The 144,179-nt window shown below is 39.1% G+C and overlaps 5 protein-coding genes across 8 annotated transcripts; 3 read left to right on the forward strand and 2 right to left on the reverse strand.

Moving 5' to 3' along the window:
* Window positions 1-21,688: 21,688 nt before the first annotated feature.
* Window positions 21,689-25,866, forward strand: LOC112045008 (uncharacterized). The gene has a single exon (XM_052890002.1). The coding sequence runs from the start codon at window positions 22,067-22,069 to the stop codon at window positions 22,811-22,813; it is 747 nt and encodes a 248-aa protein (XP_052745962.1). The 5' UTR covers window positions 21,689-22,066; the 3' UTR covers window positions 22,814-25,866.
* Window positions 25,867-27,753: 1,887 nt separating this feature from the next.
* LOC112045698 (1-phosphatidylinositol 4,5-bisphosphate phosphodiesterase epsilon-1-like) lies at window positions 27,754-106,217 on the forward strand. Its single transcript, XM_052890003.1, has 39 exons — window positions 27,754-27,846; window positions 36,482-36,618; window positions 44,961-45,134; window positions 54,930-55,019; window positions 55,926-56,043; window positions 58,500-58,675; window positions 59,118-59,313; window positions 59,410-59,542; window positions 59,954-60,083; window positions 60,250-60,453; window positions 61,006-61,159; window positions 61,282-61,481; window positions 62,036-62,131; window positions 64,079-64,201; window positions 64,292-64,425; window positions 65,316-65,414; window positions 65,828-65,940; window positions 66,506-66,633; window positions 66,945-67,092; window positions 90,858-90,988; window positions 91,530-91,623; window positions 91,907-92,002; window positions 93,927-94,036; window positions 95,836-95,978; window positions 96,537-96,718; window positions 97,218-97,349; window positions 97,969-98,147; window positions 98,733-98,924; window positions 99,457-99,676; window positions 100,475-100,599; window positions 100,995-101,202; window positions 101,733-101,947; window positions 102,242-102,386; window positions 102,993-103,069; window positions 103,367-103,463; window positions 104,027-104,153; window positions 104,833-104,935; window positions 105,181-105,376; window positions 106,080-106,217. The coding sequence occupies exons 1-38, from the start codon at window positions 27,769-27,771 to the stop codon at window positions 105,365-105,367; spliced, it is 5,394 nt and encodes a 1,797-aa protein (XP_052745963.1). The 5' UTR covers window positions 27,754-27,768; the 3' UTR covers window positions 105,368-105,376; window positions 106,080-106,217.
* LOC112045684 (cleavage stimulation factor subunit 1) lies at window positions 67,927-89,947 on the reverse strand. 4 transcript variants are annotated; one of them, XM_052889998.1, is made up of 11 exons: window positions 89,540-89,868; window positions 88,582-88,668; window positions 87,809-87,912; window positions 82,235-82,389; window positions 81,406-81,497; window positions 79,767-79,905; window positions 78,914-79,074; window positions 71,532-71,682; window positions 70,877-70,970; window positions 69,655-70,525; window positions 67,927-68,891 (listed from the first exon to the last, which is right to left on the reverse strand). In XM_052889998.1, the coding sequence occupies exons 1-10, from the start codon at window positions 89,614-89,616 to the stop codon at window positions 70,371-70,373; spliced, it is 1,215 nt and encodes a 404-aa protein (XP_052745958.1). In that variant the 5' UTR covers window positions 89,617-89,868; the 3' UTR covers window positions 67,927-68,891; window positions 69,655-70,370. The 4 variants fall into 4 exon arrangements, with proteins under 4 accessions (XP_052745958.1, XP_052745960.1, XP_052745961.1 ...); XM_052890000.1 differs by lacking the exons at window positions 67,927-68,891; window positions 69,655-70,525; window positions 70,877-70,970; ... (2 more) ...; window positions 79,767-79,905; window positions 81,406-81,497 and adding exons at window positions 83,221-83,360; window positions 83,922-84,733 and having other exon boundaries at window positions 82,252-82,389; window positions 89,540-89,942; XM_052890001.1 differs by lacking the exons at window positions 67,927-68,891; window positions 69,655-70,525; window positions 70,877-70,970; ... (3 more) ...; window positions 81,406-81,497; window positions 82,235-82,389 and adding exons at window positions 83,367-84,056; window positions 84,543-84,733 and having other exon boundaries at window positions 89,540-89,940.
* LOC128199611 (uncharacterized) lies at window positions 105,750-116,262 on the forward strand. Its single transcript, XM_052889835.1, has 3 exons — window positions 105,750-105,788; window positions 106,080-106,434; window positions 106,798-116,262. Exons 1-3 carry the CDS (start codon window positions 105,750-105,752, stop codon window positions 108,192-108,194), a joined length of 1,791 nt encoding a protein of 596 aa, XP_052745795.1. The 3' UTR covers window positions 108,195-116,262.
* Window positions 116,263-118,194: 1,932 nt separating this feature from the next.
* On the reverse strand, window positions 118,195-127,453 carry LOC112045702 (protein phosphatase 1 regulatory subunit 3C). The gene has a single exon (XM_052890004.1). It carries the CDS (start codon window positions 127,168-127,170, stop codon window positions 126,322-126,324), a length of 849 nt encoding a protein of 282 aa, XP_052745964.1. The 5' UTR covers window positions 127,171-127,453; the 3' UTR covers window positions 118,195-126,321.
* Between the last annotated feature and the right edge of the window lie 16,726 nt (window positions 127,454-144,179).

Consider the following 144,179-nt stretch of genomic DNA (forward strand, 5'->3'; position numbering starts at 1 on the left):
CACGAAAATTTCTCAACCAGTAGTTCCTGATATTAACTTGTTCAACAAACAAACAAACGCTTCAACTTTATAATACTAATACGATTGCCCGTCAGTAGCATCGTAGTGTTTACGTTCTTGTACGTGGCAGTCGGCGGAAGGTTTAGCGCGGACTTCCGCCGGATATTGGACGTATCACTACTTCCGGTGACTTGCGCTCACGTAAGAGGGAGGGGGTATAATTCAGTTATATTGCTTTCCAAGCAGTGATTCGATCACCGGTTACAGTAAACAAAACTCAGCAGTGGCTCGTTTTGACAATACATACGTCTTTTTTTTGACAATTTGTGGATCTAAAGTCTACATTCTTGTAATCTGTTGCCTTTCAAAGCCGCCTCAGTTCATATTCTATTGTAGTTTGTATTGTAGTACTTAACCTCTGGCTTCGGTTCGGAGGGCGTAGGTTCGAATCTGGTCCGGGGCATGCACCACCATGTGTCTCAAACGGTGAAGGAAAAACATCATTAGGAAACCTGCATACCAGAGAATTTTTTAATTGTGTGAAGTCTGCCAATCTGCATTGGGCTAGCATAGTGGACTATTGCCCTAACCCCTCTCACTATAAAAGGAGACTCGTGCTCAACTGTGAGCTGAATAAGGGTTGTTAATGATGATGTTGACCGATGATAGAAGCTTAGGTAGACCTTCATATAATAGTAGGGTGCCGAAGAGGAGTTTTGCAATTACTCGAGCGCGGCAGATGAACATAATAGAATATATCTTGCACGTTGTTGAGTACCTCCACCAAGTATGAGCCATATGAGTATGAGGTATTGGTGGACGTTTAAGGCAACTAAAAAAAACTAACTTCAGAAATACTCAACCAGCACGTCAGATTAAGATAAGGTAGGTGAGTTGATAGGTAAAAGGTGTGCATTTCGGAAATCTGACGATTTGAGCGAAACGTAATGGAATGGGAGGGTTCCAAAGTTACAAAATAAAACCCTTATATTTCTGTTATCGAGCCACGAGCGTGGTTAATTTTTGAATGAAATAATCTCCTGAATAATCGCTCATATTTTCTGATGATTTCAGTAAGCCAAAGTAATAATAATTGTTTTTAAAGTCTGTAGTTTTTTCCCCACCGCTGAAAGCGAAAAAAGTATATAACCATTTATTCTTTCTATCATCTAATCTATTAAATCTAATCGATTTCAATATCGCCTCAGTAACTGCAAAGGGGAAAGGCGATCCTCGGCCCAGACCTCCCCTAACTCTTGATAATTCTACTTTAATACTGAAATCATTACATTATTAAAAAAAGTTTGCTATAACCTTTTACGACATTTTTAATTTATCTTTAATTTGTCCAAAACGGGGTCAAGCTCAGATCATTGACCATACAGCCTAAGTTTTCCGATATTTTTTAAGCCTTATGATTGATTTGCTTGTTCGGTTTTCTTGTTTGTTAAACTTGTTTGTAACAGAAAGTACAATTGTTACTTCGCCACTTTGGTACACCGGCAAACAATTTGCCCTAGAAGAGAAAATTGTATTTTTCATCAAGGAACATACTTTTATTAAGCCAATTATTTAACCAGATCCTTAGTTCGTCGTTATCAACCCATATACGAGTCGAGCTCGAGTCTCCTCTCAGAATGAGAGGGGTTAGGCCAATAGTCCACCACGCTGGCCCAATGCGGAATGGCAGACTTCACACACGCAGAGAATTAAGAAATTCTCTGGTGTATAGATTTCCGCACGATATTTTCCTTTACCGTTTGAGACACGTGAATTTAATTTCTTAAAAATGCACACAACTGAAAAGTTGGAGGTGCATGCCCCGAACAGGATTCGAACCCACACCCTCCGGAATCGGAGGCAGAGATCATATCCGCTGGGCTATCACGGCTCTCACATCTTTAGTTATACATCATATTATCATCTCCATATACTTTTATACAGGTTATACCTGGATTCCCTGGGCCGACGTTGGATGGACATTCCGGGCTCCCCTATTATTATGAGGTCTGTCTAGCTCCCGCAGGCTCTCGGCCCATAATGTTATTAAGCATGTTCTAGGCGCTGAGTGGCACACATCACACACATCACACACGTCACACACATGACACACATCGCAATAAATGATAAAATAATATTCCTCTCGCATAATTCCCTTCGTATCAAATCAAGAAGGCGTCGACTTAACAACAAGCGCCTCCCGCCGGCGCCGGCGCTCCACCGACTGATGAGCTGTTAACATTATAGCTCCACATTGAAAGGTCGGACCCGAAAGTTCCAAGATTCGATCCCAGCCAATTCGATTTAGGGAACGAACGTTTACGCGGTTTGCAGCAGAGCGAACCGACAGAAATCAATACAATAACGACATATTATCTCATTACGACAGACGGACAGAGACATTGTAGACGAATTGCGGCTAAATAAAGTATCGCTTTCCCTTTCATTGCGATGGGATTAGAGAGATAGCGAGAAATTTAGACAATTCTCTCTTAGTGCTCTGTCTTTTTCTTTGTTACTTTCTATTACATAACGGTTGTATTGGTTTTGTTAGTGTGTTCGTCCGAGTGCATCGAGTGCGTGCGTAATTCCACCCATAATATTCAGCTCACTGCTGAGCTCGAGTCCCCTCTCGGAACGGGATGAGACTTATCTTAGGACTCTTATCTTAATCATTATGTAGGCGTACATAATCCTTGATATTTTAACCCAGTTATAGAGAAGAAATGTCTCGGAATTTAAGGTAAATTTATTAACCGACTTCCAAAAAGGAGGAGGTTCTACGTTCGGCTGTATGTATGTTTTTTTTTTTTTTTTTTTTATGTATGTCCAGCGATAATTCGGTCATTTGTAGACCGATTTTAAAAATTCTTTTTTTGTTGTGGAGGGTTTGCTTCCAGGGTGGTCCCATTTTTTTCATGTCAGGATCTGATGATGGCATCCTGGAGAAATCGAGGGGAACTTTCGAAAATTGTAGAGACGGCTAGTGCGTTTGTTAGTGTTTCCATAAGGTATTTTAAACCACTACAATTTTATGAAGGTCTGGAGTTGGTCTGATGATGGAGCCGAAACACAGACGATGGAACTCGTCAACGATTTACAGCAGTTACCTTTTGTTTGGGCTTGATTAATTTGTATTGATGGGAACTTTCCACCTACATGGGTTGTGACTGTATTAAGGGTCTGGTAATGAAGACGAAGGAGAGTGAAGAGAACTCCTCGACGGTTCACAGTAGCTACCTTGTGTTTGGACTTGATAAATTTGTATTAATGAGAACTTTCCGCCTAGATGGGCTGTTACTGTAAGGATAAGGGTCTGGTGATGAAGACGAAGGACAGTTAAGAAGTTAAGTTTTTTTGGATATTCATATAACGTGTATGTAAAGGGGGTGTGAAATTTTGTATATGAGTCAAGGTAGTATTTTCAAAATTGGGATTGTAGGACTTATCATAAAAAAATAATGGTTCAGCTAATTGCTTATTAATTTTTGTCCATACTCCTTAGGTATGCTAACACTAAAAATTAAAAAATAAAAATTTTAATAAAAAAAATTCAACCGACTTCCAATTCAAAAATAACCTAAACTAAAAAGCAAAAAATAACATCTTACCTATGTGCTACCTTCTGATCAGTTTGAAGGCGGTGCCAATCCAGTGTTTTAATTAAAGCCGTTTCTGAAAGAACCACAGAAATTACGTAATTTAAACGGCTTGAATTGAAACATCACTGGCTTGGCACCGCCTTCAAACTGATCAGAAGGTAGCACATAGGTAAGATGTTATTTTTTGCTTTTTAGTTTAGGTTATTTTTGAGTTGGAAGTCGGTTGAATTTTTTTTATTAAAATTTTTTAAAAAATTAATATGCTAAAATACAACATTTTTTTGGTATTTCAAATTCCGGGAAGAACTTACGAAGTTAACTGGATTATTTATCTTTAAAAGAAAATAAAACCATCACATTATTTTCTCCATTTTCCGCCAAATAAACGAAGCTTACTTAAGCGGGGTTCGAACCCTGGCCCTCGTACAGCTCTGGGTGTAGTGTGCGTCGAGCCTAAAGCCACTTAGCGTACAAACGAAGTTAGCGCGCACTCTTAGCGAGCGAATCGAGTTTTCGTTTCGTCAGATGTAATATTTATCGACATTCGGCGACATTCAATATTTGTCTCATTGCGTTACGTGTCACTTGCTTGTGTATAATTGAGTTTTGACGTTGATACATACAAGTGAGCCGTGGTAGCTTACTGGATATGACATGTAATCACTTTAAATAGTTTAAAAAACTAAAAAACACGCTTTGAAAAATTACAAATATTGGATTTTAATCACGTGACTATTTTTGTCGTATTTCTGACAAACCCTTTCATTTGACATCCATATCATAGGAAAGGATTTCAAACAACCAGTCCGACATCTTGGGGAGGCCGCCATATTGGGTTTGTAATGACGTTTCTTAGCTAGTCATGTATTGTCATCAGAACTCAGAGCATGTGCAAAATTTCATCCTAATCGAAGACCGAGAAGTGGGTCAATTTAAGATTCCAAGATTTTCTTACATACATAGTTACAAGTGAAGCTAATATAAAGCGTGTAAAAAAGGCTTTTTTAAAATAGATGAATAACTTATTATGTTAATTTTTATAAAATCTTAACAACTGAAAAATATAAAAGTTTACAATCCACTAACTTTTTGAATAATCAAATAAAGTCTTTTTAGTTGAAGGTAGTTGGTTTCGCTAAGTCTTGAATTTATTAGATACTAGCTGACACTACGGCTTCACTCGCATGGTTTCCGTTCCTGTAGGAATATGGAAATAATATTATAGCCTTCTTCAATAAATAGGCTATATAACACTGAAAGAATTTTTTAAATCGGAGCAGCACTTCCTGAGATTAGCGCGTTCAAACAAACAAAGAAATAAAACTCTTTAGCTTTTTAATATTAATAGATCTTTTTCAGATTTTTAAATTAATATTTAATATTTGAAAAACTAATATTATCTGAGTCGCACCCTTCCTAACAGCGACATGGCCGTGTCTCAGCGGCCGGCGGGACCCATTCTCAGCGCAATTTATTTATTTTAATAAAGATTTAGGCAGACTTCTAAGAGTTTTTGTTGGCAACTTTTCTCTTCTTCTTAAATCTTCAAATTGGAAATATGTAAAATAGTTTTTGAGATATAAGTAAAAAACCAAACCCCTTTTTTATTTTTAGTTAATTATAACCTTTGCAATTTTTGAATCCGAATTGAATAACACCTCAACTATAGTTTTAGGGGAAGGATAAAAAGTTCTGACCTAAAACGCACTTGTTGTTAACTAGTGTTTAGGTATGCTAAGCACTGACGCGATGAGGTAGCATTCATAACAATGCTAGCGGACGACCATTTAGTTTTTCAAAATCCCTCGGGAACCATGGATTTTTCCGGGATGAAAAGTAGCCTATGTGTTAATCCAGATTACAATCTATTTCCATTCCAAATTTCAGCCAAATGGGTTCAATAGTTGCGGTGTTAAAGAGTAACAAACATCCAAACAAACTTTTGCGATTATAAAACTAGCGAACGCCTGCAACTTCGTCCCCGTGGAATTTAATTTTTCACAAATCTGGATTTGTGAAAAACTCGAAACTTGAACTAAAATCGGGAACCATAGATTTTTCCGGGATAAAAAGTAAGTAAGTAAGTAAAGCCTATGTGTTAATCCAAGCTATAATATATTATATCTATGCCAAATTTTAGCTAATTCGGTTCAGTAGTAGAGGCGTGAAACAGTAACAAACATTCGTAACATCGAAATCATCAGTTTCCGCAAATCTCGGGGCACCATGGATTTTTTCGGGATATAAAGTAGCCTATGTGTTAATCCAGAGTAAAATCTATTTCTATTTTAAATTTCATCTTAATCTCTTCAGCAGTAGCGGCGTTAAAGAGTAACAAACATCCAAACATCCATACAAACTTTCGCGTTTATAATATAATAGTAATTAGTAGGCAGTGTAAAAGTTTGATAACGAAAGTTTGTCGGCCTCCGTGGCGCAGTGATAAGCGCGGTGGATTTACATGACAGAGGTCCTGAGTTCGATCCGCCGCCGATTGAGGTTTTGGAGGAGGGATTGGGGAATTGGTCCAGGTCTGGCTGGTGGGAGGCTTCGACCGTGGTTAGTTACCACCCTACCGACAAAGACGTACCGCCAAGCGATGTAGCGTTTCGATACGATGTCGTGTAGAAACCGAAAGGGGTGTGGATTTTCATCCCCCTCCTAACAAGTTAGCCCGCTTCACGAATCACGTAGATATTTTTTAAAATTTTCCAATCGTTGAAAACGCTGTCGTCCATTTGGTGACGTTACTAACACTTGACGTATATTTACTAAAAATGTAACATAAAGACCGTAAAACTTCGGCTAACATATTGACGCGTTATTTTAATAGGTCTCAATGACAGCTGTCATCCTGTCGTAATATTTACGTGACATGTGTACATCTAACTGCAGGAGAGCGTGGTAGGTTTCCTATTTCCTAGTGCCATAGGTACTAAGGAACCCTGTAGAGTGGGTCGTCAACATTGGCTGGTGACGACGTCGTAGGTAGGCGGGTCAATAGGAATCTATTGCAACTGTTGAGTTCTCACAATAGAAGTCGGCAAAAAACGTAGTGTTTAACACACTTTACACAGTATCCCAGCGTGCAGTAATCCCCCACAAGCCGTGTGTACACAGTCCGCGAACAGTGTTCAGGGAGTGCGGGGAGTTCGTACATTCCTAATGCGCCCCTGGAGCCGCCGCGGGCAGTTACAACTGAGTTTACAACACTTTCACTATATTATAACTTAAGTGAGCCCGAACATTGTAGTTCGCTTTAAAAATAGCCTTACTTAATACTTTAGCAAATGCCCTACTTTGATCCTATTTCTGTTGGAATACAGGGATAAAATATAGCCTTTAACGTGGCTTTTAATTATTAAGAGATTTTTTTATCTAAATAGATCCAGTGTTTTTTATTCTTTACAAGTTAGCCCTTGACTACAATCTCACCTGATGGTAAGTGATGATGCAATCTAAGATGGATGCTGGCTAACTTGTTAGGAGGAGAATGAAATCCACACCCCTTTCGGTTTCTTCTCGACATAGTACTCGAGCGCTAAATCTCTTGGCGGTACGTCTTCGTTGGTAGGCAGGTAACTAGCCACGGCTGGAGCCTCCCACCAGCCAGACGTGGACCAATTAAGAAAACTGCAATCAGCCCAGCCGGGGACCGAACCCAGGACCTCCGTCTTGTAAGTCAACTGCGCATACCACTGCGCAACGTCAAAAGTTTAGCCCAAAAATTTATTATCCCAAAAAAAACACACTAAGTAAGCTACATTATGAGCGAGTAACACATTAAGATTCCTTAAGATAATGATGAGTGTAAACGAATCTACACTAAAATTTTAGAGAGGTAGAGTTTGTGGTATTGTAATCTCTTGATCTAGGGAACCGATTTTAAAAAATATTTTGCTATTAGAAAGCTACGTTATTTGCGAATGTCAGAGCGTATTATATATCTAAAGAGGAAAGATTTGTTTGTTTGCATTGAATAGGCTCTGAAAGCATTGATCAGATTTGAAAAATTCTTTACCTGCTTTATTGTATCCCCGTATTCCTACGGGAACGTGAACCACGCGGGCAAAACCACGTGGCGTCTGCTAGTACTTCAATACAAACAGAAAAGCAATAAGTTGCGCAACGCCCGTCGGCGATGACTCCCCGCGACGTGTGCGCGCCGGCAAGTCGCAAGTCAGGGCGCTAGCAACACGCTCGAGCGAGCACTTAACCTACTTACTAATGTGCGAGTAATGTGCGGTGACTTGTGGAAATGCTGACGAGCGAAATACTGACCTTCTGTATGTTTTACTAATCTATGAGTGTCATAGTTTTAATTATAATTTTTTTTTAATGATAAAGAATACAATATGGAACTTATCCTAATAATATACAAATCATGCCCACGTGGAATGGTGGCAAGAATACTGGCTGCATTTCCGCGCTGGACAGTCAGGCTGATCCTTTGCGCAAAATTAAGTCAGCCCTTCTGTTACCAGTCGAGGCAACTAGTCGCGGTGAAATTATTCGGTAAAATTTTTTGGCACTGCGACTCCATGGCCCAAGGGTCTCCACGGCAAAAGGTACAAATATGTAACTCTCTGTCAGAGAGGCATACTTGAGCCACTTACCGGTTTCAGCTTTTTCTGCTGCGGCTCCCGGTCTTGATTCTGTCTCCCTGATATGACACGGTGCTAATGTGTCAACGCATGTAGCGTCCCACATTAGGGCCCGCCCCATTTCCCAGGGAACCAGCGTCAATCTATCAGGTCTCTTGCCATCATCCCCACTGATTCCTGACGGCTCGATTAGCGCAGGCATATTTATGGTGGCAAGAGCCCTTTTTATTATATTATTTATTTATATTTATCCTTCCCCCCCCCCCCACCTCCTGCGGGACATTTGAATGCCCAAGCAACCGGTCAGGGCTCCAGAGTGAGGAACCTCCTCACAATACCCACTGTCTCAAGAATCACTGCCTTTTGTATCCGACTCTTGATCCAACAGTTAAGCGAAAGCTTCTTATGGTGTTGGTCGAAGCTTTTCGCTATAAGACCATTGACTGAAATAATAAATTGACTAAACTAGTTTTATTTATTATTGCTATCTAATAACCCATACAAGAGGGCAGTCCGCATTTCACTAGTAAGCTACTTCATGATATTTATCAATGAATAGACATTTACAATATTAGTGTGATACCTACCACATTTAATGCAGGCGGAAAATTTGTCAGCCGACATCTTGCCATAGATAGCCAGTTATAGAGTTTTACAATGTTGTAACCTTAGAAGGTTTTTTTTTCTTTACAAGTTAACCCTTGACTACAATCTCACCTGATGGTAAGTGAATCTAAGATGAAGCGGGGTAACTTGTTAGGAATAAAATGAATATCCACACCCCTTTCGGTTTCTACACGACATCGTACCGGAACGCTAAATCACTTCGCGGTACATCTTTGTCTGTAGGTTGGTAACTAGCCACCGCTGAAGCCTCCCACAAGTCAGACCTGGACCAATTTAGAAAACCTCAATCGAACCCAGGACTTCCGTACTGTAAATCCAACGCGCATACCACTGTGCCACGAAAACATTCAAAAGCTTTAGCTTCGCTTTTTTCCCAAAAAAGATATTTTCGAATTTGTGAATTACACGAACGAAGTAACGGGCTTCCGCTAGTTTATTACCGGCGGTGGGTCCGCAGCACTCCAGGCGGTAGGTGACAGCCAAAAACGTACTCTCAATGCTCTGAACCGTTGCCAAAGTGTTTCTAAAAGAGCACAGGGGGGCAGTCGAAGAGCTAGTGGAACTATTGCAACTAGTCACATTAATGTTATTATTATTACTTATGACATAATCGTATATCTTTGTACTTAAATAACTGCATCAGTAATTTGCTTGGATAGAGATTCAAACGCTGAAAATCAGCAAAATTAAAAAAAACCACCATTTTGGGACCATTTTCTGGGACACACCGCAGGTATTTTTTGGGGGATCATAACTGGAGATATTGTAATGTGTTGCACAATTTTGAAATGAAAGCATTGTTCGTTCTCCCTTTAATAATATATTACAATTGGGAGTTAATTGATAGAAAAATAATAAATTAACAAATAAATTCAGAGTACGGTCAGCAAATTTTCATTTTGAATAATACAAATTAAAAGCGATATTTTTTTTAAAATACATTTAAATAATACAATTTATTTTAAAAAGGTTTTTTGTTCTGAGACGCCTACTCTTGCGATAGAAATAGTCACCCAGACAGTGAAATGAAATATTTTATTTGTAAAGGCAGAAACTAAGTTCAGCTATTGGGCATTTTATAAAAGTTTTAGGACTTGTATAATTAAAAACTTACTAAACTAAACTATAGCTTTCCCTTTTGATGAAAATTCAGCAGTTCTTGATTGCAGAAATTAGTACTCGTATAGTTAAATGCGAGCCGTGATAGCCCAGTGGATATGACCCCTGCCTCCGATTCCGGAGGGTGTGATTCTGGAGAATTTTCTTAATTCTCTGCGTGTGTGAAGTCTGCCAATCCGCATTGGGCCAGCGTGGTGGACTGTTGGCCTAAGCCCTCTCATTGTGAGAGAAGACTCGAGATCAGCAGTGAGCCGAATATGGGTTGATAACGATAGTTAAATATTTCCCCGTACAAAAGTCGCCCAGCTCCTGTACTACACCGCTTCCCACAAAATTCCATTCGTAACTTTTCGACATCGTAATTGTGGAAAAGTTTATAATAAGGAGGCGCGGATCACTCGCGGCTGATTGTAAAGTTTTTTATTTCAGTAGCAATGGCGGCGAGACTTGCTCGGAGGCTTCCAGCGAACACTTGTTTAGGTTGGTGGGTAGTTCTAGTTCTTTATAATGTACGGACTAGCGGACGCGACTGCAAAATAATGTAACACTTTGTAAAGGGATAAGCCGAACGCCATTTTTGAGTAGAGCCGAACCTGTCTTTACGTTACTCAAATCATCGGCGTCTCTATTACTGCCGAAGCCAGTTATAGGGAGTCCAAAAGAAATTCCAAGAACACAGAATATTCTATTTTTAGCAGACACCGAAGTGGATTACATAAATAAGAAAACCAATGTCAAACGGTTATGATTCATAACAATTGTCATTGCAACTTAATTAACAAATCAAACAGTAACCAAAATACGACTCTAGAATGGCAGAGAATGACCTTGAGTGGAGTCACGCACTTGTGAACGTTGTGTGTAGGGTTAAGAACGTCGCGTGACAGTTAACCAACACTCCCCTTTTCCACTCAAGAAACAAGAAATGTGAACGCCATAAGTATACTGAATCTGACCGCTAAACGAGCGCCTTATATCGCAAGTCGATTCTGCCAACCGATCGGTAACACACTCACTCTTTACGGCAAGAAGTCGAGCCCCATAACGTCATATCCATCTCAGACTACTATATTAATTAATAACAGATACAAACACACAAAAGTACTATATAATAGGTACAACCTTATTAGTCCCCGACGGCCGTAGCATGATTTCGGGTTTCTTACATGGGATGAAGTCCGTATGTAACTCAACAGTATGATTGTGTGCGCGCCGAGGGCATTCTGCCTGGACGCAGGACATCGCTGACGAGGGGACAGTTGCTGGCTACCCCGTCAGTGTCCGCCTGCGTCCAACAGCGACAGCTCGTTGTCCTTCGACGAGCCTCGGCTTTTATAGTATGCGACTCATCCGTCTGACGTACAACATTAGGTAACAGTGTCTCTCGTTCCAGCATTGCCAACGATGGCGCACAGCGGAGCGCGGCGCAGTCCGGCGGCGGCGGTGCGGAGTGCTCCAGCGCAGCGCAGCGAGTGAGGTGCGATGCGCGACGGCGCCCGGCCCGGCCCGAGCGCACGGTCGGGGCCCGGACTAGAGCACGACTTCGAAGGTAAGCACACGTCGGAGCTAGAGTTACAGTTGCAGTAGAGCTTGCGATGCGATGCGATGCGATGCGTAAAAACTTAAAACTAAAACTTTTTTGTTTTTTTTAATTTTGGGTCAGTAGTTTCTGAGAGAAGGGGGAATGTCCAATTCTGGTTATATCCAAGTTATGTGTAAAAATAACTTGGAAACTATTTATTTTTAAAATACCAGGAAATATGTATTTGAGATCCTCTTACCAGCTCTTTCATTTTATACGTTACACGGTGCAGTTCGCAAATTTTAATTTTCCAACTTACCCCCCGATAGTGACGCCATATTCAGATTTCATCTATTAACTGCACAACTCGGAGTGGGTCACAGATGTGCGCTTCAACATATATTGTAACTAGCTACTCGTACGAGTATATGTCGCTGAAGTACTTAGTATAAGTATAAGTAGGTATTAACGGTAAAAAAAGCTTTTTCCTTCAAACAAATTACATAACTATTGGACAAGCGGAAATAAAGGAGAGTTCCACAGAAAGTGCTTAATTTGAAAAGTTTGGGAACGACCCCTTCACACCCCACGACAGTTGAGTACGACTTTTACATGATTACGATACGATTTCAAGATGTTAGTAATTTTTCACAATGGAATTGGGTTCAGATACGTTTATATCAGGCTTAATTTACAAGTATTTAAAAGAAATCTTTTAGGTTATTTTTTAAAAAAATATTCTTGTAATTGCAACGACGCGTGTGTGCGGCGGTCGTATATGTTTTTAACCGACAAAAAAATAGAGGAGGTTCTCAATTCCACGTTCAAAGTTAATTTAGCCTTAAATATTGAATTTTGACAAGTTCATTTTTTTATGTCAAAGCACAAATGTTTTTGGAAAAGAGCTCTATCCTTGCCAGTTCCTACTACAAACCTTCGTCATAGTCCTTTCCGTAATTCCGGTAGAGTCACTACAAAACAGACTTCACTTTCATAACTACTTGTTAAGTTATGCCTACTTACATACACAAAATCCATGTTCATTTAGAAGCCCCAATGAAGCTTATAGATAAGACGATATCGTATCGCAGTCGTGTCGCCGGCAGTGCCGTGTAAACAGGTGATCAATTAAAATGATAAGCCACTGGCTCGGCGCCAACGTTGGGCTTAGAATTATTACAATCCGGCTGGTTGGAGCAACGCGTCGTTATAGCACGAGTATGTATCGGCGTGCAGGTACAGGCTCTGTAGCCATGTGGCACGTCGAATCTCTTTCTACAAACGCTAACGATTCGAAAATTTTTATTTGACATTCACTATCGACAGGTCACGTGATCAAGTTATGGATCGGAGGGCCTAGTGGCAGTTTGATACTGTTACTATCGAGTTAACGTAAACACGAATTTCTAAGCAATTGAAACAGCGCCATCTAGTGGCACTACTGCACAACTGTTTCAATTCCATTTAAATTCGCGTTTACGTCAACGCGATAAAAACAGTATGAAAATAATGAAAACTCCCACTAGGCACACTGATCTGTCATTCGCATACATTTTGTTAGTTTTCGTATCGTTGGCGTTTGTAGAAAGGGAATCCACGCGCCATTTGGCTAAAGTCCTTTGTCTACTTTCGGAAGTATTTTAGAATTTAATTTCGGAAGTATGTTTAGCTTCGGATGTAATGGTATTAAATAAATATTTTTTATAGAGTATTTTTAAAAATTTGTCATTTGATATACTCATATATCTTTATTTAACTCCAAATATTTCCGGTGATACTTTGGGATACTAAATTATAGCATAGTCGGCCACTTTCACACAAGCTGTGACCTGACTATAAATGCCATGGCCATAAATAACCTAATGTTTAATCATTAAGCAATGCTGCAAATCATTGAACTTTTTACTTATAGCCACGAAATATTTTTGCAATTCATATTTTGTTAAGGTTCTGGGTAAAGGGGAATGCCCACCCCCGGCCCAGGCCTCCCCTAACCACCCGGCAATATACTTATATCTAAAAAAATCTTGATAATTCTACTTTAATAAAGAAATCATCACTTTATCAAAAATTTTAATAAAAAAATTCAACCGACATCCAATTTAAAAATTAACCTTAACTAAAAAGCAAAAAATAACATCTTACTTATGTGCTACCTTCTGATCAGTTTGAAGGCGGTGCCAATCCAGTGTCTTGTTTTAATTAAAGCCTGAAAGAGTTCTGAAAGAACCACAGAAATTTTGTAATTTAAACGGCTTGAATTAAAACATCACTGGCTTGGCACCGCCTTCAAACTGATCAGAAGGTAGCGCATAAGTAAGATGTTATTTTTTGCTTTTTAGTTTAGGTATTACAACACACACAATAAGTTATATATCGAGTGGACATTCATCCTCCACCTAACAAGTTAGCCCGCTTCTATCATCACTTATCATCAGGTGATTGTAGTCAAGGGCTCGTATGCCTACCCCAGTCGTGCGCCAGTGCACGCCGCTGACCGTCGCTCTGTGCAGGCGCGGACAGCGCGGAGGAGCTGGCGTCGCTGCGCGCGCTTCTGCACTTCCCGGAGGAGGTGGCGCTGCGCCTCTCCGACACCGAGTACAGGATCTTCTACCAGGTATGGCTTCCCGGTCTTACGGTAGCCCGCTGCGTAACGTAACGCGTTACGGCGCCGCGCTGACTGGCTTCCCTTTCTCTTACGCATGCGGCAGCAGTTATTTCATTATATGACATTCTGATAATAGGTACATTTCATATTTTGACATTTAAAATCATTTTTAAACATACCTTCACAAGATTGATTTAATCTGTTGTTATTGAATATTTTGTAATTGGTTTTATTTCATAAAGATCGTGTCGATATATTTATTAATTTAATTATGTTATTTTATTTTATATGACATTTTGCTAGCTACTTTTATATTTGACATTTAAAATATAATTTCTAAACATACCATCACAATAATTAAGTTTGATTTAATTTTCTCAACAAATAAATGAATATCCCTTCTGTCGAGGTGTTTATTCTATGACAATTAGCTATTACTGCGATCTCACCTGCGGGAGTATTTATGTATCTCAGTGTACCATTCAAATAATGAGTCGCTACATCATTTTTCTTTTATAGTATGGACGATCACGTGATCAAAGTGACATAATATAGTTAAATATAGTTAGTTAAAGACTAAGATTAAGTTATTATTAATACTTAGTATAATAAATTTAGGTTACATAAGTAGGGATGATAACATTTTTTTTAATTGTATAGAAATTAAGAGTACGCTAATAGTAAAGCAATTTTGTAAAAGTAACAGGGTATCTGCGACCATTGGAGCTACAGGGATTTAAAGGGTCAGATTTGCGGATCCCTGAAAAACGCCCCATACAAAATGGTACGAATTAATGACGTCGTACGTCATAATTATTGTTATATTTGTATGGGCGGACAAACAAAATTACTGATATCTTTGTTATTTGTGCGTTTATGTTTATAGTTCATTTAATGAAAAATGTCACATCTATTGTAAGGAAGCTAAAACTGCATGAATTTTCATCTAATTACGATACAAGATTTGTAATAGATATTGAAATTTTATAATCTTATTTATTTTGCAAGTATCCATTCAATCTTTGCTTTTTATGTATAAATTAGTTAACATATGTAGTAATAGTTAACGGAGAAAAAAAAATATTTTGTGATCATCTAATGCCTCCATTATATGTAAATGCATGCCTTCTTTACCTAACGTGACTTTGATCTTACGTAGTAGACGGATTGAATTATATTTTGTAGTAGAAGTTTGTTCAAAATCAGGGCCTACAGCCATGTGGCACGTTGAATATCTTTCTACAATCGCTAACGCTACGAAAAGTTAAAAAAAAATGTATATACTTATATGATAAGATCTTTTTTATTCAACTCGGCTGTAGGAACTAACATAACATAACTGTAACTCTAAACAGTAACATCTCACGGACGCGAGCACTCGGGTATGAAATGAAGAGTGTATATCTAAAACCCATTGAGACCTCAGAGCGGAGGGTGAGACAGTGAGGCAGAGAGACCACAATACATACACCAGGCCCTGCTTCTAGTCAAATTAGTAGGGTGACCTTGAGTTTTACTATAAACAGACACGTCGTTCATCATTAACAGACCATATTAGACTTATAATTATTTAATATTAAAACAATTATAAAAAAAAATAAAAAAATGTACACACAATTTTGTTAAACATATAACTTACTGAATAACAAAAACAGTATAGGATAAATAAACTTAAAATAACTATGTAATTTATTGTTAAGAAGTAATAAAGGCTTTGATATTGATATTGATATATTAGGCTTACTGTTGAGCACGAGTCTCCTCTCAGAATCAGAGGAGTTAGACCAATAGGTAGTAGGTCCACCACGCTGGCCCAATGCGGATTGGCAGACTTCACACACGCAGAGAATTAAGAAAATTCTCTGGTATGCAGGTTTCCTCACGATGTTTTCCTTCACCGTTTGAGACACGTGATATTTATTTTCTTAAAAATGCACACAACTGAAAAATTGAAGATCCCCTGATCCCCAGACCGGATTCAAACCGAATTAAAATCAAATCCAATAGGCTATCGCGGATTTAAAAAAAATTCTAAATACATTTATTTCAAGTAGGCTCAGTTTTCAAGCACTTTTGACACGTCAGTTGACTATTTGTAAAGATTCTACCACCGGTTCGGAAGGCAGGTTCTGCTGAGAAGATACCGGCAAGAAACTCAGTTTTATTTATTGATTACTTACACAGATTATTTACTTTCAAATAACCCGTCTATAGCTGACACATGCATAGCACAAAACAATATAAACGTACCTGTTCCCCATAAACTGGTATTCGTTGAAAAATACTAAAACTGCCATAAAGCATGGCAATTACAACATGGCGCCATAAACTGCGTGTCTCAGATAACGCGACCAGTTTAATGGCGTGTCCCTAACGCGCCGACTGTGGGGTCACCCTGCGGCGCGGCACATTAACCCTGCGCTGAGCTCAGCAAAGGTCTTAAATCCCCTTTTATCCTTTTATATTTTTATTTCCCCGAGGAAGGTTCCCACATGATAGTCCGGTGGATGTAACCTCTGCCTTCGCGTGTAGCGTACTAGCTGACGCTTTGCGGTTTCACCCGCGTGGTTCCCGTTCCCGTAGGAAGACGGGGATAATATATATAGGTCTATAGCCTTCCTCGATAAATGGGCTACCTAACACTGTAAATAAATTTCAAATCGGACCAGTACTTCCAGAGATTAGCGCGTTCAATTAATCAAACAAACAAATAAACTCTTCAGTAAGCTGTATCTCTTCAGTAAGATTCGAAAATCTATACTAATACTCCTCTCAGAATGAGAGGGGTTAGGCTAATAGTTCACCACATTGGTCCAATGCGGATTGGTAGACTTCACATAGGAAGCGAATTAAGAAAATTCTCTGGTGTGCAGGTTTCCTCACGATGTTTTCCTTCACTGTTTAAGACACGTGATATTTAATTTCTTACAATGCACACAACTGAACAGTAAGAGAATGTGAGAATTTTCTTTATTCGCTTCCTGTTGAAGTCTGCCAATCCGCATTGGGCCAGCGTGGTGAACTATTAGCCTTACCCCTCTCATTCTGAGAGAAGACTCGTGTTCAATAGTGAGCCGGATATGGGTTATTAATGATGAAGGAAGTTTCAGTAGTAGTAGAGCTATTTGTGATTGGACTTTTTAGGGATCCATACTCGAAGGGTAAAATGTAACCTTAGTGCCAAGACTCCATTGTATGTTCGTTGAACCGTGATAGACAATTGAAGATGACATATTTCTGTTGCTGCTACTAAAAACTTCTTAGAAGAAACAAAATCTGTGTCCCACCCAGGATCCAGTGATACGACGTCGCACACACTAACCACTGCACCTAAGAGTCAGTACAGTAACCTGTTCCTCTTACTGACTATAGCTCGTGCACTGTAGCAAGGTGCGGGTGACAGTTTATATTACTCTTAAAACTTAGCCGCGAGTCACGATAATAGCACGTATTATGAACGTCATACAGGCAACTGTCACCCGCACCATAATATAGACACTTGTCGATATTTATTGTCAATATTCGTCAATATTTTACGATCAATAAATAAGTGAGTGCTGTGACGTCCTATGACAACTTTCTTATGATTTTTATGACAGTAAGTTGTTCTATGGCGGCCAGAGAGATGTTAACGATTCTAGAGCTCATTGTGTATTCAACAAAACAATACAACAAAACTACCTTCCAAAGCATGCAAATTGCATACACATCTTCATGCGTCTTCACAGAATGCGGTTTGTCTAGCAGTCACAGGCTCCGGTGACCGAGTTACCGACTAGCACCGGCACTGCTCGCAGCGCTCAGTGGGAGTTCTCATTAGATATGCACGTGAGGCTCTTTGGGCCAGTGTACGGTTGGCAGCATTGCTGATAAACAACAGATCATGCGGATTTAGATACAAGCGTTTGTTTTTACATAATGTATTTTTGATATTTAGGGTTCCTTAACTCAAAAGGTAAAAACCGCACCCTTATAAAATCAATTTATCGGTCTATTTGTATGCCTGACTGTCAATCCCCTTTATTTTGAGAATGCGTGAAGGTTACAAACTGACAGTATACTGAGGTCTATATTTCCTTAAAGTTGTGAAAACATCAAACTTCTAAATTAACGCAAAAAGGTACAGCCGTTTATTCAGCATAAAACGCACATTTCGACACTCTCAAGAGGATCAAAGCTTCTAGGTGTAGGTAGGTCAACAGGAAGTACCCTAACTTCCCGTTGACCTAGGACTATGAGATTTGCCAAGTAACATCGTTGTAGATTACATTTTTAAACAGCGCAATTCGATTTCCGATCTATTTATGATCCTACTGAACCCTCGATGGGCGCGTCCAACTCGCACTTGTCCGATTTTTTTCCACACATTGATTATTAGATGGTAGTACCTGATGAATCGCGCTTTGCTCGGTATTTTATTTTGATACATTTTCTAAAAATAAAACCTAAATATCGATAGCCCTGCATACTTAACTTCAATAAAATCGTTGAAACTGTTTTCAAGATTTAGATTTTATTGCTCTAGCCAACGCCCCGCGGTTTCAGCCGCCTAGTTCTCGTCCTCGTGAGAATACGGGGATAAAATAATAGCCTATGTCATTAGCCAATAATGTGGCTTTGAAGTGGTAAAAGAATTTTTAAAATTCAAAAGTAAATAAATTAGTTGGTAGATTTATTCATAATATACAAGAATTACTCGTATAAGTTAAACCTTATGAGTTGCCACAAAGCTTTTAGCTTTTTATGAAGTAGATCTGGGTATTGCAGACCCCTGTGCATTATTATGGTACATCGAAGCATTTCTCTGCTTAAATGAAGAAATGTTAATTCAATAACCAACATCGTACCTTATTAGCACGAAAGCCTTAAAACGTACCGTATGCCCCAGGACATGCCATTGAAAAACACACTTTATTTACTAAAAAATAAAGTTGTTATACGATTGAACGAAAAAAAGGGTTCCCATTTCATGAATTATTTTCTTCGGACCAAACCGCAAAAGTATGGCGGTTTTGTTCCGTCCCTCTCTGTGTTTGTACGTCAGAGTGAGACGGGTTGTGTCGTGAAATTATTCTGTTTGCAGTTGTGGGGAAGTTTGCAGCTTATTACTTTCATTTGGGGATGTTTTGGCGCCAAAATGTAAAGTGAAAAACGCAAATTGTTTTCTACTCTCGTGAAATGGTTTTTGCTCGGCGAGGTGCTTGACCTTTTTACCGACTTGAAAAAGGAGGTTCTATTTTCAGCTGTTGTGTTTTAAAAGTAAAACTTTACATACGCTTGTTGGGGAGTAAGTTGGACGCGTTACAAAAAGTGTAATTGTGCGGCGAACGGGCGTTGAGAAGTAGAACTAAACAAGCTTGATAGCCGCAGCGCAGTGGTGTGCGCGGTGGATTTACAAGACGGAGATCCTGGGTTCAATCCCCGGCTGGGTTTTCTTAATTGGTACATATCTGGCTGGTGGGAGGATTCAGACGTGGCTAGTTACCCTACCGACAAAGACGTACCGCCAAGCGATTTAACGTTCCGGTACGATGCCGTGTAGAAACCGAATTGGGTGTGAATTTCATCCTCCTCCTAACAAGTTAGCCCGCTTCCATCTTAGATTGTATGATCACTTACCATCAGGTGGTATTGTAGTCAAGGACTAACTTGTAAAGAATAAAAAAAGATCTAAACAAGTTTTTATAAATATCGTAAAGTTTTTCAGCCTGTTCTTCCTGTAGCTCTTTAGGAAACAATTTAAATTAACGCTTATAGAGTGGCACCGCCTTCAAACTGATCAATAGGCACATAAAGTGTTAGTTTTTGAGTTTTAGTTCAGTGAGTATATTTCTGTGTACCCACTTGCTATACTTACTAAAAAGCAAATGAAATATAATGTTTTCGCAGAAATACAAGGTCACAATATAGCATGTTAGTCGCTGACAAAGTAGCTTTCAATTACTGAAAGAATTTTTAAATCGATCCAGTAGTTAAGGAGCCCATTTGTAATACAAAAATCAATATTAATATTAGTAGTTTTAAAATATATAAAACTTTTTTGTAATCACTGACTAAATTAATTCAATTAGCCCTTGACTGCAATCTCATCTGAAGTTAAGTCACGACTAAGATGCAAGCGAGCTAACTTGGGAGAAATCAAAGTTTTTTCTACATATCTAATCTCTAACGGTTTCTACGCAGCAACGTACCGGAACGCTAAATCGCTTGTTGGTATATCTTTGCCGGTAGGTTAGTAAATAGCCTAGTTTTGAAATTAAAATCATTTTATAAACCCACCTCTTTCGGAAGCCAGTTGAAATACAATAATAGATGAGTGTAAGCTCGCACGTAGTTATCTGGTACTAACTGTCGGAGCTAATAGCTTGTCGAGAGTCATTAGCGAATCGTTTATACCGCGGTTGTAGAGCCGAGGAGTTTGTTTGGTTGGTGGAACTAATCTCACGAACTACTGGTTCGATTTGTACAATTATTCTTGTGTTAGATAGATCATTACTATCGAGGCATATACAGGGTGATCGGGAGTTTTTCCCATAACTTCAATGTGTTGACGAGTCCACTTCTAGGAGCCGAACTGCATATCTAATATTTTTATAACTAAAAAATAAACCTTTTTATGTTTTCATACAAAGTAATTCAAATAATTTCGACTATTCATGTAACACACGCCTCTATCTATCCTTGCATTTCAGAATTTAAAATTTTGGCTACGTCATAATTATAAGGATGCGTTTAAAGGAAATATTTTACGATTTATTTACAAAAGAAGTGTTATTAACTCCGAAAATATTCATTTTGGAATTTAGTTCTTTGAACATTTTTAATGAATTTTCGGTGAAGAATATAACCAGAGATATGGGAAATACTCGAGCACCCTGTATAATTACAGTTATACGACAAAATAGTAGCAGAGCATCAGTGAACTATTTGTTAAAAGTGGCAATGGGTAATTTAGTTCAGTCAATCTGTAATGAAATAAATGCTACCCTCAGGATAATTTCAAGAAAAAGTTTGACTTCATATAACGTTAGGGAGGCATGTAAAGACTAGTAGTAACTGTAGATTGGCGGGTTTTTGAGAAAATCCAAAAATATTTTAAAACGCGATTTTCTTCAAATCTATGGGTTTTAGGGAAAATTTTATTGAACAAAAAATGTAGAGGATAATGTAAACTATATTTCTTGTCATTGAAGCAACATGGTACGACTAAAAATACAAACAGTAGGTGGCGCTGAAGTATCAAAAAAAGGGTTCTTCGTTATTTTTGTTAATAAAAAATGATTTTTAAGCTGTAAATGAGAAAGTTATTTGTCATAAAAAAGCTACAACTTTTATTAAAACAATTTTTCCATACAGACCCTAAATTACAAATTAACTGAACGAATTATTCCTTTTGAGAGAATCCATCGCGTGATGCGTTTACGAAAACCCATTAACTTGAACCGTTCCGAGGTAGAATTGCACAATTAACTTCGTTCTTATCGTTACTTGTACAATCCGTGCTTTTACAATATTTGTGTCGACTTTTTGAAGGTTTCCCCTGCCTAGCTTGGGTTTAGTCAGTTTAGGATTTTATATTTTCTAAATTAGCTCAGAGAGCTTCCGGTTCCGGTCTTTAACGTGTAAACACCACTGTGATTTAGTCCGAAACAAAACGCCTATTTTAAAATATTTAAACGTGCACTTTGATACCATCACTGCTAAGAACAACAACAACACAGCTCCGGAAGACGTACAACAAATAACTTTCAGATATTAACCAAGATTTACCAAGAAAAGTGAAGCGGAAAGTTTACTTCATAAATTGAGGTTAGAATATAACTTGTCATTTAACTCGAACGTCAATTTGAATTTGAAGTTTAACATATCTGTCATCGGACACGTCAGTTTGTTACGTTGGTATCGACGCCAGTGTTGTCAGAACAAAAAATATTTTTACCTACAATATTTTTACGTTCCTTTTCACGAAACTGTACGCAGCAATATGGAAGAACAATTTCAAATGCTGTTCGATAAAATGAAATTAGAAATGCAGAAACAGACGGCTGACTTAAAAGAATCTCTTACGCAAAACTATAGGGATTATATGGATGAAAAACTTAATCCAGTCATTGAAGAAAACCAACAATTGAAACAAAAAATGACCAATCTAGAGAAAGAGATAGAATACTTGAAAAGAGACAAGAAAAGTAACAACATAATTATTTTTGGGTTGGATGAGACAGAAAAGTCAACAACGGAGTTATTTAAGAGTGTCCAGGAGACCTTTCAAGGGGACTTGAATATAAATAAAGAAGAAAATGAAGTGAACAAACTGTACCGCTTAGGAAAAAATAAAGTCGAGAACAAACCAAGGCCAGTGCTGTGTTCTTTTACAAACGGATGGAAAAAAGGCGAAATTATGAAATGTAAAAGGAGTTTTAAGAAAATCCATGTATCAGAGGATTACTCGAAGGAAGTTCTAGAGAAAAGGAAAGCTTTGCAACCACAACTGCTAGAAGAGAGGAAAAAGGGAAATACAGCTTTTTTAAAATACGATAGGCTAATAGTCAAGGAACCCACTACTGATAAAAGGAAGAGGGAAGCAACTACTTCACCACAGTCACCATCTAAAACACACCCCCGAAAACAACAAATGTTAAGCTCTATTAAAACTAATAGAAAAAATGCCTTCGATGTACTGAGACCTCGATCAAACTCTTTGACCAACAACATACACAAAAATCAATAGCAATCAACAAATGGGAAACGGGAAAACCGAACAATCTGCACAAACCAACAATCAGAAAAAATACAATCTCCCCCAAGCCGACTGGTCCTCGTGGGGGAAAAAGACCACAACCCTCCAACAAAACAGTTCAAGAAGCAGAAAGAAACAAGAATGTATATTGCAGCCCTTAATGTACTCACTTTAAAAAATGAAGAAAATCTTACCGAATTAATGTATGCCTTGGAAAAAATTAAATGGGACATCGTCGGTTTAAGCGAAGTAAGACGAATGGGTGAAAGAATTGTCACATATCCAGAATTTATACTTTACCATTTAGGGACAACTCCAGGGCATCATGGGGTTGGCTTTATTGTTAAGAAACACCTTGCGAATTATATAGAAGGATTTATTGGAACATCAGAGCGCATAGCATTGATGAATTTGAAGATACCAGGGTACAAAGATCCGTGGTCTGTAATACAAATATATTCGCCTACAGAACAGTCTGATTTGGAAACCATAGACAAATTCTACCTCGACCTACATAGAACTATTCAAAATTATGCCCATAAAAACCTAATAGTAATGGGTGACTTTAATGGTCAAATTGGAGCAAGACGCCCCGGAGAAAACACAATAATTGGACCGTACACGTATAGTAGCAAAACCAGAAGTAGGAATGGGGAAAAAATCACAAATTTTGCGCTGGAGAATAATCTAATCATTTTAAATTCTAAATACAAGAAAAACAAGAAAAAAATGTGGACCTGGACTTCGCCAGACGGCAAAATAAAAAATGAAATTGATTTCTTTATGACTAACAGGAACAACTACTTCATCGACTTCAACGTCATCAGCCAAATCAACTTCAATACAAATCATAGACTAATCAGAGCCGAACTAAAAACAATCCAACCAAGAAAACCAAGACCTAGACAAGGACCAAGAAACAGTAAACTTAGCAAACTTCAAATGGACCAACTAGCAAGGACTCTCAGAGACAAATTTACAGATTTCAAGGAAAGCACAATGCACCTAGGAACACAGGATAAATACAACTGGATAGAGAATACCATTAAAGCTGCAACACATCACGCTACAAATACAAGAGTTGAACCGAGAAAATGGCTTACATCTACCTCTTTAAAATTACTAGAACAAAGAAACCATTTAATCAACACAAAAAGTGAAAAGGACAGAAAAAGACGTTTAGCAGAAATCAGTAGAAATATTAAAGAAAGTATAAGAGCGGATAGGAAAAGAAATAGAATGGAAACTATTGAAAAGTACATAATGAAAACAGGTGGTGTCAAAAAAGCCTATAAAGAATTAATCAACTCAAAGGACTGGATCGTTAAAATGAAAAGAGGATGTGGAAAATGGAATCATCACAGAGCAGATATTTTAGGGATTGCTACATCTTACTACAAAAAAATATATGAATGCAACATCTCACAGGACGAAAGTGATCTAACAGAGACCTCAGACATCCCTAACATTCTTTACGATGAAGTAGAAAAAGCCATCATTAGTCAAAGGAGGGACAAAGCACCAGGGCCTGATGGTATTACTAACGAAATTCTAATAGAAAACAAGGACTGCATGACACCTATCCTTACAGAAATGTTTAATGAGATCATGATCACCGAAACTATTCCACAGCAATGGACAGTGTCTAACATCATCCTTTTGTACAAGAAAGGGGACAAACTTGAAATCGCAAATTACCGCCCTATTAGCCTTATGTCCAACATATATAAGATATTCGCTAAGATTTTATTAAAGCGAATTGAAAAAACATTAGACGAACAACAACCCATTGAACAGGCGGGTTTTCGTAAAGACTATTCGGTGATCGACCATATACACGTAGTACGCCAAGTCTTAGAAAAGTATGATGAATATCAGCGTACATACTACATTGCATTCGTCGATTACAGCAAAGCATTCGATTCCTTGTTTCATGCAAACATATGGGAGACCCTAAAGCAACAAGGAATTGAACATAAATATATTCGTTTAATAAAAAATGTATATAATCAAAGTACTGCGAAAATACAACTGGAAAAAAAGGCGAACAGATAAGAGTAGAAAAAGGTGTCAGACAAGGTGACCCTCTTTCTCCAAAACTATTCTCCGCTGTACTAGAATCGATATTTAGACGTCTCCATTGGGAAAATTTAGGAATTAATATCAACGGTACCTCACTAACGCATCTGAGATTTGCAGACGATGTAGTGTTATTTGCTAATACATCAGAAGACATAACAAGAATGATTACCGAACTGGCAAATGAAAGTGAGAAAGTAGGGTTGAATTTGAATCCAGAGAAAACAAGAGTAGTAACTAATGGAGAGAAAACCACTATAATCTCAGGGAAAACGGAAATCGATTACACAGATGAATACATATACCTAGGACAGCTAATGACCCAAAAAGATTCTGTAGGCAAAGAAGTAGAAAGAAGAATAACCAACGGCTGGAAGAGATACTGGAATTTTAAGGAAATCATGAAAGATAGAACGCTTCATATAAACATGAAAAGTAAACTTTTTGATACATGTGTACTACCTGTCCTTATGTATGGCAGCCAAACTTGGGCGTTAACAAAACATACACTAAGCAAACTCGCGACCTGCCAACATGCAATGGAAAGGAGCATGTTAAATATAAAAAAGTCAGACAGAGTGAAAAAATCTGTCATAAGAAACAAAACCAAAACCATAGATATAACAAACAAAATCAAAAGGCTCAAATGGCGGTGGGCAGGGCACACAATAAGAGGAAAAGACAAATGGAGCAAATTTGTGACACAATGGTACCCCAGAGAAGGAAAAAGAAGAAGAGGTAGACCACAAAAAAGATGGGACGACGACATCAGACAAGTAGCAGGCGTGACGTGGAATAGAGTGGCTGAAGATAGACAGGAATGGAAGAGGTTGGAGGAGGCCTTTGCCGATTGGCAAACAGATTTCCAAAAAATAACCAAGAAACAGCTACTACACTCATAAATCTTTCGTTTATGTTTTTAGTTTGTAAAAATTAATAATCTGAATAAAAGGCTATTATTATTATTATTATTATTATAAATTAGCTCAGATCTGGTCTGGTGACATCGGCCGTGGCTAGTTACCGGCAAGCTTAGCAATCCGGTACAATTTAAAGCAATTGCTGAGGACATCCAGACCAAAACACGAGCACAATCATGAACGTTAAAGTCACAAACAAGTTCAAAATTCTCGTTTAAATTATTAACAATTTAAAATTATTGCATACCGGGCTTTAAGCCCGGCGACCGAATCGAGAAATTCCGTAACGAAAATAAACCTAACACCCAAGCCGTGCATTAAGATAACACAGACGTTATCACATCGACTCAACTGGACAAGTGGTGTGAAACTAAGGGACAACACCTATTAAACCAGGCTTCGATTGCATTGATTTTTTTATTAATTTACTACCTGACCAGACCTGGACCAATTCAAAAAACCTCAATCGAACCCAGAACCTCCGTCTTGTAAATCTGCGCATACCACTGCGCCATGGAGACCGTCAAAAAATTATATCATGTGACATCGTTGTCAACTGCTAACCTAAAAAAAGTACTCTTTGGTATTCAATTTTTGCAGCATTACGTGGCATTACTACAAACCTATACGTATTTTCCTTTTTTTTTAATTTTCATTTTCTCCTCGTATTTTCATGAAATCAGACCGCGACGCGCTTTTCCGCCAACACGTTAACAAAAAAAGAAGTCGTCATACGCGATGACAAAGGGCCTTTTGGCGGGAAAAACTGGGAAAATTGGAATACCTATTTTCGCATTTGTCAAAGGCTGCGTGTTCAGAGGCTGCGCCAGATGTATATGTAGATAAGCCTTGCTTTAACCTTTCATGTAAAAGAGGACGGATTGGTTTGACTAGTTAGAGGAAACATCTCGAGCTGATTCAAAGACTTGTGACCTTGGGTTTAAAGGATTTATTTTAAAATGCATTAATACCTCTCCTGCCATGTTCTCCATGCCCACACTCAGTAGCGTGCATAAGGTTGTTAACTAGGGTATGCACTATGCACTATAAGTAAAAATTGGAAAATTCCTTGTTCATGTATGGACATGTCCATGTCCATGTATGGTTTGCATCGAGTCCTTAGGGTAGGTAGTGCATATGTGCATATATGAAGTGCGTACTAAACAATTAGTGATCAGTTACACTACTAAATATCTATACTTAATATATAAAGCTGAAGAGTTTGTTTCTTTGTTTAATTTAACGCTAACAACAACATACCGCCAACTGATTTAGCGTCCGGTACGATACCGCGTATAAACCGTCAGAGGCATGGGTAGAATAAACTTGTGATGATGATCACTTGATCAGGTGAGATCGCAGTCAAGGGCTTCCTTGTCATTAAATAGTAAATCACGGCTCTTTATGCCTTTCGAAATTAAACGTCGAATAAATCAATCGAAAATAAAGATCATATCCATAGGACCTTTACTTTAGATTCGGAGGATGTAGGTCCAAATCTGATCCAGTGCATGTACCTCTTCTCTCCAACTATTTAGTTGCATGGGCATTTTAGGAAACTGTATTGCGTGTCGGTGAAGGAAAAACACATGAGAATCCTGAGAATTTTCTCTATGTGTGAAGTCTGCCAATTTACATTGGGCCTGTGGGATGGTCTATTAACTTAACCGTTTAGACTCGTGTTTAGCAATGAGCTAAATATGGGTTGTTAGTGTTGATTATGACATATATATATATCGTCTCATCACAACAAAAAAGAGAACGATATTGTTCTTCTAAGTTCCCATGTCATGTCACCGTACATATTGTAATCTTTGGTCACCGCGTCACATTCCTGTCTGCCTGCTGACATGTGCTGCCCCGCAGGTGCCGCCCATCGAGTACCTGCGCCAGGTGACGCTGGACCTGGGCGGCGAGAGCGTGCTGGGCGCGCTCAGCGAGCGGCACATGATGCGCCGCGCGCCGCCCACGCACGAGCCGCCGCCCACCAGCAGCGTCGGCGCGCTCATACAGCGCTTCAACGAGGTACACATGTATTTCAAATAAATAAGGATATAGTTGTCTGAGATGGATATGACGTCATTTGATCTCGTGTTGGCTTGTGCTGACGCTAAAGAGTAGGGAGTTAGAAAGGGGTAGCCAAATAAGGCGCTAGCTCATTCTTGCTGTGGCGTTTGATCCATCTACACTTTTTGTTGGATAATCCTTTATGGGGTGTTATGGGATAGGCGGGGAGAGTGACTTGAGTGGAAAAGGGGAGTGTAATTCGTAGTTAACTGTAAAGGACGTCTTTAACCCTACACACATCGTTCACAAGTGCGTGACTCCACTCAAGTTTTCTCTTCCATTCTAAGGTCTTATTTTGGTTACAGTTTGATTTGTTAATTAGGTTGCCCTGACAAATTTTGTGAATCATAACCTTTGTTCGACATTGGTTTTCTTATTTTTGTAATTTACTTCTGTGTCCGTTAAAAATTGGCTGTCTGTTATCGGGCGATAATTTTAGGTGATAACGTCGTAAGAAAACATTAATAGTAAATTTCAGAATTGAATTTATTATTGAGTAAGTATTTTACTATTGAATTGTGATGATTTTGTATAAAACAAAGGAGTTGATTAAAAATTACAATTTTTTGTCAAATGAACTAGATGCATCACAAGCCGAGGCCGATCGTGCCTCTCTATCGCTAGCTCCTCACTCGCGAGCACACCCTTAGCTCAGGTGGAACGTAGTACTTTGTCGTGCGTCCCTCGGCGTTTATAAGACGTTATCGCGTCAAAAAAATAGGCCTGGCTATGTCATGGACACGTATAACGCAGTGGGTAGCAGCGACAAGGGTTGTGCCACTATCTTGTGGTAGAGGAAACATCTCGAGTAGGTTCCAGGACTTGTGACCTTGGGTGTAGGTTTAAAAGTACCTTTTAGGATGCAATAACACTGACCTTTTAGCCCGAAATGTTCGTCATACCTACACTAAGCAATCTATGATAAAAAATAATTGTAATGTTATCTGTGACTTGGCAATCTGTGATGTAATACACTACAATTGCTAAATTGTACTACAAAATATGATCAACTACACATCAATTATGATCAGTTACACTACAAAACATTGTACAATTTCATAGATATAAGATTTTTTCTTGTATTTGTGGTTTGATGATGAAGGGAATCTAAAATTCCCTTAAGAGTGTCGAACTAAGCGTTTTCTGTTGAATAAACGGTGTTTTGTTTTACTTAAATTTTATGTTTGATTTTTTTCACAACTTCGTGGCCCCATAGACCTGAGTTTACTGCTTTTCAACTTAAATTGAGAAACGGAACCCTAAAAATAATAAAAACAAGTTGTAGAACCATTTTCTTATTTCGTCATTTCCTATACAAACAGCCAAACCAATAAACCAGATGATCGTTCGCGCGCGTCGGTACGCACATCGATCAGCCGCGACGTTCAGCAACGACAAGCAGCGATCATGTCATTTATCTGAAGAGTGCGCCACACTCACATTGACTGGGTGTGAGGGTGCTGCTTCATACGATACGACTTTACACCCTTGATGGCGTCATGCGTAAGTTGACATGCGTCTACATTCTAAATCATACAAACTGCTTCGTTGGCTTATGTGACTTCGGATTACAAGGTCCTGGATTCTATTTCTGAGTCAGTTGTGTTCCTGCCCTCCGTGCTGGCTCTTTTCAGCAGATCTTGCCTCCTTGATTATCACTTCCACAAACAGACACTACTATTTAGGCTCGTTGGCACTAATTTGTTATAGCAGTGATGAAGAATAATAAACACGATGGTACTAGAATAACTCTTTAATTACTTTTTAGTTTAAATATTTACAATGGTAATACGACAAGACTATGAGCGCGTCAAACGTAACAATCGAACGCACCGAGAACGAAAAAGTGGGTAGGTTTCGACTGTCGACTGCACCGAGCGCGGGCGCGCGACGTAAGCCGGCCGCCGCGCCACATACAACGGGTTTCACTCGAGTATGCGCGCGAATTAAATTTAATGTGTGAAATGTGTATATAATTATTTGTGAGTGTAGAATTATGATTGTATGTAATGTAAGTGTGTATGTAAGTGTGAATGAATGTATTAAATAAATTAAAATAATTATATATGATGAAATAAAAATATAAAATATTATATTATAAATAAATAAATTAATTATGTATAAAGTAGTAATATTATAAATACATAATGGTATATGTAGCCTACACTACACATTTCAATATGGTTTATAATCTAATCCTACTTGAAATAAATGAATTTTGAATTTGAATTTAATATTAAAATCGAATTACGTGTAAAACAGATGCGTCACTATGTTCCAGCATCCATGCGATGTGAGTCGTCCCGCGCGCAGTCCATTACGAACTCCATTAGTAAGAAAACAAGAAATATTTCAGTCCATTTGCTTTGGAAATTATAACAACAAATAGTGAACCTATAATATCTGCTCCATCCAGTTTTGTTTATTTTTTATATCGTCGTATCTGCAAGATTTCGTGAATGAAAACGAAATTACGAAGGCCACTTTGTTAGTTTTTTGTATGTCTAGAAATTTTAGAGCGCTTTTAGGTATTACATTTATTTATTTTGGTTCGTATAATAAGTCAAAGTCAAAATTAACTTATTTGAAGTGGAGATAATGGTGATAATTATAGTAGAAAACTCTAAGTTAAAGTTTCGGGTATCCCAAATCAACAAACAAATTTATAAAATCAAAATTATATTATTTGTTTAACTGCGAAAGGTGTGCGTAGGTCCAGTCAGTTAACCTGCCCACCAAACCGCATTGAAGCAGAGTGGTGGGTCAAAAAAAAAAATTACAAGAAAATCTCTGTTCTCATAGCCAGTAGGATTCAAATCCAGTACTTTGTGATCCTGTGTAATATATTTAACGTAATATTCAATGTAACAGCAAACATTAAGATTTATTTTAGTTCCCTTAATTTAATTAGAGCTTGTTAGAACACCATTAGAAGGCAATGATCAACAAATAAGTGCCAGATAATTGTACGGCGAGTCAAGACCTCCTTGTGCAGACCCTCGTAGAATAGGGATGTGACATAGTTTCATATCGATTGACTATCGATATGCTTTTTGATGAAACAATTGAATATTATCTTCCGACGATAACGAGGCGTCTAATGTAGCTTAATCACATACATAAATGATGAAGTCTATGGCATGAAAAACTAGTTTGTGCCAATTAAAAAGCCTTAACTTGCTCTCTGAGATTTTTTTTCAAATTGCCTTCTTTAACGATATTTTTGGACGAATTTTCCCGTACGTAAGTGACTATGGAGACATGATACAATAACACCTTGTAGAAAAATAAAAATTAATAAACTACGCTTTATATTTGGTTAATTAAGGATATTTAAATTTACTACCTTCCAAAGCCAAAGATCCAAACTCCACTTTAGCTACCATACTAACATATACGAGTAGCAGGAGTAGGCTGACAATCTTTCAGCCTTTATAAAATGCCGTATGTTTGACTATCACAGGCTGTCAGTCCATGTCGATATCTACAGTGTGTCACATCACTAGCATTCGCTGCCGAGTCACGCGCCCGCCCTCCGCACGTCACTAGTACTTACACTGCAGAGTACGGTTCTGATGTTCAGCCATGTTCTACTTACTTCAGTTGTTGTATCATCATCTTCATCATCATTGTATTGACTTAAATACGCAAAATAGATTTTTTTTTATTCTTTACAAGTTAGCCCTTGACTACAATCTCACCTGATGGTAAATGATGATGCAGTCTAAGATGGAAGCGGGCTAACTTGTTAGGAGGAGGATGAAAATCCACACCCCTTTTCGGTTTCTACACGGCATCGTACCGGAACGCTAAATCGCTTGGCGGTACGTCTTTGTCGGTAGATAGATAAACTTATATATACGTTACATAATTCTATACTAATGTTATAAAGCTGAAGAGTTTGTTTGTTTGATTGAACGCGCTAATCTCAAGAATGGTCCAATTTGAAAAATTCTTTCAGTGTTAGATAGCCCATTTATCGAGGAAGGCTATAGGCTATATATTATCCCCATATTCCTACGGGAACGGGAACCACGCGGGTGAAATCGCGCAGCGTCAGCTAGTACATTATATGCACCGGGCGGAGGATTCACCCCAGCAGGGAGACCAAACGGCCGGGGGTCAGGGCGACAGGAGAAGAAACCGACGGACTATCCTAGCCGGAACCCCAGCCGCCTTAGATGGTGAGCGAGGCTGACCGGGATCAAATCGTTGGCAGATATGACGATTGGGATGATTTCAGTGGACTCCACATGCCACATGGCGGTAACCTCGTGAGAATACTTGTGTTTATTCTGTCTCGGCTCTCACAAGGTTCTCGTTTATTCATTCATTCATTACCATCCCATCTCCTCTCAGAATGAGATGATGTTTGGAAGAACCTACAAATGTACTATATTCTGCAGCGGACGTCCATCGGCTGATATGATTATGATAATAATATAATAATAATAAACGAGAAGAGCCATGATAGCCCAATGGACATGACCTCTACCTCCGATTCCGGTGAGGGTGTGGGTTAGAATCCGGTCCGGGGCATGCACCTCCAACTTTTAAATTGAGTGAATTTTAAGAAATTAAATATCACGTGTCTCAAACGGTGAAGGAAAAACATCTAAACCGTGAGGAAACCTGCATACCTGAGAATTTTCTTAATTCTCTGCGTGCGTGAAGTATGCCAATCCGCATTGGGCCAGCGTGGTGGACTATTGGCCTAACCCCTCTCATTCTGAGAGGAGACTCGAGCTCAGCATTGACAATGATGACTGACCTATGGTAGCAGCATGTGCTCAGCTCACAACAGTGGTATGTCTGACCGCGGCAGGCTCGTTGTTCAAGAATAGATAATGTATGACAATGTAAGGTCAGCTATAAAAAGCCGTTTGGTCGTGTCCCGGAGCCGTTACAGCTAGATTACGTCCAGAGCCTCCCTCAGGATAAGCGCTCCTCAATCCGCTGGGCGTAATGTAAAACATTCTCTAGTGGGGTGACCATGACTTGTGGAATTTAGTTAATAGAGAAGAAGAAATACAGAAGAGTTATTTATGCTACTGTCATCTAATGGGGGTCATTGTAGCACGAGGAGAAGCCTGTAGCAATGTAACAACAACGCTGTATATACCTTTAAAAGATGGCTTCGTTCAGCACTAAAACTTTTCAAGTTTACCTATGTATAGATAATGATAGAGATTAATGTTTCTTGTTGTCATTGTTGGTAGGTATATCAATAAAATAAATAAATGAAAATGAGCCGAATTGCACAATATACAGCACAAGTACTAAATTCGCTAATTACGTGCAGTGGTATACAATACTTTTTCTACAACCATGATAAAAGAAATAACAAAACTTGTTAAATAATACATAATTGGCTTTAGGTATGACTCTTTCGATTTTTATATCGACGTGGGCTCCTAGTATGGTATCTTATAAGGAAGCCTGAATGTTTATATCCAATGAAATAGAAATTTTAAAAAATAAAAAAAAAACATTCTTTTCCACACGACCTGTAGTAGTAATTATAGTTTTGTGACATGGTTAGATTACGAAATGGGAGTAGAAAAAGTAAAACATATTTTTTTTTAGTTATAGATATTGTTGAACTAAGAGCTAGATACCCTATTTTATAAAAGCTGAGACACACTCTCAGCTTTTTTTCTGTCCTTGCATATACCATACTTAAGTACGGTGGCCAGTTATTGTGGAGTGTGTACTATTGTAGCTTTAGAAGGTAACAGGTTTCAATTGTCGTAAGGAATCATGTCTCCAGTGCCAGACAGTTGACGCTTAAACTTTGATGTTTAACGATGTTTTTTCGAACGATAAAATTTGAATAAAAATTTATATTTTTTTTAAGAAATCCATCCAAGATGCATCCCACTTTTTCCACCATCAGATGCCTCAGGCTGAAGCTACACTTTTTATCAAAACACAACAAACTTTTTTTTATTACTTTATAATTAATGTCGGCACACAAAATATATCCTTTAAATATTTATAGTTTGTGGATAACAAGTTTTTGGAATTAAAAAAAATAAATCCCAACTTTGTTTCCAAAACGATATCCCCCCTAATATCCTCTAGTAGAATAGAGCTCTTTTGTAATCGGATCAAGTCTCCCATATGCAAATAAGGTCATGCCGCGTTTACATGATCTCCTTCCGACGGGCGGGTTTGAAGTGCTGATAATAATGTACTCGGAAGCCCTCGTCTATGACTCGCTCGCCGGACACTCGCAAATAATGGTGACACGTTCACATTTTGACGGATCGACTTTATCATACTTTTGATTGTATCACATATGACGCGTATCGCTTGTAGAAATCGAATCGCTACCCCGTTTGTTAATTTCCACAGAAATGTTTGAGGAGTTATAATGTTTTGTACTGAAATTGAAATAATTTGCACTCGTAGTTCAATTATTTTTATTAAGCGTTAGCTTTAGTGTTTTCTATATTCTGTGTATATTTTAGGCATTTACCTAAATGTAAATAAAACTTATTGTTACGAGTTTCCGCTAGAAAGTTTCGTAATTTGTTCAATGTTCAAGTCTCCACCCACCACTCCACATTGGAGCTGTGTGGTGGGTCAAAGTTCAAAATTCCCTTAAGATGAGGTGCCTTGAAGCTTATAGTATGAAGAAACGGTTATTCATTAACTAAAGTATGACATACAAGTTGCAAGGGCCGCATATACTATATGCCTTTTAATTGACTAGTATGGCTCAACAACTCAGTTGATAACGCTCTTACATTAAACGTTTGAAACTCAAAGCTTTTATAAATCATCATAAAACATTGTACAGTATTATGTTACCCCTTCGGGTCCTTTCGACCCCTCACCCGCTGCGGCTGACGGGTTGACATGCGAGCAGATAACTGAGCCTTTATTATTTTTGTAAGCACTCAACTCCGGTCACAAAGACCCAGCGACGAGTGAGAGATAGCGGAGTTAGGTATTAGTATTCAGCTTACATCTAACATACTAATCCTTCCATACTTGGCAGTATAAATGCAGAAATACAACTGTCTGTCCGTCTGTATGTAACCTATTTTCCCGGTAAAACGGACTCAGATGAAATTTAGTGTAAAGACAAATTGTCCAAGGTCCAATTTGCAGAACATGTGCTTTTATCCCGGAAAAATCTATGGTTCGTGTGAAATTTTCCAAAAACAGACCTTACAATAATATGAAATATTCGCCACAATTTTTCGTAAAAGCTTAAAGAGGTTAGTAAATTTAATAAAAAAAAAAAATAAAAATAAATAAAAAAAGTAGGTTAGGTAAATAATTAAACTAGACAAACTCCGTGGAATTAAATCTATAACACTCACAAATAACGTGACTTTCCTTTCGACACTCGTAAATCACTCAATTCACCACAAAATAAAAGTTAAAATCATTCAACACACATTATCAACATACCAACACAGTTCAAAGTGAAACCCACAACACGTTCGTGAAGCAATACTGTGCATGTTATGCAAATCTCTCCGCCGACTGCGAACATCCTGTATATTGCTGTTGGCACACAGGCAGACACAGGGTGCTCCGAACACAAATACGCTTCTTTATATTACGAGGAACAAGTACATCTCGTAGTTTATTTGTGTTGTATATTCTATTACTTCGTGAGACAGACGTTTGTCTCCCACGATTACCTGTGAGTACGATAAACTAATGTAGGAAATACTAGTCAGGGACGGATATGACGTCGCTGGATCTCGTGTTGGCTCGAACCGACGCTAGGTGGCGCGATTTGTTTCGTAAAGCGAAGGGATTTGGAGAGGGGTAGATCGGTTGGGGGGAACGACTCGTCGTTCGGTCGGCTTCAGTGTGCTCGTGACGTTCGAGCCACATTACTCGTTGTGTGTTTCTTTATGGGTTACTTGGGATAGGCGGGGAGAGTGACTTGAGTGGGAAAGGGGAGTGTATGTTAACAGTCAAAGGACCCCTATTTTACCCTACACACAACGTTCATAAGTGCGTGACTTCATTCAAGGCCATTCTAGGGTCTTATTTTGGTTACAGTTTAAATTGTTAATTAAGTTGTCCTGACAAATGTTGTGAATCATATATAAAAACAATAACCTTTGTTCGACATTAGCTTTCTTATTTTTATAATCCACATTTGACTATGCTAAAACAAGTATTTATTTTTTTATTATTTTTTCAAATCTATTAGGGCCTCCTGTTTACATTTAGGGCCATGCCCCGCGCCAGATTAATCCGGCACTGATTATAGGCACTTAATAAAACATAGTTATTTGAAATTCTCATTGCAATTAATTATCAACCCGACGTTGTAAAGTTGCTGGTGTTACAACAAAAAACAAAGAAACCCTGACTAAGTTTGATGTGAGCTCATCGGACCAAAGACCACTTTCGTAACTTTCATTTTAAGTTTTCGACTTTACCTTTAACCATAATAATATAACCAGACGTTTCAACAATACTATAAAACAAGCCTACTTAAAATATATAACTTCTGAAATTAGAATTTATGATTTAAGAATTTATGTATTTAAGAATTTAAGAATTTACGTATTTAAGAATTAATGAATTTATGAATGAAGAATGTGGTGTGGCGCAGGTGTCGGCGTGGGTGACGCAGCTGCTGCTGGCGGCGGAGGAGCGGCGCGCGGCGCTGGCCTGCGTCCTGCGGGTGGCGCTCACGTGCTGGAACATCGGCAACTTCAACGGCGCCATGGAGATCGTGGCCGGCCTCAAGTGAGTGCCAGCTCGGCCTGGCTCGCCCGCCGTGTGTGGGCTCGGGTATCACACACCCAGCCAGCTTGTTAAACATAAAATACTGCGTAACTGTGCTATTCGTAGAACTCGGCTGCCTCAGTAGCTGATTTTAAGTGCTTATAACGTCGCTATTGTGATAGTTTCATCGGCAGAGGTGTAAACTACACATCAAAACCCAATGTATACAATAATGCTTAAAAAACTTACCTAAGTAAATTAATAGAATGTTTTATGTTCCGTGCTAGCGAAATTATGTAATACAAAATGTCTATTTTTGGGTATGCCATATCCACCTCATAATTGGTGTACCAATTGTTCACCTCATTCACGCCGGGTTAATATCGTCATGGTAAACAGTCCACACTCAACACCGCGAAGTCACGAAGTCTTGGTTCGTTTCACAAATTTGAAATTACGAACAAAGATATCTCTAAGCCCACATTAGTCCGTAGATAAGTATAATTAATAGCAATGACATAATGTAAAGAGTGGGGAGTTAGAGAGGGGTACCGATAGGTGGCGGGAACGACATGCGATATAAAGCGTTCATCGTGCGGTTGGCTTCAGTGTGCTCGTGGCGTTCGAGCCGTCCACATTATTTGTTGTGTAATTCTTTATGGGTTACTTGGGATAGGCGGGGAGAGTGACTTTACCTTTGTTCGACATTGGTTTCTAATTTTTTTGTAATCTACTTCTGAATCGGCTAAAACAAGTATATCTTCTGACTAAAACCTCTTCCAATAAAAGTTCCACATTAAAGGGACTCCACGCCAAGAGATTGTTGTTTGAACTGAGATATCATATGATATGACCAACATTCCTGGTTTTCGGCAACCTACATGACATTTTATAAATAAAGAAATAAGAAGAATGAAGAATGAGAAAAGAAGAGAAGAACCCGAGTGTCGTAGGCAGGGGTTTCTTTCGGCCTTCAGCTGTTTGGTAGCCTGTAGGCCGGCGGAAACTACTTGCTGACGGCACTCACTCGCTACCGACAGAAGAAAGAAGAATGAAGAAGAAGACGAAAAGATCAAGAGGAGATTAATTATCTTAATAGTAATTTTATGCCTATAATGAAACTTCTAGAGGTTCAGGTTCTGTATATTTTACGAGCATATGTATATTATGTAAAGAGGAAATATTTATATTTTTTCTATGTAACAAATAAACTACATTGCCAATTTGAAAAGCTGCATTATCAAGGAGTAACACAGGTTATATTTTATTCCCGTATTCTCACGAAAACAGGAATTACGTGGGTGAAACTGCGTCGGCTAGTTGAATATAAAAACAAAGAAGATGGTACAAAATTGTATGGAGCCCAGGACCAGTCACGTACCCTGGCGGAAATAAAAGAAGATATTTTTTTTAACTATTTTGACTATACAAATCTACGAATTTACTTTAATTCTTACGAAATAATTATTCATTCTCTCCCAAGAAATGCATTATTAATATGGGTAATAATGGCGGATTCATGACGTTTTCAATGCAGTAGTCGATTTGACGTTCGCTGTCAATTGTCATGTCATAGTTGCTATATGGGCGCCATTTTGATATAACTCAAAAATTTTAATTTAATTTTTTTCTTTTTATTTAGTTAGAGATTTATTCACTTTAATAAATTTTAACAAATACCCTGTATTTTGTAAATTTTGATGATACGGGGCACAAAAGTGGACCTGAAATGGATCATATCCTTTGTACATAGTGCCTACTCTAGTCAAGAACGTAGTGCACACCATTGTCCAGTACAGGCCGCCTCCCCCGCAGCTAAGCCCAATCATCTGTCACAGTTAGAGGCCCAAAGCCATGTCCGCTCACGTGACCATAAATATACATTAACTGGGTGTAGGGGCTCTTTTTAGACGGTTTTTTTTTTATTTTGACTTCATACGGTTTGTGCATATAACCTCATCCGTAGAACATTTTGTACAACTGATTACTAATGTAAGAGGCGTCCATAACTTAGAGATATTGAATTAAAGTCTAACTTCTCATGTATACATTTTAATTCCATCTTCACCACAGGTACAGTAAATCTCGACATTGACAATATCATAAAATCTCGTAAACATCTTGACGGCCTCCGTGGCGCAGTGGTATGCGCGGTGGATTTACAAGACGGAGGTCCTGGGTTCGATCCCCGGCTGGACAGATTGAGATTTTCTTAATTTGTCCAGGTCTGGCTGGTGGGAGGCTTCGGCCGTGGCTAGTTACCACCCTACCGGCAAAGACGTACCGCCAAGCGATTTAGCGTTCCGGTACGATGCTGTGTAGAAACCGAAAGGGGTGTGGATTTTCATCCTTCTCCTAACAAGTTAGCCCGCTTCCATCTTAGACTGCATCATCACTTACCATCAGGTGAGATTGTAGTCAAGGGCTAACTTGTAAAGAATAAAAATAAAAAAAAACATTAACTGTCGTACATTTTCATTGACGTTTCATTTACACTCAATGATTAGTAATTTCGTAATTAAATCGATAATCTAATTTCGTCGTCCATTTTATAACTCCCGCCCGCGTCACCATTTTTCCTTCTTTTTTTTGTATGCCAAACGGCAAAGGCATTACACCGTACAGCCATCGTCGTCATCAACCCATATTCGGCTCACTGCTGAGCTCGAGTCTCCTCTCAGAATGAGAGGGGTTAGGCCAATAGTCCACCACGCTGGCCCAATGCGGATTGGCAGACTTCACACACGCAGAGAATTAAGATAATTCTCCGGTATGCAGGTTTCCTCACGATGTTTTCCTTCACCGATTGAGACACGTGATATTTAATTTCTTAAAATGCACACAACTGAAAAGTTGGAGGTGCATGCCCCGGACCGGATTCGAACCCACACCCTCCGGATTCGGAGGCAGAGGTCATATCCACTGGGCTATCACGGCTCCTTTATTAAGAATACTTTATTTATTTAAATTAAATACTCGGCCATACTGCCGGACGTGTTAATATTGTTCTTATGAATTCCATTTTGTATAACAATGTAATATGCCGTATACATTTAACTAGAAAATCCACATTTTAGATAATAATATTTACGAAACCTTACACTAACAAGTTAATTTTTCGGGAGTAGCTTCATCTCGATGAGACGATCAACTTTTTATTTACGAAAATTCTTGTTTCTGGTATCTTATAATATAGACAAATATAAGTATCTACATAAGCCGTGATAGCTCATAGGATATGACCTCTGCCTCCGATTCCGGAGGGTGTGGGTTTGAATCCGGTCCGGGGCATGCACCTCCAACTTTTCAGTTGTGTGCATTTAAGATCACGTCTTCATCATCATTTTAATTTAAATATCACGTGTCTCAAACGGTGTAGGCAAACATCGTGAGGAAACCTGCATACCTGAGAATTTTCTTAATTCTCAGGTATGCAGGTTTATAGGTTTACGATAAATAGGCTATCTAATAAATAGGGCTAACTTGTAAAGAATAAAAAAAAAAAAAATCCGTACAAACTTTCGCGTTTTTTTTTTTTTGTTTACAAGTTATCCCTTGACTGCAATCTCACCTAATGGTAAGTGATGATGCAATCTAAGATGGAAGCGGGCTAACTTGTTGGAACCCTAAATCGCTTGGCGGTACGTCTTTGTTGGCAGGGTGGTAACTAGCCACGGCCAAAGCCTCCCACCAGCCAGACCTGGACCTATTAAGAAAATCTCAATCGGCCCAGCCGGGGATGGAACCCAGGACCTCCGTCTTGTAAGTCCACCGCGCATACCACTGCGCCACGGAGGTCGTCATTATAATATTAGTAGGATATCGAGCCTCTCCAGGTATCGAATCCAGGACCTTTTATTCCAACTCTCTTACTAAACAATACAGTTCCAAGTAACAAAAGATACACACGGCAAACTTAACCTCTTTTGTTAGGGAATCAAAAAGCCCCAACCCTCCCCATTAACGTGACCTGTAATTGACAGGTGTCATTTGAACCCCGTTTAGGATAACTAGAAAAGACGTAAGAGGTCATTTGACCCCTCGGCCGATGTAATCTCGTCGTAAGTTCGTTAGAGCCATTTCTGGTTCTTACACTTACAGTTGACACGGCGTTTTGACCTTTATCTCCAAGGCTCCCTTTTCCCCCGTTTTATTGAATACCTTTTTACGTGCCACGGAATAGCATTAACTAGATACCGCAAGATAATATAGATAAACATTGTAGACTTTGACAGTTAGATCGTTAAAATATGGAATGTGTTGGCTTTGATGGTAGTTAATAGATAAACATAACCAATAATAATTATGCAATTATTTTTATCTAAAATATTTATGATTATTGAGATTTATTTACGCAATTGTTATCGCCGTTTAGTGTTGTAAATAGTAGTCTGTGACGGATATGACGTCGCTCGATCTCGTGTTGGCTTCAGTGTGCTCGTGGCGTTCGAGCCGTCCACATTTCTTGTTGTGTAATTCTTAATGGGTCACTTGGGATAGGCGGGGAGAGTGACTTGAGTGGGAAAGGGGAGTGTTTGTTAACAGTCAAAGGTACCTTTAACCCTACACACATCGTTCATAAGTACGTGACTTTACTCAAGGTCATTCTCTGCCATTCTAGGGACTTATTTTGGTTACAGTTTGATTTGTTAATTAAGTTGTCCTGACAAGTGTTGTGAATCATAACCTTTGTTCTACATTAGTTTTCTTATATTTGCAATCACCCTTTGAGTTCTATTATACAATTAATAAATACATGGAACTCGTCTGTCCTTTTAGTTTTGAAAATTTCGTACCTGAGGGCGTGTCCTAAACGAACACATTTATAGTCAACGATATTTTATACTCTAGATATGTTACGTGCCTGCAAAATCACCGGAAAAATAAATCGAACTTAGCTACTCCACTAAGCGCACACATGCACAATTTTGTGTGTATTTACATTATAGTATATAGTTTTTACATTATCTGAATACACAATTCTACATTGTATTGTATATGTGAATGCGACTCAATGAAATTAGGATAATTAGCCGCTTTTGTTCGTCTCAGTTTTGACGCGTTAGTGACATCTCTATTATAAAATCATTGCCTATAGTGTAAAACTATAGCAAACTCCTTACATAATTGGTAAATAAGATGTTGACTGAAAATAACAAATAATTAAGTTATTCTGCAGTGTTAAAAAGAAAATATTTATTAACACAGATATAATATAAAGCAAAATTCTATATAAAAAAAAAGTAAAAGAAAATATACTTTAATAGACATAAAGAGTAAAGTTTCGTCAGTACTTTACTTGTTTAGTTTAAAACAACAGTCAGTACTAACTAAAGTTAACTTATTTATGTAATTAAAGAATGCTTTCCTGAAATACTAACAATCCATGTCTATTGCTAAAGCGGTCGCTTAGCGTTTTTAAGTTTTGTGAGTTTAAAACATTTTTTATTAAACGTCGGAGGATATTCTAGTAGCATTGTATCTCTGTGCGCCAGTACTGGGCGCCTGCCGCGGGCGCCCCGGCGCCGCGTTTAGCTTCGTATTAACGAAATTTAATAAAACGTTACATATTATTATATTAATAAAAACGTAATCTCTCTTAACAACGCCACAAACGGACCGACCAACAAATTGTTGGGAATATTTTACAAGCAATTATTTTTGTTTGTACAGACTTAGGGCTCTACTAGACTGGACCTTATTAAAAAACGTTATATTTTTAAAGGAGATTTATATTTTTTCCACTGCAAAACACCGAATGGATTTTGTTATTAAGTTTAATGTCAAGCTAGGCCTTGACTGCGACTTCACCTGATGTCAGCTGACCTCATGTGAGGTCTAAACAGTCACAAGTATCATAATTATCTCTTGAACCAATACAAAGCGATTTGCATATTCATTTCTTACTAATGGATCCTTCACGTCTCACATCCGCGTAGTTTCCACAGTAAAATATAGCCTATGTTACTCGCTGATAATGTAGCTTTCCGATGGCAAAATAATTTTTACAATCGACAGTGAAGCCGTCGCAGTAACAAACAAACTTACATTCGCAATAATAATATTAGTTGGGAGAAGCAGATGCCACGCGGTTTTACTAGCGTAGTGCCCGTTCCCATGGAAATACGGGGATAAAATATAGCCTATAGCATTGAAATCGGTTCAGTAGTTTCAGAGCTTACTCAATGCAAACAAACAAATTGCCTCATTATATTATTATAGTATAGATTAAAAGCGATACTAAATAAATATTTTGTGTCGCTTTCAGAATGTTCTCATGAATGAAAAGTTGAGAAAATTGTGCAGAAAATGGAAAAAATTCAGAAAACTTAACGATATTTTGATTTGGATGTTTGTTACTCAAATTAACGAGTTTTGATAAAAATGTTTATAAAGATAGATTATTTATTATAGTTGTACGATTCATTTTAATTTATGTTATTTTTCCCTCAATAATGTATAAACTTTTTTTTTTATTGTGTTCAATAATGTATAAACTAAAACTTTTATAAGTAACGTCCATCTATAGATCACTAAGTTAACCCGCCGTTAATTTTCACGTTACAAAATCTTGAACACCAACGTTGGTCATCTCTAGGCTACGAATTAAACCTTGTTTAATTTCACGTTTATTTTCAGTTATAAGTAAGTTAACAGTAGTATAAAAATAGATAAGATCATATTAAAAAAACATATGGCATATATATTAGTTAAAAAAGGGTAAATATATTCTTAATTTAAACACACTACAAAACAGAGGGTCTAAATTCGAATCAATTCGGGTGTAAGTTCGAATCTCCTCCAACTTTTCATTAGTGTGCATTTTAAGAAATTAAATATCACATGTCTCAAACGGTGAAGGAAAACATCGTGAGGAAACCTGCACACCAGAGAATTCTCTTCATTCTCTGCGTGTGTGAAGTCTGTCAATCCGCATTAGACCAACGTGGTGGACTATTGGCCTCTCATTCTAAGAAGAGACTTGTGCTCAGCAGTGAGCAGAATGTGGGTTAATGACTACAACTACTACAATTGGCTGCCGACATCAAGCTAGTCGCAGACATTCGCTGGCTGCAGGCGGCTCAGTATCGTGATGTTTGGAAGTGCCTACAAAAGGCCTATGTCCTGCAGTGGACTCCATCGGCTGATATGATGATGGCTCAGACTAAATACATAAGGACTAGTATCGCACCCAAATTCAGGAACTAAATTTTCTGCCATTTTCTAAGGAAAACGAGCTTAGATTTCATACATATCTTATACTAAACTAGCAGTTTTTGTTCGTTTTTTACACCATTTAACTACACAAGAAGGTATTTTTATGAAGGTTTTTAACCGACGGACACGATTGTAAACTATGAAACATCGATTCTATAAAGACAGTGTTTATAATCGCATAAGATCGTTAATCATATGAATAATAAAATAAAAATAAAAATAAAATTCATTTATTTCAGGCATAGACCCATATTAAGAAAAACATAAAAAACAAAAATCGAAAATAAAATTAAATAAAATAAAGTCAAAATAGTATAGGTAAAATGTCAGAATAATATGAAATGTCAGTAAAAAGCAGTATGGTCATTATTATTAAAGTCCGTCAGGTTACCTTACAATTTCCGTATCGGCATGGGCACTGTAATATGTCTGTCACAGCAGTGACGGACATAAATACAGTCGAGCCTTGCCGCGATAGCTCTAAGAATGCTGTTGGAACTGCCCCTCACCCTGCGGACCATCGACAGGCTTCTTTTCCTTATAACAGTGTTAAAACAGTCTGTTCGCGCGTCCGCGAACATGCCCGATGCACTACAGAATCGGGGCAGCCCCAACAACATCCTAAAAGCATTATTATATAAGACACGGAGGTCGCTATACTTTTTCTTTTTATAGTTAGCCCACAGGCTGCACGTGTAGAGGGATGTACAGTAAGCTTTAAAAAGTGTAATTTTAACCTCTGCTGAGCAACGCGCAAACCTGCGAGCTATCATGTTAGCTCTTATAGATAGAGACCTCCGCTCCCTCTCGATATCGGCATCATCCCTGAGGTCGCTGGTAATCACATGCCCTAGGTATTTAAACTGGCTCACTATATTCAAAGGAACATCAGATAGTAGCACTGGTGGCACATTCCGATGACATGTTGCACCAACCGCCTCAAATACCATACCACTTGCTTTTCGCGACATTATATTTTAAGCCATGACGACAAGCATACTCTTCACACGTCAGCATGAGCGTCCTTAGTCCACAAATCTATACTTTGAAAAATAATGTCTTGCGAGGCAGGTCTTTATCTAATTAGTCTGAGGATGATGGTGATGACAACTACAAAAGCTTGACCACCAGCGTCGGTCCCGCAGGTCGCACCGGCTGAAGGCGTTCTGGGCGGGCGTGGCGGAGGAGCCGCTGCCGGCGCTGGACTTCCTGTCGGCGGCGCTGCTGTCGGCCGAATACGAGCGCGCGCTGGCGCGGGCGCTGGCCATGCCCGAGTGCCGGCTCGTGCCCTTCTTCGGCGCCTTCCTCAGGGAGCTGCGGTACTGGCACCAATCATTACATACCATACCAAAAAAATGGAACTGACTGCATTTTTTCATTTTAATACAAAATTTGTTATCGCCGCGTCGGCCGCTTTTGAATTTACATGTTTTTAATAAATAGTGTAGGAAATAGTAGTCTGTGACGGATATGACGTCAAAGGATCCTTTAACCCTATATCTGCTATTCTAGGGACTTATTTTGGTTACAGTTTGATTTGTTAATTAAGTTATCCTGACAAGTGTTGTGAATCATAACCTTGTTCGACATTAATTTTCTTATATTTGCAATCACTTTTAATTATTATAAATTACTAAACCGTTTTACATGAAAATGAAATAGAGCCAATCTAGTAAACCTACTCTTTGAAACAAAAGAAAGAACTTACAAAATTGATCAATTAATGACGAAAATATGAGGAAGCAAACATTTAAAAAAAGAGAAAAAATCATACGGGTTGAATTAAGAACCTCCTTCTTTTTTTGAAGTCGGGCATACTCCGACCTTATACCACGTGAGCTTTAGCCGTGTTTCATAATCAATTAGTATCATAAAATTCAATATCAAAATCAAAATCTGATTTAATCTAAAACTTTGAAACTTGTAATCGGGTTATGAAACAAAATCTGTTCGGTGAAACGCGTAGGGTTGTGGAATGTGGTCACTTGCCAGCAACACAGCCCACACACAACACACACACAACACACACACAACACACACACATCCCACACACAACACACACTTTACATATAGACTACAAGCCCTTGAACAAAAGTTACCTGTGAAACGACCCAACAATAGAATTGTCGACAATTATTTTAAATCATCTTTAACACGATTTACAATTACGACTAATTAGTCGTAATTCATCATTTGTACCTGAGAAATTCCATTCACTCGCGTACTCACCTGTACCGCTCAGAAATGACGGCATAGTGCTCAGAGTTATTTTCTGACAAAGTAACAGCCTTCTAAGCGTTTTTCACGTTGGGTAATTTTTGTTGAAGGGCTTGTAGTCTAATACACATAGGTACACGGCGGAATGTTTGACATTCGACACAGGTGGGGGGTGTCGGTAGGGGGGCGGGATGTGAACTTAGGACTGCCTGGACATTAGGCTCTTGCGGTCTCCGACGTTTACATTAAGTAGGTATTACAAACATTGTTATAACTTGATATTTAAACAAGAACAGAAGTATATATTTTTTTATTATTTTATTATAATACTAGCGGACGGCCGAGCCTTCGCCCGCATGGAATTCAGTTTTTCACAAATCCCGCGGGAATCGTAGATTTTTCCGGAATGAAAAGTAGCCTATGTGTTAATTCAGAGTAAAATCTATTTCCCATGCAAATTTTAGCAACATCGCTTCAGTAGGCGCTGCGTAAAGGAGGAACAAACATACACACATATAAACTTTCGCCGTTGTAATATTAAGGGATCCCGCGGAAACCGTGCATTTTTCCCGAATAAAAAGTTGCTTTATATGTTTTCAATCGACTTCTCTATCTACCAGTGAAAATCTCGTCAAAGAATGTTCTGTCGTTAAAGAGATTAGCCCGGGCAAACAGACAGACAAACATTTTTAAAAGATATAGCGTAAATCACATGAAAAATATTTTAACAATTTGAGGAACTAGAAACCTCCTACCTTCTGGTACAGACCAAACTCCACATTTGGCTACCGTACTTCCGTATAACGTAACGTAACGCGTTACGGCCACTCTGTCTGGCTTCCCTTTCCCTCACGCATACGGCAGCAGGTTCAAGTTATCACTTCCATCGAGCGTCCCAAGACAAGCACGTTTCTTTTTTTTCTTTTTATTTATTTATTTTTTCGTACACAGCATTGACAGGTTAAGAGCCGTGATAGCCCAGTGGATATGAACTCTGCCTTCGATTCGAAGGGCGTAGGTTCGAATCCGGTCCGGGGCAAACACCTCCAACTTTTCAGTTATGTGCATTTTAAGAAATTAAACATCACGTTTCTCAAACGGTGAAGGAAAACATCGCGAGGAAACCGGCACACATGAGAATTATCTCTGCGTGTGTGAAGTCTGCCAATCCGCATTGGGCCAACTTGGTGGACTAAAACCTAACCCCTCTCATTCTGAGAGGAGACTCGTGCTCAATAGTGAGTTAAATATGAGTGATAAAACAGTAATTTATCATGTTGTTTATATAATAAACAGGTCAGCAGTAGTTTCCAGTAACGAGTACACGAACGCGAGGAGCACCGTTAGCTCCCACATTAATCATATCACACTCATTCGCGGTCCGCGCCATTAGTTAATTAACACGTAACACCCCCCTCCCCCTCCCCCTACCCTTACCACTCATTAGCTGCAAACTTTAATCGCCCACAATAGGGCTGGGCTTCCTTATATAAATAAATAAAAAATTAAAACAAAACTAAAAATAAAGGTGGAGGATGTAAATCCACACCCTTTTCGGTTTCTACACGACATAGTACGTCGGCGTTACGTCTTTGCTGGTAAGGTGGTAACTAGCCACGGCCGAAGCCTTCCAACAGCCGGACCTGGTGGATCAAACCCGAGACCTCCGTCAGCGCAGCGAAACGCAGACCGCCAAAACTTACTTACTACTAATACGTAATGATAAACAAAGCTGATAAAGTTTACAGAATTCAATAACCTATTGTTCACAATATACTATATTTTATTAATTTCAAGAAAATTCAAATTTTAGAAATTTTCGATTTTAAACAATTTGTGGCAAAATTCACCCTAACGGAAAAACGTACCGCCAAGCGATTTAGCGTTCTTAACCTTCTATCCATTAAATCTACCTTTTTTTAGCTAATCCGATCTACGTCGTTCATGCTAAAAATCCCAGTTTACCTAAGTCAGAAATCGAACCAAAGACCTCAGTCATAAACCAACGCAAACCCGTCAGAGAGTCCCACATCGCAAATGTTACTCGTATTTGATTGTTATAAGTTCTCAACTTTGTATTACAAGATGAATACAACCTCCAACTCAAACTGAACACAAAACAAATCAAAACTATAAATAATATATTACTAGCGGACCCAGTCAAGCTTCGCTGTAACGTATGTGCACTTCCTCCTTATCCCTACCCTACCCTACCCTACTACTACACTACCCCTACCCTACCTTGAAAGACCTTGAAAGAAAGGTGAAATTGTGTATAAATCCCATATAAAATTTCACTTCCTCTCATAGTAGGATCATGGTTGACAAAAGGTAATTTTCCTATTCACTATTTTGGTCTTTATTATCATTATCAACTTATTGAAGTGGACAACAAAGTGTACATACTGATGTTATCCACCGTAAGCACCGGATGATATTTGTAATTTGTATCGTAGTTTATTTTGACGGGACAGTTTTCAAAAACATGATAGAATAACAACCCTCGTCACGGGAGTTCAACTCGCACTTGTCCGGTTTTATTTTTTCTCTTTACACAACGAAAAGTTTATAAATGCGTTAGATCGTGATCATATAAGCAGTTTGACAGAGCAGTAACGTATAGGAAGCCAGCTCCTGAGGTGATTGGTCTGGGTTATTGGGTTTATAAGTCAAAGTCCTAGGTCATTTGTTTCAGTTAGGTTCACAGTTTATAAGTCAAAGTTCATTTTGTTTCAATTAGGCTTACGTCAGGTTATGTTAAAAGTTAATGTTCCATAATTTATAAAAAAAAGTCTCTAACCGTGGCAGACTTTTTTCTTTAATTTAATGATATTTTCTACAAAAAGACTCTCGTCAGACCCTTAGTTTCGTGGCAACACCCTAGAAACCCTTAATGTTTGATCTGCAATGGTGTTTTAGTGTAGTTTTTAACCTGTTATTTTCACCAAAGCCACACCACTCCTAACTCTTTATTTGACTTCTATACTTACCTATTACTATGGTGGGAGCTTGCATTTATTTTTAGCCTTCATAGAATGTGGCTATCGCAGTCTCTCAGTACATTAATTAGCACAAAAATGTAACATCCATCAATATCGAACGTTTCCACATACACTGGATAGTACAGTGGCAAGGGGTGAGGGGCAAGGGGCCAGGGGTGAACCGTGCGGGGTTAATCCGGCGAGCACAATGTATGCGGGGTTGTAATTAAAAAATAACATACAGATGCGACCACTCGAGCGGCCAGCGGTTTACATATACAGGGAGATGATAAAACCACCACTGATTATTTATTTTATTCTTGTTCATTATGAAGATTTGAATTTGGCTTCTAGCTGAGGAATAGTCAGCCTTCAAAAAAAGAGTGAACAGGCATCTTCTAGGCAAAAGCGCTTCATCTTAAACCTCGTCATTGCTTTCCATCAAACGAGCGATTGACATAAAAAAAAAACCAAATAAGAAATACAAAAGAGTAGGCCCTCCCAATAATATTGACAATAAATATTATGTTCTTTTACCAACTTTTCATGGCTAATCCACTGAATAAATTGTACAATGAAGCAGAACATAAGCTACTTTTTATCCCGTTAAAGTCTATGGTTACCGCGGGATTTGTAAACATAACGGAATTTCACGCGAACGGAGTCGTGGGCGTCCGGTAGAAAAACTTAAAAATAATGCCTTCCGGACCGGTGACAGTCATTGCGAACATGACGTTTCAAAAGTGCTTGTGAAACTTCTTGCAATAAGCGATAAAAAAAATTATTATACTTACCAGAAAAAAAATGTCCAAAACCAATTTAGTAGAAAAACAAACAACAGGTAATTTGTAAAGTCCACTTGATGTGTCGACCAACACTGCGCTTTCTAGTGCGGGGTCACCATTCCAGCAACTTGGGATCCCAACGTCCATCGGCTCTTCGGACTATATGCCCCGCCCATAGTCCATCGGCTCTTCGGATTATGTGCCCCGCCCATTGCCACTTAAATACTTACTTAAAAGTACATAAAAAAACGACTTTGAAATTCAAATATATTATTGTAAAGTAGGTGGTGTCAGCAACTCTGTACAGTGCGGACTCGGACATAACGCCGCGCTCATAATTTGTGTACGAAGCCTAAGTGCGATCATTTTTAGCTCCGCCGAAGCCTGTCCATTCACAGCCGAAAACCAACTTGATTTTCAGTTCTACAGGGTGTTTTAACTGCTTCCACAAAAAGTTGTATATTCGGTTTCTTAACTTTAATTTTATATGTTCGACTTTAAATACTTGTGAATTATTGAAATTCATACAATGAGATCCTGACTACAGGATCTTTTTTTAATATTTGCAGGATCACAAAAAGTGAGAAAGAAAACGAATGATTTGAATTTTTGCAGCGGAGTGTTCAATTTTAGTTTATATATACAAGGTTTTCATAGACAAGGTAAATGACGTTACATAAAATAATAACACAGATGACACATTCATAAGTTATAAGTTAAAATTCATACTATCATAATGTAGAGTTCGATCACGCGATCAACAAAGCCATTCTTTGGCGTTAACAGTACTTATCACACAGATATAAGAAGTAACTAGATTTATAAAGTGCCAATTCTTTGTATTGAAACCAGCGTATCCGGGGGCGTGGCCTTACAAACACATTTATAGTGTAATAATACTAATCACACTGATAAACTCTTCACTTAATTGGCTGTTTAATATTTAGTGAAAAAAGACATATGTTACCCTTATATTAGAGTTGAAATTTATTTATTACTGTTGTCTCAAAACAAATGAAAATTCTTGAATGAAAAATCATGAATGAAATCTATAGTACCGCTACTCGTCACTAGTTGTCTCTATTTAGAAGCTTTATTACCTTATAAATAAGATTCAAAATGATCCTAACTTTGTTTTATTAATATTGTCTAGGGATGTGAAATAACGATAGTCTTAAACATCGATAGTCATCGTTACTCGCAGTAAATAAAACAAACGTCTGTTGTTTAAAAAAAACTGAATTTCATGAAACTAAGAAGAACAACATAGGTCAATCAAAAATTTAAAATATATGAAGAAACACACACAAGAAAGTAAAAAACAAGCATTTTTTTTAATGTACCACTCTGAAAAAACATTAATACAACTAAAACTTTGCACGATTCGAGTTTACACAACAAAGAAGGTCAAACACAAATCCATACTTGTGAACTTGAAAAATTAAGTACTTTCCACGAAACCTTAACAAATAGGGCTAACCCTATTTCACACTTTCTATTTTTATATACGCAACATGAAGAATCTATAGCCTTCTTCGTACTATTTGCTTAAATTATACTAAGTTTCATTTGATTTTATTAAGTAGTTTCGGAGTGATACATTTGGAAAAACCAATGTTAAACAATGTTTCACAATTGTCTCAGGACAATTTGATTTACAAATGAAATGAAAAACAAATAATAAAAAATAAAACCCGAGATAGTACAGTGTCGTCATATCTTTCTCAGACTATTCTTTTCGAACTATATTTATACAGAAGAAGATTTTTTATATTTTTTTCAGTATGTACTGTACAATATATGCCAATACAAAATAGATCAAATAGGAAATAGGCCAATACAAACTGCAAGTATTGTTATGCCTATCTGTCAACTTTAGATATCACCAGAAAAACACCACAATGTCACATTATTGCAATGTCTAAATTCGTTCGTTTAAGTTTTGAGAAACACGTGACCAGCTGCTCTAAGTATTTCGTAAACTTAATTCCTAAATATTTCAACGAAAAGATTCACTCTTTTCCACTAAGTAAAAATAGTTCCTAAATATATAAAAAACACGATAGTATATTTTTTTTAATTCGTCGGTTTTTGCAGAAAATAACTCAATTATTTCCTATTTAACTATAATGAGTTTCATGATGAATGTATGTATTACCAGTAGATTATTTTCCAACCCGTTAGTAGTCAATAGGTCAATTACAAATACTCAGACTTGACGTTCCTAACACTTTAAGTATATCCATTTATTTGTATCCTAAAAGACACGAATACGACTTTTAGAAAAAAAAATCTTTTTGTTTGGCACTGCCGTGACTACTAAATATCTTCTGTTTCCACTTTACATTAACGTGTCTGACTGCGTAAAATGTTTGGAACAAATTACAATACGGTTTTGCATAAAACAAATTTTGCTTCCTAGTCGCCTCGATTAATTGTTTTCCTCTACGGATTCCTAAAAAAAATTTTCGAAAATTTCATCATTATCGTGTCATCATAATAGTAGTAGATATAAAATATCGATATAGTATTATCGACATCCCTAAATGAATAGCCAAATGACATATGGCAGCTGCTTAAATTCAAAACTAACATAAATCAAAATTACACCTTTTTCAGGAGAACTAAAACAAGAAAAATAAAAATGATTTTTTGGTCTATTTTTCGTCTTATTTTATATAAAGCATAATATAATATATACATTGGAATCATATTTTTAAAATGTTTTGAAGTTTTCTGATAAACTGAATGCTAGAGGAGATATTAAAAGCATAAAATATGCTGCTTTTCAATTGAAACCTTTGGCTTTGAAATCAATAAGATAATCGTATATTTATTTATTATTATATAAATATAAAATAACAAGGATTATTAATATTAATAATTAATACATTTAATTAGGAATAGAAGAATTATTGCAATAAAATCATTTTTGTATATTTTTGATTTATGATAGTTTTGTTGTTGTTGTTGACGCAGCAAATGTATGCCCACTGGTGTCAACAGAATCATCAAGAAAATCGAACTTGTATTAAAATAAAGTAAACTTTAGTACTATTCCCGTAAAGTTTATTTTAGTTTGTGACTTTGAGTAAAATTATTTTTTCATATTTTAATGAAAATATAATAAAATACGTCTTAACGATGGTACGAAACACCATAATTTGATACATGTTTGTGGCGGCTATCATTTTTGTATTCTAAAACGGCACAATACAGCATTTTTCTAGTCGTTTTTAATTATTTTCAATTACCGAATTTGACAACCGCAGGACGTAACGTGTCAGTCAACGAAACAAGACTGCTAGTACATGCGCGGATAGGCTTGCGAAGCTCCGCAGACCCGGGTGTAAGCGGGCCACGCCCCTATGCTACTTCTATTGCTAAAAGCGTTAGCTTTTAGCGATCTCTGTTCTGTGACTTATCAGCATAACAAGCCAATCTGACGTTTCATTTGTGCTTGTAAACAAAGTCTATTTGAAATAAATGAAATGAAAATTGGTTGAGGCGTTCCGGTGATTAGCCTGGACAAACAGACAAACAAAAAGACTTAACAATAAACAATCTGCACACTGAAAGAGAAATATAGAGGTCATGTTCAACACACATTCCGAAAACGAATAAATGGTTCATATTTACAACCAAAACATTTTTCTCGACAATATAAAATATAGAGTTTGTACTCACCACACACTTTCTTATAGAGAGAAAAGGAGGTCGGTATTTACTTTAAATATAGAGTTTAGGTTAGTTTAGTACTTTAAATATAGAGCTCACACCCACCACGCATCGTGAGAGCGGGTTGAAGGCTTCATATTTAAAAGTAAAACATTGCTCTCCACTAATAAGTAGTGCATAAAATATAGAGCTGACACCCACAACACACCGAAAACGAGTTCACATTTACAACCAAAACATTATCTTTTACAACATAGTACGAAGTCTCACGTGAGTAGGAACTTCACCTCTCAAATGTAGGTCAAGATCAGAGCGGGGGGAGGGGGCGGCAGGGGGTCTAGAGGTAAGGGGTCGTCCGTGACCCACATGCGACGAGCTGGTCATCTCGCGTACTGCGTTTACCCCTTCATAACTATCTCTTTTCTGGAAAAATATGAAGATTGAGCATATTTTTATTTGCGACGAAATTCGTATACTCTCCGAAAGCGTCCTCCTTATCAGACTATTGTAACGGTTTTCTACATAGCCTCCCTCCTTATAGGGGAGGAAATATGGAGCTTCGACCCACCACGCTGTTTCAACGCGTGTTGGCGGGCTTACGGTGATAATGTATCATTGACGACGCAACGTTTTACGTATAATTATTTAACTTTTGTTTCGGAGTATTTTCCATAACTTCAAGGTGTTGATAAGTCCACATTTAGGAGCCGAAGTGCATAACTATATTTTTTTAACCAAAGAAAAAACTTTTTAATGTTTTTATACAAAATAATTCAAATAATTCCGACTATCCATGTAACACAATTTATCTATCGTTGCATTTTAAAATACGCAATCGTAGTGGTAAAGACTGTCGATATCGTTGAGATATTGCAACTGGCGCTCCGCACTTCACTAGTACGCTACTTCATAGTATTTATCTATGAATAAGTTTGGCTAGGTCATAATATAAGGGACACAATTTAAGAGCTATTTACAAAAGAAATATTTCCGAAAATATTCATTTTAGAACACATGCTTCTCAGACATTTTTAATTAATTTTCCTTAAAGAATATAACCCTAGAGTTAAGGGAAAAGCTCCCGAGCACTCAGTATATCTATACTTATATTAAAAAACTGAAGAGTTTGTTTGTTTGTTTGATTGAACGCGCTAATCTCAGGAACTACTGGTCCGATTTGAAAAATTCTTTCAATGTTAGATAGCCCATTTATCGAGGAAGGCTATAGACTATAAATTATTCCCATATTCCCACGGTAACGGGAACCACGCGAGTAAAACCGCGCGGCGTCAGCTATTAACGAATATATTCCAAAACTACTGGACCGATTTGAAAAATTGTTTCACCAACAGAAACCTACATTATCAGAGAGTAACACAGGCTATATTTTACCTCCGTATTTCCACAGAACCGCAGGGTTAACTAGTTAATGTACAGTTGGTACTGCCGACAGGGAGATCCTGGCCGCCACGCCGCCACTGACGAGTCATTCGCTGGCCGCCACGCCCACGCACCGGAGGGACTTCAAGAGGGACTCCGACAGGTAACTCTTCTTCCTTTTTTTTAACCTGAAGAAATCCTCATGGATACCTTCTCGCCACGGGGAGACAAGGCTATGTCAGACTTCAACCGACTAAACCCTACGGTGTTTCGACTAGTCGCCTGATGACTGAGCCACGGGAACATTTCATAAACTACCGCAACAGGTAACCCTTCTTCCTGAGTTAACTCTGTACCTCATAAGAAGTTTAAGAGTCCCTCATCGGGCGATGGAGCGAGCTATGCTCGGAGTATCTTTGCGTGATCCAATCATAAATGAGATCAGGATAAAATATTTTACCAAAAAATTCAACCGACTTCAACCGACTTCACTTTGAAGGCGGTGCCAAGCCAGTGGCGTATTAATTAAAGCCGTTTCTGAAAAAAACACGGGTAAAAACTGTCTGAAAATCCTAAAGCTTCACGATTTAAAGGACTTGAGTCAATGCAACACTGTGTTGGCACCGCCTTCAAAGTGATCAGAAGGAAGCACGTAAGATGTTATTTTTCGCTTTTTAGTTATAGTTATATTTATTATTCTTGTGATTTTAAAGTCAGTTGAATTTTTTTTTTTTAAATAATTCATTTTTCTGTTTAGGAATGTCCTATCATAAGTAACGAAAGCGCTACAGTACGCGCAATTTCGTTATTTTCATTGTAATACAAAATTACTGAATCGATTTTTATGAAAATTGGACCAATCTAAAAGTATACTTACTCTTTCAAACCAAAAAAATAATTTTCAAAATTGGCCATGAAATGACGATGTTATGAGGTAACAAACAACAAAACAGACAGAAATGATTATTTATAGTGCTTTTAATTTTTTTTTTTAATATCACGCATAATAGTAGGCAGACGCTACTAGTCGTTAATGTTGAGATTTTTGTGGAATATTTTCTGCTTTGAGATCCTCAATAAAAAGAGACACGCGGAGAGAGAGCGGCAAGAGAACAGAGCAGAGCACGAGTCCCTTCCGAGAGAGCAGCAAGAGAGACCCGCGCTACAGCGAGCCCAGCAGACAAGTCGTAAGTCATTGTGAGCACGAGTCCCTTCCGAGATACAGCAAGAGAGACCCGCCTACAGCGAGCCCAGCAGACAAGTCGTAAGTCATTGTGAGCACGAGTCCCTTCCGAGATACAGCAAGAGAGACCCGCCTACAGCGAGCCCAGCAGACAAGTCGTAAGTCATTGTGAGCACGAGTCCCTTCCGAGATACAGCAAGAGAGACCCGCCTACAGCGAGCCCAGCAGACAAGTCGTAAGTCATTGTGAGCACGAGTCCCTTCCGAGATACAGCAAGAGAGACCCGCCTACAGCGAGCCCAGCAGACAAGTCGTAAGTCATTGTGAGCACGAGTCCCTTCCGAGATACAGCAAGAGAGACCCGCCTACAGCGAGCCCAGCAGACAAGTCGTAAGTCATTGTGAGCACGAGTCCCTTCCGAGATACAGCAAGAGAGACCCGCCTACAGCGAGCCCAGCAGACAAGTCGTAAGTCATTGTGAGCACGAGTCCCTTCCGAGATACAGCAAGAGAGACCCGCCTACAGCGAGCCCAGCAGACAAGTCGTAAGTCATTGTGAGCACGAGTCCCTTCCGAGATACAGCAAGAGAGACCCGCCTACAGCGAGCCCAGCAGACAAGTCGTAAGTCATTGTGAGCACGAGTCCCTTCCGAGATACAGCAAGAGAGACCCGCCTACAGCGAGCCCAGCAGACAAGTCGTAAGTCATTGTGAGCACGAGTCCCTTCCGAGATACAGCAAGAGAGACCCGCCTACAGCGAGCCCAGCAGACAAGTCGTAAGTCATTGTGAGCACGAGTCCCTTCCGAGATACAGCAAGAGAGACCCGCCTACAGCGAGCCCAGCAGACAAGTCGTAAGTCATTGTGAGCACGAGTCCCTTCCGAGATACAGCAAGAGAGACCCGCCTACAGCGAGCCCAGCAGACAAGTCGTAAGTCATTGTGAGCACGAGTCCCTTCCGAGATACAGCAAGAGAGACCCGCCTACAGCGAGCCCAGCAGACAAGTCGTAAGTCATTGTGAGCACGAGTCCCTTCCGAGATACAGCAAGAGAGACCCACCTACAGCGAGCCCAGCAGACAAGTCGTAAGTCATTGTGAGCACGAGTCCCTTCCGAGATACAGCAAGAGAGACCCGCCTACAGCGAGCCCAGCAGACAAGTCGTAAGTCATTGTGAGCACGAGTCCCTTCCGAGATACAGCAAGAGAGACCCGCCTACAGCGAGCCCAGCAGACAAGTCGTAAGTCATTGTGAGCACGAGTCCCTTCCGAGATACAGCAAGAGAGACCCGCCTACAGCGAGCCCAGCAGACAAGTCGTAAGTCATTGTGAGCACGAGTCCCTTCCGAGATACAGCAAGAGAGACCCGCCTACAGCGAGCCCAGCAGACAAGTCGTAAGTCATTGTGAGCACGAGTCCCTTCCGAGATACAGCAAGAGAGACCCGCCTACAGCGAGCCCAGCAGACAAGTCGTAAGTCATTGTGAGCACGAGTCCCTTCCGAGATACAGCAAGAGAGACCCGCCTACAGCGAGCCCAGCAGACAAGTCGTAAGTCATTGTGAGCACGAGTCCCTTCCGAGATACAGCAAGAGAGACCCGCCTACAGCGAGCCCAGCAGACAAGTCGTAAGTCATTGTGAGCACGAGTCCCTTCCGAGATACAGCAAGAGAGACCCGCCTACAGCGAGCCCAGCAGACAAGTCGTAAGTCATTGTGAGCACGAGTCCCTTCCGAGATACAGCAAGAGAGACCCGCCTACAGCGAGCCCAGCAGACAAGTCGTAAGTCATTGTGAGCACGAGTCCCTTCCGAGATACAGCAAGAGAGACCCGCCTACAGCGAGCCCAGCAGACAAGTCGTAAGTCATTGTGAGCACGAGTCCCTTCCGAGATACAGCAAGAGAGACCCGCCTACAGCGAGCCCAGCAGACAAGTCGTAAGTCATTCTGAAGCAACACACGTTTGGGAGGGGACCTAATAGATAGAAGAAGCTTACGAATGATGAAATTTTGTATAGTAGTAGGTAGTAGCTTGCTACTATTATTTTACGTAATTTCGTTGAAACAAACACACGCAAAAACAATTTAAAAAAGAAAATTTAGTGACAACATTTGAATAGCTCATCCGCAAGTGAGAGCGTAGTCTCGCCCTGACGTGTCATCTCGAGATCTGCTGGACCAATTTTCATGGTTTTTGATTCTTTGGATTTGTCTCCATCATCTGCTACTCCATCTTAAAAACAATGAAACTCACCAAATGTTTAGGCTTTGTTCGGACTATTTAGTAAATGGTTTATGTGAAGTTTGCACAAAATCGGTCGAACGGTTCTTTATTTATCACATTTAAGTGGTGGTGGAGGTCGGGTAGGGTAGGGTAGGGACTAGGGATAGGAAAGAAGTGCACATAAGTCCGCTAGTTGAATATAAAAGTAATATAGAAGGTTACAAACGTTTTCATTACTCCCCAGTACATAGCGTCGTTCGACGAGGAGGGCGAGCAGTTCCGGCGCGTGGGGCCCGAGGGGCTGCTGAACCTGGAGAAGGTGTATCGCACGCAGGCCGTCATGGACCACGTGGCCAGCTTCCACCAGCACCGGCACAGCCTGGCGCGCACCGCGGCGCCGCTGTTCGGGGACTACTTAAGGTGGTCATCTTACCAACAGGCGGAGGGATGCAGGGGGACTTGACTTATTCATTTATTTAAATCCTTTTTTTCTGTTGAGCACAAGTCTCGTTTCTGAATGAGAAGGGCTTATAGTCCACCACACTGACTTCACACACGTAGATAATTAAGAAAATTCTCGAGTAAGCAGGTTTCTACACGATGTTTTTCCTTCTCCGATTGAGACACGTTGAAGGTGCGTGCCCCGGATCAGATTCTAACCTACAGCCTCCGAATGGAAAGCAGAGGTCACGTTACATTATAACGGCTCTCAAACAACGGCCTAACAATGTGTATAAAATATTATATAAATCCCTATTATTCCGGACAATGTCCTGCCGAAGAAGCGCCAGAAGCCTGATGGGATTCCTTTCCTCAACGATAGAAAAAGAATACGTCGTACTATTTATCGTAATCTTTCCAGAACAGCCATAGCATCGTGCGAGCAGCCGGTGTTCGTGCCCCCGCAGCGCAGCGGGGCGGACTTCGAGAACGAGGCGCTGTACGAGCTGGAGGGCGGCAGTTACTGCCCCGTGCAGCCGCTGCCCCACGACCACGGCGTCACCATGTTCCCCCTCGCGCCGCAGACAGGGGAGAGGATGGACAGGCACATCCTGCAGGTGGGCTACACTGTACGAGCCGGAGGGGTGTGCCGCCTCGCGATCACGGAGTCACCATGTCCCTATGGTTTATGTTATCCTTACCCTTGTCCGCAGGTGATGCACCACGGCACGGCGGCGGTGGTGGGCGAGGCGGAGTGGGGCGGCGCGCTGGCGCACCTGCGCCTGGAGCGCTCGTGCGCGCTGCTCACCTGGTGCCGCACGGCGCACCGCCCGCACCACAGCCACGGTCAGTGCCACCACAAGCTTCATCATCATCACTAGACATCGACGTCGTCTTTTCATTCTGCATGGTCGTTGCGACCACTTTGCGTTTCGTCGTCTTTGTCATACTGCATCAATGGTTGTGAACTGGATCGACTGCTTTAATGAAGCTGAGACGGTTAATTCACTGACTTTGAGATACAAGAACGTCAAAAACTCTGCGCATGCCGATGCCGCCCAGGAGTACTGGTAAAGTCGCCTGTAGGCACACTGGGTCATTCAAGGCCACATTTATTTACACAGAGAATTTTGCCAATTTAAATAAACCCCCACGGGGGAATATGCCAGGAGAAACAAGTTACATTTATATACAAAGGCCTATAATTATACTTTAACTGTCTTCTTTTGGGTGCCGTAATATAAAACACTCTTCCAGGCGACACCCCCTCGGAGAGCGTTCAACAACCGGAGATAAGTCTGTCGTACAACCCTGAAGAAGTCATCCCTCTCAAGTACTCCGGCAACTTGGTGCACGAGACGGAAGCGGGCGTGGTGGGGGAAGAAGGGTAATATATTCAAGTTCCTTTTTAGGGTCCCAAAAAAGTTATGATGATAGATAAAGCCGCAGACTTTAAATTACGAGGATTCCGAACGCGCCTTGGTCCAAGAAGAGCCCACAAAAACATAGCCAGGGTTTGTTTACAGTACCTGTTTACCTGTTTGGTGGTTCAGGTTCATCGACCTGCAGTGCGTGAAGGACCTGCGGCTGCACGGCAAGCTGGTGGAGCCGCGCGACCTGGCGGAGCTGTGCGCGTCGGCGCGGCGGCTCGGCCTGGCCACCTGCAGCCAGCGCCCGCACGTGTTGTCGCTGGTGTACGGGAAGACTCTCAGCGACAACAGGATCGTGCACTTCGTGTTGCCGCCCTACTCCTTCAGGTACTGTACCTGTGGGTACTCATCTTCTTCTTCCCAGTAAAAGAAGAAGAAGAGTACTTACAAATAGCTCTCTTGGCCGGCTCTGCCCAGCCTTCAAGAGTTACTTTGACCGCTTCCGATCTATAGTGATCTCCACTCTTTTTTCCTGCTATACCTACTGGTTGCTACCAGATACATCGGTTTCTTGGCGATGAAGTGATGATGGTTTATATATTAGAGCGGGGAATTTGGATGTGCAGAGATGTTTCCCCTGCCTCTTGGCAGAATCAGCACGTTCTGTTTCCCGGACTGTTGTAAGATTCAAAATTAGGACACCTGATGGCACTGCTACACATTACAGGGGCTTAGCTAGTGGAGTCTTAGCTTAGCTTTGCGCACGCTACTGAGCGCTGAAACTGTGGGACAGCACATAAAACTATAATATATCTAATAAATTCTAACATTTTTCTTGTTCTGTGACGTCCTTACCCAAGCCATGCACTCCTCAAGTGTTAGTCTACTTGTAAACTCTCTTTTACTGTGGAGTGACAGACAGTTCCCCCCTGTGTGCAGGGTGTGGGCGGTGGGGCTTCACTCCGTCGTCAAGGCGCTGATCAGTCAGACAAAGCTGGCGGACCGCAGCCTGGCGTGGCTCAAGAACAAGTACACGGCTCTGTACTATGAAGACGCTTGCTGCTGCGAGCCGCTGGTGTCGGATGCGATACGGGTACGTATACAGTGCCTTGTCTGACAAATATTGTGAATCAACCTTTGTTGAACATTGCGGGTATTCTGTTATTTTGAATCCACTTCTGAGTTTCCTTAATATGCACTTTCCCTGTGCCGCAGGTGTTCGGAGGGCGGGAGTCGGTGTACGGCAGCTCGGCGCACTCCACGCCCGTGAGGAGCGCCGACGGCGACTCGGCGCGCGGCAGCGGCAAGTTCCGCAAGAACAAGTCCACGTCCGAGCTGAAGAGCTCGCCGCGCAGCCACAGCTCGCACGCGTCCGGCGCCCGCAGCGACGACGAGCCGCACTCGCCGCGACACAGGTACGGAGCGACTCGGCGCGCGGCAGCGGCAAGTTCCGCAAGAACAAGTCCACGTCCGAGCTGAAGAGCTCGCCGCGCAGCCACAGCTCGCACGCGTCCGGCGTCCGCAGCGACGACGAGCCGCACTCGCCGCGACACAGGTACGGAGCGACTCTTCGCGCAGCAGTTCCGCAAGAACAAGTCCACGTCAGATATAATGGTGTTAGTAACTTTAACCAGAACCTCTATCGAACGTAATTGGTTTAGAGAGAAATTGAAGGAGATGGAATTTAAAGTGATCTGTCCCTAAAATAGAAAATATAGAAAGAAAAAACGTTGAAAATTGTGCCACACATCACAATGTCTAAACAGTAAGCAGTAGCAGTGATTGTAGTGTCTTCTGCATCATCTACCGGTGCAATAAATTCAAATAGTAGAAGCACCAAACGCCACTTCGCCATGTTTAGTTGAACCTTGAAAAAGGCAGTTCAGCATTGTGCCGGATAGCTAAAGTCATAGTAAAGTTAGTTATAATTATACGGATTTATAAACAAATGATTTGTTTCGTTCCCCAGTTCCTACTCCGCGGCGTCCAGCCAGCACACGTCTCGCTCCCAGCGCCACAGCAGCCTCACCACCAGCGCGCACAGCGGCTCGCCCAACCGCAGTAGGTAAGCTTCCTACGCTTCTCTCTACTCCGCGGCGTCCAGCCAGCACACGTCTCGCTCCCAGCGCCACAGCAGCCTCACCACCAGCGCGCACAGCGGCTCGCCCAACCGCAGTAGGTAAGCTTCCTACGCATCTCTACTCCGCGGCGTCCAGCCAGCACACGTCTCGCTCCCAGCGCCACGGCAGCCTCACCACCAGCGCGCACAGCGGCTCGCCCAACCGCAGTAGGTAAGCTTCCTACGCTTCTCTCTACTCCGCGGCGTCCAGCCAGCACACGTCTCGCTCCCAGCGCCACAGCAGCCTCACCACCAGCGCGCACAGCGGCTCGCCCAACCGCAGTAGGTAAGCTTCCTACGCTTCTCTCTACTCCGCGGCGTCCAGCCAGCACACGTCTCGCTCCCAGCGCCACGGCAGCCTCACCACCAGCGCGCACAGCGGCTCGCCCAACCGCAGTAGGTAAGCTTCCTACGCTTCTCTCTACTCCGCGGCGTCCAGCCAGCACACGTCTCGCTCCCAGCGCCACGGCAGCCTCACCACCAGCGCGCACAGCGGCTCGCCCAACCGCAGTAGGTAAGCTTCCTACGCTTCTCTCTACTCCGCGGCGTCCAGCCAGCACACGTCTCGCTCCCAGCGCCACGGCAGCCTCACCACCAGCGCGCACAGCGGCTCGCCCAACCGCAGTAGGTAAGCTTCCTACGCTTCTCTCTACTCCGCGGCGTCCAGCCAGCACACGTCTCGCTCCCAGCGCCACGGCAGCCTCACCACCAGCGCGCACAGCGGCTCGCCCAACCGCAGTAGGTAAGCTTCCTACGCTTCTCTCTACTCCGCGGCGTCCAGCCAGCACACGTCTCGCTCCCAGCGCCACGGCAGCCTCACCACCAGTGCGCACAGCGGCTCGCCCAACCGCAGTAGGTAAGCTTCCTACGCTTCTCTCTACTCCGCGGCGTCCAGCCAGCACACGTCTCGCTCCCAGCGCCACGGCAGCCTCACCACCAGCGCGCACAGCGGCTCGCCCAACCGCAGTAGGTAAGCTTCCTACGCTTCTCTCTACTCCGCGGCGTCCAGCCAGCACACGTCTCGCTCCCAGCGCCACGGCAGCCTCACCACCAGCGCGCACAGCGGCTCGCCCAACCGCAGTAGGTAAGCTTCCTACGCTTCTCTCTACTCCGCGGCGTCCAGCCAGCACACGTCTCGCTCCCAGCGCCACGGCAGCCTCACCACCAGCGCGCACAGCGGCTCGCCCAACCGCCGTAGGTAAGCTTCCTACGCTTCTCTCTACTCCGCGGCGTCCAGCCAGCACACGTCTCGCTCCCAGCGCCACGGCAGCCTCACCACCAGCGCGCACAGCGGCTCGCCCAACCGCAGTAGGTAAGCTTCCTACGCTTCTCTCTACTCCGCGGCGTCCAGCCAGCACACGTCTCGCTCCCAGCGCCACGGCAGCCTCACCACCAGCGCGCACAGCGGCTCGCCCAACCGCAGTAGGTAAGCTTCCTACGCTTCTCTCTAAAATTTTGGCTTGCAGAAAATAATACGCCTTTTTATTAGAGTTTTATTCCGCGTCAAATGAGCTATCGCTTGCTTTTTTTCCTACATTCTAACGAGTTTAAGGTTAGTTTTTCTTCGACTAGTTCAAGTTGTTGAATAATAATTAATTAAATATCTTTGTTCAATAATTAAGTAACATAACTAATCAATAAAATATGTATAAATAGCCAATATCTAAAACTTTCTGAAAATATTCCATTGAAAAACTTGATGCTTGAGACCGGCGTCACCTTTGGTGGGTTAAAATTCCATTTAAGAAAGTTTCTAAATTAAAAGGGAATGACAATGCAGTCAGGAATTCATATTCCGATCCGATGGATTCCAACTGCTCAATATTAAGCTTAAGCTAAACTTATTCTTTTGTGAAAGGCTCTAACACAACCATTGGTTCCTTTCGCCCACAGTTTAAAGCGTCTGGAGACCAGCGAGCGGTTCTGGGAGAACCTTAAGCACTTGCGGACGGGCTCCGTCGGCTACGACACGCAACTGGACTTTATGGACTTTGTCGCCTTGTTCCGCAGCTTTAGGTAAGCAACGACTCACTTAGACATAAGATTGAATGCATTTGCATGTATTCATGCACATGTTACATGTCTTATTACATGTCACTGTCATAGCCTGGTGATGCGCTCGGAGCTGCGCGACGTGTTCGAGCAGCTGGCGGTGCCGCGCGTGCGCAGCCCGCTGCTGGGCGCGGAGATGAGCAGGAGCTCCCCGGAGCTGTTCACGAGCAAGACTGCCTTCAGAACCGGTCAGTACAGAACGAGAGCTTCTTTCCCTCCTTCAACCTCTGCCAGCCTGGTGCTGCAGTACAAGGAGGTGGTCTATCACGCTCCAAAATTTGATTTCTAGTCTCGTCCCTTTCGTTTCGCGCGTATCTGGAGCAGTTGGTAGTTGATGGTTTTTAACAGAGGTCCTGAGTTTGATTCTCAGCTCAAGTCCGTTTGAGATTTTGTAAATTCTTTTAATTAACTTATGGGAGCGCGCGTGTGGTATATGAATTAAACTCCCATAATGAATATAAAAAGGTATATTTAATATTTGTACTCGGAATAGAACTAAAAATAGAATGTACAAACTAAATAACAAAGATAAATCGAATGCGTATGCGACACATTTATGACGTTGAAATGAGAGACGCGATCTAGCCGTAAGCGTGGTAGCCGGTTAAGCCGTTTAACGTACTCTGGCCTAGTGGGGCCAAGATTAAGTATTTATAATACTTTACAAACAAAGGATTATTGTATCCCGAAATATAACGGCTGTCATTGGAGAATCGAACTGGCGCCTATATGTCGAACTGTTATTGGCTAAGTGTGAAGCACTTAACAAGGGTTGACATCATTCCATCGGCGTTACGTAATTCTAACACAAAGTTTTGTACAATGCAGCTTAAAGAGTTATAAATAACTTACAATTATTATATAATCTAAATATTAATGCATCGCCACAAACTTAAATTGAACTTCGCCAATTTAACTTAAAGACCGTAATATTTCGACTCATAATTATTTCGTCATTTTAGTAGACCTTAATGTCAGCTTCCTACCTGGGACAGGTACCTGTAGAGTACTACTACTATTATGTTTTGGTATTGACAGGAATAATTAAAAATAAGTCCTTGTCTATTTCTGCCCCCAGGGTTGTTGACGAGAAACGGCTCGCTAGACATGGAGCCCCCCACAGACAAGGCGGGGAGGAAAAAGGCTTTCGACATCCTCGCCGCTGCTGCATTGCCAGGTATCTGCTTCACTGCTGCATGAACTGTACCCAACTCAAAGCTCACTTCTCGACGCATATAGCACGTGTCGGACTTTAGGTGTCCGGGTTGACATCAGAAACGGATTTAAAAAGCTAAACACAATTATTGAATGAAAGCCAACCAAATCTAACAATTCCCACTAAGACCGTTACTAATAAACCCTCGAGAGGCAGAGAATAGCTTTTGAGAAAACTTTTGGAACATCAAAATGAAGCTGTATAAGTAGATATAAAAAAAGCTTAAAGTCACTCCAAAGTTGACTTATTTATTTAGCTCATTTGACTAGGTCAGCGTTTCAACCTGAAGGTAACGGTGCATTTGAATTTATATGTAGAAAAACGGCCCAAGGGTTCCATGTTAACTACGAAACCCTAAAAAAGTGAATTTTCAGGAGCGAGTCCCGACGTGAGCGGGCGGGTGCTGTCGCTGGCCACTCTCGGCAAGTTCTGCGAGAGCCGGCAGTGCGAGCCCAAGACTGAGCAGCAACTGAAAGACATTATACAGGTATACCAGTTCTCAGTACTTCAGAACACAATAATTCCGATAAGTCAAATATAATAAAATACATCCGGTAGATACATGGGGTGTTTTTTTAGTTTTTAAATGAAATTAAAAAACACAAAAATAAGTTAAATTTCAATGAGTTTTGCCATTTGTGTTTTCCAATTTCACGCTCAAATTATTCTCCAACTTGAAGTCTAATTTTCTATAAATATTTTCGGACAATAGCTGCTGTAAGTATAACAGAAATGAAGTGACAAATATTGACTTCCGAGTGATTTAACAACTTCTCTATCTACTTATTATTTCTTTGATATAAATAAATTGCTTTAATAAACAATTACGAAGTCGAGGACTGAAAATTGTTATCTATTTTTCATACCCCTAAGTCATAAGAATGGTTCACCCCAAAATGCAAAGGCAAAACAAATTTTGCCAGATCAGCTAGTTTTACTGTTCGTAAGAACACGTAAAACTAGCTGATCTGGCAAGTGGCTACACCACAAAGAAAGAAGAAGAGTTTATTTGTTTCCTTACCCACAAGGAGTAATGTTGTCGGTGCCCCCAGAGGCATGAACCCGAGCCCGCGCTGCGCGGCGAGCACTGCCTGTCGTTCGAAGGCTTCGTGCGCTTCCTCAGCGACAAGGACAACTACGCGTTCGTGCCCGAGCAGCGGAGAGCTAACAACTTCCTTACGTAAGTCTATACACAACTCTGTTCACGATGAACCCGACACTGCCTGTCATTCGACCATCGTCTATCGGCACTTCGAACTGTGTACCCGCCACTGCCACTTCAACTCGACTCGTTGAGCTATGTCGGTTTGGTTTTACGGATATCTTCATTTCTAATTCGATCACGCAGAATGCTCCGAGCTTACCTCATTTCACGGCCCGCTGAGTGACTCTGGGTCTAGATTTATTTTATCAAATTACACAAACTTCACCCTTTTTTAAAACATTAGTATAGATTAATTTCCAGTATAACAGTCACCCCCTGTCCTCCAGCAAGCCGTCGGAAGAGGACGCGTCGCCCGCGGAGCCGTCGCGCGAGATGTGCGGCCCGCTGGCGCAGTACTACGTCGCCAGCAGCCACAACACCTACCTCACGGGCCACCAGCTCAAGGGCGAGTCGTCGGTCGAGCTCTACAGTCAGGTATGTGGCCGTAGCTCTGGGGATGTCGCGTCTGTTGCCTGGAGGAGGGTCCAGTAAGTCTAAACTGGACTTGGTGGTTCTTATACCAACCAAAAAAATTTAGCCCAAAACGACCCTGACCGCATTAACGGTAGGTGTCTGCTACCACAGCAAAGTCAAGAAAACTATATAGAAATAGGAGGAGGGTCCAGTAAGTCTAACCTGGCCTTGGTGATTCTTATACCATGCCCTCTTCGGCAAATTTTGCCAAAAACCCTGACCGTATTAACGGTAGGCCTCTGCTACCAGAGGAAAGGGAAGGAAGGAAAGGTCCAATCCCGCTCATGTAGCCAAGCCAAAAGAACTACAAAAATGTATAGGAACGACATTAGCTATTGACTTCACGTGATCCAGATCTGTCATTTCCATAATTTTTTCTAGTTTTCGAAACGTTTCGATCGTAGAAAGAGAATCGATTTGCCGCTTGGCTATAGGGGCTGGACTGTTTCCACGCCTTTGTCGGTGTGTAAGACAAGTCAGTGTGAATATGAACAGTAAGCGTCGCAGCTTGTCTGACTTATCGTAACGTTCACACAGATCGTTGCTCAATCGCCAATCTAGCTATATCAGAATTTAAGACACCACCGTCCGTGGGAATTCATTTCTTTGTAGGCAGATTTAAGTTACAATTTGCTAAGAGTTACAGTTTTCGCCTTCGCTTGTAAAGTAGTTTTAGATTTCAATTTGTGTGACTTGAGCGGTGAAGGTAAGTTTTTTATGTACATTATCAAGGAATACCTTTTACCATTTATAGTAAAGTAGGTAAGCCGCTATTACCAAAAATTAAAAACCAAATATTCATAAACTCGTTTATTCATTGACACAAATACAATGTAGAAAAATTTATTCCCAAATTGCCCCAAATAGAAAGTGGGGCACATTCGTAATATCTCGTATTACCCAAACTGCCTTAATTATAAATGTATTGACATTATAAATGTGTCCAAACCAATTTAATTCAGATCATTACACACACACATACACACATTCAAGTACACACTTTCAAAGTCCACGTTGTTTAATAAAATAAACCTTAACCAAATATTGGGTTATAAGCTTCTGCTTATTTAAAAGATACAATTCTAACCTTTTTAACCGACTTCAAGGTCAATAAGGTTTTATAAATCTACTAGTGTGTTTTTTCTCGTCCTTGACAAGTTCGCATTTTAAAATTCGATATCACATGATATTAAGTGACCAAGCAGTCTAAGATGGTCGCGTGCTCACTTGAAAGATGTACAACTTTATTCTACCAATAGCTACACGGCATAATACCGGATAGCTAATATCGTTTGGCGGTACGTCTATAGAGGTAGGTTGATACCTAGCCAGAACGATGCCTCTGACTACACCAGACTAGACCAGAGCTAATTTAGAAATTGTAAAATTTGTTAGGACCTCTGTTGAAAACCACAGCATTACCAACGGCGCCAGAGAATTCGTCGTATATCCATTGGGGGCGAAAATTTTAACAATTTTCAAATAGCTAAAATGTTTAAACATTTTTTATTAATCATAAAATACACTTCTCATAAAAAAAAAATCGAAACAGTCCGTTTGAACAGTACTTGCAATTGTTTCGATTTTTTTTATGAGAAGTATGAAATTGAAATATATTTTACTTTTACAAAAAAATATTTTTATTTTACAAGGATGAAATTATTATAATTTAATGCGTGTTCCTCCGGTACCAGAACCTCGCGCGGTAGTCGTCGCTGCACGTGAGGAAGGCGGGCGCCGTGCCCGAGTGCACGATGTGCCTGCAACACACCGCTTATTTACATACACATGTAGCATTGTCATTGTCATGACAAACTCACAACATACACCGACCATAGAATTATAGCACAGCATGTTATAGAAAAAAAATGTGGAGAAAAATCCTTTATTCTACAAACAATCAAAATCACCAAAAATAATTAAAATTCACTAATTAATATGATTTTGAAATGTGTGTGTTTTAACATTTTTTAATGTAGGTAATTGTCTATATCTTGATTTTGCAATTGTCAATCAAACTGACATTAACTGGTATTATTATTTAGTAAATGACACCATTTGGACGTTGTAACAGTGCATTCATCAAATCTGGGCCCAGATATGTATGAAAAATGCTCGAACTCATAAAGCATTACCAAACTTCCCTGTTATGGGTTTATAACAATTATGTTCTAACTAGATATTTAAATGATAATATGATGTTTGTGATGATGAAATGTTTATTGGTATAAAACAATGAACTGATGTTCGATGAATGATGGAAAAAAGTAGAATGTCTATTCGATGTATGTGCTTTCCGTATTTGAATTATTTTATCGAAGACATACGAACATGATGTAGTCCCCAAGTACCGTTGTGCCCCACGAGTGCTGTGATTACCTGACTGCCCCGTTGTGCCCCAGCGACATGAGCTGGCAGCGGCTGGCGCTGCGCGAGTGCCACGTGCACAGCGACGTGGTCACCTCGTCGGGGAACATGATGTAGTCCCCAAGTACCGTTGTGCCCCACGAGTGCTGTGATTACCTGACTGCCCCGTTGTGCCCCAGCGACATGAGCTGGCAGCGGCTGGCGCTGCGCGAGTGCCACGTGCACAGCGACGTGGTCGCCTCGTCGGGGAACATGATGTAGTCCCCAAGTACCGTTGTGCCCCACGAGTGCTGTGATTACCTGACTGCCCCGTTGTGCCCCAGCGACATGAGCTGGCAGCGGCTGGCGCTGCGCGAGTGCCACGTGCACAGCGACGTGGTCGCCTCGTCGGGGAACATGATGTAGTCCCCAAGTACCGTTGTGCCCCACGAGTGCTGTGATTACCTGACTGCCCCGTTGTGCCCCAGCGACATGAGCTGGCAGCGGCTGGCGCTACGCGAGTGCCACGTGCACAGCGACGTGGTCGCCTCGTCGGGGAACATGATGTAGTCCCCAAGTACCGTTGTGCCCCACGAGTGCTGTGATTACCTGGCTGCCCCGTTGTGCCCCAGCGACATGAGCTGGCTGCGGCTGGCGCTGCGCGAGTGCCACGTGCACAGCGACGTGGTCACCTCGTCGGGGAACATGATGTAGTCCCCAAGTACCGTTGTGCCCCACGAGTGCTGTGATTACCTGACTGCCCCGTTGTGCCCCAGCGACATGAGCTGGCAGCGGCTGGCGCTACGCGAGTGCCACGTGCACAGCGACGTGGTCGCCTCGTCGGGGAACATGATGTAGTCCCCAAGTACCGTTGTGCCCCACGAGTGCTGTGATTACCTGACTGCCCCGTTGTGCCCCAGCGACATGAGCTGGCAGCGGCTGGCGCTGCGCGAGTGCCACGTGCACAGCGACGTGGTCGCCTCGTCGGGGAACATGATGTAGTCTTCCGTGTGGTTGAATATCGCTTGCGCGTGGTTGTCTTGTTTACCTGCGACCAATATCATATATTTGCTATATATTATATTATGTATTGTATATGTCGGACCAAAGATAATATATTGATTACGTTTAAGAAGAGAAGTAAATTGTAGGTTAAGTGTAGTAAAACGTACTCACTTCATCCATCGAAAAGTCCATTGGATACGTGTTCTGATGAACAAGGCTTATTTACTTAGGACGAACTTTTTTAGATATTAACTAAATAAATTACAGGAGTCAAGTCGGTTTATTTTTAGATAACTTATTTCTTTAATAAAAAAAACTTTTTGAAACTATGATAACCACAAAATTTTACATTCACAATCTATTATATATTTAAGCGTCATAATGTTTTCCTTACCCGTAGTCCCAGCTCCCGTATAATGTATCAGACATCTACTGCTCGCTAGTTCCCACAGTTTGATCGACGAGTCCATCCCAGAAGATAATAAATACTGTAAAACAAATGTTGGGCACAGTGAGACTTTGTATGGAAAAATATGGGGCAAAGTGAGACACGAATTAAGTATATACCCGTAAATAATAAATCATAATTAAAGTAAAATCAACATATAACACATAATACAGTATACAAGGTACTGGGGAGTATTTTCCATAACTCGGAGGTTATATTCTTTACCGAAAATTCATTAAAATATTCAAAATAATATTTCTTTTATAATTAGATCTTATAATGTGTCCTTTACATTGATCCTTATAATTTTGACGTAGTCAAGTTTTACCAATCTTTTACTTCAGTTAAATGTCGTAATCTAAATGTGGGGCACAGTGAGACTTCACATAAAAATTGTGGGGCAAGTGAGATACAAGTTAAGTATAATCATAACCGTATTTAACTGTACAGAAAAATTATGCCGAATCCATCATGAAAAAAATTGCATATAGCGACGAAAAATGAACTTTTTGAACCAAATGAAAATTTGATCGATCAAGTCGACGCTACGCCATGTGACACAAGCTTATGACTACAATCTGTGACGTCAGGGTTAAGTGACCTTGCTGTTCCTGGTGAAGGTGACGGAGCAGACGTCGGCGCCGTCGTGCGCGTGCGCGAGCGTGTTGAAGCAGCGGTTGGACACCGTGTCCCACAGCTTGATGCTGCCGTCCGCGCTGCCGCTGGCGAAGTACTTGCCGTTGGGGGAGAACCTGACGCAGAAGACCAAAACTACATTATGCATAGAAAAAACTCTGCAAACAGCACACGAATCCAAATGTAACTCCGCTCTATTAGCAGCTAGCTGCTGGATACCAGCTACCAAATGCTACCAAATAGGCACTTGGAACTGGGTCCTAGCTGAAAATCAGCGCTATATGTTCTTTGTTTATGGGGAGCATATAGCAATATGCTGAGCTGGGTCCTTTTTCTAGGTTATGCCACATATCGCAGGGTATTATTCTTAAATAATTGTTATGTCTGGCATAATGTAGTAATAAATATATATTCTTTCTTTCTTTCTATCCATCTGTTGATGGTGATGATGCTGATGATTTACAGAGATATGTAATTCATAATTCATTTATTTTGCTGAGAACACATACAATCTAATGTATTCAGCTATTACTGGCATACAACAATTTATATTACAAATACTATTGACTAAATATAAAAAAATAAATTCAATAGCAAATGATTAATCAAAAAATAAAAATTAGAAAAAATTAAAAATTACAATCTGTGCAGGTACGAGTACTTATGTCAAATAATAATAATTAATAATATAATAATAATCTTTACAATGTCATAGGATAAACATAATTAATAAATATATACAAAAAAAATAATTGAATATTAAAAATGTCACTATACATAGCTTTTTATTTGCTTTTATAATTAAAAATATTTTTTGACATTTAAGCAGACACATCGAAATCATACAGTACCGCATAATAAAATACAAAATCAACATATTCAACAGAAAAATTCAATTAGACATGTCATTAATCAACAAGAAAGCGCAGAGTGTAAAACATATTATACTGACAAGATAAACACAAATAATAATATATCGCATACAATAGTTGGGTTACAAACAATTACCAAACAAACTACTATACCCATGTATTTCAACAAAATTAAAAAATCATCTAAAGCTAAAATATCTATTCAAACAGCTAACAACAAATTAAGCCAAGAAAAGTTTTTTCGTTAATAATAATAATTTAACAATATTTCATCAAAATATTGCTGGTGCTATTAGTAAATCAGATTTGGTATATATATCTCTTCTAGATTTAATCAAACACAAAAGTTACGAGTTAGATATTGTATGTCTCACTGAAACTTTTATTGGAAAAGGTATGGAGAATTTATTAAACATTCCAGGGTATAAATTGTCAGCGTCTTTCTGTAGAAACAAAAATCGTGGCGGTTCTTGTATTCTAACGAAAAAACACATTAATTGTAAAGAGATCAAATTTATAGGTGATATGGGCCTAGTTAACCTCTTCGAATGTTGTAGCATTGAAATTCAAGATTATAACTTATTAATCGTTTGTATACAACGTGTCCCAAAATTCAACGATAAGCGGGCGCCAAAAGATTGACCTGCTCATGAGCACTTAAGGAAAAATAATAAAAAAAATATACCTAAATTTTTTTTTTAGTTACAAAATAAATTTTAAAATTCTTTGAAAATTTACACCTTGTATGATATTTTGAACTACCGCAGCTACAATTTCTTAAATATGCTTAAGATTTTTTTTGTATCGGAACCTAAGTAGTACTACTATTCACCACAACTCTTAAAAACACCACAATGCCCGCAGTTTTTACACAAAAAAATATCAAAATATTTTTTTTCCCTCAAATTTTTAAAGATTTTTACTTTCAGTCTACTTTGACTCATGGTCTTGCAAAAAAAAGTATGAACACCGCTATGGCAAGTTATTTTCAAAGTTGACGCAACTAATCAAGATTTCAAAATAGTATAATACCCTAGGATAACTAGTCGCAAAAAAAAAATATGCGTACCATTTGTAAACAAGAACTAAATTTCTAAAATATTTTTGCTCCTAGAAATCACTTTTACTTTATGCACAAAATGATGTGAGTCATACGTTGCAATTTCCTAGAATTTTAATGGAACGAACGATAACATTTAAAAATAAGAGAGAGAGAGAGAGAGAAAGATAGCGATAAGTATACGTTAGAGAGGGATAGACAGATGTTCTTTGTTGAATGACAATGATGCAGGTAAAGAAAATCCTGTTCCCAGCAAGTCAGTACGCTCTGCTCCTTTGTTTACTGCGCAACTTTCCGTATTCAATTGACGTGGCTCTCGTACTAACGACTTTTGGCTTTGCATTTTGGACTGGACTTAAGTGATCTGCAAACTGAACTGACCTGGCATTATTTTGGACTGTGCCTGTGTTTTGTGAATTGGACTTTTGGTGTATTTTGGACTGTTTAGCGTTATCATGCCGCAACCATACACGCCGATGGAATACGCTAACATGCATCTCATTTATGGAGAATGTCGGTGCAATGCTAACGCTGCTAGCAGATTGTATCGAGAAAGGTACCCAAACGCTCAAAGATATCCAGATTATCGGGTATTTATGAATGTGCATCAAGCGTTTTCGGAGGGTCGTTTGCCGTCAGCTAGAAGAAACGCTGGAAGACCTAGATCGGAATGCGATGAAGAAGTTCTCAATGAAATAAACATTGATTCAACTACCTCAGTGCGTGCCATAGAAGCAGCTACGGGAATCCCAAAAAGTTCAGCACATCGAATACTAAAACGTCATCGGCTACACCCATATCATTACAGACGTGTACAAACGTTACTATCACGGGACTATCCACTGCGGATCGCATTTTGCCGAGTGATGCTTCAAAAGCATCGGGAAGATCCTCAGTTCTTGGATAAAGTACTATGGTCGGATGAAACAACCTGCAAGAAAGATGGCTATTTAAATCTTCACAACCTACACAGCTGGAGCAATGAGAATCCGCACCTGATGAGAGAAGACAAATCCCAATATCAATTTAAGGTCAACTTATGGACGGGCATTTTAAATGGAAAAGTGATTGGGCCTTTTGAATTACAAGGAAACTTAGATGGGGACAGTTATTTGAACTTTTTACAAAATGATTTGCAAGAATTACTAGAAGACGTCCCCCTAAGCGACCTTCAAAATATGTGGTATCAAAATGATGGTTGCCCAGCTCACTACGCTCGTCCTGTGAGACAATACCTAGACCACGAGTATCCGGGGCGTTGGATCGGGCGACTTGGTCCTATCCTATGGCCACCCCGATCACCCGACCTAAACCCCCTGGATTTCTTTTATTGGGGTTGTCTCAAAGACAGGATCTACGCAAAACCGATTACGACATTGGACGAGCTTCGGCAAAAAATCACTCAGGCTGCGGCACATATCAATGCTAGAAGATATGCGCGAAAAATAAAACGGTCGTTTTTAAGGCGATGTCGTGCCTGTATTAATGCCGGTGGAAAACAATTCGAACATTTACTTTAATGTTGTGTAATTAAAATAACAAACACATTTTTGGAACATAGTAAAATTTATTACTAACAACAAGAACAATTAAGAAATTTGGTTCTTGTTTACAAATGGTACGCATATTTTTTTTTGTGACTAGTTATCCTAGGGTATTATACTATTTTGAAATCTTGATTAGTTGCGTCAACTTTGAAAATAACTTGCCATAGCGGTGTTCATACTTTTTTTTGCAAGACCATAAGTCAAAGTAGACTGAAAGTAAAAATCTTTAAAAATTTGAGGGAAAAAAAATATTTTGATTTTTTTTTGTGTAAAAACTGCGGGCATTGTGGTGTTTTTAAGAGTTGTGGTGAATAGTAGTACTACTTAGGTTCCGATACAAAAAAAATCTTAAGCATATTTAAGAAATTGTAGCTGCGGTAGTTCAAAATATCATACAAGGTGTAAATTTTCAAAGAATTTTAAAATTTATTTTGTAACTAAAAAAAAAATTTAGGTATATTTTTTTTATTATTTTTCCTTAAGTGCTCATGAGCAGGTCAATCTTTTGGCGCCCGCTTATCGTTGAATTTTGGGACACGTTGTATATCGAACACCAAAAAGTGATCCATGTCTGTTTCTTAAAAAACTTGATTTACTTTTATATGCAATTAGTAAGAAGAAAAAAGAAAAAAAACTAATATTATGTGGAGATTGGAATTTAGATACATTAAAGAACAATAAACACAGCCAGGAATTAATTAGTTTAATTAATACTTACAATCTTATTTCCCATATAAAACACCCAACAAGGTTATCATCTTGCTTAGATTTGATAGTTAGCAATATAAAATCGTCTATTGCGGAAATTCACCACTTAGCATTATCAGACCATGAAACAGCTCAAACATTAACGATAAAAGTAAACAAACGGCCACGTATTACCACATGGTTTGAATATCGCAGGGACTACAATAAGGAAAATAAGGAAAAGTTTTACGAATGTATTTCAGCTCTCACTTTTTCAGATGTTCGAAATATTGAAAATGTTAATGAAGCATTTGATACATTTCATGAAATCGTTAAACTATTTTATGATTTATGTTTTCCCCTTAGAAAAATAAAAATGTTTAGTACGTTAAAAAATTCATCATGGCTCACTAAAGGTATAAAAAAGTCTAGTGTAAACAAAAGGAAGCTACATTTGACATACAGGCTCTGTAGGTCAAATAAAAGGTTAAATAAAAAACAATATATGAAATACAACAGCATTTTAAAAAAATGTATTTATCAATCTAAACAACTACAAAGTACTAAGTACATAGTTAATCGAAAAAATAAATGTAAAGCTAGTTGGGAACTAATAAATGATAATTTAGGGAAGACGATAGAGCCTGATGATATTTCTTTTATAAAAACTAATACAGGGACATATAATGATCCTACTGAACTTTGTGAATTATTTAATGACTATTTTATAAATTTAAACGAAATGACTACTTTGAATAAAAATATTAGTAAATCATATTGTTATCCACCTAATACTCATTCAATTTTTATAAGCCCGACGGATGCTTATGAAGTTCTAGGTATTATCAAATCTCTCAACAACACCAAAGCTGTCGGCTATGACGAGATAAGAACAGACATAATTAAACATTGTGCCAATTACTTATGTGGACCACTAGCTGACATAATAAATAAATCATTTGAGCAAGGGACATTTCCAAATAAGCTAAAGATTTCTATTATCAAACCTTTATTTAAAAAAAATGATCGTTATGACATAAATAACTACAGGCCTATAACTTTGGTACCTATTTTAGCAAAAATATTTGAAAAAGTAATGTTTAAGCGACTAAAAAACTTTTTTGACGCCAATAATTTATTAATTCAAGAACAATTCGGATTTCGTAATAATAGTTCCACTACTGAGGCTTGTTTTTATCTAAATAAAATTATTAATGATAGCCTCAATGACAAAGTACCTATTACTGCTATTTTTCTAGACATGACCAAGGCGTTTGACTTCGTTAATCACAATATCTTATTAAATAAATTAGAAAGATATGGTATAAGGGGAACAGCTCATGAATGGGTAAAATCATATCTAAATGGTAGGACTGTATGTACACAAATTAGCAAACTAGAAAATAATATTAAGATGATTTATAATTCAACATACAAATATAATAAAAAGGGAGTACCGCAGGGCAGCATTCTAGGACCATTTCTTTTCTTGGCCTACATAAACGATATCACGGCGGCAACAAGTCACCCGTGCGTATTGTTTGCAGATGATACAACCATATTAGTGAGATGTCATAATGTTAATAGGTATGAACAAGAAATAAACGACGTATTACAAAATATAATAACTTGGCTAAATGAAAATAACTTGCAGGTTAATATAAATAAAACGAAAATTATGCAATTTAATTATTATAATTCAAAAACAGTGCCAGTTGATGTTAAATATAATGATATTAAAATAGGAGAAGATGACACAATGAAATTTTTAGGATTAGTTTATGACAAAACAATGAATTGGAAATCTCATATTGACTACATTTGCACAAAATTGGCCAAATTTGTTTATGCGCTCAGACGTCTTACGCAGACTATTTCCATCGATGCAGCTTTAAGTGCATATCACGGACATGTATCGTCTGTGCTGTCATACGGTTTAATACTCTGGGGTAACTCTGTAGACTTTATTAGAGCATTCCGACTTCAAAAAAAATGCATTCGAGCTATGTGTAAAGCAGGGCCATTAGATAGCTGTAAACCTCTTTTTAAGCAATTGAACATTCTTCCACTGCCTTGTATGTACATACGAGATGTTTGTATTTTTGTTAAGCGCCATCCAAAATATTTTCAGCGAAGAGGTGAAGGCACTGTCAATAAGTCGGTCAGACACGGTAACAAGTTGGTGCTATCAAAAGTATGTACTGGTAGTTATATGAAAAGTGCATACTGTATGGCTGTAAAAATATTTAATAAATTACCAGATGACATTCAAAAATTAAGCTTGCCCCATTTTAAAATAAAATTAAATAAATGGCTTATTGATAAGGGCTACTACGACATTAAGGAATATTTGACTTAATTTTTTAAGACATACTCGTACTTACTTTTAATTCCAATTATTGTATTATATTGTAATTGTAACTTTTTCTTTTCTTTTTTTTTCATTTAATTTGGGGACTATTTGTGTTATTTTTATTTTATAATTTTATTTAATTTAATTTAGTTATTGTGACTGATTGTATTTATATTTTTCTTAATTTTATTTCACTGTTTGTATTTTTTTCTTTCTCACCATGTATTTGCACACTATTAATTTGGTTGAATACTGTAAGGAACGGTAATTCTTGCAAATAAACGATATTATTATTATTATTATTATTATTAAAAAAATCTCTAGTTGAATAAAGTCCATAATTATTGAGCCACTTTCCAAGTGCAGGTTTAAATTTTTTATAGGGCAATAATTTCATGTTTTCGGACAACGAATAATATATTTACAATCATTAAGGACATAATGTGTCTGTATACAGTCGGAGATTGACGGCCTCCGTGGCGCAGTGGTATGCGCGGTGGATTTACAAGACGGAGGTCCTGGGTTCGATCCCTGGCTGGGCAGATTGAGATTTTCTTAATTTGTCCAGGTCTGGCTGGTGGGAGGCTTCGGCCGTGGCTAGTTACCACCCTACCGGCAAAGACGTACCGCCAAGCGATTTAGCATTCCGGTACGATGTTGTGTAGAAACCGAAAGGGGTGTGGATTTTCATCCTCCTCCAGTTAGCCTGCTTCCATCTTAGACTGCATCATCACTTACGATCAGGTGAGATTGTAGTCAAGTAGTCAAGGGCTAACTTGTAAATAATAATAAAAAAAAAAAAATAGATGATGTCTGTGGTGCACTCACCGGATGGAGTTGACCTGCTTGGTGTGGTGGTGCGCGGGCACGGGGCACACGAAGCACTGGCTGGTGGTGACGTCGTACAGCCGGATGACGGGGTGCGTGGTGGACGCGATGATGTGGTCTCCCAGCGGGTGGAACGCCACGCACAGCACTTGCTCGGCGTCCTGACACGCAGATAACAAAATAAACGATATAGCGTTCCGGTACGATGCCGCGTACAAACCCTCAGAGGTATGAGGAATAAACTTGTACATATTTTAAGTAAGTACTTCTCCATCTTAGACTGCATCGACACTTAACAGGTGAGATCGCAGTCAAGGGCCAAGTTGTCATTGAATAATAAAAAAATGACTGACTCTATCCGGTGGAGCAAAATATGACACCATAATCGAGTGATTAAGGATACACTGGTTCTGGTTGGATAACAAATTCATTCCGCGAATTAAAATAGATTTTTAGAATTTATTTTAACGCAAAAAAACAACGCATTCTTTATTTGATAATTACAACTGTCATATAGACAATTACACTTTATTAAACAACTTACCCGTTTAGAAGCCGTAATAGCCCAGTGGATATGACCTCTGCCTCCGATTCCGGATCCGTTCGAATCCGGCCCACCTCCAACTTTTCAGTTGTGTGCATTTTAAGAAATTCAAAATATCACGTGTCTCAAACGGTGAAGGAAAACATCGTGAGGAAACCTGAGAATTTTCTCAAATCTCTGCGTGTGTGAAGTCTGCCAATCCGCATTGGGCCAGCGTGGTGGACTATTGGCCTAACCCCTCTCATTCTGAGAGGAGATTCGAGCTCAGCACTGAGCCGAATATGGGTTGATAATGATGAAACAACTTACCGTGATGGATTTATAAGCCTTCTTAGCGGACGCCTTGGTGATGTCGAACAGCTTGATGCAGCAGTCCCGGGACGCCGACACCAGGATCTGCTCGCGCGGGTGGAAGTCCAGCGCTGTGATCTCGTCCGTGTGGTCGTACCTGAGAGATAGACCAGGTTCACCAAGAACTTTCCGTTACCATTGGGAATATGGGGATAAATTAACTATGCAACTCGAAATTATTGTAGCTTTGTTTTGGCAAATTAATTTTTAAAATCAGTTTAGTAGATCCAGAGATTACCCCCTAAAACCTCACAAACTAATTTTATCTCTTTATAATATTAGTAGAAATGTGGTACTCACAGGGCAGGCATTTTATGGCTGTAACGGCCTTTAATAAGCTACCCAGTAAGTTGCAAGCAATGCCTCTCCAAACTTTTAGGAACGAAATAAATAAATGGCTGCTCGAACAGAGTTTTTATAAAATAAATGAATTTATTAATTTCATGAAATAATGACATTATGACATAAGCAATTTAATCTATTCATTCTTATTATCAATTTATTTTTCATTTTCATATATCATTTTAAAGTTTTGTTCTGTAAATAGTAAAATTTTATTTATAGTTTGCTAGTTAGATAATAAAAATTGTAATAAATATTTATGTTAAATTTAGGTTGAAATTTTTATTGTTTTTTCACATCAAATATATGTTATTAGGATAAATTATTGAAATTAATATTTTAATTGTAAAAATCTTGCATACTGTAATCAGTTGAATGTATAGGTAACTCAATAATTTTAAGATCAAAACATGTACCACATTCTAGCAAATAAATGATTTGATTTGATTGATTGATTTGATAAAATCCCTGTATCTAAACTAATATTACAAGATGTAAAGTTTGTGAAGTTGTAGGGGTAATCTCTGGATCTACTAAGCCGATTTTTTTAATTTTTTTACCAATAAAATGCCACGTTATTTGTGAGTGTTATATGCTATATTTTATCCCCATATTCTCACAGGAACTGGTACTGCTAAAACCGCAGGGCGTTGGAGTTTTGAATATGATCCCTGTATTTTTTTATATTTTAATCGTATAACGGTACCTGAAATGGGCAATTTCCTTTAATTTATTGTGTCGTAAATCTCCTAGCATAATGGGAATTTTAGAGCACAATATAGTATACTAATCAACGTAACGTGGGTTTATTTAAATTTGTCATTGTGCCCCAAGGTTACAATGAGTCTTAAGACTTGGGGCGAAATGTGAATCTTGGGGCACAATGGTAATTTTGGAACACATTAGAGAGCATGATATTATTTAATCGACTGTTAAACAATGTCTATGTTCGGCTGAATAAAAACAATAGAAATTAAACAATGAAAAATTCAAGATAATTCATTAAATTGGATAAATTATGACTTTTTTAAATAAATAAATATATTTAAACAATACACACAACTATCTAGCTCCAATGTAAGTGTACTTGTGTAATGCGTACTAAGATTTTATCATACACATTTTATACTACAAACATATAATTAAACACAACCAGACACACAAATATTTTCTAGTTATAGACCACGAATCCACGGCTGTGGATGCACAAAGCAAGGTCACTATTCACTGCGTCACTTAGTAGCGAAGTACTCACAGGGTCCTAATGACGGGATGTCCCTGCTGCTCTCTGCCGGGGTCCACCTCCTCGGGCGCTGACTTGGCCAACATTCGCTCCACGTCCAATATCTGTCACACATTGACACAGATGTACACTAGTAATGTCTACCTAATAGACCTGCCTGATAAGACATTTTAAGAAGGTTAAAAGTTTCACAGCCTATGATCCTACTATATGTGAGTATGGTGGCCAATGATGGAGTTTGAACCGTGGTGACGTAGGGAGGTTGCAGATTTCGGGGGTTCACTCCTTTAAGCTTCAATCAATCTAATCGTTTATTTGCAAAAAACATGTAAAAAGATGACAAAAAAAATAGTACAAATGTTTTCGCCTTGAAGGGCGTGCAAATTATTCAAAAATAATATTTAGCTATATTATTGCGAAACTGTTATCATATTACAATAATTAGAACATTTAACATTTTGTAGAAACCACGTCCATGAATAAAGCTCATTTTTTTATTAATAACATGAGAAATCATGTCTCGGGTCACAAAATAAGCTTCGCGGCAACCATACGGGAACACCACTAAAGAGTTTTTAAAGAAAAATTTAAGGGTCTCATCATCATCTTATAGAATAGATTCAAAGTTGACCACGCTGTTGCGGTTGGTGAGTTTAGGATGATGTTTGATTCTTAGATTCCAGCAGAGGATGTCTATTGGCTTGTTCAAAATAATTAAAATCAATTTATTTCAAGCCGGCTTAGTTAACTTTTGAAACATCATATTTGACTATTTGTAAAGACCCTACCGCCGGTACTGCTCTACTCTCCCGGTGCTCATGCTGACGACGCACAGACTCACTTTGATGCTGGCGTCGACGCTGCCGGTGGCGACGAGCTGGCCGCACGCGCTGAAGGCGCCGGCGCGGCACGACATCTTGTGTGACGTCACGTACGCCGTCTCGTACGTCGCCGGCTCCGGCGCCAGCGACGACGCGTCCATCTCGTACTCGAGATCTAAAACCACAACAATTAGTCAATAACACAGCCAGCTAATCAGGATTACTAATTTCATATAGGACCACCTGACCCTGTTACCTTGACTGGTAACTACACAATTGTTGAATTTCTTAAAAATAAAGGTGCTTGGAGGCTATAGACTCAGCTTCCATCTTCACAAGGGAGGCAAAAGAAATTGTAATGATTTAAATTATTGTAAATTAATAATGTTTTTTTTTTTAAAAAAAAAAAAAGAGCAACTGTTGAGTTTGTTGCCAGCTTTTCTGAGCAGAGCCTGCCTGACAAATAATCAAATTAACTATTCATAAATATTTGTCTAAGCCTACTTCAAATAAATTAATTTAAAAATTTTCGGTCAATAATCTTTTAACTAATAAAAAAAAAGAAAATAAATATATGCTCTCTACATGTGCTCCAAGACTCTCATTGTGCCCCAAATCTCATTGTACCCTTACATTACCATTGTGCCCCATAGTTCCATTATCCCAGAGATTCCCACAAAATGTAGATTTCATACAGATAGAACTTATTTCATTTATATTTAAAACCATTCTTTCAGTTATTTATTTTATAATTATTATTGATAATTTAAGGGTTTTCAATACAGCATCGTACCAGAACAATAAATTGCTCGGCAGTACGTCTTTGGCGCTAGTCTCAATGCTTGCTTTAATACTTTTACTTGGGAATAAGACGCCTGTAGGTTATAGCATAATATATATTCCACAAATTAATAGTACATAAGTAATGGAGGCGGTGAAATAATAATATATAGTTATAAGTATAATTCAGGCTGTTGTTTTGATATCAGCCGCTTGTGTGTAGCACCCAAAAAAGTCATGACGGCCCGATTCTCCTCCGCGCACCTCCGGTGCGCAGCCAGGCAGAATCGTGTTCTAAATTCGAAACATGCGATGAGACAGCCAGTCTTATGTAAAGTGAACTCCTTGGCTCGCCACACCACCCCCCTGCGGAGAGAGAAAAAGAGCAACAAGAGAAAAATTTAAAACAAAACAAATAATCTAAATCTATTTACATTGGAAAGGAACTGTGAAACGAACTCTACGACCTGATCGAGTGGTAACCGCTGGTGACAATAGTTCGGGTTGATCAGGCTGTAACACGAAGGCTGGTTTTAGGCGATCAATGGTAACGGAGATGGGTTTTCCTTTTGATTCGATCTTAAAATATTTCTCGCTTCGTTCCAATACCTTAAAGGGACCCATGTAAGGCTGCTGTAATGCCTTTTTAATCGTTCCCCTACGTAGGAAAACAAAATCTGCTGTAGACAGATCTTTTGGGACATAAAAAATTTTGTTACCATGTCTGCTTGCAGGACATGGAGATAATTTTGCCATATGTGTGCGAAGCCTATCAGCGAAATACGTTGGGTCGAAGCATTGGTCTTTGGTGGGATTAAAAAATTCCCCTGGTAACCGTAGCGGTTCCCCATATACCAGGTCAGCACACGATGCCCCAAGGTCCTCCTTCCAGGAGCTTCTGATTCCTAATAAAACAAAGGGTAATACCTCGGTCCATTGTGGATTGGCGTGACACATTATCGCCGCCTTTAACTGGCGGTGCAGCCGCTCCACCATACCATTGCATTGAGGGTGATACGAAGTTGTCATGCGATGCTCAGCACCGGTCAGTTCAACGATCTTCTGAAACAGATGCGAGCTAAACTGAGATCCTCTGTCAGTAATTATTACACGAGGACACCCAAATCTGGCTAACCAGCCAGAGATAAATGTAGCAGTGCAAGTCTCAGCGGTAATGTTTGGCATAGGAAATACCTCAGGCCACCGTGAAAAACGGTCGATGACGGTGAGGCAGTAACTTTGACCGTTAGAGTATGGCAACTGGCCAATTATGTCTAAATGTATTGTTGAAAAACGCTCTGATGGTTGTGAAAAAGTTGCTAATGGAGAAGCTGTGTGGCGGGTAACCTTAGACCGTTGACACTCTGTGCATGCGCGAGTCCAATTACGACAGTCTTTGCGCATAGATGGCCAAACAAAACGCTCAGCAATTAATCGAGAAGTAGCACTGACCCCCGGATGACTGAGGTTATGAAGACTCTCAAAAATGGATTTACGAAACTGAGCAGTTACAAAGGGACGAGGTTTTCCTGTGGATTCGTCACATACCAGCTCAAAATTTGTACCAGGTACTGGGACTCTTGTTAGACGTAACGATGTTGAATCCTGCAGAGAGATAAGCTCCTCGTCGGATGCCTGTGACTGCGCTAGGGACTTGAGTAAGTCCTGCGCTGAAACGCTTTCCACCCGAGAGAAAGCATCCGCGACCAGATTGTCAGCTCCCTTGACGTGCTGAACATCTGTGGTAAATTGAGAAATGAATATTAATTGATTAAGTTGAACGGGGGGAAGTTTGTCACGGCGTTGGCTAAACATATACAACAATGGTTTATGATCGGTATATATTGTAGCGCTTTGTGCTTCCAAGATGTGTCTAAAATGTTGTACGCTCTCATAAACAGCCAATAGTTCTCTATAGTAAGCTGGCCATGATGATTGCTTTTCAGTCAGTTTTTTACTGAAAAATGCGATTGGTTTCCATGAATCTTTATATTTTTGTTGCAAACAAGCACCAACATGAGAGGATGAAGCGTCCGTAAATAATCCTAACCGCGCGTTAGGTATTGGATGAGATAGGAGTGTAGCGTTAGCCAAACTTTGTTTGCATTCAATAAAAGCGCGTTCCAAGTCAGGCGTCCAAATAAATGGTTTTGCACCTTTACCTTGAATGGCTGATAAAGCGTCGATAAGTGGGGCTTGATACCGGGCAATGCTGGGCAGGAATTTGCGGTAAAAATTGACCATGCCAAGGAAACGTCGAACACCTTGTACCGTTTTTGGCAAGGGAAAGCCCTGTAAATCCTTGATCCTATCCTCGGGCGGGCTAATGCCTGCTGCGCTAATTTTATAGCCCAGGAACTTTACTTCTGGAACATTAAATTTACATTTTTTTTCATTTATGACTACCCCATACTCTGTTAAACGTTTAAATAATAATCGTAAGTGATCCTTGTGTTGCTGTTGGTTTTTGGAAAAAACTAATATGTCGTCAATATATGCGTAACAAAAATCAAAACCACGAAGCACCTCATCGATGAACCTCTGGAACGTCTGGCCAGCGTTACGAAGGCCAAAAGTCATAAAAGGGAACTCGAACAAACCGAAAGGAGTCACGATCGCCGTTTTGCAAATGTCAGCCTTTGCAACAGGAATTTGTTGGTACGCTTTTACTAAATCCAAGGTACTGAAAACCGTCGAACCCTCCAAATCTTGATTAAAATCACCTATATGTCTAACTGGATATCGGTCTGGAATAGTACGGGCGTTTAAAGCGCGATAGTCGCCACACGGACGCCAGTCAGACTCCCCTTTTGGAGCCAGGTGTAAGGCAGAAGACCACGCACTATCTGACGGCCTGGCAGAACCGCACGCTAACATGCTTGCAAATTCCTTTTTAGCAATAGCTAGTTTGGGAGGTCCCAAGCGGCGCGGGCGACAAGACACCGGTGGTCCATCCGTTGTTCGGATGAAATGAACCGTGTTGTGCTTGATGTCCCGTGTAGGACCAGGAGGTCTCACGAGCTCCGGAAATTCTGATAAAATTTCACAGGTGATGTCCACGGTCTTAATACTTTCCTGCTCGAACACTGTTATTGACGCCGTGCATGACAATCCCGTAGTTTTATCTACAAGGCGACCGGATCCGCAATCAGGTACCAAATTGAAATAAGATAAAAAATCGGCGCCTATTATTGCAGTACTAACATCGCATATTATAAAATTCCATTTAAAATCACGACGTAAATTTAAATTTAATGATAATAAAATAGTTCCGAAAGTTCGAATATCGCTACCATTTGCAGCGCGCATGGTGTAGTCCGACGTTTTTGGACGTTTTTCTAACCAATTTACTGGATAACAAGATACATCAGAGCCGGTATCTATAAGAAAACGTTTTTTCGAGTTCCAGTCCGAAACAAATAACCGACGACTTCGAAAAGGACAACTAGGCATCGTCTCTACTGATTGTCTAACCAAATTCTTCTTATCAACAAATGAACACGGTTTGATGCATTTATGTGCACGAGTTGCGTACGTGCGATGATACCAGCACATATCAATTCTGTTTTTGTGGGAAGAGGAAGTGAAATTGTTATTTGATTGGTAAAATTTTGACAAAGCAGCAATTTTTTTCGATAATGCTTCAATGCGCGACAAGAGGCTGTCTTCGGATGTTTGGTCCGAAATAGAAGAAACCTTACCGACCTTATATTCAAAAGGAGGAGTAGGGCGATGGGCCAAACTTTCACGAAGAGTGTGATTGTCCCTGATTAAAAGGCCAACTGTTTCAGCCATTTGCTTTAGTTTTTCACTTAACATTGCATTTTCCTCTATTAGTACTGATAAATCCATACTTAAAAATTATTTGTCTGAAAAAATTGTAAATACATTAAAAATATATTACATAAACTATAAACGCGAGAAAAAAAAATCTATAAACATGAAAATAATAAATTGTTTTTGAAGTAAACAACGTTGCTAGGTAATCGTTTAAAACTATCACTTATTGTCTTTAAATGTCCGTGATGAAAACTCCTACGGATTGCCATTGAAATGTCAATAAATAATCACGTAAATAATATGTCGTTGATTTCATCGATGTAAACCACATATAAATGCCTTGAATAAGTATGACGATAGTTCTTCTACATTTATTCTCTTTGAACAGACTTCACTAGATACTGTAATTCTTCTTAAAATCGTAGGCAGTATTGATATCACGATTCATAAACATATTTCTCCAAGTGTCTTCAATTCAGTTGCGTAGTGTTCTCCAGTCGGTGGTCACCAATTTGGCGCTAGTCTCAATGCTTGCTTTAATACTTTTACTTGGGAATAAGACGCCTGTAGGTTATAGCATAATATATATTCCACAAATTAATAGTACATAAGTAATGGAGGCGGTGAAATAATAATATATAGTTATAAGTATAATTCAGGCTGTTGTTTTGATATCAGCCGCTTGTGTGTAGCACCCAAAAAAGTCATGACGGCCCGATTCTCCTCCGCGCACCTCCGGTGCGCAGCCAGGCAGAATCGTGTTCTAAATTCGAAACATGCGATGAGACAGCCAGTCTTATGTAAAGTGAACTCCTTGGCTCGCCACACGTCTTAACTGGTAGCTAGCCACAGCCAATGCCTACCACCTACCTAAATTGAGCCAAACTGGGAATCAACCCCAGGACCTCTCTGTGGAGAAGTACAACACTACCAACTTCACCAGAGGGATCAGAAAACTACTGTTCACTATTAATAATGAACTTCCCCAGAAAATGCCTGCTTGTTATTCACACCCAAGGAACAAGTATACCCACCAAAGCCAGTGGTGCCGAGGAGATGCTCCGCCCCGCTGGAGGCAGCCAGTCGGTCCTTCCGGTCCGGCTCGTGCTGCAGCCCCACCATCATTAGGTTCAGCAGCCTGCAACACAGAGCTTTCTCTCAGAAGACATAACATACTCACATCACATTGCTCAGACATTAGTTTTACACTGTAGAGCACGAGTCTCCTCTCAGAATGAGAGGCCAATATCCACCATGCTGGCTGGATTACCAGACTTCACACACGCAGAGAATTAAGAAAATTTTCCGGTATGTAGGTTTCCTCACAATGTTTTTCCTTCACCATTTGAGACACATGATATTTAATTTATTAAAATGCACAAAAGTGAAAAGTTGAAGATCAGACATTGACTTGCTCAATTATTCAAAAAATACTTTTAATTAATCTTTTGGAATTTCAAAAGCTTCGATATCTTGTAACTTTGATAGAAAAAACTCAATTGGACACGGGAAGCATTCTTGTCTTTGGTCAGTTGCGTGTCAAAGCCAAGTTTGACTGCGTTAATTAATAACCTAGTACCTATATGTCTCAATGGTAGTTTCCTCTGTATTGAAATTTCAAATTTTTATTTATCATATGTTGGAAACATGTATGAAGTCTACCACTCTGCATTGGGACAACATCGTGGACTATTAGCTTCCCATTCTAAAGAGACTTGTGCTCAACAGTGAAACAAATAGCGAGGGTTGTTGATGAGTGATGATGATGACCACTTAGCATCAGGTGACAATAAGGAACAATCCATACCTATCACTGGGAGGGCACGGCGGGTCAGCGTGCACGGCCGCAGACAGAGTGGCTGCGATGGGCTGGAACCCATCGTAGTACAGCTGGCTGTGGAGTTGACACAAATTTGTTAGCATACTATAGATTCACTGTACACACACATGCACACACACTCACAGGCACAAATACACCTCCATAGTCACTGAATGTTTTTTCAAAATCAACTTAATTTTAACAGATTAATTTATTGCAATTAGGCTTAGTTTACAAACACTTTTACATCATGAAACATCAAGTAAAGTAAGTTTCATGTGTTTTTGTTTTTTTTATTTTCTATATTTATTATTTTTATATTATTTATCAAAATATAATGCTATAAAGGAAGTGCAAGACCTGCCAACACAAGCATTTATGTATATGGAGGACTCAGACCAATTATTAATTGTAATGTTTCAAACAAATATACATTTAATATTTTTTATTTAATTTCTTTATCATTTCACAGTACTGCTGGGCAGTGACATTACACTCTAATATATTGAGATACAGTGTAGTACTATATGTTTGGCACAAAGGATAGTCCTTTGTACAATTCTGATCACCGCTGGTGTAACTTCTAAGTAGCATAACTGCCAATTAGCCACGGGACCAAAACCTGCCTTCTGAACCAGTAGCAGTCTTTACAAACACTTATACTTGAAGTTTGAAAAAGTAAATGGTACTCGAGGGTCGCCTAATCCACCTGTAAAGTGAGATATAGCTTCCACATTCATGTACAAACCCATTAAAAATGTCAATAGGTACATTATAAAACATAACCTAAAGCAATATTATTTTGACCGATTAAAATGCTAAAAATTAATACAAATACATTAATATTAAGCAAAACACGATATTTATGCTTATTAGGCAATTATTATGTGACTTAATTAATATTTGCAATACTCTAAACGTCGTATAAATAGTTCAAAAGTTTTACCTTATAATCATGCGATATAGCAGCTCCCTGTTTTTAACCACATTCTTTGAGTCTATTTCTCCAGTATTTTCTTTCATTTTTTCTTCTATTTGCGAAGAAATCTTGAAAAATATCACTCAAAAACCGGCGAATAAAGTTTGCAATGTTTCAAAACAAACTTTGATTTCTTTAATTGACTTTACTTGACGGCTCTGAGTTCCAGTTTTAGAAACTGAACCACAGGTTAATCCTGACCTTTCAAAAAAAATAACCACAGACGAACAACCTCGAACTAGTTAAGAATTTGACAATTATTAAATTGACGTTGTTTTTTTGTGTACGTACGGGCTCTCCTTACGATTTTATGCGAATGATTGAATCGAGACAGCGAAATTGTCCAGACGAGTCGACTAGGAACATCAATCAATATTTTCAGTCTTGCGCAACAGCTACTACCCACAGAGTTATTTTTACAATATTATGCTGCTGTCGTATTGGTTATGGTCAATGTTCTAGATGCTACAACATAATAACATTTCTAAAAAATAATTATAGTTAAAAATTGTTATAGTTTCTAAATGAATTTAGCAAAGTCGAAATGGCTTTCAAATGAAATTTTTATTTTGGAATTAACTTCATATATTATATTATTTCCATTTCACAAAATCCGTCGTTATATTCAAATCTGACTTCTTTTAAAACATAGCGAACGTCCGCAACTCTGTTCGCATGAGATTCTGTTTTTACAAATCTCAAACCCAAATTTTAAGTATGGATATGTATGAAAATGTTAACTTTTACTATTACTAGTAATGCAGCAGATTACTACCTGAGAACTGGAATATAAAATCACTTGGTCGTTACTAATAGACGGTAACTAGTCTACCATCGTACTAAACCTGATTGAATTTAGTTTATAAAAAATCCATAATCAAGTACACACCCCAGCCATAGGCTGCATTATCGCTCGCAAATAGGTGACTCGCAAAGTAATGAAAAAAAATTTAAGCTCAAGATGAATTCAAGACCATTCCGCTAAAGCAAGACAACAAAGACCAAAAGGCCTGCTTGAAACATATGAATTGTAGGTACAGACAAGAGCATGTAGCTTAAAATAGGAGCGCAAGTTTACTTCTACGGTAATTTTAATGCAAAGTAAGTCAACTAAGTTTAGGAATTAGGGTTCTTTGCATTTGTATGCAATATTTTTAGGAGGGCAGTTGACCCTTCCTTCCCACCATGACGACACCTTTCAAGCTAACCAACCCAGCGTCAGAGAGTTAGTGGAAGTAAAAGACGCTTCGAAACGGATTTGAATGTAATTCTGAATTATTTCCAGGTTTTGTTAACAGGCTGCCGCTGCGTGGAGCTGGACTGCTGGGACGGCGACGACGGCAGCCCCGTCATCTACCACGGACACACCTTCACCACCAAGATACCCTTCCGGAGAGTCGTCGAGACCATTGCCAGGTTGGTTGACCATTGCCAGGTTGGTTGACCATTGCGAACTATAACTATTTTTAATGTATTATTTTTATTCTTTGATAAGTTTAAACACTATAATCAATTAAGAAAGATTTAAGATTCTATATTGATATTTTCTGTGAAAGATGGGCCAATCCTAGTGGCAATCCTGTCAAGTACAATTGGACATATACAAGGCAAGATTGAATATGCAGAAAATATAAAGTCAAATTCAAAGTCAAAATTCATTTATTTCAAATAGGCTTAGTTTACAAGCTCTTTTGAAACGTCCGGTAATAATATTAAACTTAAGATAATGGTGATAATAATCATTCGAAAACTTAAAATTAAAGTTACGAGGGTTCCAAACGCGCCTCATAGGCAAGCGCATCCCATCTTAGACCTCTTCAATGTTTTCCAGCTATGATGATTGTAGTCAAGAGCAAGCGTATACCATTGAAATTTGTGAAAATTACGTTGAAAAGTAATTATTTTTTATTCTAAAAACAAAGAAGTAAAATTTAGATATACCTTCCTTTACTAACAGAAGTGCCTTCGTGACGTCACCGTACCCTCTGATACTGAGCATCGAGAACCACTGCAGCCTGCCGCAGCAACAAGTCATGGCGAGCACTTTTGAGGTCAGTGGCTCTACTGTCAGCAAAACTGTATTAAAAAAACTTAGCGCGATGTCGCCTGGCAGATGTAAAACATCGAAATTATCATGTAATAGCTTTTATACCCGCAGTTTCACCTGCATGGTTTCCATTTTTGTGAGAATACGAGGATAAAATATAATTTACTCACTGATAATGTAGCATTCCATTGGCGATTTTTCAATCGCAACAAACAGAAACCAAGCCGTGTTGCTTGTAATTTATTTTATATTATTTTACTTGCTTTACTAGTTCTGTTTTCATCCAGGCAGTGTTCGGAGATCAACTGGTGACGTCATTCCTGTTCGAAGTTGACTACACGGACGAGCCGCGCTTGCCCAGCCCCGAGCAGTTGAAATACAAGGTCAATTATTCTTTTACTAATTTAAGTAATTGCTCTATGGAAAGAGATTTTCAAATAAAACAGTTATTGACACTGAGTTATAAAAACAACCCTTGGCCGATTTAAAAATAGGAGGACGTTCTAAATTTGTCGCAAATTTGGAATGAAGACTGGAAAAAGTCATAACTCTTGCGCAATATGTGAAAAAAATATTTACTCGTAGACGAAGTCACGGGCTCTCAGATAGTATTAAAAAGACAATAGTTTATGTGAAGCTTGTCATCTTAGTCGCAAACATGATTATTGTTTGTAAAAGAACTAATAATAATCGTTTCTAAAATCGAGTAGATAGGCTGTACTTCTAAACTGAAACAAAGAGGATACAACTTCTATATAATTTAGTTTGACAACGTAGTTTTTATGTTATGATTTTGACCTCAGACCATTAGTTATTAATGGTCAAAGACCTTATACTTATAACAAGACTGTGCACCTAAAATTTTTGCTAAGCTAAAATGAGATCTAGTCTTATTGACTTAAGGTAGCTATTTTTTTATAGGTGATAGCTAGCAAAAAGCGGTCCTGGCGAGAGGGCTCCCAATGGTTGTGTGTCCTTGTCTGACGTCTTGCCAGCTTAACTAATTATTGGGTTTGATAGAAATGGTAGAAAATTTTATATTTTGCATTTTATGATTTACCAAAACAAACAATCCATAATCTTTGAAACTTATTTTAATATTTATACGGTTTATATAAATAATAATTATTTCGTTGTATTTAAATCATAATCTTTTAAAACTGAGTAAAAGTAATACTTTAAAATTTTAGACTGGTAATATTAAATGCAAGATGGCGGTTTGTTTCTGTTTACTTGTTTGGTTAATTTTCGTGCTTTGATTTGCGATTTCATAAATTTTCCTATTTAACCTGTATGTTTTTCATGAAAAATGGTGAATTCATATTGTGACCGGGTGCACAAAAGAGTCATATCCTGGTAGCAGCTTTTCTTTCCACGGGAAAGTGAAAACAACAATAATATTCTTTAGGGTCACCATGAAATAAGTAGATCAAAGATTTTTCAAGTTTCGTACTGTGGTCTCGTAGTAATAGTTAGGTTGATACTATATAAGTACCGACTTACTTTAAATTACCTTGAAAATTTAAATCTTGTAACGCCTTTTTCACATAATTTTAATAATAATTTTTACTCGAAAATTAATACCTTTGTGTTTGTACAAATATAACTTTAGACAAAATTCAGTTTAGATTTTTTTTTTAATATTAAATTACGATCTTTGCCTGTCCCCGAATTTAGTTGGGGAAAAATTAAAAAAAATATTTAACTCTTCACAGCTGATGACAGCAGTTCTAATTTTAAAGTTCATTCCGGCCCTTAATTGCTTTAATTCCGGTGGGAAGTAATTTGTATGAGTTATTCCCTCCCTATGGTGGGAAGCAGCATTTTCCACCCAATACTCAGATCAAAACAACACTGCTTTCCAAGTATGAAAAATTAAAAAAAATATTCCAATTTAAGTCTTTCTTTTAATCCAAGTGTAAGTGAGCACATTCTAAAATAATATATTTTTACTCACAATAAATTAGGAAGATGTAGGTAGCATAGTTATGTAGCATCAATATTTATTAGTATACTTATACAATCGTTTTTAAAAGCTATTTGTACTGTGTCCTGATTTGTCATGGTCACCTAATTAGAAAAGGACACACAACCATGGAGAGCCCTCTCCACTATGGCCCTCTCGCTCGGACCGTTTTCTTCGCCATAGTCAAAGATTACAGTGTATTATTGGAAATTGGCCATAGTGCACAGTCTAGTTATAAGTATAAGGTCTTTGTTAATGGTCTAAGGATTTTGACATAAATACTTTTAGGATTTTTTATGTATCTTTATTACTATATTTAATCTTATTGTTTTGATTTCCAGGTATTAATAAAAAACAAAAAGATGTTACCAGTGGAGTCGAGTCCCACGATAGGACTGACGGGCGCCAGCTCCGCGCAGGCGTACGGCGGCACCATGGCCACGGCCTTCAGGTATAGACAATGTAGAATACACCTCAGATGAATTGACACTACCAGCTAGACAGTTTGTTTTAAAACTAGCGGAAGCCCGCGATTTTGTTCGCGTGAATGAGTATATATGATGTGTATCAGCATCACTCTCTTGGCACGTTAAGTAAAGTTCGGCCGCTCAGAGATTGCGTTTCTGACAGGTCAGGGCTCAGTGTAGACGCCTGTTTGCGCCGCCGTCTGTCGGCACGGCCGAGTCAGTGACTCACTGCCATAGATGATACATTATATATGCCATCTAGCACAATAGTACTCTCCGCACTCTTCAGTGTTAGTAAACTACCCACATTGTGGACAATTACACACAATATGTAGAGTATTGTTTCGACGGTTCTCAACCAAAGATTTACGATTCGGTACAAGTTAATTCTATGTTTCTCAACAGAGACATCCCGGGTTTGCTTCCCAGCACGGGTCAGTTTAGGATTTGATATTTTCTATTACCTATTACCGTGCCGCCAAACGATTTAGCGTTCCGGTAGGATGATGCGTAGAAATAGAATAAATTTGTAGTTTCCAAATAATCTATCCATCTTAGACTGCATCATTACTTAACATCAAGCGAGCTCACAGGTTAGGTTTAACTTCGCACAGAATATAATAAAAATTTTAATAAAAAAATACAACCGACTTCAAAACCTAAAAACGTACCCATTAAACTAAAAAGTGAAAAATAACATCATAATATGTTCTACCTGCTGATCAGTATGAAGGCGGTGCTAAGCCGGTGATGTATTAATTCAAGCCATGTGAGAATATCTTACAGATTTAGATTTTGCAGACAGTGTTGTTTCATGTGGTCCTGTCAGAAATGGCTTTAATTAAGACAACACCAGCTAAGCACCGCCTTCATACTGATCAGCAGGTAGAACATATTATGATGTTATTTTTCACTTTTTAGTTTAATGGGTACGTTTTTAGGTTTTGAAGTCGGTTGTATTTTTTTATTAAAATTTTTATTATTTTTCCATTTTTAGTGTAAAATTTCATCTCAAACGAATACATCAGACCCCTAATGACAGTCACAACCCATCTTGGTACAAAATTCTCAGCAATACAAATTAATCAAGCCCAAGCACAAGGTAGCTACCGTAAACCGTTAAGGAGTTCCCTTAATTGACCTTGGTCTTCATCATCAGACCCCTAATAACAGACACAACTCATATATTTAGAAAGTTCTCAGCAATACGAATTAATCAAGGCCAAACACAAGGTAGTTACTGTAAACTGTTAAGGAGTTCCCTTAATTGTCCTTGGTCTTCATCACCAAACCCCTAAATGACAGTCACAACCTATCTATGTGGAAAGTTCTCATTAATACAAATTAATCAAGCCCAAACACAAGGTAACTGCTGTAAATCGCCGAGGAGTTCCCTCGTCTGTTTTATGGCTCCATCATCAGATCGACTTTAAACCTTCATGAAATTATAGTGCTTAAAAGTACTAAATGGAAAAGTATACGAACACACTAGACACTCATATAATTTTCGAAAGTTCCCCTCAATTTCTCCAGGATTCCACCATCAGATCTTGACATGATGGCAATGGGACCAAATGGGGGCTATACCGTTTCAAACAAAAAAATAATTTTTGAAATCGGTCCAGGCGTCTTTGAGTAATCGGTGTACATACATAAAAAAAAAAAAAAAAAAAAAAAAAAAAAAAAAATACCGACCGAATTGAGAACCTCCTCCTTTTTGAAGTCGGTTAAAAAAGAGCACAATTGTCCACAACGTGGGTAGTCATGTCCAACGCCGTGGCAGGTCCAACGGCGCGCGGCACACCAGCGCGTCGCTGCCCGACGCCAGCCAGCGCACCAGCTCCATCATGTCCAACCAGTCGGCCGGCTCCTCGCTCACCGACTACTTCTCCGACGAGGACTACGACGAGGACGACGACTTCGACGGTAACTACGAGTCTTTTATAACTTTTTTTAGTCATTCAACATTGTATGTCCGACGAAATACATATATGTGATAATTGTTCCGCAGCTTATAAGTGAATTAGTAGCAGACAGACTAACTTGTATTATAGGACTCAAAAGGTGATTACAAATATAAGAAAACTAATGTCGAACAAAGGTTATGATTCACAACATTTGTCAGGACAACTTAATTAACAAATCAAACTGTAACCAAAATAAGACCCTAGAATGGCAGAGAATGACCTTGAGTGGAGTGACGTACTTGTGAACGATGTGTGTAGGGTTAAAGGTATCTTTGACTGATATCAAACACTCCCCTTTTCCACTCAAGTCACTCTCCCCGCCTATCCCAAGTAACCCATAAAGGATAACACAACAAGAGATGTGGACGGCTCGAACGCCACGAGCATACTGAAGCCAACACGAGATCGAGCGACGTCATATCCGTCACAGACTACTATTTCCAACACTAAACGGCGATAACACTTGTATTTCTAGAACTTCGCGCAGTCTGAACATTCTCGTATCAATTATTTCTAGAAAAAGAACTGCACAAAATCCTGAACTCGTTGGAGGAGAAGGTCGGTCGGACGTCCCTGTCGCTCTACCAGAGCTTCCGCAGGAGCGAGCGAGAGGACGCGAGCGGGGTGAAGCACGCGCCGCCCAGGAAGAGGAGCAACCAGATCGCCAGGGAACTGAGTGACATGGTCACATATGTTCAGGTGAAACATAGAACGAAATACCTTACATCTTATGTACCGATGAATGAAAAACTCACAACTGATGCATCTCACCTTCCCGGACGCACGATTATACATTTGCGCAGTCTTTTCCCCCGTCGCCCGCATATCATGGGAGTGTCTTCAACGAACTTGTTAGACCACGACGCCGGCCTATTCACTAACTATGGCGGAAATAATATATCCACTAATGTAATTAACACCAAATCATTAACAATTGCATGTTTTTGCTTATTCCGTAAAGCCCATCGTTGACGAAAATCGCAAAAAAAAAGAAACAAATTAAAAAAAGTTGTTTGTGTTTGTTTATCGTCTAAAAATACCTATAAGCACTTGACAAACCGTTATTTTAAAATCATAGAAAGACATTTCGATTTTATTTATAGGTATGTATTGATGATGCGTTGATGTGTTAACGATGTGTTGACGAGGTATTGGTGATGTGTTAACGATGTATTCGTGATGTGTTGGTTGTTCGCAGGCGATAAAGTTCCGCGGGCTCAACCCGCTGTCCCCCCGGAGCTCCATCAGGCGGCCCGGCGGCGCCAAGGAGCCCCCCGCCGGCGCCTGCAGCAGCTTCGAGTCCTCGGAGAGCAGCGACAGCACCGGCACGGTACCTTGCACACCATATCACCATATCCGAGGAGTTCTCGCATTTGCGCTGGGGATCGAACCCATGACCTGCTTAACTTAAATTACAGCGTTTGCATTTGTGACATAGATCATCGGACATCATCATAATCATTATCAACCTATATTCGATTTATTGCTGAGCTCGAGCCTCGTCTCAGAATGAGAGGGGTTAGGCCAATAGTCCACTACGCTGGCCCAATGCGGATTGGCAGACTTCACACACGCAGGGAATTAAGAAAGTTGTCAGGTATGCAGGTTTCCTCACGATGTTTCCCTTCACCGTTTAAGACACGTGATATTTAATATCATCTTCACACCCTCCAGAAGTCATAGCCACTGGTCTATCGCGGCGTCCAATCGACGGACACTAAAAATATATTAATATGGTGTCTCACAAATTAATCGATGCGTCAGGTGACACAAGAGCTGGAGTTTATTTGGCCCAAAGCATAACCTGTTAACACCGACGTAGCGACCGGTCGTCAAACACAGGAGTCTCGCCTGGGCTATTACGCCCTATGTGACAAACCGTTGTCGCGCTCTTCCAATTGATTTGAAACCGTGTTTAGCATGACTTAGAGATGAACTGGTGCCCGCAGCAGCAGCTGGCGGCGGGCGGCGCGGGGCGCGCGCGCTGCCTCAGCACGCCGGCCGCGCACCACCCCTGCTACCGCTGCTCGTCCGTCAACGAGGCCATCGCCAAGAAGATCTGCCGCAAGCACCCGCTCGCGCTCATCGCGCACACCGAGACGCAGCTCGTGCGGACCTATCCCGCCGGGTCGGTGCTGCTTCTCTTGGCTATCAGCATCATCATGTCAGCCGATGGACGTCCACTGCAGGACATAAGTCTTTTGTAGGCACTTCCAAACATCACGATACTGGGCCGCCTGCATCCAGCGAATGTCTGCGACTCGCTTGATGTCGACAGTCCACCTGGTCGAGGTCGACCAACACTGCGCTTACTAGTGTGGGGTCGCACTTTGGGACCCCAACGTCCATCGGCTCTTCGAACTATGTGCCCCACCCATTGCCATTTCAGCTTCGAAACTCGTGGAGCTATGTCGGTGACTTTGGTTCTTCTGCGGATCTCCTCATTCCTGATTCGATTACGCAAGGATACTCCTAACATAGCTCGTTCCATCGCTCGCTGTGTGACTCTGAGCCTTCTTATGATTCCCATAGTTAGCGACCAAGTCTCAGATCCATAGGCCATGACTTTTATGTATACCAAGACAAATTATCACGGAAAAATCCATAGTTCCTTCGAGATTTGTGAAAAACTGAACAACAGGCTGACAAAGTTACGAGCGTCCGCTAGTTGCGTATTCAACTTGATGATAAACTGGTACATCGTTCGTTGCAGCCTAAGAATAGACTCCTCGAACTTCGACCCGGTGACCTTCTGGTCGTGCGGCGTGCAGCTCGTGGCGCTCAACTACCAGACGGAGGACGCGGCCATGGCGGTCAACGCTGCCATGAGCGAGAGCAACGGCTGCCTCGGCTACGTGCGCAAGCCGCGCGTCATGTGGGACCCGGCGCACATCGCTTACAGGAGGTAGCACCGCACTACCCCACACACGCTGGCCCACACACACTGCTCCACACACACTACCCCACACACGCTGGCCCACACACACTGCTCCACACACACTACCCCACACACGCTGGCCCACACACGCTGGCCCACACACACTACCCAAGTGAGAGGCGACAAGCTTATATTTGCGACGGAACTTCTCCTAGAGCTTCGCCGCATAGAGAAAAGTGAAGAAGAAGGTAAGACTTGAAACATCTGAAGGAGCAGTAGTGCAAGACCCTCTCTCTGCGAAGTAACGCCTAAAGGCGGGTCCACGGGAGACAGAAGCCAAAGACCAGACGATGAGGTTTTTTAATCGCTAGTGTTTACCCGAGTCCGACTTACCGAGGCATAACATCAAGTCCTGACGATATGTAAATTGTATTTTTTCGAAACCTCTGAGGACTACCCCACACCACAGTCCACTAAACTGTACAACACAATGTCCTGCGATTGTAAACCTTAAGCACTTACCACTAAGGTCTCTTGTAACGGGATCCTTCACGTCCAGGTTCAATCCAATGGACAAGGAGTTCGACGGCATCCACGCCGCGCAGCTGACGCTGGCCGTCATATCGGGCCAGTACGTGGCGGAGAACGTCTACTCGTTCTACAACGCGTACGTGGAGCTGGAGGTGCTGGGCGTGCCCGCAGACTGCCGGAAGATCAAGACGCGAGTGGCGCGGCGGAACGCACTCAACCCTATATGGAACGAAACTTTCACTTTTAAGGTACCTACATTTTTTTTGCAAATACAGTGGCCTGTAACCAAGTGGCAAGTCGGTTCTCTTTCTACGATCGCAAACGTTTCGAAAATTCAAAAGATGGGTATGACGTTTGCTATCGACAGGTCACGTGGTCGAGTCGTCGATCGGATCTGTCATACTCACACATTCTTCTAGTTTTCGAAAGTTTGTAGAAAGAGAATCGACGTGCCACATGGCTACATGCCAGTGATTTCCAACTTATGTTTATAGTCTTAAAGTTCTGGCAAAAATCACTGACGGGAATTCACATCTTAAAGAAGTTCCCAGTATAAGCGTTTAGAGAGTATCTTTCGCCCATGCGCTAAGAGAGTTTCTCCAGGATAAGAGTTTAAGGAGAATCACCAGCACTCAGGGAATTGCTTTAGTATCGGCGTTGACTATACACTTAAGTTATTTTCAGTATATTTTTTAAATCTAGATAAACCCGTGTTTGACCATGATCTAATGGTAGAAGGGTAGATATGGTCTAAGAGGGGACACGCTTGCGTAGAGATGCATAATGTTTTAAGGATACCTATTTATACTAATATGTTTGAAAAAGAGTTGAACAGTTTGTTTGTTTGTTTGATTGACTAGGAACTACTGGTCCGATTTGAAAAATTCTTTCAGTGTTAGATAGCCCATTTATCGAGGAAGGCTACTAACGTTAGTAATCGTAGAGTTATATGAGTCAGGACTCAGGAAACATCAGATTTGGAAAGAGTGAGATCATGGTCAATCGCGAGCCTATCTTGCATAAAATACCAGTCTCTGCGATTGCAGGTGAACTTCCCCGAGCTGGCGTTCGTGCGCTTCGAAGTGTACGACGCGGACACCAACTACATGCTGTCGCAGCGCGTCATCCCGCTGCAGTGTCTGCGCCCGGGCTACCGGCACGTGCGCCTCAGGTGCGGGGTTGTTGATGTGTTGTAACGGGGTGTTCGGAACATCCCAACAGTGAACAATTGTGAAGTAAACCAAGTCCAACACGAAAAATGGCGCTATTCATTTTCAAGATTTGGTTCATGTGTTATTTAATTTTAGAAAGAAGTTTATTTCAGTCTTCTTCTACTTCGTTTTTTTGAATGCATGTGTGCGGGGCACATGGATCAAAGAACCAATAGACGTTGGGGTTCAAAGGTGTTGCAATATCGACCCCGCACAGAAAAACGCAGTATTGGTCGACTGACGATATCAAACGAGTCGCAGGCTTTCACTGGATGCAGGCGGCTCAGGATCGTGATAGAGGCCTTTGTCCATCGGCTGATTTGTGGTGTGATGATGGGCTCCGGCAACGTTTCAGATCTCCGACCAACCAGCCGCTGAACATGGCGTCGCTGCTGGTGTTCTCGCGCTGCGGCGAGGAGCTGGCGGGCGAGCGCTGCCGCGCCGACGCCGAGCCGGGCGAGCCGGCGCAGCGCCGCAAGATCCACTTCCTCATGGTGCACGCGGTGCTGCCCGCCGAGCCCTACTCCATCCTGCGCGTCACCCACGACACCACCGCCAACGAGGTCGGCGACACGCGCTTCTTGTTCAAACTGCACTATCTCCACTACATCATCATTAACGACCCATATTCGGTTCACTATTAAACACAGATCTCCTCACAGAATTATATACCTCGCTGGCACAATTACAGTTTGCCAGACTTCAACCACGTAGAGAATTAAGAAATTCTCTGGTATGCAAGTTTCCTCATGATGTTTTTCCTTCACCTTCATTCGAGGCAAGCCGCGGTTCGTATAATTCGGAAATTTTTTGTCGCAATGTGACCTTACTTCGACCAAATTTACCTATTTTCCACATAAGCATCAGCTGTGCTCTTAGGACAGAAGTGTTCCCAGTATGGTTATGATTCTGGATATTGTCAGGAGGTTTGATGATCATTTATAGCCCCACCTTCTCCAATATCGATTAGGACTATTTTGCTACTTTGAAGAACTGATATTCAAACGATAGCATCCAAAATTGTAAAATAAATCTCAGATGATGTTGCCTCAGTTAAGCGGATTGGTACAAACGTTGGCGACCATTGCTGCAGGCTATCGCGCAATGCCTCACGAAGGCGGGCGTGTGCAAGTCGTCGCGCGGCAGCTACGTGCTGGTGGAGGAGGTGCCGTCGCGCGCGCCCACGCAGCGCGTGCTGGCGCCGCACGAGCGCGTGCTGAAGGCGTCCACCGCGCGCCCCGGCGCCAGGCTGCTGCTGAAGAGGGTGGGCGACGACCCCAGCAGCCGGGCCTGGCTGACGAGCATAAGGTATCATTTTTATATAAGGAATCTGGTCAAGCTTCACACTTCACTTGTACACATCTTCCTTACCATACCCCTAATCTATCCCTACCATACCCCTACCCTACACGGTGATACACCCTCGTGCCTAAGAGAGTACACTAAGCCACCAGTCGCGATCACTAACCTTAACATTTGGTGATCATTATAGAAACATCACCCTGAACTCTCTAACTTCTCTTCAATACTTCTCTTAAGGGGCGAGGTCTGATAATGCTATCATGATTACAAAGAGTCCTAGTGACACGTGTGGTGGCGCAGGTCGGCGTCGACGGACCGGTCGCGCGACGCGTCGGTGCCGTCGGACGACGAGTCGAGCGCGCAGGAGGAGCCGCGCAAGCCGCCCGACAGCTTCCTGGTGTGTGTGCACAACGTGTGCCACGAGATACCCTACGCCATACTGAAGGTACGGCTGTGACTGCTGCTGTCACCGGTGAGGCTCAACACTCCACTCGAGGGGAGATGACTAGACGATAGCAAGAGATCGGGGTTGAGGTGATCGTGGCATAAGATTCTCGGAGGTATAGGAACAACGAATTGCAGTACTTTAGCTCCCTAGTTCGTGCTTTACATCAGATCCTCATGGCACCCGGTTGTGCTCAATCACTCCTTGTCGTCAGACAGGGATCACGTGCTGCGGTCCTCTGTGCAAGATCCTATGGCGACAAATTTTGGATGGGATAGTACATGGAGAGACGTGATCAGTCTTTCCCCAATTCAGCCTAACCACAAAGTTGGTTAAGCTTTCTTTATTCAATGACAAGTTAGCCCTTGACTGTGACTCACCTGATGTTGTGAGTACATGACAAAGCAGTCTAAGATGGAAGATGGACGGTTCCTACGCGGTATCGTACCAGAACGCTAAATCGTTTGACCAAATCGTTGGTACGTTTTCCCGATAAATTATCGTTTATGCCACATCTCGGTCATCTCAGCCTGTATATCTATATATGCCTACCTCCAATTACTGCACTAGTGCATTTACTTTTTGACGAGTAGTGTCCGCCCGCAGGTGCCGCTCGGAGCGACAGCGTCCTACGTGATCTACCAGGCGCTGACCAAAGCCAGATGTCAGGACGATCCCAAACGGTGACAATTATGATATCTTGCATCAACACGTTAAATTATAGGTCCCACAAATCCAAGCTGTTCTCCTGTATCTTGACAAATGACATTCTACCGTTCAGCACATCTTCATCAGTTTTCTAGTAATGCTGATATGGCACTTTGTTTAATAGATGGTCAAATATTTAGATAAATACGTGGATTTTGTTACGCGAAGTTTAAAATACTATATGCATATAGTATTTTAAACTTCGCTCTTAAAATTTAGTTTTAATTTACAGACACAGACAGTTCACACTTGTATTATTGTAATGTTCATAGGTTCGTTCTGGTGGAGGAGTTGGAGTGGGGCGGGCGCGCGGGCGGGGGGCCGCAGCACCGCGCGCTTGCTGATGATGAAGTGGTGTACGCGGCGCAGGTGGGTACTGGGTACTCTGCCTGCTCAACGGTGCCTTATGGATACGTGAAACATTCACAGAAGTAGGATCATCATCATCATCATTAACAGCCGATGGACGTCCCTGGACATAGACCTTTTCCATGGAGTTTCATACACCACGGCCTCCAACGTCCAGCGGTTCTCTGCAACCCGCTTAATGTCCTCAATCCACCTTGTGGGAGATCAGCAACCCGCTTAATGTCGTCAATCCATTTTGTGGGAGATCGGCCAACACTGCGCTTTCCGGTGTGCAGTCATCATTCCAGCATCTTGGGGCACCCACGTCCATCGGCTTTTTAAACTATATGCTGCGCCCATTGCCACTTCAGCTTCGTGACTCGCTTAGTTACATCACTTAAGTTCCTCTGCAAATCTCCTCATTTCTGATTCGATCACACAGAAAAACTCCAAGCATAACTCTCTCCATTACCCGCTGAGTTACTTTAAGCGTTTTTATGAGGCCCATAGTAGACAACACGAATTGACCCATGTTAGCTTCAGCGTTATCTATGTTCTGTGAATTGGCCCATGTTTGTTCGCAGGCGGGCTGGAAGACGCTGGGCCGCTTCGTGCTGCAGGAGCGCGGCAGCTGCGCGCCCCTGCCGCGGCACCGAGCCTGCATCGCGCGCATCACGCGCGGCCTCAGCATGACGCGCGGCGCCATCATCGGTGAGATGGCGTCTCCTGTCTGCCAGTCTACGGAACATTTTGGGTAGAGCGTCTAAGAATCGGACCTCGGCTCAGAAGGCCGTGCGGGTGCTTTAACCTGAGTGTATCAGTCCTGATGCTCACAGGGATAAAACATATGTCCGGATGCCGTTGATAATAATCGGGGACTTTTTCGTCACACCCTTTTAAAGGCTGACTGAAAACCAGCGCTGCAGCTAGCTGCAGCTTTAAGCTGAGTGGGAGACCTTTATTTGGTCAGTGCGCTTTTACTTTCACTTTTCTTCTTCGTTGTTAAATATAAAAGCTTAGTTTTAAGTTTACTGACCAAATAAAAATATTTTTCTTTCTTTTTTCACAGGCGAAAAGTTGTGTAGTTTTATTTTGCCTGAGAAGCGTGAATTGTAGTTGTGTGTGCATTAGGATGGTAAAAGACGTTATAAATCTATTGACGTCTATAAATTGCTGTTGTGTTGGGAGTATAGTTACAATCCTCGTTCTATACTATTGCTATTCATTTATATATCCACAAACTTTTGTGGTGCTGTAATTTCTGTATGTGCTAAACCGAATTTGAGAATTATATGTAAATGTCATAGGCTATATTTAATTCCCATATTCTCAAGGGAATGAAACAGCAGGACACCGGCTAGTAGAAATTAAAACTTGAAAACATTTGCAGGCGGTGGCAGCTTCCCCCTCAGCAACATCATCTCGGGCGACAGTGTGGTGGCGGAGGGCAAGACGCCCGTGCAGACCGCCTACAGCGACCCCACGCACTGCAGGTAACGGCTGGACACTTGCCCCTGGGCGACATCATCTCGGGCGACAGTGTGGTGGCGGAGGGCAAGACGCCCGTGCAGACCGCCTACAGCGACCCCACGCACTGCAGGTAACGGCTGGACACTTGCCCCTGGGCGACATCATCTCGTTGATAAGAGGGCTAAACAATTGTAATAAATCTGCTTACGTGATACTTGAACAGTCCCTAAGTCCTCTCGGTCTGAGGTAACGGTTACGGTGGTTGCAGGCGCGTGTCGTCAGCGCTGGCGGCGGGCGTGGCGCGCGCCAAGGGGCAGTCGTGCCGGGACGTGCGCGCGCGGGAGGTGCACTCGGAGGGAGAGGGCGGAGGTTCGCTGGGCGCGGACGCTCTCGCGGCACATATGGCGCGCTTCAAGAGGGTATCGCTGAGGAAGCTGAGGGCCTGGCGCTCCTGAGTGTGGCAGGTGAGCAGTAACATGTGAGACGGCATCAACCCATATTCGGCTCACTGCTGAGCTCGAGTCTCCTCTCAGAATGAGAGGGGTTAGGCCAGTAGTCCACCACGCTGGCCTAATGCGGATTGGCAGACTTCACACACGCAGAGAGTTAAGATAATTCTCTGGTATGCAGGTTTCCTCACGATGTTTTCCTTCACCGTTTGAGACACGTGATATTTAATTTCTTAAAATGCACACAACTGAAAAGTTGGAGGTGCATGCCCCCGGACCGGATTCGAACCCACACCCTCCGGATTCGGAGGCAGAGGTCATATCCACTGAGCTATCACGGCTATATCTAAGTAATCTATATATGTAACATGTGAGAGAACTCCCCTAAATGTCAACATCATTAACAACTGATAAACATCGACTGCTGGTCATAAGCCTCTTGCATGGACTTCCAAATACCACGGTCTCGAGCCACCAGCATCCAGCGGACAATAGCTTAAAGCCATCAGTCCACCTGGTTGACCAACACAGCGCACATATCTGAAAAGTTTGAGTTAGATGTCCCGGTCTGGATTCAAATCTACACCCTGCAAATCAAAATTTCGGCTCTTATGTGAGGCAACTCACGGCAGTGACAATTCTTAATAAAAGACAATTCCAATACCTGCTATTGATTAAAGAACGCTAGCTGATTGTAGTGACATCAACATGTTCCCAGGTCTTCCGGCGGCTCGGCACCAGTCTGGCGAACCACCGCGCATCCTTATCCTCAGAACTGGGCTCCCTGTGGGACTTCTTCCGCATCGACCGCGAGAGGAGGCGTTCGGCTCCCGCCGCCACGTTCGACCACATCCCACCGATCGACACCAAGTCCCCGGCGAAGCTCGCCAGGGACTTGCTCCAAGTTGTCCAGGACACCGTCTTCTCCCGGAGGTTCGAGGAGAAGCGCTGCCCCCTGGTCAAGGAGGAGTCCGATTTGAGTTCTGACGATGAAGACGGCACGGAGAGGCGGATCGCCAACCTGATCGATTTCTTCTTTACTATTGTAAAAAGTCAAAAGGAGGAAAGAAAAGGTAATTTATGATTTAAATATCTAAAAGCGAAAGGTCACGAAATATTGAAAACCGTCAAACTGTGTAGAATTTCAGTAAAATTCCCTCCAACATGATGTTAACAGTTTAAACTCAATAAATATCAACATTATTTATATGTGTCTACTCATATTTGGCTTGTGGTTAAGGAATTAGAGGAAACAAATAAGAATACTATGAATCGCAATATTTTTTAAATCAAATATACGTAAACCTTAAATGGTTACTGATTACCTAACCACTCGTTTGACTACTGACTGCCTGACGTAGCATAAACCCGTCTACCGATGGACGATGGACGACGTGACCACAAATGTTTCATAACAGCCATTTTCGTCTTTACAGGTAGCGGTGGAAATTGTTTCAAACGAGAAGCCAGCCCGGAAGACTCGAACAACGTGTATGTGCCAACGAAAGCGAACACGGAGTTGGAACAGAAGATGGAGACTCTCATAGAGTTCCTGGCGACGACCGGTTGCGTCGAAGAGAACAACGAAGAGAAGAAGATCACTCTAATGGAGTTTCTCTTCGGAACGGAGGAGAGGAAGTTAGAGAATCCCACTATAGAAATAAACGCTAAAGGAATAAGTCTATCTGAATCTAATGTCAACGTAAAAAACTTAACATTCATAGATGAAACTCCAGGGGACGAAGGAAGTGAAACTTTAGTTGAAATGTTACTCAAATACATGGAAGATTACGGCGGAAAAGAGAAGGAGGCACCCAAATCTCTATCAGTGACTCCGTCGTTATCGGAGAAATCGAAATCTGATATGACAATAAGCAAATTTGAAACGATAAGTGATATTAGCAAAACGAAATCCGATTCAACGTTGACACACACGCAAGACACTGTGATAGACAGAGGGGAGAACTCGAGGCGAGTGTCTGAGACGGTCATCGATTTGAGTTGTATCAAATCTGATCTCGAAGGAATATTTGAGGAAGCCGTTCTCAGAGTGTACGAGTTGAACATGATGTTTGAAGACGATACGATGAGCGAGCAGGAGGACATGGACAACTTCAATGCGTACACGCAGCCTCCACACATGAGCTACAGCCAGGGGCAGCCGTACAGCGTGGAGCTGTCAGACATAATAGAAGAAGACGAACCGGAGCCTTCCTCCCGATGTGTGGACAATATGGGTCAGATCAGACAATGCGCTGAAGAATTAATACTCTACATAGAGAACAAGATACGAGATTACCCCTTCGACGACAGTTCAGGACCGTCCACTGAAGAATACAGTCGAGAGTTCGATTTGAGTCCGAGTCAGAAATCAATCAGCTTAGTGGACTTGAGGAACATACCTGATTTGCCGCAGAGCACGATGGTGAAGCCTAAAGTGCTGAGAGTCGACAAGTCTACATCGACCACAGAAATATCGGAATCGATATCAGAGATGTGCCGGCGAATCGATTCAGCGTGTATGACTGACGACACGTCGCTGTCGGCCAGCTCGGAGAGAAACGAAAGGGCGTTAGATAAATTGGAATCGTTGCACCGATTCTTCTCCCGATCTCGATTGGAGATAATCGATGAGAGTTTAGAAGAGAACGGTGATAAAATCAAGAGCCCCAATGGTAACAGAGCCCCAAAAATGGATGTGATCAAAAGTGACATCGCAGAGTATAAAAAAGGGCAAGAAAGTTTGGATGATGTGGAAGATCTGTTGGATGACAATGATAAAATGGACAGAGATTCTGACAAAATGTCGGATGTAAACAAAACTGAGCAATAAACCTATTGAGAATATCATGAAAATTAATTAAAATGCGTAATAATATAGGTATAGTAAGCGGCCTTTAAGTTGAACCATGCGCAGGAGCATTTTATCTGGTGTTAGCGGCGTACGGTCGAGGTGCCACGAGCTGCTACAGCACCTCGTTGACATTACAATCACGTATGAAAGTTTCAATTACTTGACATCTTTAATGTACCGGGCTACCACGAAGCACAAATCTAACACTTTTGTTTATAATTGTACCAGTAATTTTGGTTCAACTTACTTGCCGGAGTCTATACATCTGTTGTGCTGCAAATGTTGATGTTATAAATACACCTGTCAATAATGACATTCGCAATAACTTCATTATGAATATAAACGCGCCTAATTTGACAGTTTCCTATAAAAACATTGTGACAGATGTCAATGAAACAGTCAGTGACTGCATTTGCGTTTGTTTTAATACAAGGGGTTAAAATTAAAAACTTAATACATATTTTTCGGGAGCATACCTAATATGTACAAAAAAGTCTGTTATTTATATCAGTAGTCAAAACAAAACACAATACTTGTGTTCCGTACATACAAAAAGGGACATATCAAAAAATGTACAGGGTGACTCGGAAATAACCAATGCAATGTATTTTTATAATCAAAACCAACAACTTTTTCTATCGTAACATTCTGTCGGAGTATATCCAATGGATTTTGAATCGATCCAAAGTCGGGACAACTGTGTCACGCCGTAATCCTGAAACGTGAATTAAATATCAGAAATTTGCAGGACATACTGACAAAATTACACGAGAAAGCAGATATCACTATATATGACAAAAATATACATGTTCTGAAAAAGAGAATATCCAATAAAAATGCAAACCGGCATATCGTAGTAAGTATGTATTAGTTTATTTAGTACAATATAACTATTATATTATATATCTTGATATAGTACATTGTAAATATAGCAAACATGACAACGGCGTACAATATTTGCAATTATATATTTGAAATTAAAAAATATATAAATTTACAGTACTCTAAAATACTATTTCATATTAACTAACGATGCTTGCGCTAAATACTTTCCGTTAAAGATATTACTATCGGTTACACTAAATTTTTAACTAACGAGAAACGAGGTTACTTATATATCGACCTGTCCTCCTCAAAATCGTTATCGTAAAACTAAACTATTATAAAACCCTTTGAAAATATCTCATATACTTCACTTGATAAATACGTGTCACTTACTATAATTTGACGGTTATGTGTCGATTTGAACCTCTCCCTGGTGATGCCCCTGGCGGATTTTTTTAAAACCTTTAGAGGAAAGAGGTTGCACAGACTCAGAATACAGAAAACCACTGGTTTTCTGTATTCTGAGTGCACAGATATGATATGATTATAATCTCACTCGCGGTATTGTAATCTGTCGATATATTGTGAACTAAACATACTAATTACAATTTAACGTGTTATTTTTCGGTATAATCGAAGTGAAACCGTTAAATTGCAATCTTAAAACGTCAATTACTGTCCGAACTTGCCCCTGATTGGTCGGCTTTACAACAGACCGGTCTGTGTCCATAGTGTTAGGAATGAAACACATATGTCAGTCAAATAAAATACTTCAAGAATTGTGACATCACATATTTATTTATTATTTATTGACCTAAGTTTGTGTTCTAACCTTACCTAACTTTAGATTTGACAAAATTATACTTATAAATAACATTATCATCATTTTACTTATGGAAGAACAATGTTTAAAATTACGTGTTTAAAAAAATTAAAATACGCACTGGCACCCCTCCGATTTTCTTTCTTTTTCTTTTTTCTTTCATTTGTCCATTGTAATTTTTTACATAGATTATAATATACCAAAAAATAACACGTTTAATTGTAACATTATGTTCAGTTCACAAATCACAATATATCGACAGATTACAATATCGCGAGTGAGATTATAAACTAACGTATTTTACAATTTAACGGTAACATATAACTACTTCTTTAAAATCTGCGTGCGTTTCTAAATCGGTCCGTCGGTTTGCGAGCTACGATGCCAAGGATAGACAAACATACACTTCATTTATTGGAAGACTGCTTCTTTTGCTTCGGAGGTTTGGAAAAACAACCTTGCTATATGTACTAATTTTGTAAGTAAAAAACAATCCAGTAAGCGCATTTTCAATTGAGTCATCGGGTCACCAAACATTTCACTGTGTCTATTGACATTTATTACGGCTCAGTTGATAACGCGTTTAATATGCTATTTAAAAAATAAAAAATACATTTTGATAATTGAAAACATTAGGAACATCCCTATTCCTTGAAATGTGACCATAAAAAAATAATCATGAACAAAACATTTTTTAATCAAGGTAACGTTGACAAAAAAATATATTTTTTTAACTATAAAAACAGGACGAAATATTTTATGAAACAAAATTATGATAAACAAAAACTTGTAATGCACAATAAATTAAAATTATTAATTTTAAGATTTAATTAAATCAGTAAATTAACTAAATATATCTATAATTGTGTATTGTCTGAAATAAGTTTAATTTTCTTTCTATTCAAAGAAAATATCTAAAAAAACTTTATTAATAAATTAACATCTATGATAACAATTTTAGTAATAAAAAAAATATATTGCTTAATAAAAACAAACGTCTCGAATAAGTCGAGAAGGAATAGTGAGATTTTTATTATTAATAAAAATATATAGCGACTAAAATATATTATTATTCTTAGATATAGAAACCTAGGCATATATTAGTGTTCTAACAACAAATACATATTAATACACAGTTATGTAGTACATCTAACTCACGAAGAGCGTTTGACTGTATTGTAGCCTGCGATTGCCACACCTACTTCATTTTGTTTTACGACTTAATGTTAGGCCATACTCGTACTATATCTATGTACGTATTGTTAGCCAATTATGTTAGGACTTTGGTGGCTTTGGAAGGCATCAGATTCCAAGGGTCCAGACCAAAGAGTATATACTCCAAAGAGAAAAAGTGATACTACATACACGGAAATATTGGACATAGCAGCGACATTATTTACGCATACGAAATATTTTAAATGGAGATTTTTGATTTTAATTTTTGTATTAAGCCTGTCCTTGTATTTTTATCCGATTTTAAACCATGGATTTTTTCGAGTTTGACCTTATAACTTCGTCATTGTTTAACCAATTTTGAAATTATTTTTTTCTCAGCACATAATGGAGATATGATCGCTAAAAGAAATACGTTTGGAGTTCAAATACAAAATTTTGAACTTGGACAATTTGAAAATTACTACATTACAAAGCGTAAAGCCACCACAGTTCAAACTCCATAATTGGCTTCCACACTTACATGGTAAAAGCATGGACTGTCAAATTTTCAACCTTCTTATAATGATTTGTGTTTGGCTGTACACCAAATGCGTGAACCATGAAAAAGTACTATTTTCACGTCGTGGAAATGGTTGACAAAATTAGTTTTCGGCTCACCGACCAGCTGAAATTGCTAGTAAAAATTATTGTATTATTATAAATATCTCTGAAGCTAAATACATAAGCTCATCAGTTGTCGTAACTGCTACAACGTCAGCCAAACTTACGACACCCGTTCGTGAGGTAGTTGTTCTACATGTATGAATTTTGCAAACATTTACTGGCATTTTTGAAAAATTTTCGAGAAATGGGGTAAAATCAATACATTCCCTACTTAGTACCTATTATAAACTGTGGGGAACTAAGAACACATAACTAGTAATTTCTATTATGTAAACTTTTTTAGCATATAGCGTTAGAAATTAAATGAATATATCCTTAAAAACCATTTTTTATGCCATATTTCATTCGATAATTAATATTTATTTATTTTATCGTCAATTTATATGAAAGTAAGCGTTTGCAAAAAGAATAATATCTACCCATCTATACATACACATTAAAAAGGCAAATTGAATTTATATTAGTGAAATTAACATTAAATTTATTATCTACAAGACGTTTTATACTATCCTTTTGAACTTTAGCTAATAAGAACAAAATAATGTTTAATGTTATGTAGCCTCTCTTTCTATGTGAAATACATTATAATATTATTATTATCTATATATGTATATTAATTATTATTTATATAAAATATGTATTTAAATTTTATATAAATAATTATTTTGGTTTGCTTAAACTTTTAAATGAATAATTGTTATCGAGACATTGATTTTATTGTATAAAATAATAGAATATAAATAGATTGATGTAAAAGCGAGCTGAGATTATATTAGGTTAATAGTTTAAACCAAAGATTTAAATTAATTTAAAAGATTGACATTCAAATTAATTTGTGTAGTTGCATTAATTACTATGCAATCATCATCATCATCATAATTATCCTGAATAATTTTATCGGAAAATAAATTTACCTGATGTGTATACAAAGTGGTGCCAGGAATACGACCTTAAATTAATACACGATCGCTAACAGTCAATCAAAATACGATTAGGTGATTAAATTAATTATTGTATAATAAATAAAAAAACTAAATTTTCAAACAAAATAAATTCGGAAATAATCTAAAAAATTCACAACATCCTTTAAAATAATATAAAACTAACCTCAAGTGACCTGTAGGTAAAAGCGGCAACATCGCGTCTCCTAGTTTTTGGTTATTTGGCGGTCCGTTTGTAGTGCGTAAAGTTCTTTCATGCACTCGTAGGTACTTATCTACATAAGAATAATCACGCCGCGCCGGCGGGCGGGAGCGCCAAAATTGAATTAATTTGTATTTTGTACGCCGCACGAGACGAGTAGATATTGTTCTTGTCACTAGATGTTTTTGTTACAAATGTTACTAATCAAAGCTCACACATTTTAAACATGATAGGTATAGGTAGGTACTCGTACGTATTTACAGTACTTAGTTTAAATTTTTAAAATCCTGGAAATGTCCACCATTCATTAAAATACACAAGGTACAACGTCGCGAGATATCGGTATAATACTCAGTAGCAGTATCACCGAAACGTGGCATTATGTTTCAATACCAAAACACACTTCACAATAAAAAAAACTACACAAATCACAAGAAATGTTTGATTTGTATAAAACAATGCGCAAGGGTAGCAACTGGCTATCACACACTGAGTCACTATTCAAAAGACGCCGCCCGCGCCGGGAACCTAATCTAGCAAAAACACTAAATGTATTTCTATCCTATTCCCACTTAGTAAATCTTCCAAACACCTACAGTTAGCTAAAAACAAATGATATTGAATGAAAGCCCTTATAGGCCAGGATCCGGTGAATATTTTAACAGTTGATGACTGTCAAATTAATTTTCCGTGAGTAGCTTCGTCTTGATGAGGCGCCCAATTTTTAAATTTTCGAAAATTATTTATTTTGGTAGCTAACAGAGTTACTAGATAACAAAAATGTCTGAGCATAGGAACGAAATAACTGACCACGCTATTTGTAAGACAATATGGCTGATAAGTTGTATAACTATTAATTTATACAACTTTTCAGCCATATTGTCCTACAAATTCAATGTTATTTATGCCTCATCAAGACAAAGCTACTCACATAAAATTAACTTGGTAGTGATCAACTGTAAAAATGTTCCCCGGATCCTGGACTATTAGTGCCCAATTGACAACGTCGCAATTTTCGTTTGTTTACATTAAAAATAGGTACAAAATTTGTGGTGCCGAATAATTATTGTAGGTAAGTATGGTAAAGACAATAAGAATTTTTATTCTTATGTGCATTAGGTCTAAATTTCAATAGGATTTTTGTTTTTTGTAAGTTACCAATATTTTTTAAAACGCACATTTTAAATTGTTATTTTGGTTTATCAAGGTGAATGACCTAGTGAATTTTCGTGAGGTATTTGTAATACATTTACAGCGTGTTCAAAAATTGTTTAAGTGAAAAAATTATTCTGTGGCTAAACCACTGCATAGAAATTAATAAAAATTGGCGTGCAGACTACTTACACGATACCCCATATGTGGTTGAAATTAAGGTCGTAATCGTTTCACCACTTTGTATACCTACAATCGTATTATAAAATAAAGTTTATCGTCGCGTTTGGCTGTAAAATCTAAGAACGTATTTTCATACGGTGTTCCTCAATGGATATAGTGATTCATGAGGAATGTTAAGTATTTATGTCGTCGACATACATTTGTTGAAATATGGCGATGATTGGAAGTTTCTTTCTTCTTTTAACGAAAACGCTGCCTAATCCAAAGGGATTACGTTTATAAAGACAACAAAACATGCATAGTAGGGTATTCCTTTTTTGTATATTCTTTCTAACAAACATCTACTTCCACAATGTGCACGCGGACAACATTTTGGGCTTTTATAGTGTTTTTAGTAATCAGACTCCAAGAGCACCTCACAGCATCGTAATGATATCTACGCACAATTGCGCCGTTGCTATTTGGAAATTGCAGGCGTTGCGTAAACATTATAGCGGAATTACATAAACATATATCATAATACATACATCTTACTAACTCATCTAGATTATTATTTATATGGTTCTTGAACTGAAATAAAAATTCATTTATTTTATTATTTTTATTTATTTATAAACAATTAACTTAAATCTTTGCTTCAAACTACTTTTACATGTAAATTATTTTAATAACCATTGATAGAATGTATTTTAAGTAATATTTATTTACTATTATACAAGTAGCTGTCATAACAAATAAATTATATTGCCAGTGTTTTTGGGACATGGAACAAAACTATTTATAAAGTACCGCCCAGTGATTAGCCTATGTGCTCCGAATGACGAGTGTAGGTCGTAGGTGATTACGTTAAATTCTTTGACGACCTCTGCGCTATTACAGTGATAATCATCGGGGTCGATGGCTTAACGTGCTCACCGAGGCACGGGGCACCAGCGACTTCCCAACTCCTGACCGAGAACAGACATTTTCTTAGAAGCTCGGTCCAGAATTTGAACCCAGAAACTCGCAATACGAAGCCACCATTACCATAAAGATGGTTTCTAATTAGGGTATGCATTATACGTACTAATTGTACAAAATGGAAAATCCCTTCTCCAAGATAGCTTCGAAATGGGTCTTTTTGGTATATAGGCTACCCACTGAGCCGGCACACAGCGGTGCAATGAGACATTATATTATGAATATTATACATTATTTATGACAAAAAACCCCTGTTACATTATTAAAATATAAAATAATTTTATTAATATTGTTATATAATTCTTATGGTTTTATAGTTCCATAGAACTGCCCCAATGAAAGAAATGATGAAAATGTTCTTTTTATGTAATAGTAATAATTATTATGTTGTTATAATTGTGAATTTACATTCTATTAATAATATGTATTAGAGTGAAAGCCTGCGAGAGCCAGACACGCCTCATCTTATGCACGCTGAAGATGTTCAGCACATTATCGCGTATTTGACATTTTTTATTTCGTAGAAGTAACGGTGAATCTACGACATAGGTATATAGTGGGGAGGGGGGGGGGTTCCGGGTAAGCCGTGCCCACCCTAGAATGGTCCTGTGCCCACCCTAGCATACTGGGCTATCACAAAAATATTGTAAACGAAATTTTTATATTGAATTTCGACTCTTGTTTTGTCAGGGGCCAGGCCCCCAGAAAATGATCCTTTATACGCTAATGATCAGCGATGTCTACTCTCGGAGAAACAGGCAAATCTTTGCAACACTGTTGTGATCGCTCAAAAACGCCTCATACTAAATAATGCTCTTGTGTGACGTCACGATCACGACGAAAACTCGTTAACTATAGATATCTTCATTACCTATTTCTGCGTTTATGTTTTTAGTCTTCGTGTGTGTAGTTTATATACTAATTCGTCAATATATTATCACCAATTTCGCCTAAATATGTATAATCAAAGGTAGTCAAATAACCAATTGGTTACCGTGCTTACTACGAAACATTCAGCTTTCATAAAATGCGGTATGTCTGACTCTTGCAGGCTGTCGCTCTGTATGTTTGTAAGTCGGTGGGTTATATTTTATGAAATGAAATACATTTTATTTTACTGTGCACTGATGTTTCATTTATATTATTATTTCGTTTATTACTAATTTATTTATTAGTTCTCTTTTTTTTAATTTTTAACAATGTTAATATAAAAATAAAATACAACTGTTAAAAATTTATAAAAAAAAATCAACCCTCTCGCTGCGGGACATTTGAGTATCCAAGCAACCGGTGGTCAGGGCTCCAGAGTGAGGAACCTCCTCACAATACGCGCCGTCTCAAGAATCACTGCCTTCTGTATCCGACTCTTGATCCAACAGTTAAGCGAAAGCTTCTTAAGGTGTTGGTCGAAGCTTTTCGCTATAAGACCATTGACTGAGACAACTATCGGAACAATAATAGTTGACTCAACATTCCACATGGCGGTGATCTCGTGAGCAAGGTCCAATAAGTATTTATTATTAATATTTACAGCCTCGCGATTTCACTCGCATAGTTACGAATCCCGTGGAAATACGGGGATAAAGTGTAGCCCAAGTTACTCGTTAATAATGTAGCTTTCTATTGGTGAAAGAATTGTTAAAATCGACGTTGTAGTTTCGGATACTATTCATAACAAACAAGCATGTAATGAAATCTTACCTCTTTTATTAGTTTAGAATTACAAAGATGAAAAACATGGCCGACACTTACAAATAATGTGGCTTTCTATTGGTTAAACAATTTTCAAAATCGATTCAATCGATCCGGAGATTACCTACCCCTAACAAGCTCACAAAATGTATCTCTTTATATCCAACCAGCAATGCCCCGCGATTTCTTCACCCACGTAGTTCTTGTTTCCGTAAGAAAATAGGGATAAAATGTAGCCTATGATACTCACAAATAATGTCGCTTTTTGTGGTAAAAGAATTTTTAAAATCGGTTGAGTAGATCCAGAGGTTTCCCCTACAATACCACGAACTTTACTTCTTATTAACAAGAAATATACCGTCCGTAGTACTTGCTACATTGAATTACTATATATAATTATTTTTAACTTAATATGGTGACGTTACCACGTGATTTTGTTTATCAAGTAATAAATAACACTGCTGGTCATATACTAAATGAAATAAGCTACTAAAACTGGTTTAAAATAGTAAAGAAAAATAGTCAGAACTCAAAAATCAGTTATATTGATTAGATAGCTACTAGATTCTTACAGGAACAAATCGTCGTCGTCTTCGTTTGTTTTTGTTCGACGTGACTATTCTAGTACGTAGTACATAGTAATCCAATGACCGTCTAAATAACAACAAAGGCTAAGCACAAACCACACTCGTCCGTTCTTATTTAAATCATCTTAACTGATACAAATCGTCTATTTATTAGAAGATCCAATGTGTTCTATTATGAAACGATTTGAGCAATTTATTTCAAGACATGCGGGCCCCTGACAAATCTATTGCAACAGATTAACAACCCATATTCGGCTGAGACAATTTAGTAAAGAAAACACCACGCGTTTGCCGTTTCTGTAGGAATACGGGGATAATATATACCTTATAGCACTCGGGGATAATGTAGCTTCCCAACAGTGAAAGACTTTTTCAGATCGATTCATTAATTTCGAAAGTATTCAATGCAAACAAACAAACAAATCTTTCCTATTCAATGTTATTGTTTGCTTTGCTCAGGTTTGCTGTTTGTCCTCCTTCACCATTCTAACAACTAGACATCGTAATTGCACTGCTATGTAGTTCCTTTGGATACGTAAACGGTTTGGTCCGTCATAGGCACTGTAAAGATGTGGAATTCCCTGCCAGCATTCCAATTGAATTTGAATTCTACCACCTAAAATATGGGTATCAAATCACCTACAATATGGGTACCACTATACCTAGACTTCATTACTACCTACCATCTTGATTTCAGTCAAGCGATTGACTGCGAAGTCGGTTGAAAAGAGGCTTGTGATGACTGTATTATCATTAAAAAAATGAAACCAAGAAATATTATTACAAAAACATTTTTAATAGATACCACAAAATGTAGACAGGAACGTCATCCTTATAAGTAGAGATACATTTATTAAAATATATAATAATTAATTAACTTTATTTATAACAATGTATAAAAATATAAACATCATATTACTTAATTACTTAAACGAAGTTCATTAAAATAATCAGTTCTTTTCATTATTTAAAACAACTTATAGAATACAATGCCCTGTTATAATAAATAGTTGAGAACAATTGGGTTTACACTTCGGAGCCCAGGTAGGTATTTTCTAATACTAAATACTAAGTTTTTTCATTAAAAATTACCTTATTATTACATTTTTTGTTTATAAGATTACTCAAAACATTCTGGTCCGTTTCGGCTCAATTTTATTAAGTCTTAAGTTTGGTGAAGCCTTTCAAATGCTGCCTATTTCATTCAAATCGATTAAGCCGATCAATAGTTATTTAGATAGACAGACGGTAATCTGTAATGGATAAACTTTTTAGTTTTTTTTTTGCAAAAAAATGTAAACAAAAGAAAAAATCATTATCGATTCACTGGGTTCCCTCATTTTCTTTTATGGTAATACCCAATTGCTCTCGACTTAAAAGAATTAATTTATTGATTGAATTTATATTAAAATACCCACATCTCTAGTTAAATTTAACAAATAAATTATTATTATTTACATTCAATATAAAAATAGTTATAATTCATTCACTCGAATATTTTTTAAAACAATTTTAAAGCATTCATTTATTATATTTACAAGAAATCATTTTCCGTTTGTGAAATATAAAAAAAAATCTCAAAATATCGTAATATATCATATTATAATTAATAATAAAAAAATCACAACAAATCATCAAAAATATAATCATAAAATCATTAACTGGTCCATTTTGATTAACAAAATCACAGCATGATTATAATAGCTAAAAATTTTCTACTGTAGGAAGTCTGTATCTTTCCATGTAATGAAGTCGTAAAGAGAGACAAATTTCAACCGAGATGGCGATGCAACCGGAAATATCGCTTCATTGCGTTGAGAAGAAAGAGATGGGATAGCTCTGCCGCCATTGGATATTTCGTCTATTTGTCGTCACTTGGTCGCAAGCTTGGCGCGTTGTGAGCACATGAATCTTCAGTATAATGATGTGATCAATCAATTAGATTTGTCACCTTACCACGACAGACAAAGGTATACAGACTTCCTGGAATAGATTCGTACTCATTACTTAATTCGTATTAAATATTCGTAGTAGAAAATCCGTGTTAGAAACGAACCAGCTGTTTATTGAATAAAAAGTGTTTTAAAAAAATTTCCTGGCGAAACTATATTGACTATCATTAACTATAGTTTGGCCAGGAGATTTGAGTTTTTTTTTTTTTATATTCTATGAAACACTTTTCGTCTAATAAACTGATGGGTGAAGAACGTTTTTAATACGGATATTTAGAGTATATTATGTAATTGTAAATATCATATAGTAACAAAATATGCATTGACGTATAAAAAAGACAGACTGTAAACCATGTTTATAAAAATGGATTAAGATTTATACCTCAATTTTCATCAAAGTAAGTAAAGTAGATCTAATCACTAAGACTTAAAAGTCGCTCTACTTTGAAATGTGAAGAAATGTGAGGTTTAAATTACAATCCATGTATACATATATCACCGCAAGGGCAAAAAACAGATTTACTGAAATCCGTAACTAAGTCACCTTACTAATGTCTCGCTGGACCTATTATTAAAAGCTAAACATCATCATAATCAGCCAATTCTAACGGCCCACCACAAGTATTATTCCTTATATTTTATAACTGTATTAGCAATGGCGTGCATAAGGATTCTAACAAGGGTAGGGTAGGTTCTACAGTATTGAAATGTTTCCTCAGGGTAGGTAAAGCATTTTTGCATCTATGAAGCTATGAAGTGCTCGCTACTGCGTATTAGAGAGGGGATTCTTACATTCCTTGCTTGATCATGGAACGCTACATCGATTACGGCAGTACTTAGTGTTGCCAACATTTTTTCAGAAAGAAATACTTAGTATTTTTCAGATTAAGCCATGAAAAAATATGGAATAAGCAAAAAATCGACATTTATTTTTAAAAAAAAAACAATATTTATGCATTTTTCAAGATTTATTTGTCTGTTTTAGAATTTAAATTATCGTGAGTGTTATTCATATTAATTGATTATGATACACGGCTAAAACTCACGTGATATTAGGTCGGAGTATGCCCGACTAGTTTCGAACCCATACGGGGCCCTTAGTCATGAGCTGGTTCTTGCATCGCGGCATGATCCAAACTCATTTATTTGTCTGCAATAAAAGAGTGTAATATATTTTTTCACATCTGATTTTTATATTTAACAAAACCAAAATAATGCTATTTTTTCATTTATATGTTTAATGATTAGAACTCAGTAAGATAGACAAACTCGGACAGGCTAGACGCTATTTGCATCTGTAGAAAACGAATGTTCATAAAAATTTCAGATGAAAATGTTGTTTGTTAGATATCTGAGTTGAAAATGTAGTATTTTTGCGTACAGTATAGTTCTTCAACAGTACACAATACTATATAGTATAGTACTGTTGGCAACCCTAGCAGTACTTCCCCAAGCGAACTTTGTAACCAAATGCTATATCAAAATAAAGAACCTTCTTTTTTGAGATTGTCAAAGCTCGAGTCACTATAATAAGAATCCGGTCGCGGTGACCATGAATCTGCGCAACGAGGACATGTCTCACAACTGAAGGTCCATGTACTTATTTACTTCCTGTTTTACTTATTTCAATTTATTGTGTACTACAAGATTTCTTTTATCGTGCCTTAATGTAAAATTGGAAATAAAGTCAGACATTACTACTACTAAAAAGTAAAGAATTTGATTGTTTGTTTTGTTCGGTCTAACGCCTCGGAAACTACTCAACTGACAAAATATTTTTATGGAAAGGAAGGTAAAAAGGTTATATTAGAAGAACTATTAGCCAACAACCACTTATCAAGCAAGCAATAGGTTATATTAAAAGAACCATTAGAAGAGGAGCCAACGAATTATTCTTTGGCTCCTCTTCTAATGGGTAATGTAGCGAAAATGAGACGTTTTTTTTTAATCTTTCGTTATGTGTGTTTGTGTAATCGATTACAGTTACGCAAAAATTATGTACGACGTAATGGTTCCACTTTAAAAGTTGTACAAAAAGTCGCGAATGAAGTCGCAGGCGGTCGCTAGCCTAATCAATACATTACATTTTATAAATAAAATTGCAGTGTTTGTCTATGAACACGATACTTAAGCAAACACAAACTTAAAAAAAAAATTGTCTCTCTGTCCAGGCTAATCTGGAACAACTGAAGCAATAAAAAAGGCTACTTTCAACCCGGAAAAATCCATATATTCCGCAGATTTGAGAAATGCTGAATTCCACGCAGACGAAGTCGCGGACTGCGCTAGTATAACAATAAAATAGAGATAAGTGTTATCGTCCTCACGTAAATACACTATCACTTGCTATAAGTTCCTGTTTGCTTATACATATTTATTTACATACTCGTATCTGCATGCGCTATCTCGAGTCAAGGAGAGTGTCGTGTTGATCTCCGTGACAACGTACTCCGAGCCTAAATACTACTTTGTATAAATCACTAGCGGATACGGTCAAGCTTCGTTTTGACTTATGTACACTTCCCTACCACACCCCTAATGTAACACTATCCTTTTTTAACCCACTTAAAAAAGGAGGAGGTTCTCAAGTTACGTAAAAAAATTTCATTTTCAGAGCCTATTCAAACAAACAAAATCTTTCCTTTTTTTATATTAGTATAGATGGACATCATAAAATTCCAATAGCGTCGTGGTTGTATTGACGGACTAAAAGAGGTCTTTATTACACTTCGTTTCATGTAGGATGGTGCGGGTGACAGTTCGTTTCATTCTTGAAAGTTTGCCGCGATTCACGATAATAGTACGTATTATGAACGTCATACACGCGACTGCACCCATGCTATCTGAAAATCACTACAACCCATTTACCAACAAACAAATTAGAAATGAAGGTAAAACACGCATGTCATTTCATAACTTATTAATTTTACATTGTGTATTAACCGTTACAATGTCCAACTTTGTGTTTTATTAAATAATATTAATAATATTTTTAGAATGGTTTAATTTCAATTTGTTTGACAGTTGCGTAATCAAGGTACGAGCAAATTACCATACTTCATAAAATGCACGATTTCAACATAAAACGCACATTTAAAAAAATATTAGCAATTGTGAATTTTTATTGTTTTTGGTGATTTTGATTTAATATAAAATAACGAAAAGATTTCCTATATTATTTTTTAAATATTTTTTTAATATTAACAAACGTAACAAACAAAAATATTCGCCAAAATGAGAACCTACTTTTTTGAAAATAAAAAAAGACGAGTCCCAACATTTTCATCTTTTATACTCAACCTACAAACAATAAAATCGTTTAATATTATAATTAGATAAATAATAACATAATTATCGTTTTATAAAATAATTAATTAATTATAATTATCGCAAGTAATTAATCTAACACTCAATAGAACATAATAACTTTAATACACGAGGACGCTAATGTCGATGGATTGTTATATAAAGTGACTAGTAGCTCTCCGCGACTTTTCCTGCGTGAAAACAATACGTAAAACCCGCCAACCTATATTAAAGTAACGTGCTGGGTCTAACCATATCCCCTCTTATAGGAGGGAGACTTTGCCCTATAGGGAACCGTTAAATTAGGCATATGTAATGATGATTATGTAATATATAGTATTTCTTGAAATATTCTGACTCTGAGCACTTTCTGTACGGACCCTACGTGCCAAAAACGGTTTGAATTCTTTTTTAATTATAATTATTAATTAATTATAAGCTGAGTACACAATTCATTGTACACTATATAAAAGAAACAGTAATTTCTATGTATATGGGAAAAACAATAAATTATTATTTAGCGAATCAGCAAATCACGTAAAAATCAGTCCATCATTTAAACAGAGACGTGTTACCGATGTTATATTTTCGGAGACAGATTTGCTTTTTGATGTAGAAACGTGTTGCTAATTATTTAGAGCGATAGAGAAGATGTGTGACACAGAAACCCGTTTATGCTCAAAAAGTTGCTTATCAATCACTTACAGATAAATGATAATTTACAAAAATGTTTGTGTTGTTGACTCTCCAGCAGCACAAACAATCGCGTCTGACATTAGGTACTACTACAAAGCTATACAGTCTTCCCAAAATAGAAAATCTTATTTATGAATAAACTAAAGTACCTAGGTATATACCTATAATGATAAAAGGTAGGTATGGCGCTAGGAACCTCACAATTATCCGAATTAGAAATGACCTTCACCTATGTTTATTAGCAGGAACTTGTTTTAAATATCAAAAGTACCTACTTATGTTAAAAATATATTGCAAATAGGTTGCAAAAAGTTGCTGACCAAATTAATAAACTAGACAACGTCCCGCAGTTTCACGCGTAGTTCTCGTACCCGTGAAAATACAGGATAAAATATAACCTATAACACTCGCAAATAACGTGACCTTCTATAAGTAAAATTCCCTAAAAATCTCTGTATCACCATCATCATTATCAACCCATATTCGGTCCACCACGCTGGCCCAATGCGGATTGGCATAATTCACACACGCAGAAAATTTAAGAAGATTCTCTGGTATGTTTCCTCACGATGTTTTCCTTCACCGTTTGAGACACGGGACATTTAATTTCTTAAAATGCGCACAACCGAAAAGTTGGAGGTGCATGCCCGGACCGAATTCGAACTCACACCCTCCGGAATCGTAGAGGTCATATCTCTGTATCTAATGAACGATTTTGAAAATTTTACCATTAGAAAGCCACGTTATTTGTCATATGAGTATATCCGCGTATTCTCACGGAAACGGGAACTAAACTCTACAAAGGTGAAACCGCGGGGCGTCTCGTAATTAGTTTACAACTTTTCATCCATTATAATGATTGGTGAAGTTCGTTTCTAATGTGGATTTTCTACTATAATATATTAGGTATTTTATGAATTAAAAATCGTAAATTACGTAGCTTAGAGTTTAAAATAAGCAAGCATATGTTTATTATAATGTCATATTAGGTTTTATAATGAAGTAATGACTCGATAAGAATTTATAAAATCCTCTTCTTAATTAACAATATTTTAATCAGATTGACAAAAGTAAAATATTAAGTAGATAGGTTTTACCAAATTTTACCAACTGTCATATGTTTTCTGTGCAACTGTTAGATTACTTTTATCACCTATTTATTTAGTTTTAGTTGTTCAGCCGGTTTATTTCTGTTCTGAGTAGGTAGGTAACTTGAGATAATAATATGATAAGTACCTATTTGGTAAGGTTATAAGTGGTAATGAAAAACCGCAATTTTACTCCTCATTTATAGTAGGCATCAAAGATTTTATAATAATCGCTGAGTAGGATGGACTACGTTTTTGACTACATATTACATACCTACATAATTACCCAAAAATTTACTTCTAATATCATTTTAGAAAACTTTTTTTATACAATCAGTTATCGAGTTAGCATTTCAAGTTTTTCAAAGACTAGACATCGTTTGTAGCATCTTATTATAACTGGATTGAGAGGAATGTAAACTTTAAACTGTGATTAAAAGTTATAAATTTTTCAACCCAAGGACAGAAAGGGGCGTCTATTTAATATATCCCTCCCCGTGAGATTGGCTCGACACAATCTTACGGGAGATATACCTATATAAAATTTATATTTTTTAAATTGCTGTTGTTTTGTTCGATTTATTAAAAAAACTCATTGTTTTCACTTTTTTTTTAATTTTTGTAGGTTTGTTTTATTTCCCCTCGTGAGATTGCTTGTGATTTAATATTTAACCCTGTTCCCATTAATGCTACGAGACTTATAGGGGAAAAGCTACCTATATACCTACACCATACAGTTAATAGACGCCTCCTTGCTGCATCCATTATGAGGACTAAGTGCCAGACATAGCTACCTCATTCTATATACAGCTTTTCTTGATGAGTGCTGTTTACCAACAAAGAAATATGAAATGAAGGTAGAAAACGCATGTCATTTCATAACTTATTTATTTAAAATTTTGTATGGTTTGTATAAAAAATGTTATTTATAATGCATTAACCATATCTAATTGTTCTAAGCTTATTAATCAAATTTATTTTTAATAATTTAAGAACAAGTTAATTCTAATTATTATAAGGTGTGAAATAAGGTGAATTATTCCCTAATTTTTAATTTGTTTGTAGGTAAACAGTACTCATCAAGAAAGGCTGTAATATAGGAAGGCTATAAGTTTATTTACGCGTAGGACAGTCCTGATTCATACGTAAGTAGCCAATTAAGGAGTTCGGACTGGTAGATTTGGAAGATAGCAGGTTTCATTGTGCCAGACCCTCAACCGTCCGAATTCAAAGTGTATTTCATTTCTCTCGGCATAATAATTTTGAGAAACCATGTCCTTCAGTTAGCTTCGCATCAAACCTTTAAAATACACAGATTAATAATTAAACTTTAAAGGAAGACTAGACTAGGTAAACAAGATAGTGAAGGGTGTGCTGAAGCTAGTCTGACGACTGGAAACATGGTTCCTCATGGTTATACTTCAACAATTGAGGATCTGGACTGAAGGTAGGTAGCATACCTTCCAAAACCACCTTCATACCCGTACTTCTATGGCAGGAGCATGGATAGACTTTCAGCATTCACAGAATGTGTTATGTGTCTAGCGTTATGCTTTCGTAATAATTCTTAACAACATAGTAAGAAAGTTATTTGCACCACGTAGTTCCACGGTTCGCCGATAGATGGCGCTGGTACCAAAACCTTTACATCACTTTCACTCTTATCTACTTATTACGTTTAATATTCGAGTCAATTCCAATTTCTTAATAATCGTACAGCTATCCAATCAGTTATTAGCTCGGTGTAGATTACATTCCGATGTATATAAGTATTACAAACCTCGAGACAGCACAATCCGACACATGGCACTCTCACAGGGCATTTCACAAAGTAACACCAAAATTCTTTAAAAACAAGTTTCACCAGTATGGCGTGTTGCCACTTATCGATCGGTCGGTCCACGAATTACCATTGTTGATCCTCGCGCACGCAACCGCCGGCGCCTTCCTCACCGACGACTTCTCAATCGTGTAGTTTTCACCACCGTTGTTGTCCCAGTACTCCACGGACTTGCAGCGGAAGCAAACGCAAAAGTCCAGCCTTCTGGAATGTATGGGGAGTTGTAGACGGAACCCGAAGGTGTCGTAAATCGAAACGCCCGCTCGGTTGCTGGGACCGGACTCCACGAACGCGCAGTACGTGTCCTCTTGCGTCCTCCACCCGTCGGAGGTCGCCCTGATGAAGACCTCCTTGTTGAAATCCAAATTTTTAACTTTCACCGTCCCGTCCACCGCGCACTCGTTCTGTTTGACTATAACATTCTCTAGCGACACGTATTCCTCGTTGATTCTTCGTCTGAACTCCACGTAGTCTGACGCCGGCTGTGGGAACCTCTGCTCCCACACGTCTGCAGCTGGTGAGGGTTTGCGCTCCGGGGGCGGGCTGGCGATGATCTTCAAGGCCCAGTATGGAGGTACGTGGGACGGTTCAGTCATAAACTTGACATGTTCCAACGCGTACCCTCTGTCGTCTGCGAAAACTACCCTCTTGTTCTTTTTATCCGAGGATATTCGTATGCAAGACCTCGGCGCCGCTTTCAGTGTGAGTTGCACAGGTTTGAGGAGCGACAGACACGGCGCGGAGTACCCTCTGGTCGTCAGCTTCGTGGGCCTCCTCACTTGCGGAGTGTAGTCTGAGAGGAACCCCGCGGGAGGGCTTCGGCCGTAAAACATTTGCTCGGAGCCGAGCATGTCTATGGCGGCGCACATCGCGTACCTGCAACAACACGTCCGTACAGCGCCGCGGCCGGCGGTCAACTAAACGGAATCGATCGCGTCGCGCGCCGATATACGTGCGCAGGCGCCGACCACGCATTGGTGTAGGGTGACGTTGGAAGACAAAAGTTGTGGACTATTTTGTTGACATGTTAATGGAATATCGGGTCAAGGTGAGGAATATTTCCTATACTTGACAGTAATAAATTTTATTTACTTACTACATCAGTCTTTTTACGTATATGGATCGAGGTTTTTTATAATTAAGTTTATCATATCATAAGGACTTTTCTTTCTTGGAAATGCCAATTATTTTGAATTTAATATTTAAAACAAGGCAAGTTACAAAGATTAGAAAAATAAAAAGAAGTAGAAAACATCATAAAAATAAGGATTGTTAAAGGATTGATCAATTTTGTTTATAAAGTAAAACGAACTGCATTCAAGATATACAATAAAAACCTTGCTAAAAATATGCATTTAAATATAATCCCAATCTTAATCAAATCAGGAAAAGCTTTTGAAAACATCAAGGACATACAAATAAAGGACCCATTTATAAATTGTTTATTTTTAAATTTAAAACATTTAATTGAAACTTAGATAAAATAATTAATAGACGATTTGATGACTACTATACTTTAAATGTAGTTTCAAATATAAAACGTTGAACGATTAAAACCACGTATTAGTCAAATGATTGCAATTAATGATAAGTTACTCGGTTCATTGACATGTTTATATATTTTAGTATTCGTTGATAACAAATCGAGCACAAATAACATCTGTTTCTTATCAGCACAGAAATATACATCGGCGAGGTGTTGCGACCTTTACCTCGTGTTGCTCCGTGATGACAACTTCATGAAGCTGTTATGATAATCATCAATTAATTGGCCTACGCCTCGCGGTTTCATTCGCTTAGTTCCCGTTACCATGGGAATACAAGGAAAAAATAGAGCCTATGACATGACACTCACAGAAAACGTGGCTTTCGTGGTATCCAAAATTTAAGGTATAAATAAAATTTCACTGAATTTTTCTACTTACTTATATAGGTTACCCATAATGGTTTCAAATAGTAGGTAGCTTACATAAGTAAAGCTGTAAACAAGTTGTTTACTGTTCAATATAACTAATTAGTACAAATGTTTACAATCAACCTTATTATTAACACGACGTAATTATCAAACAACATTATAAATAAAGTAATTCTATGGTTAGTGGGGATTTAAAGCATATATTTTACCTATTTTTGAGGTCCCATTGTAGGATTTTCTGTCGAATCTGGTTGACATTATGTGTCATTGGACTCGTCGGTCTGTACTGTCTGTCTTTGATTTCAAATAAATTGTGCTTTCTTAAATGCTTATATTTATTGATATGAAAGAAAACACAAACGGGCTTCACAAACAATCTTTCTAAGTACTGAAATGATTTTAATGGTACTTGGGCTATTTTTGTCCCAGAAAAATCCTTAGTAGGATTTGTGAAAACTCAGTTTCACGCGGAAGAAGTCGCCGGCGTTCGCTAGTAGCTAAACAAAATAATTTAGTCACTATATATAATGAACTTCCGCAAAGTGACGTCTGCTTCTATTCTATATGTAAAAGCAAAGCAAAGTCTTTTCTAACTAGTTGGACGGGAATAGAAATTCATCGCAGTCATTTAAAATATGTCAAATTAGCGAATGCCCTCGACTCTACGTGGAACGTCTACGTGGAATTCAGTTTTTCACAAATCCCGCAGGAACCATGGATTTTTCCGGGATGAAGAATTAGCCTATGTGTTAATCCAGAGTAAAATATATTTCCATTCCAAACTTCAGCCAAATCGCTTCAGTCGCCACAGCGTAAAGGACCAACGAACATACACACAAACTTTAGGCTTTATAATATTAGTATGATGTTTTTAAAAAAAAATAAAAAAGATCTGTAACGGGACTGTCCCCCACGGTGACAGCGTATGGTCACCCTACTACGTCCACGCGGCAGTCATCGTCGGCGGCGGCGCGCGCGCGTGATATGCGACAAGTTATGTGATCTATACGAGCTGCAGGCTTACTATGTATCGCGACGACACTGCACCGCCGGGAGGTCGCGGGTTCGATATTGTACCTGTAGCTTTCACTTATCCATACTTCCTAATAGTAGGGGAGCCGAAGAAGGGATTTTTGCAGTTACTCGAGCGCGTCAGATAAACATAAGGGACTATACCTTGCACGTTGTTGAGTACCTTCACCAAGTACGAGCCCTTAATATTGGGTACGTTTAGGGCAACCAAAAAATACACAACCAGCACGTCAGATTACGATAAGGTAGGTGAGTTGATAGCTAAAAACTGCATATTTCGAAAATCTGACGATTTGAGCTTAACGTAATGGAATGTGAAGGTTTCAAAGTTATAAAATATAACTAAAATATTACGATTAATTTTTTACTTATTTTGAAGAAATAATATTTGAATTTATAATAAGTATGGATTTATTCTTCCAATCATCTAATCCACCTAATTTAGTTGCAAGTGACATGTAACGCTTTAGTAACCTTACGTTTAGCATCATGGGCTACTACAATGTACTCGTTCAACAGACAAACAAATGGCGTGACCGCGAAGTGTGTTGGCATCAAGTCAACACGTATAAATACGCCGCGCATTTTGTTTGTTTATTAAAAATAGCTTTATTACTGCTTAAGGTCGCTACACACGGCGTTGGACGAGGCGTGTGGATATATTCACTGGGAACACGAATGGGGATGATGACTAGGTTTGAATATATTGCTTTTTATGATACATTTGGGTAAATAAGGTCAATGTTAACTAATTTATACATAAAAAGCAAAGATTATCTTGAAATTTGCAAAATAAATGAGATTTTAAAATTGCAAAATCTATTAAAAATCTTTTAGCGTAATTAGATGAAAATTCATACAGTTTTAGCTTCCTTACATTAAATGTGACATTTTTACCTTACATTAAATGTGAACTATAAACATAAACGCACAAATAACGAAGATATTATCACAGTAGATATAATAAGATATTAGTGATTTTGTTTGAACGCCCATACAAGTCTAACGATCATTATGTACCTACGACGTCATTAGTTCGTACCATTTTGTATGGAGCGTTTTTCAGGGATTCGCGGCAGCGCCGCAAATCTGACCCTTTAAATCCCTGTAGCTTCGAAAGTAACGATCGCAGATACCCTGTTACTTTTACGAAATTGCTTAACTATTAGCATACTCTTAATTTACATACAATTTAAAAAACTGTCATCGTCGGCTCTTCGAACTATGTGCCGCCCATTGCCACTTTAACTTCGCGACTCGTTGACCTATGTCGGTGACTTTGGTTCGTCTGCGGATCTCCTCATCTTCTACCGCCCGCTGTGTGACTCTGTTAGTAAATAATGCCTACCCTAATTATAAACCTGCACGCCACAGATGATGCTGAGTCTGTAAGCTAACGACAAGGCCCAAAGCCGGCGAGTGGCAAGGCAATGCGCTATACATGTTACATACCTACATCCTTATCAGCACTGATAACAGGCAGACAGACACGAGCCGCTCGAGTGGCTGATAACTGATCGACTGTCTCGTCGACAGCTGCGGCGCGAAGGTCCTGGGTTCGATGTTTATTTTAAAAAAATGCCTTTTTTATTATGACCATTCCCCAATTAGTCGGAAGTTTCTTAGGAGTGTATACGAAAATAGTCCGGGCGGGGATTGAACCTCGGCCCTTCGGTGACGAGTGTAGCTCCGTTTCATCATCATCATTATCAACCCATATTCGGCTCACTGCTGAGCTCGAGTCCCCCCCTAGAATAAGAGTGATAAGCCAATAGTCCACCACGCTGGCCCAATGCAGATTGGCAGACTTCACACACGCAGAGAATTAAGAAAATTTTCAGGTATGCAGGTTTCCTCACGATGTTTTCCTTCACCGGTTGAGACACGTGATATTTAATTTCTTAAAATGCACACAATTCTCAGCTCCTTTTGCCGTTGAGCTATTGAGATTTTATTGAAAGAATATTTGTCATATTTAGAGTAGTGCTCGACTCTATGCAGATTTGAGGACAGTGGTCCCCAGGTCTGCCAAAGCCACTTTTTGCCTGCCACTAATCTGATTATAGTCTGTCGACTGATTGCAGATAAAAAAATATATTTAGAGTAGACGAATTCAAAAAATATTAGTTATCAATTCGATTCGTGTATTGACAGAATTTGACGACGAATTAATGGATAGGATCTACTCAAATCATATAGGTCTACTCAAATCAATCTAATTAACTATCAAATCAAATGACAAAATTGTCATCTACCTACTGTATAAATATTTAAACTAAACTATTGACTAAAGTAAGACTAAACTCCTTTGTAGGACGCGCTTGCTGCGAACTGTTACTTGTTTACAGGAGTTGGTTTTTCACTTGCCATCAAATAGCCCATCTATTTGGTTCCATAAAAAACGATCAAGTTATTCCAAAGATTAGCCCGAAAAAACAGAAAGACGGACAATTTTTTTTAAATGCTCGATTATTTTATAGTATCGTGTAATATCTATAATAGTAGGAGAGCCCGGAATGCTAAATTTGCAGTTACTAAAGCGTTATGGGGGCCGATTTCATTTATTTACTTTTATCGCCTTTAGCGGTGAAAAAAAACCTACAGACTTTAAAAGCAATTTTTATTACTTTGGCGTACTTACTGAAATTGTCAGTTTTAGCTTTTAATTAAGAGATTATTTCCTACAAAATAAGTAAAAAATGAATTGCGCTCGTAACTCGAGAATATAAGGGTTTTATTTTTTAATGTTGAGACCATCCCATTCCATTACATTAAGCCCAAATCGTTAGATTTTCGAAATGCACACCTTTAGTAATTAACTATCTGATGTGCTGGTTGAGTTCTTCTGATGTGCTTCTGAAGTTTTTTTTTGGTTGCCCTAAACGTACCCAATATTAAGGGCTCATACTTGGTGGAGGTACTCAATAACGTGCAAGGTATACTCCCTTATGTTTATCTGCCGCGCGAGTAACTGCGAAAATCCCCTCTCTGGCTCCTTTACTATAAGCACTTGACAGCACAGTTATTTTGAGACACAGACAGAGACTTCCATTTTATTTATATGTATTGATTTAAACTGTTAAAATTACAAACAGACACTTTAATTTATGTGTATAGGAGATAAACTTCAAGATAATTTCAGCTACTCAACTACACTAAGTATAAAGTAGATAAAGATTAATTTATTGTTTACTTGTAATAGAAATAGATATATTTGTCACTATTCGCATTATCACATACTGTACATACATTATCAAAAAGAAAACACATAATATCCAGTTCTAGAATTTGCTACTATGTTCCGACAAGTCAGCATATTTTATAATGTTTTGTGTTATATTGTAGACTAGTGGATGCCACACGGTTTCACCCCTTTAGTTTCCATTTCCGTGAGACTACAGGGATAAAAATATAGCCTGCGTTCATCAGGGTTGATGTAAGATAATGTACCTACGTAATAATGCCTACGTGAAATTCTATTTTAAATCTGCTTAGGATGCAATTATGATAATTATACTAGCGGACCCGGTCATGCTTCGCTTTGTTTTTTTTTTTCTGTCTGAGTAGGTGCTGATAGCTCCCTGCGGAACCACTACGGCGTCACCGGGGGGGTTGAGCGAGCGCAGAAGCATCGCCTGATGTGACCCGAAGGCTGAATAGAGGACGGAACGGCTTAACAGAATAGGGACCACATTTTCCCTATATTACAAAAAATGTGATACTGAAGAACCGCTCGACTGATTTTGTGCAAACTTCACATAAACCATCTACTAAATAGTCCGAACAAAGCCTAATTGGGTTGAATAGGTGAGTCCGTTCTTGAGTTATAAAATTACAACGAAAAATGGCATTGATTTTTTCATTAAATAAATACAAAAATAATTAGAAAACAAAAATATTTAATTATACAATTCAATTGGTAGTTCCAGAGAATAATTATAAAGTATTTCTTCTCAGCAGAACCTGCATTCCGAACCGGTGGTAGAATCTTTACAAATAGTCAACTGACGTATCAAAAGTGCTTGTAAACTGAGCCTACTTGAAATAAATGAATTTTGATTTTGATTTTGTAAATAAACATTAATTCGCAAACTTTTCCGCATTGTACCTAATATTTATGATTTATTTATTATTACAGTTTAATTTATTTATTTTATCTACATTAATTATTATCTATCTACATTTGTAAGATTGTATTTATATTATTGTCTAGATCTACATAACCGAGTTAGGAAATTCTTTTACCAATTGAAAGCCGCTTTATTTGTGAGAGTCACAGGGTATATTTATCCCCGTATTGCTACAGACACGGGAACTATGCGAGTGAAACCGCGGGCAACTGTTGGTATTTACCGAGAACAAACATCGCCTCAGAGACATCAATACATTGAAAGTATAAATGATCAAATGAATATCACCTCAGCAGGTCGAATCATTTTGGTAGTTAATATCAAATATCCTATCCTATAAACGCGAAAGTTTGTATGGATGTTTGGATGTATGTTTGGATGTTTGTAACGCCGCTACTACTGAAGCGATTTAGCTAAAATTTGGAATGATAATGGATTTTACTCTAGATTAACACATAACACACTTTTTATCCCGAAAAAATCCATGGTTTCCGAGGAATTTGTGAAAAACTAAATTCCACGCGGACGAAGTCGGGGGCCGTCCGCTAGTCATACATACATACAAATCAGACGTACAGATTTCGTCGATGTAATGCGAGCCTGTGCTAGCGAGACTTACCTCATTTTATAAAAGCTGTGAATTAGCTGTCAGCCCTGTTTGTCAGTATGTAATTTCATCCGTGACTAGATACCACCACGGGCAAAGACGCCAAATGATCTAGCGTTCCGGTACGGTTCCGCGTAGAGGTACGGATAGAATATACTTGTATCTCATCCAAGTAAGCACGCTTACATCTTTAACATCTGCCCCAGCATTCTGTAAAGTTACAGCGATGTGACATCGCTCGTTCCCATGGCAACGTCGCTGTTAGTGACATTTTATTTTTGACATTTCATACAAATAAAGTTCAAATTGTAATAAAACTTGTTATAGGCGAATATTTACATCGACGGGTTTAAGATAGCGGAATCACACCTCGGGTGAGATCGCAATCGAGGAGTGACTTGTCATTGAATGGGCTAGTTGACACTATTTTCTAATGTTCTTAAATAGTTCATATCGTTTTTGAGACCTGAACCTTTTGTTGACACATGAAAATTTAAGTTTTTAAATATGTTTTTGACAATAAGAACCAAAACGCCTGTCGGCCATGACAGTCTGTATTTTAATTGTTTCTTGACGTCACTATATCAAATCCCTGACAAACGGAGCGTTTGACAAAAATTTTATATGAGTCAACTACCCTATTGTTTATTCAACAAATATCTCTTGACGGTTTTGTTGTACCCAGCCTAAATCGCTAGACGGTTCAACGTATCGTATATGCCAGGTTCTATGACAAGTAAGTCTGTCGAACGCAGACTTTCGTTCTATAAACTTCTCGGGAATACCGAAAACCAATAGATACAAACAAAATATGTAAATAATATTGTTTTTCGGCGAATAAAATACTTAACAAAGTGGCCTTGACATTGGTTTCATTTGGGAATGTCCGATAACGCCTCCGCAAGTACTCGCGTTATCGTTCACGTGGCCAGCTTTACGAGTATACCCTTCGCTTTCATCTATATACTATACCGACCACTGCTCGCGACTTCGTCTGCGTGGGACACGATTATTATACTGTTAGGTTAGAGGGTATTCGAAGAAAAAACCCTCCGTGACCCGTTCGTCTCTTTGTTCTTGTTTTGGATATAAAGGCGCTCGTGGTGCGAGCTAGAACATTCATTACCTCACCGTCGCAGTGTTCAGTGCTATTTTTTAACTGACTTCAAAAATAAGCAGGAGGTTCCTCATCTTTTGTGATTATTTTAAGGCTTGTTTAATTGCAATGATTGTAAGTAGTCTAGCGCAAGCCTATAAACTATAAATGATTATAGAAACATAGAAGTCAATAAAAAATTGTGTAGGTATTCGACTCACTGATGAGCTCGAGTCTCCTCTCAGAATGAGAGGGATTAGACCAATAGTCCACCACGCTGGCCCAATGCGGATTGGCAGACTTCACACACGTAGAGAATTAAGAAAAATCTCTGGTATACAGGTTTCCTCCGATGTTTTCCTTCACCGTTTGATATTTAATTTCTTAAAATGCACACAACTGAAAAGTTGGAGGTGCATGCCCCGGACCGGATTCGAGCCCAAACCTTCCGGAATCGGAGGCAAAGGTCATATCCACTGGGCTATCACGACTTCCTTTCATAGTTACTTACATATTGTGGTAAGATTTGATTTTTTATTAGTTTGTTTATTCTTTCATCAATGGAAAATTGGAAAGCTACATTATCTTCGAGTAACATTCACTATCATCATCATCACTTTATCCCTGTATACCCACGGTAATGGAAAGCACGCGGGTAAAGCCACGGAGCTGATGTATAGCTTGGCTAGTTCGTTGATGAGTCTCCCATGATATGCGGGCGACGGGGGGAAGGAATACTTGATATAACTTGGAAAATTCGTTGATGACACTCCCATGATATGCGGGTGACGGGGGGAAGGAATACTTGATATAACTTGGCAAATTCGTTGATGATACTCCCATGATATGCGGGCGACGGGGGGAAGGAATACTTGATATAACTTGGATAATTCGTTGATGACACTCCCATGGTATGGCGACGGGGGGAAGGACTGCGCGGGTTGCCTCCCGGCCCCCGCGGACCATCGGGAGTGTTACGAACGAATTTCCCAAGCTGTAGTATAGAACTTAACGCACCAGTAAGCCGGTAATCGTGAAATTATGAATTACGTTCAGCGAATGCAACATTGAGACACGCCCCAACACGCGAGTCCACGGTTCGATGCTCGGTTAAATTTACTTTTTTTGATAAAAATTAATAATTGGCTACATTTCGACGGCCTCCGTGGCGCAGTGGTATGCGCGATGGATTTACAAAACGGAGGTCCTGGGTTCGATTCCCGGCTGGGCAGATTGAGATTTTCTTAATTGGTCCAGGTCTGGCTGGTGCGAGTCACCCTACCGGCAAAGACGTACCCCCAATCAATTTAGCGTTCCGGTACGATGCCGTGTAGAAACCGAAAGGAGTGTGGATTTTCATCCTCCTCCTAACAAGTTAGCCCGCTTCCATCTTAGACTAAAGTCTAAGATGGAAGATGGTAAGTAATGATACATCATTACTTACCATCAGGTGAGATTGTAGTCAAGGGTTAACTTGTAAAGAATTAAAAAAACACTTTTTTAATAGTTGCACCTCTGTCAATTGCGCCGCTGGCTCAGTAGTTAGCGGCTTCGCGAGTACTGGGTTTGGAGTTCTTGGAGTTTGGAGTTTGAAGGTAGCGGTGTCCGCACCTTAACATTAATGTCAAACATTTTTATCAATTTGTTTTTCTATTTTTAGGGTTCCGTAGTCCACAAGGAACCCTTATAGTTTCGCCATGGCCGTCTGTCCGTCAATCCATCCGCGGTTAAGCCTAGAGATTACTTGTACATAATTATGTTTTCTGTGCTATTACACCCTCTACCGGCTAAACGGTTATTTATGGATATTACACTAATATTATAAAGGCGAAAGTTTGTGTGTAAGTATGTAAGTATGTTTGTTCCTCCTTTACGCTGCTGTCACTTAAGCGATTTGGCTGAAATTTGGAATGGAAATAGATTTTACCAATAATTAAAAATATACCAATAATGCAAAGTTTGTCGCAGAAATTGCTAAAAAGCAATAAATAGTTTTTGCACATTCTTGTATAATAGGTTTAATTCATATGTTTTCTTTGTAATTGTTGTTTTTTTGTGCAATAAAGTATAAACAAATAATAATCGGAAAGACTGTGCGACTATAGTCTAGCAGACGGGGATCAATCAATCGGAGGAGCTATTGTGGTGTATTCAGTTGACTATTTGTAAGGATTCTACCACCGGTTCGGAAGGCAGGCAGGGTCAATAGTCCACCACGTTGGCCCAATGCGGATTGGCAGACTTCACACACGCAGAGAATTAAGAAAATTCTCTGGTATGCATTTATTTCTCTAGTTTCCTCACGATGTTTTTCCTTCACCGTTTGAGATACGTGATATTTAATTCCTTTAAATGCACATAACTGAAAAGTTGGAGGTGAAAAAGAAGGAGGAAAAACCCACGCCCTCCCGAATAGGAGGCAGAGGTCGCCACTGGGCTATCACGGATTGAACCTATACTTATACCTACAGTTGTATGATAATAAACCAGCAGCCATTTTGTTTTGAATACTCGTCTGATAATGTGCGAGATTAACCTGCTGGTAGCTATTCAGAGAGTCGATAAATACATTTATTTACATTACTTTATCGAGAGCGGAGTGAACTATAACCCAAGATAGAACAGTCTCAGCCATTTTAGGGATACCCCGAACAAAAAAAACCGATAAGTGCGAGTTGGATTTACACACCGAGGGTTCGGTACATATATTTCTTCGTCGAAAATAATAATTTGGAGCCGTTCCTTAAAAAAGACCCTAATTTTTTGTGATGTAGAATTTTTAGACGTTTCTCTGTTGCATCTATACTAATATTATAAAGCTGAGGAGTTTGTTTGTTTGTTTGATTGAACGCGCTAATCTCAGGAACTACTGGACCGATATGAAAATTTTTTTCAGTGTTAGATAGCCTATTTATCGCAGGGTACTGTCCTGGATGTCATGGTGTACTGGAGATATTCTGATGTGTGGCATAATTTCGAAATAAACGCATTTTTCTTTCTTTCTTTTTTTTTTTCTATAGACTATATTTTATCCCCGTAGACCTTCGGGAACGGGAACCACGCGGGTGAAATAGCGCGGTGTCAGCTAGTCTAGTATAAGACGATATCATTTGCTAAACATAGTTTTAAGTTAACGGGAATTAAGTATCTGCCAATAATACTAGGCAGATTGGGGTTTTCTTAATTGGTCCGGCTGGTGGGCGACTTCGGCCGTGGCTAGTTACCACCCTACCGGCAAAGACGTACTACCGCCAAGCGATTTAGCGTTCCGGTACGATGTCGTGTAGAAACCGAAAGGAGTGTGGATTTTTATCCTCCTCCTATGAAGTTAGTCTGCTAGAAAAGTAGAAACATGTAATGAGGAGGGGTGAGAGGATTTTTACCAGAAGAATGTTGAATATGCAAGTGGAAAGACCCAAGACTCTGGATTAATACACAGGCTACTTTTCATCCCAGAAAAATCCATGGTTCCCGCGGAATGTGTGAAAAACTAATTTCATGCGGACGAAGACGCGGGCGTCCGATATATATTTTCCGAAAATTATCGAAAATACACAGTTATTACAACTAAAATATATGCAATAAAAATTGTCTAGTACCCAATGATTAACTTACAATACAAGTATGCTAAGAACTCACGTGTTAAGGCTCTCGCGAAAGACAACACCCTCCTTTATACACAGTCGAGTAAACACTGAACTCTGAGATGACATCTAAATACATCTAACGCAATAGTTAGACGCGTTTGCTAATGACTAGGGTTGTTAGATATACTAAAATAATTATAATTGACGACCCCTCTATCACAGTTTGTAGTACTGTGGTTCTCAACAATGAGGTCTTGCCCCTGTAGCTAACGACGATTCTCTTTCTACGATCGCAAACGCTTAGGAAACTAGAAAAATGTATCGAAGTGACATTTGCTGTCGACAGGTCAGGATCTGTCATTCCCATACAATTTATTAGTTTTCGAAGCGTTAGTGTTTGTAGAAAGATGACGTGCCCCAGGCGACAATGAGATCGCAGTCAAAAGCAAGAGCCGTTGAACAAAAAGAAATGACCACCTACCATCAAAGTCGTACCGCCAAGCGATTTCGATTTGTCTTCGGGCCCCATCAGGCGATGCAGACTCCACTGAGCGCACACATGCACAATTTTGTGTTTATTTAAATTATATAGTTTTTAAACTAACTAAACACATAACTCGACATTGTAGGCAATATTTAGGTATAATGTGTTTTAATAACTAAAATAAGCGACTAAATAAAATTAAGATAATTATGCTATAATCTTAAGGTCGCCATTGACGGTCAATTATTCTCACGTTTCTGAAAAGCTAACAGCAGTACCCACGCGGCATACTATACAAGTCATGTACGCAGTGACTAACACACGATCAATTCGTGAAAAGTCGTGGTGCTACAGAATCGTGAGAATAATTGACCGTTTGTGGCTAGCATCATGAAAAGATGACTAGACCCACCACACCGCCTCGATGTAGATCGGCGGTGATCCGTTACACAACCCTGTCACTTGACCTGTTACGTCTTACGTAATGTTAACACGTATTGATTAGTGTTTAGTGATATTGCACTTTATCACATTCGTGTGATAGTGATAGCGCCGTGGACGTGATACGTTTCGGAGAGACGTGATGATAATGATGAAGAATTTCTTCGCAATATTATCAAGTTGAAACTGTGGTGCCGGTTCTGGAAGATGGGTTTTGTATTTGTTTATTTACAAGAAAAAAGTAATTTACAAAAATAACAATGCAACCTTATAAATATACATTATTTCATACTGAACATTTATTCACATTTTTTAAGCTGACACGCTTTTTAAAAATATTCAATCGATGTAAACAAACTATGTAGATAATTATATATGTAATATAATATTACAAGAATAGTTATTTATTCTACCACAAGCACTGACTTCATAATAGTACGTAGGTAAAATAATTTAAAGATCACTTAGATTACATGTGTTCGTGAAACAAATGATTACTTAAGGTTCTGGAAGATTGCAGGTATAAAACTATTGACGATCTCCGTGGCGCAGTGGTATGCGCAGTGGATTTACAAGACGGAAGTCCTGATTTCGATCCCCGGCTGGGCCAATTGAAGTTTTCTTAATTGGTCCAGGCCTGGCTGGTGGGAAGCTTCGGTCATGGCTAGTTACCACCCTACCGGTAGACGTAATGCCAAACGATTTTGACGGCCGCGTGGCGCAGTGGGTAGTGACCCTGCTTTCTGCATCCACGGCCGTGGGTTCGATTCCCACAACTGGAAAATATTTGTGTGATGAACATGGGTGTTTTCCAGTGTCTGTGTGTATTTATACATTATATAAGTATTTATATGTAGTATATAATTGTATATTAATATTATAATATCAACTATCTTAGCACCCATAACACAAGCTACTCTGTATGCTTACTTTGGGGCTAGATAGTGATGTGTATTGTTTAAGTATATTTATTTATTATACTAATATTATATTTATTTATTATACTAATATTAATATTTAGCGTTCCGATACGATGTCGTGTAGAAACCGAAAGGGTAAATTTTCATCCTACTCCTAACAAGTTAGCCCGCTTCCATCTTAGATTGCATCATCACTTACCATCAGGTGGGATTGTTAGTATACGTATAGATCACAGAGTAACCAGAGTAAGTATTTACGAGCAACATACTGAAGCCGGCGAAACCCATTAAAAAAACGTCACGCGTCTCCTTGACAACCGCATATACAAACTTACGATTTTTTTCTTGAATAATATTGAAAATTACTGATCACTGATTCGACGGTTAGTGTCGTACTGAATCGAGAATGTATTACTTTTGAATTTCGTATTTGGAACGGCTACGCTCCATCTGTATATTATTGATTAATCTGTGGTATAGATGTACAATAATAGGGATGATGACAGTTTTTTAAATTGTATATAAATTAAGAGTACGCTAATAGTAAAGCAATTTTGTAAAAGTAACAGGGTATCTGCGATCATTACTTTCGGAGCTACAGGGATTTAAAGGGTCAGATTTGCGGCGCTGCCGCGGATCTCTGAAAAACGCCCCATACAAAATGGTACGAACTAATGACGTCGTTGGCTCGCTGATTGTTAGATTTGTATGTGCGTTCAAACAAAATCACTAATATCTTTGTTATTTATGCGTTTATGTTTATAGTTCATTTTTTAAAAAATGTCACATTTAATGTAAGGAAGCTAAAACTGTATGAATTTTCATCTAATTACGATAAATAAAATTTGATAACTTTTGAAATTTTATAATCTTATTTATTTTGCAAATATCCAAACGTTCTTTGTTTTTTATGTATAAATTAGTTAACATTGACCTTATTTCCCGAATGTATCATAAAAATCAATATATTCAAACCTAGTCATCATCCCCATTGTACATGTTTGTGTTAAACACAATAAATATGTATTGATACAAACAAGCTAATTACAGATTCGTATGGTAATCAGGTTCGTTGGTCGTTTCCTCGACGACGCGTGCGCGCTCCGTGCGCGCTCCGTGCGCGCGGCGTGGCGGGTGACCTTTCGAAACTATATCTACTCGTAAACGTTACGAGTGTACTAGAGGCCGCCTGCTATTGCGTCCACATTCAATTATTTTTACAAATCCCGCGGGAACCATGGATTTTCATAAAGAATTACGCAACAAGAAATGTGAACGCACTGAAGCCGACTGGACGACGAGCGCCTTACATCGCAAATCGTTCCCGCCAACTGATCGCTACCTCTCTCTAAATCCCTACTCTTTACGGAACAAGTCGCGCCACCTGGCGTCGGCACGAGTCAACACGAGATCGAGCGACGTCATGTCCATCCCAGACTACTATTTCCAACACTACTTAATTCTGTATTTCTATGATGATTTTAATTGGAAATTAAGATACAAATTTAAAAAAAGAAACACACACACACATATTTATTTTTTCTGCTTTTGGAAACTTAACAGAAATGCATCGTTTTAAATGCCGTGCCACTTAATATTTTACTGGTCGAACATTGTCTACTAGTGCACTGCACTTACCGGCTACGTTTTTGTGTAGTAAAAAAATCTGCACGAAAATATAGCCGGGGTCAACGTACTTACTTATCTTCTCACTAGACTAGAAGTTTTGACCAAGTTGAATAGTTTTTGTTTCCAAAAGGAGAAAAAATAAATAACCAAACGAATGTAGATATCCCATTTGTTTTTTTTTTTATTTATGTATCCTGATTTCTAATTCGAAAAATTAAAGAAATCCATTAAAGGATTAATTAAAACTATAAAGTATCGTAGATATGGGTATATATTAGATTTGGTTTAGGTCGTACATTGCTCAAAAGATGGCGTTAAACGATGCCCGTAGACGCATAGATGGTAGCATCCATAGAGTAGAAATGGGTCTACGACTCAATGTCTTCAGTTCCACCCAAGATCTTTTCACTTCAAGTATTTATGTAGAATCATACAAAAGGTATAGTTCCGCCACAGATGACTAGAGGGCGGCAATCATTTTTTTAATAGCCACACTGAAGATTTTTGTATTGGTATGCTTTTCCTTGTCATCATCCATCGCTTCATTTCACACAGCATTGTCCGAAATATATTTAAAGATCAATATTAGAATAACTTGACTTCAATAAAATGTCAATTCATAAACTTTTTCAATTTTAATTTGTTTAGAAAACCTCCTCTTGGAAATCAAAAAATCTTTTTTACATTTCATTTTGCAATATTTATAATAGAAAATGTCAACTTTAAGAACTGCGTTTGTAAATGTAAATGACAATACATTGATTTGATATGAATTTAAATGATATAAATTGAAGACATGGCTGTTCGCAGTAATTTTAACTGCCTTTTCCCCATGGGAAAAAATAAAGGAAATAAAATGTAAATGTCAATTGACATATGACAGATGACTCAAAACTACGAAATAAAAACATGATGATGCAGTTAATTATAAAGTTTTTGTCATTAATCGTATTTCGTTGCATCAATACTCAATTCATTTCCTGTGCTTTTTATCTGCGCATGCTGCTGGACATCGACGGACCCGCTTTTTATTCTTAACCCACGCTTTATCCAAAGGTCTTTGATTTTCTTTTCGTTTTGGTTTCTCGTGACGATTTCGCTATCGAAAGATAAAATATGTTGTGTACCTAACTGTGGTAAAACGCGTAAGTAAAATATTTTTAACAACTGCTTCATGCTTGTACATTATTATAATAAAAGTAAAAATTTAATTTATTAGATTAAATATAGTCCATTTAGTCATTCCGTAGAATTCTGACAATTCAATTTCCGTTTTCGGTGTTTCTATAATGTAAAACAGTTCCCATAAAAAAAGTCGACAAGTTGAACTAAAACAAAACTTATTCTTTCGATTCTAAGAATGAAATTTACACAGGCCTAAGATTCAATTAAATTATAAATAAATATAACATTATCTTAATTTTAACTAACACAATTTACAAAATATTAAATTCGATAGAAATGACGTGGGAAAAAATATCATCAACTAGCCAGACCAGGGTAGACAGCAGATTTCACAAACTTTTTTGATAAAATGTAGTATTATTTGCGATGTTATTTTCGACTATATAAAATTTTATTTCAATTTATTTTTAATATATATAAATATAATAATAATTTATGTTCAAATGCAATTTCCATAGCTTTATAAACACCAATAATTGTTGCCTTTATCCTTTAGAGGCACCTGACAGCTGTTATTTGTTAACACTAGAATCGCCGCCATCACAGTTTTGGAATGAAAAATTCTTTTACTGTTTGGAAGCTATAGGCCATATATTTCATCTCCTTATTCCTAAGACAACGGAAACTATGCGGGTGATACTGCGAGGTTCTGCAAATAGAATGGTTCTAGGTACATTACCTAGAACCACCGTTGGGCTACTTTTATCCAATCTGTATCTATAACTATAATTCGATTTTAAATCGTCAACATAAATATATAATACATTCATCATAGATAACTTAGCAGTACAACAGAGTATCACTGATATTCGTTTACCCCTTAACACTGCGAGTTCAACCCAATCGAGTTGG

This window comes from Bicyclus anynana, chromosome 26 (genome assembly GCF_947172395.1).
Source record: "Bicyclus anynana chromosome 26, ilBicAnyn1.1, whole genome shotgun sequence".
Classification (NCBI taxonomy): Eukaryota; Metazoa; Arthropoda; class Insecta; order Lepidoptera; family Nymphalidae; genus Bicyclus; species Bicyclus anynana.

What these genes read in the sequence shown, in the direction of transcription:
- LOC112045008 (XM_052890002.1), top strand. Translation starts at nt 22,067, where the DNA reads ATGGAAGAACAATTTCAAATGCTGTTCGATAAAATGAAATTAGAAATG.
- LOC112045698 (XM_052890003.1), top strand. Translation starts at nt 27,769, where the DNA reads ATGATGCGCCGCGCGCCGCCCACGCACGAGCCGCCGCCCACCAGCAGC. An exon ending in TCATACAGCGCTTCAACGAG is followed by an intron (nt 27,847 to 36,481) that starts GTACACATGTAT and finishes GGTGTGGCGCAG; the next exon opens with GTGTCGGCGTGGGTGACGCA. An exon ending in TACCCTACGCCATACTGAAG is followed by an intron (nt 102,387 to 102,992) that starts GTACGGCTGTGA and finishes GTCCGCCCGCAG; the next exon opens with GTGCCGCTCGGAGCGACAGC.
- LOC112045684 (XM_052889997.1), bottom strand. Translation starts at nt 89,616, where the DNA reads ATGAAAGAAAATACTGGAGAAATAGACTCAAAGAATGTGGTTAAAAAC. An exon ending in CTATATCGCATGATTATAAG is followed by an intron (nt 88,669 to 89,539) that starts GTAAAACTTTTG and finishes TCAACTCCACAG; the next exon opens with CCAGCTGTACTACGATGGGT. An exon ending in CCGTGCCCTCCCAGTGATAG is followed by an intron (nt 87,913 to 88,581) that starts GTATGGATTGTT and finishes TCTGTGTTGCAG; the next exon opens with GCTGCTGAACCTAATGATGG.
- LOC128199611 (XM_052889835.1), top strand. Translation starts at nt 105,750, where the DNA reads ATGTCAACATCATTAACAACTGATAAACATCGACTGCTG. An exon ending in CTGATAAACATCGACTGCTG is followed by an intron (nt 105,789 to 106,079) that starts GTCATAAGCCTC and finishes ACATGTTCCCAG; the next exon opens with GTCTTCCGGCGGCTCGGCAC. An exon ending in TCAAAAGGAGGAAAGAAAAG is followed by an intron (nt 106,435 to 106,797) that starts GTAATTTATGAT and finishes TCGTCTTTACAG; the next exon opens with GTAGCGGTGGAAATTGTTTC.
- LOC112045702 (XM_052890004.1), bottom strand. Translation starts at nt 127,170, where the DNA reads ATGTGCGCCGCCATAGACATGCTCGGCTCCGAGCAAATGTTTTACGGC.